This window comes from Neovison vison, chromosome 6 (genome assembly GCF_020171115.1).
Source record: "Neovison vison isolate M4711 chromosome 6, ASM_NN_V1, whole genome shotgun sequence".
Lineage (NCBI taxonomy): Eukaryota > Metazoa > Chordata > Mammalia > Carnivora > Mustelidae > Neogale > Neogale vison.
In genome coordinates this window covers 164,416,922-164,524,032 of record NC_058096.1, presented here as the reverse complement: position 1 = coordinate 164,524,032, position 107,111 = coordinate 164,416,922, and the positions used below count along the sequence as shown (strand labels likewise).

The following is a 107,111-nucleotide window of genomic DNA, read 5'->3' as shown; positions in this document are numbered from 1 at the left end:
GTCAGCAAAACCAAAAGACAACTGACAGAAAAGGAGAAGATATTCACAAATGACATATCAGATAAAGGGCTAGTATCTAAAATCTATAAAGAGCTTATCAAAGTCAACACCCAAAGAACAAATATTCCAATCAAGAAATGGGCAGAAGACATGAACAGACATTTCTGCAAAGGAGACATCCAGATGGCCAACAGACACAGGAAAAGTGCTCCACATCACTCGGCATCAGGGAAAGACAAATCAAAACCACAGTGAGATACCACCTCACACCAGTCAGAATGGCTAAAATTAACAAGCCAGGAAACGACAGATGCTGGTGAGGATGAGGAGAAAGGGGAACCCTCTTACACTGTGGGTGGGACTGTGAGCTGGTGCAGCCACTCTGGAGAACAATATGGAAGTTCCTCAAAAAGTTGAATATAGAGCTACCCTATGAACCAGCAATCACACTAGAAGGTATTTACCCTAAAGACACAAACGTAGTGATCCAAAGGGGCACGTGCACCCGAATGTTTAGAGCAGCAATGTCCACAATATCCAAACTATGGAAAGGATAGATGTCCAACAACAGATGAATGTTGGGCTGGCAGGAAGGGCTACTAAAGATGGCGAAAGTTCCCACCACAAGACCTGAGCTTGGACAGGAGAACAAAGGTCCAAGATGGCGAAAGTTCCCGCCACAAGACCTGAGCTCCGACAGGAGAACAAAGGCCCAAGCAGGAATCTGAGACCCCCACCCCGGGCTCCTGTGGACCAATGGGATCCCGATGAGCAGGCGGGATATCCAAATAAGGGAAACTTGACAAAAGACCCCTGAGCTTTCCCCAAGACCCCTTAAAAGTCCCCTCCTCCCTGCCTTGGGCGCGACTTCCCCTACTCTGCTTTCCAGAGTTGTGGAACCTCGCCCGAGGGTGCCCACCTCCTCCCGGTGCAACTTTCTCGGCTCTCCTTCACCTGGACCCTGAAACTTCACCGGAGAGAACCTTTAATAAACCTTGCCTTACACCCACTTCGCCTGGTGTTGTGTTTATTTCGTCGGAAAACTTTACAATGAATGGGTAAAGAAGAAGTGTTAAATATAGATATAGATATAGATACAGATATAGATATAGATATTGATATCTCTCTCTCTCTCTCTCTCTCTCTATATATATATATATATATATAATGGAATACCATGCAGCCATCAAGGGAAATGAAATCTTGCCATTTGCAACTATGTGGATGAAATAGAGTATATTATGCTGAGTGAAAAAAGTCAATCAGAAAAAGACAATTATCATATGATCTCTCTGATATGAAGGATTTGAGAGGCAGGGTGAGGCGTTGTGGGGGGTAGGGAGGAAAAAAATGAAAGAAAATGGGATCGGGAGGGAGGCAAACCAAGAGACGCAATCTCACAAAGCAAACTGAGGGTTGCTGGGGGGAGGGGGCTCGGGAGAGGGTGATGAGGTTATGGACATTGGGGAAGGTATGTGCTGTGGTGAGTACTGTGAAATGTGTAAGCCTGATGATTCACAGACCTGTACCCCTGGGGCAAATAATACATTATATATTAATTTTAAAAAAAGTTTGACTTTAGGGCAACCTGGGTGGCTCATTTGGCTGGGCATCAGCCTTCAACTTGGGTCATGATCCGGGGTCCTGGGATTGAGCCCCGTGTCAGGCACCCTGCTTGGCAGGGAGTCTGCTTCTCCCTCTCCCTGCCCCTACTTGTGCCCTCTCTCACTATCCCTACTTCTCAAATAAATAAAATATTAAAAAAATAAAAATGTTTGACTTTGTCACCAACTTTTTTTAAAAAAAGATTTTATTTATTTATTTGGCAGAGAGAGAGAGATCACAAGTAGGTGGAGAGGCAGGCAGAGAGAGAGAGAGAGAGGAGGAAGCAGGCTCCCTGCTGAGCAGAGAGCCTGATGTGGGGCTCAATCACAGGACCCTGGGATCATGACCTGAGCCGAAGGCAGAGGCTGTAACCCACTGAGCCACCCAGGCACTCCTTGTCACCAACTTTTACAAGTTGGAAGATTTCACTTAAATGTCCAGATTTTCAGTGTTCTTAAAGAAGTCAAGGGGTCAGGTGACATTGTGCCCTTGCCACCTCTGCGTCAGCAATCAGCTGGAAGCTCCAGCTACGCTTGTTTTTTCCACTTTGCCACAGTCCCTACCAGTCCTTAATGACCTCCAATGGTAAGGCCAAGTGTTGTTCTTCCTGGGCTTGAGATGCTTTGCACTGTGTGTCATCTGCAGGGTCTCTGGTGGGATTCAGATCTCTGGTATTATTGTTCTCTAGATAAATGGAACCAAGAGGAGATATAGCTGTACATATGTACATATATAATATAGATATAGATATCTATAGATGTCTCCATATAGATAGATATCATTGCTATATATATCATGGCAGTCCTGTGGAACCATAAACTAGATGCCTGGGAAGGCCAGAGGCGTAATTCAGTTCAAGTTTGAATGCCTGTAAACCAGGGAAGCAGTGGTGTAAACCCCTGTCCAAGAGCAGGAGATGAAATGAGGTATCCCAGCTCAGTGAGGTATGGAACAGGAAATTCCTCTTCCTCTGCCTTTTGTTCTGTTCAGACCTCAACAGATTGAGACTTCAAAAGATTGCAGATGCCCACCTACCTGGATAAGAGCCATCCACTTAAATGCTAATCCTGTCTGGAATCACCCACAGGGACATATCCAGAAACAATGTTAAAATGGCCCACTGAAGTTGATCCGTAAAACTAACCAGCACAGAAATCCCGGACAGAGAAGTTTCCTTTCACTCTGCAATATTCTGGTTTACATTAAAAATATATATATAGATATTTGGTCTTCATTCCTATTTCTCTGTATTCATTCCAAATATATAGACACTTGGTTTTCATTCCCAGAGCTCCTAAAACCCTTGGAATTTCTAACTGACAAGTGTGATCAAGGTGTTTTGATATTCTGGGGACTTGTGGCTCAGTCGGTTAAGCAGCTGGCTTCAGCTAGTCATGATCTCAGGGTCCTTGCATCAACCCCCGCATTGGGCTCCCTGCTCAGCGGGGAGTCTGCTTCGTCCTCTGTCCTTCCCCCTGCTCATTCTCTCTCTCTCTCAGATAAATAAAATCATTTTTAAAAAGGTGTTTTGATATTCATAACAAACTTCTTTCAAGTACACCTGCCTTCATGTTAATGAGGTAACTTTTGGAGAATACCTAAGGATGATGACTGGTTGCAAGGGGAACTAAGGAGTGATGACAGGGTTGTAACTTTCAGTCCTACCCTCTGACTTCTGGAAAGAGGAGAGGAGCTAGAGATTGAATCCATCATTAATGGCAATGGTTTGATCAATCATGCTAGAGTACTGAAACATAGAAACCCAAAAGAACAGGGCTAGGAGAGCTTATAGGTTGGGGAACATGGAGATTTGGGGAGAATGGTGTGTTGAGAGGGCATGGAAGCTCTGCACCCCTTCCTCATACCTTGCCCTATGTATTTCTTCTATCTGGCTTTTCCTGAGCTACATCCTTTACTGGTAAGCTGGTAAAACATCTGAGGGGCTCAGTTGGTTAAACATCTTCCTTAGGCTCAGGTCAGGATCCCAGGGTCCTGGAATCAAACTCCACAGCAAGCTCCCTGCTCAGTGGGGATCCTGTTTTCTCCCTCTCCCTCTGCTCCTTCTCCGGGTCCCGCTCACTCACTCTTTTACTCTCTCACTCAGATCAATAAAATATTAAAAAAAAATGTTCCTCAAAGTTCTGTGAGCCACTCTAGCTCATGAATCAAACCAAAGCAGGGAGTCATGGGAGTCTCCAATCTATTGTTGGTCAATCAGAAGCACAGCTGACAACTGGGGCTTGAAACTGATGTGTGTGTGTGTGGAGGGGTGCAGTCTTGTAGGACTGAGCCTATAACTTAGGCAATCTGACCCTATCTCCCGGTAGATAGTGTAAGAATTGGGTTAACTGGTTAGTAGTGATGCAGGCTGGCCAGGTCCGAGAACACAGAGGACTTCCCACAGGACCAGCCAGGAAGATCCTTGGATTTGGGTGGGATAGAAATCAAATGCATGGAGAAGTGAGAGCAGAGTTTATCACAGATGTATAGAGAACACACACAGACAGAGCATCTGGGAGGCTCAGAAAGGGAAAAAGGGTGAGTCTCATCTTTGCTTGGAGACTGGGGTTTTTGTTGAGGATTGTGGTTCAGCACACGTGTATTCTTGGGCATCCCAGGAACAAAGATGAGTGTTAAGCTGACCTCCGTAAGTCATTTCTGCCCAGGAGTCAGGTGACTTGGTAAGTCAGTGGTCTTGGAAAACATCCATAATGATACCATCGGCTCCTCCTTAGATGCCACCTATTGTGCTGGAAGCCTCCAAAGAAATTATTAATTCCCCGCTTTACAAAACAGACTCACGTTATCTGTTCGATGAGGTGTGTGTAAGCCAGGCTTATAGGTCCCAGCAAGAACAGGAGCAGGAAGAGAAATAAAAAGCAGGTTTTCATGGGGTCCCTTTAGTTTCCCTGTCTCAGTGGTGTTGGAAGGAGCATGCACATTGGAACTCCCTCCCAACCACAGCCCATCCCTACTCCTGCCATAACTTGGCGATGCTTTGCACATGGATGGGGGCAATCCAAAGACCACAAGGATGTCATCAGAGTTCTCATAGCAGACTTCTGCTCTCTCTGTTTTGACCTCAGTCTGTACTTTCTAATTGATTAAATTCTTCTTTTCATTTTGTCTCTTAATTCAGGCAAAAGACCCTTGCAGCCAAGCAACCCCCAATAGGAATGAAATCACCCCCTAAAGCAATAAGGATTGCCCTGAGCCAGCAAAGCCCTGCCCACGATAAAACTTTCACCACCCTTCTGCATGTACCCACCCCCTTTTCTCCCACATTTTCCTTGTATCAACGAGGAAAAATTTTCGGCACTTCAGAGACTATCTATGAGACACTAGTCAGCGGTCTTCTCAGTGGTGGCCTCAGTAAAGGAATGCCTTCCTTATTTCTCTGCCTCTGGATTTTGCCAGCGGTGAGTGGCCCAACCTGGGACTGTTTGGAACCCCTGGAGGCAGGGATTCTTGCACCCTTGTGCCCCCTGGCTATAGTGCTGAGCTCCCAGCAACATCTGGCCTGGTGGGATTTCTCCCCCATTGCAAGCAAATGGGACAAACCCTTATGTGTCAACTGCTTCTTCTCCCTGGCTGCCCCAAACCGCTTCCTACACACACATGCTTGGAGATTTCCTTTCGGGCTGAGACACCATGGAACAACATCAACTATTCAAGCCCAGCACAGGAGCTAGCACATCTGCTCCCTCACTGTGAGCCTTTATTACTAGCAGTGATGGAGAACCTCAGGCAGGAGGAAGGGTGAGATGAGTCCTTGCCAGATGTTCAATAAAGTTAATTTCACTCATTTTAAAGTGTTATGAAAGATACGGGGAGTATCTTTTTTTAAAAAAAGATTTTATTTATTTGAGAGAGAGAGCCCGCGCAGGAGTTGGGGGGAGGGGCAGAGGGAGAGGAAGATGCAGACTCCTCACTGAGCAGGGAGATAAGAATATCCATTGGGAAAAAGACAGTTTCTTCAACAAATGGTGTTGGGGAAATGGGGTGGCTACATACAAAAGAATGAAACTGGCCCACTTTCTTACATCATACACAAAAATATTATTCAAAATGGATTAAAGATATAAATGTGAGACATGAAACCATAAAAGTCCTCAAAGAGAGCACAGACAGTAATTTCTCTGACATTGACTGTAGCAACATTTTTCAAGATATGTCTCCTGAGGCAAGGGGAACACAAGCAAAATTAAACTTTTGGGATCACATTAAAATAAAAAGTTTCTACACAACCAAGGAAACAATAAAAAAACTAAAAGGCAACCTATGGAATGGGAAAAGATATTTGCAAATGACATATCTGATAAAGGGTCTGTAGCCACAATATATAAAGAACTTACACAACTCAACATCCCAAAACCAAATAATCCAATAAAAGTTGGGCAGAAGATATGAACAGACATTTCTCCTAAGAAGGTATATAGAGGGCTAACAGAGACATAAATAGATGCCCACCATCACTCATTGTCAGGGAGATGTAAATCAAAAGTATAATGAGATATCACATCATACTTGTCAGAATGGTTAAAATCAACAACACAAGAAACAACAGGTGTTGGCAAAGATGTGGAGAAAGGGGAACCCTTGTGCACTGTTGGTGGGAATGCAAACTGTTGCAGTCACTGTAGAAAATAGTATGGAGTTTCCTCACAAGGTTAAAAATAGAACTACCCTAGATCCAGCAATCCCTACTGGGTATTTACCCAAAGAATACAAAAACATTAATTTAAGGAACACAACACCCCTATCTTTATAGCAACACTATTTACAGTGGTCAAGATAAGGAAATAGCCCAAGTGTCCATCAACAGATGAATGGATAAAGATGTGGTGTATATACATACAATGAAATATTACTCAGCCATAAAAAAGACTGAAATCTTGACATTTGCAATGATCTGGATGGAACTAGAGAGTATAATGTTAAGTGAAATAAGTCAGAGAAAAACAAACACCGTATGATTTCACTCATATGTAGAATTTAAGAAACTAATGACAAAGAAAAAAGATGAACAAGAAACCAGACTCTTAAATACAGAGAACAAATTGGTGGTGGCAGATGGGAGGTGGGGGGCGGGGACTAGATGAAATAGTGAAGGGGATTAAGAGTACACTTACTGTCATGAGCACTGAGTAATGTATAGACTGTTGAATCACTCTCTATGTTCTGCACTGGAAACTAATATAGCACTGTATGTTAATTACACTGGAATTAAAATAAAACAACAAAAACAAAAACAGAATCCCACTCATGATCTAAAAAAAAGCAAATAGTGCCAACAGGAGAGAAGTATTAAGTGAAGGTGCCCTTCCCCACCTCACTTTAGAAGTAGTCACAAGTACTAGCAGTGTCTTGTGTATCTTTTTACAAACTTTCTAAGGATATGCAAGCATATGAGCATAGGTATAGTTTTCCCTTCTTACACAAATGGGACCCTCCTAAATATAAACAATTGTTCTGCATTGATTTTCCCAACAATATATTTTTTTTTCCAATTTATTTATTTTCAGAAAAACAGTATTCATTATTTTTTCACCACACCCAGTGCTCCATGCAAGCTGTGCCCTCTATAATACCCACCACCTGGTACCCCAACCTCCCACCCCCCCGCCACTTCAAACCCCTCAGATTGTTTTTCAGAGTCCATAGTCTCTCATGGTTCATCTCCCCTTCCAATTTACCCAAAAGCACATACCCTCCCCAACAATATATTTTTAACAGAACCAATCGGAAGATAAAAGTCACTATTTTTTTTTTTTTAAAGATTTTTATTTATTTATTTGAGAGAGAGACAGTGAGAGAGAGCATGAGCGAGGAGAAGGTCAGAGAGCGAAGCAGACTCCCCATGGAGCTGGGAGCCTGATGTGGGACTCGATCCCAGGACTCCAGGATCACGCCCTGAGCCGAAGGCAGTCGTCCAACCAACTGCGCCACCCAGGCGTCCCAAAAGTCACTATTTTAAAGTGTATAAGTCAGTGGTTTTTAGTATGTTCAACTGTGTTGTGTACCCATCACCACCGTCTAATTCCAAAACATTTCCATCACTCCCAAAAGAAATACTGTAGCTATCAGCAGTTATCTCTGATGTCACCTCACCTTCTGGCCCCTGGCAACCACTAATCTACTTTCTGGCTCTATGGATTTTTTTCTAGACATATGAGTGGACTCATGTATTATGTGTTTTGTGTCTGGCTTTTCCCCCTTGCAGGTTTTCAAGGTTCACTCATGTTGTAGCCTGTATCAATATTTCATTCCTTTTTATGGCCCAGTTATATTCTATTGTGTGGATACACTGCAATTTTTCTATCCATTTGTCTATTGATGGACAGGTTGTTGTTTCCACTTTTTATTATGCAGCATGCTACTATGACCATTCACAAACAAGTTTTTGTGTGAATACATTTTCATTTCTCTTGGGTATATGCCTACAAGTGGAATTGCTGGGTCATATGGAAATTCTATATTTAACTTTTTGAGGAACTGGCAAGCCTTCTTGCACACTGACTTCACTGTTTCATATTCCCAGCAGAAATGTATGAGGGTTCCAATTTTTCTGTCATCCTCACACTCGTTTTTCTTTTTAAAAAATGATTGCTGTTAGCAGGTAAGAAATGTTATCTCCTTATGGTTTTGATTTGCATTTCCCTGATGGGTAATGATGTTGGACATCTCCTCATGTGCTTCTTGCCCACCATCTCTGGTGAGATGTCGATTCAAATCTTTTGTTTTTAAATTTGGTTGTCTTTTTGCTGTTGAGTCATGGGTTTTTAAAAATATATTCTAGGTAGTAGTTGCTTATCAGATATATGATTTGCAAATTTTTCTCCCATTCTGTGGGTTGTCTTTTCATTTACTTTTTGGTGTTCTTTGACCAGAAGAGTTTTCTGTTTTGGCAAAGCCCAATTTGTTTCTTTCATTGCTTGTGTTTTAGATTCATATCTAGGACACCATTCCCTAATCCTAGGTCACACAGATACTCTTTTCTCCTAATACTTTTATAGTTTTCACTCTTACATTTAGGTCCTTGATCCATTTTGAGTTACTTTTTGTGTCTGGTGGGAAGTAGGGGTCCAAATTCATTCTTTCATGTGTGGACACCCAGTTGTCCCAGAATCATTTGTTGAAAAGATTATTCTTTCCTGATGAACAACGTATTTGGGGGCATAACTTCACATTTCATATATAATATGATTTTTCTTATTCGTTTCAACAATATTTATGTATCTTATCAAGAACTTTTAACAATACAGCATTCATCAATAAATAATTACTGAGAGTCTCTGCTACTAGCCTCTGAGCATACAGCTGTGAAGGAGACCAACACAGTTGCTGTCCTAAATGAGTCTCATTCTAGAGGGGGATTATCCAGGAAAGGGTCAAATAAAACAATAGCAATTGAGAGCTATAAGAGGTAACAAATTGGGGGGGGGGAGAATAAGGGGCTGGGTGAGGGTGTACCCAATCAGAAGGCCAGTCTTCCCAGAGCAGAGACCATGGGTGTAGTCCCGCAGAACTAGCTTGGCTTGCTGGAGGAAATGGAAAGAGATAGGGGAGGCCTGGGACTGGAGAGTGAGGGGTGAAGTGGTGAGAAATGTGGGGGAGACTACCTAGGCCATAGGAGCAATGGAGTGTCCCGAAGACTGGGGCACAACTGATTTGCACTTTTGGAAGATCACAAAAATCGGCCCTATTGAGACTAGATTGGGTGGAACACATGGTGGAGGCTGCGGATTAGCTGCGGCGTTATTTTCCCAAGAAGCCTGGCTTGAAAGAAGGGCTCTGATCCGGAGGGCGGTGACCTGAGGCCCAGCAGAGGGACTGCAGACTGAATCCGGGTTGAGCTGGTGGGGTGGGGAGTTCAGGCAACAGTGAGTAAGGGCTGAGGCGGTGTGGGCCAGTACAGAGTCTGGTGGGAAAGGAGGTTGGAAGAGCACAGGCAGGGGTCCCTGTGGAGGAGCTGGGGTGGCGGGGGCGGATCTGGGGGCACTTCGCGCCAAGGTCTGGGAGCCAAAGGCCAGCGCCGGCTATTCGCAGTTCAGTGAGCCCAGCACGAGGCCCGAATCCTGACTCTCCCAGTTCCCAGCTGTGTGACCTCAGGCAAGGGATTCAGGCCGTCTGTGCCTCAGTTTCCTCACACTTGTGAGCGTGAAGAAAGTTGGCTGCTGTTATCGATCCACCACCCAGGTGGAAGACACGATCTTGGAGTCCGGCGAGCGTCGTTCCCCATGCAGGGAGTCAGGATGCGGCTTGCAATGTCAGGGTCGCCAAAATCCCCAGGCTCGGCGGCGAGCGGAACCCGCTGGACGGCCTCCGGGCGGCGCTGACTACCCCCGGCCCGGCAGGCCCCGCGCGGCGCCCCGGGGCTCACGCGCACGCGCAGCTCCGGGCCGGAATCCGGCCGTGCTCCGCGCCGGGCTTTGGTGTCGACCCGTCGCGGCGGCCGCACGGCGTCGTGCACGGCTGGGCGGGGCGGACCGCGCTTCCTCCGTGGCGGCGGCTGGGACGCCGCGGCTGGGCCCAAGATGGACCTTCCGAAGCTGCTCGCCGCCCCGACCGCGCGCGGAGCCCAACATGGCGGCGGCGGCTGCCCTGGCCGACTCCGCCGAGGCCCGGGGCCACCGCCCAGCCCGGGCCCCGCGCGCCGCCGCCTGCTACTGCTGCGGGGCTCCGAAGATGGCGGGCCAGGGCCGCTGCGCGGGGAGGCCCCGGCGGCGACAGCGGGCCCGGGGCCGAGCCCCCCGCCCCCCGAGGACGGTGGCGACTCTTTCGTGGTGCTGCTGGAAGTGGCGCGCGGCGGTGCGGCCGAGGACCCCGGGCGGCGGGAGGTGGGGTCCGGCGCTGGCGCGAGCCCAATCACCCACTCCGAGCCGGGCCCCAGCTGCGCAGCCGCCGCCCCCGGGTCCGGCGCGGCTCTCGCGGGCACCGTCACTATTAACAGCCAGGACCTGCTGGTGCGCTTCGATCACGGCGTCTTCACGCTGGCCGCCGCGCCGCCGCAGCCGGGCCAGCCTCCCCGAGGCCCGCCCGCGCCACCGGGCGAGGAGGTCACGAGCCCGGCCGAGGGCCGCCGGGGTCCCCAGGGTCCGGGCCCTAGTGCCCCGGGCTACCGCTGTCCCGAGCCGCAGTGCACGCTCTCCTTCGCCAAGAAGCACCAGCTCAAGGTGCACCTGCTGACGCACGGCGGCAGCCAGGGCCGGCGGCCCTTCAAGTGCCCGCTGGACGGCTGCGGCTGGGCCTTCACTACCTCCTACAAGCTCAAGCGGCACCTGCAGTCGCACGACAAGCTGCGGCCCTTCGGCTGCCCGGTGGGCGGTTGCGGCAAGAAGTTTACCACCGTGTACAACCTCAAGGCACACATGAAGGGCCACGAGCAGGAGAACTTGTTCAAGTGCGAGGTGTGCTCCGAGCGCTTTCCCACGCACGCCAAACTCAGCTCCCACCAGCGCAGCCACTTCGAGCCGGAGAGGCCCTACAAGTGTGACTTTCCCGGTAACCGCGCGCCACGGGCCTGCGGGCGGGCTTCGGGGGGCTCCCGGGGCCCCAGGTCCAAATTCAGCCGCCAGCAGTGGGTGCGGTGTCGCCCTGCCTCCGGCTGTTCATCTGGGCAGGATTTAAGTTCCATGGGCCAAGAGTGAGGGGCGGGAACGGAGCACTCTGGTGTTATGTTCCAGTTCTTTCCAGGTGATTTGGGTTTGACACCTCAGCCCTGCACTGCTGTGGGGATCTCCACAAAGGAAGCACTAGTAATTACAGCCTTCCTTCCCCATGGTGGGGGCAACAGGTCTCTCTTAAGGTGCTTCAGGTTAATGAAGGTGATAAAACATCTTATTACATTTCTGACTTAGGAGTCAGGTGTCTGTTTTCTTGGGGGTTTCATCAGTTAGAAATTCAGGTATAAGATAGGTGACACAGATGAGTCTGGCCAGGTGGAACACCCTAAGGCCCCCAGGGGATAGTCACAGGTGTGTGGTGCAGTGCAGTTTTCTGGCCTTTTATGCTTTTATCTTCTTTGGACTTAACAGTTTTGGGAAGTTCTAAAAATTATTTTACAGAGGAAGAGTCTGAGGCCCAGTAATGTGGATAAAATCCAGTGAAGGGTTCTTTCCCCTCTGTCATTGCCTGCAGTAGGAGGGAATGCAGGATCCAAAACCATGAACTCCACCAGGAGAGGTGTCAGTCTTGACATGCTCCAGGAGGGAAAGTGTGCCTCCCCAGGGGGAAGAGAAGATTCCTACCTGGGAAGGAGTTGGCTTGCGTGGGCTGGGGTGGAAGGCGGTGCTGCTGGGTGGCACTGCAAAGCCAAGGCAGGGAGTGTGGGCTGTGATGTTGTGGTGGGGTGGTTGTGGTGAGTGAAGTTGGGAGAGTGTGGGAGGGCCCAGTAGAGGGTGAGGGACCTTCTCCATCCTCTTCGTTAAAATAGAACCTCAACTATGTGCCTAGCATGTGCCTTTCATGTGTGTTGATGCATTATATATGTGCAGTGCTCTCATAGTAGTGTGTTTGTTAGAAAATATACTTAAATTGTAGGGATTTTGAAAGGGTGAAATGAAAAACACATTAATAGGTTCTAGTTTCTTTTTCCCCCCATATGCTTGTGGACAGGCTTGTGCATCCCTCTTTGTGGAGAATATAGGTTTAGACCGTTTCAGAACCTTTCTAAATTATACACTGTGAATCTGGCTTATAGACTGCTCCTGAGTAAAGTGTACTAAGAGCATCATTTCAAGTGTAATACTAGGAAGATGAGGGATTTAGCTTGCTTTAGGGTATGATATCCTCCCGAGAGTTTTGGGTTTGGATGATCAGAGGTGTTCCACATGGGTGGTTTCAGGGGAGGGAACTGTGAAGCCTCATTAAATGTTCTAGACCTGAGTTTGCTGAGGCATTGGGAGTAGTGAGGGGCTTCCTGTAAGAAAGATGGCAGAGGCAGGATCAAAGGGCTTAACTGTTGATTGCAGGGAGGGTGGTTCTTGGTAAGGCAGAGAGATTTACCTCTTAGAGTGTGTGAATGTACCAAAACCCAAAATAGGGAATGAGGGGGGTGGGAGGGGAGAGCAGATTTATGCCAAAGAGGAGGAGCAAGGATGATTTGGGGGCATTTAGGAAGAGCAACATTTCCCAGTTGAGTGTTGCTAGGGAAAGTGGGGTTCCTGGGGCTCAGTGCTTTGAGGCGGTGATGTGCAGTGTGTATCTGCTTGGTGGTTTATAGGCACGATGGTAGCGTGTTACAGGTTCTGGGAAGAGCTGCCATAAAGATAGGAATCTTGCAACCTGGTATTTTCTACTCTATTTAAACACTGAAGCTTTTTGTCAAAGGAGAGCTATTGATATAGAAAGTTTGGGGATTGCTGAGGTAGGTTCCTTTCTGGTGGCTCAAGTGGGGTTGAAGATGGGAGTGAAGGAAAAGGCCATGTGAATGATGACTCTGGGAGCCTCCTTTGACAGCAGGGAATCCTGGTGAGATAAGCAAAAGGAAAAGGAGAAGCCAGGTGACAGTGGGGGCTGCTGCCCTTTGCAGAGGATGTCAAAGAGGACATTTGTAATTGCGGAGGACACAGCGTCACGTGCAGGGGCAAATAAGTCTCAGGTAGAACAATGGTTTGTGGCCCTTCCAGGTTCAACCCTCCCAGACAGAATCCTTGTTCCTTAGTATCTAATATCTCTTGTTGGGTTTTCTGTGACCTCACACAAACAGCATTAACATTTGAGTTTACAAAATGTAAGAAAGATCTGTGCTGTGGAAGCGGGAACCATGAGGCTGTGATTGGAGGACTTTCCCTTGATCACGCCTTCACAGCAGGTGGCCTGCCTGTGCTTGCTGGCTGCCCTTAGCCACTGCTCAAAGACAGTTGTCAATGGTTATAACAGTGGTTGTAACTTTCTGGAGCTTCTATCTCATTTTCTTTCTTATTTGCTTCAGTGTGAATGGTGTCCAGGAGCAGTGACTAGTTTAGCTGTGGTATGTGATTTTTGTCACACCAGTGAGCAGGGTTTGTGTTTTCTTTGTTCAGGCTGTGAGAAGACATTCATCACAGTGAGTGCTCTTTTTTCCCATAACCGAGCTCACTTCAGGGAACAAGAACTCTTTTCTTGCTCCTTTCCTGGGTGCAGCAAACAATATGACAAAGCTTGTCGCCTGAAAATTCACCTGAGAAGTCATACAGGTAATGAGCTGGAGAATACAGCATTTGTACCTAAGATTTGCCTTTGTGGTAGCTTGCATTTATGATTACGTGGCATAATTTTTTTGTTTTCTAAGGTGAAAGACCTTTTATTTGTGACTCTGACAGTTGTGGCTGGACCTTTACCAGCATGTCTAAACTCCTGCGACACAAAAGGTAATCTTCACATTTCACTTGAATTACCCATATAGAGAATGAGTGAGTTGTTTGTCAGTAGCAGAAGCCTGTGGATTAAACATCTGTCGATTTTTTTAAGTTATAAGAAAAGGAGCCCATTGTAGATAGTTTGGAAAGTTCAGAAAGCTGTAAAAAGAAAACCACGCAGAATCTGATCACCTAATGTCAGTTTTTCTGTGTTATACTTGTTTTTAAATGTAATTTACGTACTTTATACAAAATTCAATATTTAAAAAAGGTTAACTGTGGAAGCAGCTTTCCTGATGTCATTATAAACTTTCCATACTGGTAACGATGTCCTTGGGGGTCTTTGTCTATGTGCAGGTGTTGTTCAGCACTTTATCTTTAACCTCTCTCCTTTAACTGTCACAATGACCATGGCTTTGATGTTCTTACTTCAGACTTTGATGTTCTTATTCTCCCTGATTTGCATTGGGACAGAGAGGTTGGGTGGTTTGTCCATGCTTGCACAGCTGGGGATTTGAGGGGTTTAAGTATAACAACATTACTAGAAAAGGATTGTATTTGTGCATGAACTTGAGGGGGTCCTTTTAGCCTTGCCATTGATTTTCTGTGCATGCTTTTCTTTGCCCTCTGCAGCTTGGAAACTTTGTTTGTTAGCAGAATCTCTAAACATTGGAGGTAGCTTTGTCAATACGTTTGGAACCCAGTCATTTGTTCCTAGATTGAAGCAGCACTAATTGTGACTTTTGAGTCAGCCTTGTCATTAAAGTAAATATCTAACTGCAGGATTAGCTGAATTGCAAATCTGTCCACATGGGTTAGAAAGAATTAAGATTTTCTGAAATGTGCTGATCATTTCCTTTAAATGCTAAGACTTTGTAATTTGCAGAATCTTAAAGAATCACTTCTGAGGTTTTGTGTCTCCGGGTTGTGTGAGTGAAAAATCACTGTTTTTCTCTTCTGGCAGGAAACACGATGACGATCGGAGGTTTACTTGCCCTGTTGAAGGCTGTGGGAAGTCATTCACCAGAGCAGAGCACCTGAAGGGCCATAGCATCACCCACCTGGGCACAAAGCCATTCGAGTGTCCCGTGGAAGGTAGATTTTAATAGATTACTTTGAGCTGTAAACTAGTATGTGACTGCGTCATTGTAAGTTTAAGTTGTTTAAAGGTAAGTTTTATTTGCTTCAAGGCAAGGCGAGTGTAAGTTGCAGCATTAAATTTAATTGGCTGGTTTTTAGTTAGTTGTTTTATCTTGGAAGTAGTGTATTGAAAAGAACAGATTTCAGAATCAGACCTGGTTTGACTCTTGGCTCTGAAATGCACTCCCTAGATTCGTGGCTCTAGTTATTACCTGTTTAATTTGGTGGTTGTGAGGAGTAGGTGAAATGACCTGTTGAAAAGTCCTGTTTTGGCATCTGGCACCTATCACGGATTCAGTAAATGGTAGCTATCTATGCATGCTGTGATTGGACAGCAGTCAAGTTAGGCTAGCTTTTTCTAAAGGGCATTCAGGTGTTTTTTGCTCTGCACAGCAAAGGTACGATTCATGGGCAGAAGTGTGCTCCATGGCTTGTGTGTGCTGGCCTTCTGTAGTTGTTGCAGGTGTGTGTGGGAGGGCAGAGCAGGTCAGTGTGTGCTTGTGAGTCTCCTTCCTGGCTTCCTCTTCCCTCATGTGATGAACTCAGGCCAGCTTCTCTGGGCATTAATTTCCTTATCTGGGAAAGAGATAATAAAGACCAGTTTGAAGCCAAGACCAGTTCCTAGAATGTCATGAAGGTAATATAGGTGATTTAACTAAGACACAGTTCCTCCTATCGTCAGAGCTCTAGTTGGGGCACACCAGGTAGACCAGCGCCTATAGGGTGCTGTGGGGACACACAGGTCACCCAGACTGCTTCTAGAGCATGGGGGCATGGGAGTGGTCTCCCAGTTGGCTGAAGAAGGAGGCGGAGCTTGCCAGGATTAGAAAGGAGGCAGAAGAGGCCAGTGTAGGGGCATCTCTCAGAATGGTGAGAGCAGCAGGCTGGGTGTTCAGGGCAGGAGTGTGATGGGACCATGACTGAGTTTAGAGCTCAGTCTGGTTTCCTGCGGAGATGGCTTTCCTGTACTGGGGCTTGGCAGTGGGAAGGGAGAGAATGCACAGGTGAGAGAGATAGGAATTGGACAGTGTGCCAGCAGCGCTTGGTGATAGAATTGGGAGTAGGGGTTGTGGGTGAAGCAGTAGTTAGGGCCAGCATCTCACTTGAGGTGGGCACACAGGCTGGTGGTTGGAAGAAGAGGATGTGCTGCATTTTAGGTGCCCGCAGGCTTTCCAAGTTCAGATGCTCAGGAGGCAGGGATGTATTGCTTGCTGGGCTCAATGAGGAGGTGGGCTGGGAGTGAGGCTGGTCCACATGGGGATGGGCTAAGCCGTGGAGGTGAATGCAGGGCTCAAGGATTGGTGTATGCTGAAGAGGGGAGGTAAAGTGTGGTGACTGAAGGCTTGAGGCTTCTTGGACCCCAGTCCCAACCCTGCTACTTAAGTCACTTTGTAACCTCTGACAAGTGGCTCAAGCACTCTCTGCCTCTTTTCCTCATCTTTGAAGTGGTCATAAAACCACACAGGAAAAGCAGTCACATTCCTGGCCATCAAAGGATGTCCAAGTGAAAATGAAGTATGTTTTGTTCTCTGTCGAGTTAACAAATATTTTTAAAAAATGGAAACCACTGCTAACAAGCGTGGCAGACATCCCTGTTGTGGTTGACTCCTGTCCTTGGCAAAGCAGTTTGGTAAGAAGTGTTTTCAGCACCTCTGCTCTGTGCTGTGCCTCCTTAAGTGTGTGTGGAGGTGTCCCAGCTGGAAAGGGGGCTGAGGGACATTGCAGGTATAGAGAACCCTGGGCACCATGTGGGGCAAGGGACACATTGTAGACAGTGCATCTAGGGGTGAACCTGGAGGCATCTGTCCTCTTGTGTGTTTTCCAAATGTTCTCTCCTGAGCCTGACCTGGAAACAAGCTGGAAGCTTTGTTTGAAAGTGAAGTAAGTTCAAAACTCCTCTCAGAGGCAGCCAAAACCCTTAGTCATCTGGCCGTATTCTGTCTTCATAGCCTCTTTTCCTAAAATAGGCCTCCCCCAGGTCCTAGACTCCAGCAGTTCCACCTCGCCATCCCAAGAAGCTTCCATAAGTGCAGTGATGCTTGTCTAGTTTCTTGGGCACTGTGCGAGCATTCCGTAGGTTGGAATTGTTTACCTATAGTCTCTATAACCCCTGTGAGGCGTGTGTCATTCCCACTTTACAGAAAAGGGAAAGGAGACCCAGAAAGAATAAATAAGGCCACATGGCCAGTAGGGTTTGAAGTAGAGTTACTCCAGAGTGCAAGATCTGCCTACCCTGCTTGGTGGCCTCCATGCCTTGGGTGGCAGTTGCTCAGCCTGTACACCTTCCTGCTCTGCTGTGTGGCCCCTACCATTTATCAAGACCCAGTCACCTCAAATGCTGCATACCTCTTGAAACCTTTTTTCTCTCAAGAGATACACTGTTTCTTCTGCTTCTAGAACACTCCATGGCATTAGCACTAGTTTTATTTTGCCCTTTTTTAAAAATTTCATTTAATTTTTTTTAAATTTTTTATAAACATATTTTTATCCCCCGGGGTACAGGTATGTGAATCGCCAGGTTTACACACTTAACAGCACTTACCATAGCACATACCCTCCCCGATGTCCATAACCCCACCCCCCTTCTCCCAACCCCCCTCCGCCAAGCAACCCTCAGTTTGTTTTGTGAGATTAAGAGTCACTTACGGTTTGTCTTATTTTGCCCTTTTTTAAGACAGCTGGTTTTCACATCCCTACCAGGTCACAAGCTTGTAGCTGCCTAGAACCCTGCTTTCCTCTGCTTGTCCCTGTGGTACAGAGCTCCAACAGTGGGAGATTAGGCCAAGAGGAAGGTGGTGATACTTTGTAATTTGTCTTGTTTTCCCTCTGACACACATGTGCAGGTGGGTGATTCTGGCTAAGCTGTTCAGTAATCAGCAAGACTACTCCACCTCCAGACTCCAATTGTGCTTCTGATTTAGGATCATTTGCTTGGTCCCTTTAGGCCTCAGTTTCTCAGTAGTAAAATGAGAAGAATTGGCTTTGGTGATATTTTGAGGTAGTTTCCAATTCTAAATGTTGTAGGGTTCCAGTTTTTTAGTAGTAGCTAAGTACAGGTAATTGGTACAAATTTTTAGTGATTGAACTTTTAAGGAGTTGTTTAATACTGAATTTAACGAACTTTGTCCAGCAGCCTTGTGTACTGGGTGAAGAAACAGGCCCAGCGTTAACTTGTCAAGGTTGTGTGTCTTCTACACAACTGATGGGGAACTTCTTATCTCCTTTTAAATGGAGTTTGCTTTCAAATTTAATTCCTTGTGTTGGGGAGGAAGAATTTTTTTCTACCCTTCAAAATTGTTCTCTCTGGACTAAATTAAATTGATGTGAGACAGATTAACAGAAAATAAGATTTATTTAATTTATTTATTTTAAAGGTTTTCTTTATTTATTTGACAGGGAGGGAGAGACAGGGAGAGAGGGAATAGAGGCAGGGGAGTGGGAGAGGGAGAAGCAGATTTCCTGCTGAGCAGGGAGTCCAATGCAGGGCTCAGTCCTGGGACCCTGGGATCATGACCTGAGCCGAGGGCAGATGCTCAATGACTGAGCCACCCAAGCACCCCTGGAAAATAAAATTTAATTCTATATATATGGAAAACCCACACTGACATGATATTCAGAGACAGGTAAAATGAATTATGTATGTCATCCTGAGCTAAAGAGAAGGGTGGATAGGGACCTGGGACTTTCAGAGGGAAGGAAAGCATTTTACAGGAAAATGGAAATGAGTAAATGTTTGGTGAACAAGTGTTTCCTGGGCTCACAGAAACAATGTGACACAGCACAGACTTTGCTCAAACAGGCCTTGCTAGGTCCTCCCTGTCCCCCATACCTAGTTCATATCATAATGTAGTTATCTGTGGTGGTAGCTTTTTTTCCTAGAGTATGTCCTCCATCTAAATTCTTTTAGGCAGTAGGCAGAGGGATGTCAAAGTTTATTTCCGAGTCTTTTAGGCCTTAATTGCTTCCAGCTGGCATAACCTGCATGCCAAAGAGGCCTGGCTTGGGGCACCCTGCCTTGGCCCCACATTTGTGATGTTGCCCTAAGGGCAATGTGTCTGTCCCTGGTCAGTGGCTGGAGCATGGCATGCATTTTCTTATGATTGCAATGGGAGGAAATGTCAGCACTGGTTCCTTGGGGATCCTCAGGTTTACCACTCATTTGTTCTTTTTGTTCCAGGGTGCTGTGCCAGGTTCTCTGCCCGTAGCAGCCTCTACATTCACTCCAAGAAACACCTGCAGGACGTGGGTGCTCCGAAAAGCCGTTGCCCAGTGTCCAGCTGTAACAGACTCTTCACCTCCAAGCACAGCATGAAGGCCCATGTGGTCCGGCAGCATAGCCGGCGCCCAGGTCTGCTCGTTTACTTCTCTCTTAAGGCACTGCAGAGATGCGTCTGCTTGACATGTGTCAGAGAAGCTAAAGCGTGTCCTTCCTTCCTTCCTCTGCCCCCTTCAGAAGTTGTCTGGTTATGGATTAAATTAATTGAGCACAACGAAGTCTTACTGGCCCATAAACCGTGGCTGCCAAGCCTAGTGTCATCTTTTGGACTGTCTTCTGCCACTTTTTGCGTTTGACCCTAATCCCTCACCTCTGAAGTGCTTCCCTCAAGGAGCATTCAATTATTTATTTATTTATTTTTAGTGTTTTTCTTGGTTGGCTTTTCCTAGCATGTGTCTCCTAAGTCTGTCTCTCTTTGTGACCTTTGTCCTGGATTCTGAGCCTACCCCTCCCTTATTTCTGTCTTCACCCCTCTCTGTCTGGTTGTGCAGAGTGGTGGTTCACCTTGTGAGCAGGGGGCGGTGCTTGAGGACCTGGGTAGGGGAGAGGGGTGGGGGAACCACAGCAGTAGTCTGGAGCAGGGATTCTGGGCACATGAAGGCCTGGTCGTCTGGCTGCGTGATGACATGGGATGACAGTCTGCCTCTCGAGCTGCACACATAGCCCTATGAGCAGACTGTTGAGGGGTGTGGGCAGCCGTGTTCTGCCTCTGCCCTGAAGCTCGCACCATCCTGCTCTTTGGGGTGCAGTAGGGTTGCTGCTCCTGGCAGGGGAAGCCCTCGCTAGCCTTAGAGTCATTTGAGCGTGCTGCCTCCCTGCCACCTGTGTGACAGGCAGCAGGATCGTTGGGGCACAGCTACTTCCCAGCCATGGGATCTAGGCTAGGGCACAGGTCCTTGAGCTTTGGCTTTTCATATTTAAAACATGGAAGAGAATTTGTGTAGTGTTCTGAAGGAAAGGTCCTTTCTCTGGCTTCTTCCCATCCTGTTATAGATGTGGTCACGTCACTCCTTTTGCTCTAATAGTAATTGCCATTTCGCTTGGGATTTAAGAAGCTGCCCTTCTGAACTCTAGGTGTTAATGAGGACTCATATGAGAAGCTGTCATCTCAACTCACTGAGTCTAGTCAGGAGCTGTAGGCTGGTCTGGAGAGGCCCTCATTGGTCGGGTTGCTACTTCTGTCTCTAGAACTTAGCCCTCGCCACTCCTGGCTCTGAGCTAGCACTATGGAACACTGCACCCGGCCCTCTGTGTTCCTGCTCTTCTCCCTTTCCTGGCTTGGCTCATTTGGAACTCAGCAACAGCATCATTCCTTCCACATGAGTTTCCTTAGTCTCTGTCTCCATGTGTGAGCCTCTTAGGGGCTCTGTAGTGCGTGTGTTTCCCAGGCTCTGAATTTATAATGTGCCATTGACTGACTTGCATGTCATTCTTCTCTGCCCTGGTCAGGGGTGGATAACTAGGTAGTGTCCCAGTGCTAGCCTTGTGAGAAACGGGTGCTTGGGAACCTGCCTTGTTGTGGACTGACGCTGCCAGGGACTCTGCTAGACCCTGGGCTGGGTGTTGGAGTTCCCTCCCAGTGATCCTGGGGAGGGGCATCTTCACTGCTCCATCCCTGATGAAGCCGAGGTGGATAGGAGAGGGACTTGTCTGACGTCCCATACACTGGGAAGTGCTGGAGCGAGGTCATGCTTATAACTTTGGTCTAGATGCTGTATTAATTAATGTTCAATGATTTCTGAATATCAGGGCGTTGCAATAGCAGGTGTCTAGTAGATATTTCTGATTTCAAGGCTAAATAGGAAATTTATGAGCAAATTGGTGTCTGTTTGCACTGAGATTATTATTAATAATTTTTTTATCCGTATGAAATTCTCATGATAGTGAAGGAAATTTTTGGGAGGTTTTGTAAAAGAGACTGTTATCCGTTTTTAATTTCTGAATCTCTGCCATTTTTTAAAGTTGTTTTATTGGTACTGAGATACTTAGTGAAGAAGCAATAATATATTGATACTATTTTTCAGCTTTGAAGTAGTATGACAACTGAAGAAGATAATATTTGGGATTTGGTTATTAATTTATTTTAGAAGGGTCTGTCATGGATTTCTTTCATAGGTTGCATTAGAACTATAGTAGGCACTCTTACATGGAGTCCACCACTAAAAAGTATGAGTTTGGTATTAGCTAACAGTTGGTGCAGGAGGAATAGAGCCAAAGAACTAAGAGAGCCTTTCCCTCTGGCCAGGCACTGGCATGTTCTAGAAGCTTCAGCTATAAATTTCTTGGGAAGGATTAACTTCAGGGCCCTGTTTAGCTCCTTTACCCAAATATTTTATACTCCCATCTTCCTGTTTGCTTGCTGCTTGAAGAGTCCTAGGATTTGGGATGATTGATTGGGTTCACTGGTATATAAATTTCTGACTTGAACATTCATTGAAATTTTTTAAGATTTTATTTTTAAGTAATTTCTACACCCAACGTGAACTCGAACCCACAGCCCCAACCAAGATGAAGAGTCACGTGCTCCACTGACTAAGCCAGCCTGGCACTGTTCGGTGAAATTCTGTAAATGTATGCTAATGCTCACTTTTCCTCCAAGGGTAGTCTGACTGTTTAAGTTACTTAATTGAATGGCAAGAGATTCAAATATTTGATGAGTGAAATGACCAACAACAGAGGCTGAATGAACAATCAAGACTAAAGAGGGATTTACTAGAATTATTTTTTCTGTGATCATTAAGTACTGCTTAGGGGCTAGGTGCCAGTGCCTGGTGCTAAAGGGACATTGTTGGTGAGATAGACTCCCTGCCTTCAGGATGATCAAGGAAAGAGTATTAGAGTTTAGAAATACAGTGGTTGGGGGAGAAGGAGAGCCTATCAGGAGATGTTCCAGGGAGGGGACACAACTCCAGAGTGCCTGATGTCTTAGTTCTCTATAGTCGGTGGGGTTTGGACCTTGAGCCAGGGCATTTATCCCAGAGCATGCCAGACAGGACAGTTTTTTTACCCACTGATTACCCCCAGATGACTCAAATTTGTTTTGGAATGGCAGTTAGTTGTGGAGTGGGGCATAGATTTTGATGAGACATGAGCTGACACCAGCCGACTCCAAAAATATCCTGGAGCTGGAGTTCAGCTTGTGTCTGACTTCTGAAGATTTGTGGTCTGGGTTAGGTTTTACAGGCTCCTGAGGGCACTTCTTGTGTAGCAGAATGGGCATAGCATTTGAAGTCAGAAAGACATGGATTCAATTCTTCCCTCTTTCTGTTACAAGTTGATGTGACTTTAGGAAGTATTATTTAGACTCTCAGGTCATTTCCTGTCTGGAGAAATCCCTGTGAGCTCAAGGATTTGAGGGAGTATACTTTGAATGCCTCATAGGTTATCAAGCAATGCCTTTCTTCAGCCTGTGGCCACCTTCGATGCACCAGGCGGCAGGGACAGGAGGAGTAGATGTTACCTTGATGGCTTGCTTGCTGTGTAACATTTTAGCGTGAACAAAACCTCTGAGTCTGCTAAAGTGCACAAGACAACTGGAGTGTTCATTTCTCTTTCAGATCTCTTCCCTCAGCTTGGAGCTCCGAGTTCTCTTACACATAGCAGTGAACTTAGCAGCCCAGGCCAAAGTGAGCTGAACAACCTAGACCTGGCAGCGCTCTTCTCTGACGCACCTGGAGATGGTGGTAGTGCGGCAGGGGCCTCAGACGAGGCACTGAACTCTGGCATCCTGACTATTGATGTAACTTCTGTGAGCGCCTCACTCGGAGGGAACCTTCCTGCTAATAATAGTTCCTTGGGGCCCATGGACCCCCTGGTGTTGGTGGCCCACAGTGACATTCCTCCAAGCCTGGATAGCCCTCTCGTTCTTGGGTCAGCAGCCACCGTTCTTCAACAAGGCAGCTTCGGTATGGATGACGTACAGACTGTAAACGCAGGAGCTTTAGGCTGTTTGGTAGCTCTGCCTGTGAAGAACTTGAGTCCGGACCCACAGGCTTTGACCTCAGGTGGTCATTTAACAGATGCCACCTCCACCCTGACCTCTTCGAGCCCCCCACCTGGAGACACCGGTGGCCCAGAGTTGCTGGCTCCAATCAAAGTGGAACCGGCCTCGCCTCCCAGCCCCGACACTGTAAGGCAGCAGGAACGGAGCCGAGGGGCGCCCAGGTCGGTGTTCTGCAGCCCTGCGGAAAAGCACAGTCCTCAGAAAGACACGGGGCTCAGTGCGGGGACCGGCAGCTTCTATTTGGTATGAAGTGCTCTATTCAGTCACCACCGCATAACTCGCTTCTCTTACACTCAGTTTTGAGGATGTTCTGGATTAATCGTTCGTGTGCAGACATTTCTTACTGGTTTGCGAAAAGATGGAGCCCTGGACTACAAGTCTGGAAATCTGAATTCTGATCTTGAGTCTGGAACTGACTAGGTTTTATGACCTTAAGGGAATCACTTATTCTGTCTGAGCCTTAAATTCTCATTTATTTCTAAAATGAGGTTTGGCTAGATGATTTCTAAGGTCCTTTTGAGTTCTGTGATTCTGTGATGATGTGTTTCTTTTCTTGAAAAAAAAAATGGGGTATTTCGTAATGTTGAAATGTTCTGCCTTTGTGCTTTTCATGGAATAACAGGTCCTTAGACTTAATAATGGCCAGAGGAAGAGGAATCGTGTCATCAGGTTTAATGGAAACTTTAAAACCATGCAGAAAAATTAAAGAAAAAAAAATTAGAATTAACAAGGAAAAAAGGGAGTGGTTGGTGAGCTTTTGTTTCTGGAGGGTTTTAAGAGTACTTCTCCAATTTTGAGGCTCGGCAGTTAATATACTTTAATTTTATTTATGTCAGTTAATACATTTAATATAATTTAATTTAAAATAATTTAAAGATTCTTGGGGGAGCGTCTGATTATTTCCTCAGTCTCAGATGGGAGTGATCAAATAGGGTTTTTTTGTGGCATAGGTTAAATTTGATGGTGATATATATATTCAAAATGTTAAATCTTATTTTACCACAATTTAAAAAAAAAAAGTTAAATCCTTCACATTTGAATTTGAATCCGTTGTGAGGGATGTGGTAACCCATCTACCATGAGCCTTTCAGTCTGAGAGAAGCACAGTCTGTCATAACTTTTCGGATGGCTCTCACTTGTCGGTGGCCTAGCCGTACTTGCCAGCCTTTGCTTAGCTGGCCAGAGCAGTTGCTAAGCCACCCAGGTGACTGGGCCAAAATGGGGAGGTGGCCGAGGCTCAGAGGTCACTGGGGAGGCAGGGCCTGTGTGGAGGGCCTTGATACCTTGAGAAACCATAGTTCCTTGGTGTCACTGCATCTCCAGAGCCATGACTGTGGGTGGAGGCAGGAGGAGCCGCCATGACCTTGATCCTGACTCCTTGTTCATTTTCTCGCTAGCTGTGTGACGTTGGGCTGCCTCGATTCTCTGAGCACAGATGGTGTGTGGTGAATGGGTTACAGGTATGCCACAAGCTGTTGAGGGATGTTCTTTTTCTTTTTGTAGTGACAAGCATTAAGCTGTTTTTCTTATCAAACATTGACAAATTTACAGAAGTGAAGTCCCATTTGAATACTGTTTGGATACCTCCATAAACTTTCTGAATTCAGTAATGTAGTTCTTGTTTTGGTGTATATAACTTTTGAGTCTGGCACCTGCCACCAGAGCAGCCTCTGTAGTGGGTATATGAAATAGGGTCTCCCTGGGTCTGCCGTACAGGTGTCGTGTGGCATGTTCTGGAAAATGTTGAGAAGTGCTGCAGTTAATTAATCCTGAACCACCAAGGGAAGGCTGCTTGTTTCAGATAGCAGAGAAGTATGTAACTCCTTTTATAACAGTTTCTGTGTAAAGTATTTTAATATGTTTTAGACTTTGGAGGAATAAACTTTGCTTCTCTGGATAATAAAATTATGTATATTGTTCCAACTCTCATCCTGTTTAGTTGTCACTGTAATTGGATATAACAGTTGATTCTCCGTGAACCTTTGCTGGAGATCCTCAAAGATTGTTGGACTCAACTCTGTTCAGGAGGCAGACTTAGTACATTTCCGTAGTTCCTTTGCTACCCTTCCTTTACTATTTGGAATGAGTGACTGACATGCTTTTCTTTGGTCTCAGGAAAGTGGGGGCTCAGCAAGAACTGATTCTCGAGCCATTCAACTAGCCAAGAAAAAAAAGCAGAAAGGAACTGGGAGCAATGCAGGTGAGGCTGTGTGTGCTGGGGGATTGAGGGATCTGAGTCGCCCTGGGCCTTAATTAAGGACAGAAGAAACACAAGAATAGGTGTTTCTATGTTCTTTGTGTTACTTTTATGTTCAAAATGCCCTTTATCAATTCCTTAGTTTTATGTGAACCTAAGAAAAAATTATCCATTAAGAAAAAATTATCAGCAAGATTTCCAGCACCAGTATGGACGTGTTTTATTTATCTAAAAAAGGCTGTGCAGAAGTTAGTGGTCGCAGACTCCAGTGTCTGCTGCCTACCAGGCTGCTAGGACAAAGAATAGACTGGCCAGGGGCCAGAAGAGCAGAGGTGTGAACTTGAAATTAACTGGCCACTGGCCCCTTACCTTGGCACTGGGAAGAGCCTGGGGACAAGACTGCAGCTGTCCCAGGAGCAGGGTTCCCTGGAGCCAGCCCCTGGGTGACACGTGGCATTATGGATACCTAGTTCCGAGTTCTGTTGAAATCTTGTCATTTTAAAATGTCAGCAGTTGGTTTTTTTTTTTTTTGAATTAAAAAAAAAAAAAAAAAAAAAAACAAGAAACAGTGGACCAAACCAGACCTGCTGGTTTGTGGCTTCAAGTATCCATCCGGAAAGTGGAGTAGTGGGATGCGATGCTTAAAGAAACTGTGGCAATCCTTTTGTAAAGGTGATAGTGATTTCTTCTAATACCATTTTCTGCATATTTCATGTGTCTCTTTACCTAAAATTTGTTTGAAGGATATCAAAGGGTAGGGTGCCTGGTTGACTCAGTTGGTTAGGTTTCTAACTCTTGGTTTTGGCTCAGCTTCTGAACTCATGGGTGGTGGGATAGAGCCCTGAGTCGGTCTCTGCACTCACTCAGTAGTGAGTCTGCTGGAGATTCTCTCTCTCCCTCTCTGTCCCTCCTTTCACAAACACATGTGTTTCCTTGCTTGCACATGCTCTCTCTGAAATAATAAATGTTTTTAAGAAAAGAATAGTGATTTCTATAATCAGAGAAAATGTACAGTGACTTATACAACAATGACTTATACAATGTAGGGTTAGCAATACAGTTTTATGTCTTTCTGTTCGTAATAGCATGGCTTCTTTTCACTCCCTATTTCACTCCCTATTTTCTGTTAATTAGTTGTCTTAAAGCTGATACTGCCCTATAATGGATGTCATTCATGTCCGTGTTCATGATGACTGGGGAAGGGTTCAGGGCAGTTCAGGAAGTGTCCAGATGGCACTTGGAGAGATAATAAAAGAAGGTGTGGGGCGGGGGGAGAGGAGATAGGTAGAGTGAAAGAATTCAGCACAGACTAGGCCAAGTCCCTGAAGGGAGCCAGCTGCCTTTCGCCTGATAGGTAATCTCCATTTGAAGGAAGAAAAACACTGAGCATTCAGGGATACAGTGTGTGTCACATTGATTGCATTGCTTTGGGGTCATGTATAGGGAGCGTTTTATTTATTTTTAATTGTTTTTATAAATATTTCAGCATTATCTTTTAATAAGAAGGTCACTTAAAAAGCATAGTGATATGTTATTATCACTTCTTTAAAAAATAACAGTATTTCCTTCATATTTAGCAAGTGTTCAGATTTTCAGTTGTCTCAAACGCTGTAAATGTTTCTTGTAATTGTCTGCTTAAATCAGAATACAAGTAAGTCTCCTCTTACTCTTGGTTGGTATGTTTCTTAATTGTCTTTAACATGTATAGGTCTCTCCATTTCTCGCCCATGTATTTGTGGAAGAAACCGGGTGGCTTGTCCTGTCAAGTCGGCCAGGCTAGATTTGGCTGATGGCATCCGTTTTAGTTTAACAGGTTTCTTCTGTCATCTGGGGTTCCTGTAAATCCCTGGTTCTTGTGCTCTTGATCTGATGGGTCAGCCGATGGGGGTTGATGAAAGTCAGTTGCCAGTGTGGGGTGCTCTCCCAGAGGTCCGTGACATCTGGTGGTTGGTCTGTCCTGTGTTGTTAGCATCCACTGATGACCATGACTGGATTTATTAATTCCTGAGGATTTGCAGAAGATACTTCTCATTTCATTACTAGCTAGAATTCTGTAAAGAGCAGCTTCTCATCTATTCTTTACCTTGAGGTACAGTCATACTGGAAAGTCAGGGTAAATGTCTGAGCCTTTTTCTTCATCAGTTTTCAAAGTAATGAACTGGTTTCTTTGCATCCTCCAGTGGTGGTCAGACTACTTTTATACACTCGTTGATTTAAACATTTTTTAAAAAATATTTATTTATTTGACAGAGAGATCACAACAAGCAGGCAGAGAGACAGGCAGAGAGGAGGAAGCAGGCTCCCTGCGGAGCAGAGAGCCCGATGTGGGACTCAATCCCAGGACCCTGGGATCATGACCTGAGCCGAAGGCAGAGGCTTTAATCAGGCGCCCTGATTTATACATTTTATAGACTTTTTTAAAGGGGAAATAATCTCCAACCTCCAAATGTTTACGTAGTAGAATTTTTTCTTGTATTTATGAGGGCTTACATCTTTGTGCCCCACATATCTTTCTTGAAAAGCCCTCATGAAATCTTGTCATCAGCCAAGAGATAGAGAAATGATCCCTTTTCCAGAATCTTTGGGGCTAACTCTATTTCCCCTTCACCCCTTGTCATTTTATTATACTAGAATTTTAGACTTGTAGAATAAATGATTCCTTGGCTGGCCATACTCTATGATTATTGTCACTCACTCATGTTTTCCAGCTGTAGAACCCCTTACCCAGCCTCCCCTCATATTACCATCTCCCATAGTCATAGTGTGTTTACCCAAGCTAAGGAGTGATCACCACCACAGTCCCAGGGAGCGGACTGCAGACTCTATCTGGGTTTGACCGGCACCCTACTGCTGATCCTGTCGGGGGTCCCAGACTGCACTTGGTTGTCACAACTCCTTAGTCTCCTGCAGTCTGGGTCAGTTCCTCAGCTTTCCTCGCCCTTCATGATACATTTGAAGAGTGCTGGTCCTTTACTCTGTTTGGGCCTGATGCTTTTTTTCATTAGGAGGAGGTGATGGAGCCAGAAGTGAGGTACCCATCGCACTGTGTCATATTGGGGTCCATGCAATAAACGTATTACAGGTGATATTAACCATTATCACCGGGTTAAGGTGTTGTCTGCCAGGTTTGTGCATCATGAAGTTATTATTTTTTCCTTTTACAGTGAATGAATATTTATTTTTAGGTCAATACTTTGAGATGGTGTGCAAATCTCAGGGATCTGCGAGATGACCCTAAACTTCTACAATTCGCAGGGTCTCTGAGACTACTCTCAGGTTCACTAATTCTCGAGGAGGGCTCAGAACTCACAGTTAGCGATTGAAAAGTGAAAAGTGAGTGGAAAAGATTTAGAATTAAGTCAGCCAAGGGAAGAGGAGAGGCATAGGGCAGGTTCCAGGTGACATCCTAGTGTGAAGCTTCCCACCGGCCTCTCCCTGGAGTTGTGTTGCCAGCTAGGGGAGTTCACCTCAGCCTTCATGTCTCAGTTGCACAGATGGCTGGCTGCCTGTCCATGTGGCTGACTTGGTCTCCAGCCCCTCTAAAGGTCGAGCGGACACTGTGACCCAAGACCTACATTCTAAGTCACACTGTTAGACTATCTGGAGTAGCTGAGAGCTCCCAGGTAAACAGACACACTTCCCAGGCAGGAACTTCCAAGGACCTTGTGATTTCTTCTCAGGAGCCAGGGGCAAAGGCCGGACGTGATCTTTGGCAAGGTTAATCTGCCCATACTTATGCAAATATCCTTTTTCTCTTTAAATCTCCCATCAATTCAGGGCTTAAGGGTAGATTTTGTTACAGTGATGTTCTAGTGGTGACTTATTCTTGTGCATTCATTAGACAACTTCTGTAAGGAAAAGCTATCTCTTGTAACTCATTTATTTATTTCCTTCTGTCAGTATGGACTCAAAGGTATTTCTCCTTTAGGCTATTATAAGGAATATTAGACTATAATCAGTATTATCAGTATTCATTTTGCTGTTCAGATTGTTTCAGCTTTGGCCACTGGGAGCTTTTTCGGTTGGATTCTTGTGCTGTGGTTTTTTAGGGGGCGTTTCCCTACCTTCTGGTACCAACTGTGTGCTCCCTGCCCCAGCCCAGTATTCAGTCACTTCCCCAAGGAGTGCTATTCCTTTTATTAGAAAAAGGTATTAGAAACCAAGGTCTGGTTGCTCTGTGTGGTTGTTGCTCATTGCTATCCAGCTGTCATTGTGTCTAGGCCCTCACAGTAGACAGTACTAGGAAATATCTTCATGTACATTAGCATGCTGGCTGTGTTTTGAATTCAGAATATTTTACGTTTTAGAATGGTAATAAGGTTCATATATTCTATATTTCTTAACATACCCAGTTACTTCATCAGCACTTTTCAGTTAAATATATTCATTTAATAAAAGTTCAGGTCAGGTGTTGGCCGGTGATTATTTTTGGCACCAAATTTAGGAGGGGAAATGTGGGTTTGGGAGCTTTTTGGTTTTCAGGATTAAAGGATTTATTTGTGTAATAAGGCTAAGAACAGAGAAGTTGTAGGGAAACAGGACTTAGTGGAATTGAGACGTTTAAACACGGTTGGGATTTTTTTGTCACTGTAGTTAAGTGCAGAGTACACATATCGAGTCTTAGAAAATGTGCAGTCTGAATGATTTGAAAGATAAAGGTAAAATGTCTAAAATTAAAGATTATTCCTGTTGGGTTGCTCTTGCATATAGAAAATAAAATTGTGCTAGTTTCTTTATCTTTAGTATTGTGGCTTTCCCTGCCCCAAATAAACCAAGAATATTTTCTCAACATAAAAAGTAATGAGAAACTTTCCTTCTTGAATCTGATAGGGAAACAAACTTTTTTTTTTAATGTAACCAGCTTCGGGATTATGAATAGATATGTACCTTTCTTGTCTCTAAGGGCTGGGGAAAGGAAAGAACAGATGGGGCTTACAGGAAGACACAGTAAACAGCAAAATCTACTGACTGCCGTTTTTCTTAACGAAGTGAAAAAGGAAAATCCCAATTCTTTGTTGTCTAGAAGAAACACACCCTGATGAAAATATTTAGGAAGGTTAAAATTTAAGACCAAAAAAAAAAAAAAAAAATTTAAGACCAGATAAAACAAAAAACAAGGGTCAATAGTAATATTAGAGATGTGGAATTCAAAGGAAACAATTGGGGCAGAGAAGGTTTTCCCTATTTTTGGATGCTGTTCACATGTAATCAACAGCAAGACTAAGATTTATAACCAGGCACGTGAGTATTTATATGAAAACTTATAATATCAAATAGGATAAAATAAAAACTGGTGGAAATCTATAATTGGATAAATGAAAACCTAGCAATATTGGAAGTGGGTAATTAAACTCATTTGCAGATCAAGCACAAAAAAAAATACAGATATGAAGGATTAATAAAATTTAATAAGTTGTACTCCATAACCATGGGATATTTATCAAAATTAAACTGAATAAACTAGGCCATTAGGAAAACTGTAACAAAGTGTTAAGGGGGAAAAACCCAACCTGGCAATACATGTTTTTACTATAGTGTGGTAAAATAGAAAGTAAAAATTCGGGGCACCTGGGTGGCTCAGTCGGTTAAGCAGTTTACATTCTGCTCAGGTCATGATCCCAGGGTCCTAGGATGGAGCCCCGCATCGGGCTCCCTGCTCAGCAGAGAGCCTGCTTCTCCCTTCCCTGGTTCTTGTGCTCTTGTCCTCCCACTCGCTCTCCCTCCCTCTCAAATAAATAAAATCTTAAAAAAAAAAGTAAAAATCACTTGGAAAACAAAAGAACCTACTAAACTCTGAGTAAAGAAATAAAAGCTGATTACGGATAGTTACAGAAAAACTGGATCACCATCCAGTTACGGAGTATGAATTGAGCAAGCAGCCTCCTTGCTTTCTCCTTTGTAAAATGGTTAATAAAAGCACCAACTTAGGATTCTTGGGGTGATTAAATGAGATAATACAGATGAAATGCCTAAAAGCAGTCAGTGTCAGCTTCTCGTTGTTAGGTATGCAGGCAGGGGATGTTACCCAAGCCAGAGCCGCATTTATGACCCGAGTGCCTGCCTGTTAAATGCTCAAAAGGAAGCTAAGAGGAATAGCTATTATTTCAGGATGGAAAAAGAACAAACGTGAAGGGAGTCAGATCCAGATTTTGACACTTGAATGTGCAACCTATTCGTGATTTAAGAATGCTCTGTGTGGGCCAAACAAAACATCCTTCAGTGGATACAGTCCCTGTTAGTGTCTACCTCTGTCTGCGTGGTTTTACCAAGAGAGAAGAGAAAGCGTAAGTGAATTCCACCTATATAATAGAGAGTCAGTATCATGCAAACCACATGGTAATACATTGGAGTACTTGCAGTAGAATGCACGATTTAAAAAAAAAATCACCATTATTCAGAAATAAAAGTATAAACAGTTCAGCAACCCCCAGATGAAGTTAGTATTTCAGAAGCTCATGCTGGTACTTGGGTTATGTTATTTTCTCAGTAGATTATGTATTTATTGAAAAAATTGGTATCCATTATTGATAGAATTAGGAATGCAATAAAGATTCCGTAGCCCAAACTAAGAGCCAACATCATATCACTGGTGGCTTACCAAAAGCATTCTGCATGTGCCAGAATTCTTTTATTATCATTGTTAACCCTTTTATTATCATTGTTAGCTGTTGCTCTGGATGTTCTTGCCATTGAAATCAAGAAAAATAGGAGCTTGAAGGGAAGAGACAGTAACTTAAGAGATGATTTGACCACTTACTGGAAAACCCCATAGAATCAAGTGAAAACTGGTGAGAACTTAAATGACATCGAAGTGACCACTTCTAAACATAGCCATTGGCAGTGTCCTGTGTGGCAGCAGTAGCTAGTTAGGAAATGCAGCAGAGAGAGCAGTTCATGTGCAGTAGCAACAAAAATTCTAGAACAATTGGGGGAGATTTCATAAGCAGGCAGGGCATAAAGGAAGAGAGGAGACAACAAAACTTGGGACTGAGAGGAGAGACGATGCTTCCAGATGTCCTCACTCCTGTTTTGATACATGTCCCCTGCGGAGTGCCATTCAGGGATACCACTGCTTGCATTCTGATGTGGGAGCTGGGGTGGGGGTCGGGGGAGCTTTGGATAAACAAAAACACTGAATCAAATGGTAAATGAGAATACAAGAAAACGGGTATGTGATCCTTTGTGGTTTATAGTAGGGTAGAGAGAGTCCTCAACAGAGGGGGAGACCCTTGACAAAGGTGAGAAAGGGAGCCATGAGGATGGATCTGGGCAAAGTCCCTGTGAGCCTGAGGCTGGAAAGTACTCTCAGCAGAAAGACCTTTGTTGTTGGAGTTTGGAGGCCCAGGGGGTCCTTTTCTGAAGTGGTCAGAGAGCTGGTGGGAGGCTGGGCTGTTGAGGGCCGCTAAGGGTCTTGGAACTGTTGGAGCTTCGGCTTTCACTCCAAGTCAGATGGGGAGACATAGGGACGTAGTTGGAAAAGTGACATGGTCCTTTGAAAGGATCATCCCAGCTGCTCTTCTGATAGTAAACCGTAAGGGGCAAGGACGGCGGGTAGGGCTTCCTCGTAGTCCCCAGTAGGAAATGACTGTGGCCATGGGCAGATGGTGGTTGCCAGTGGGAAGAGGTGGGTAAATCCTGGATCTGTCTTAAAGATGGGTCCAACAAGATTTGCGGACAGCTCTGGGGTTTGGGAGAGGAAGAACTCATTATTGCAGACATGCTAACTCTTCCCACGGTATTTCATGCAATTCCATTTGAAATTCCGAGGACACTTGTGTGGGAACCTACGGTCAGGGATTCCTGAGGACGGATGGAAAACTAGCCTGGAGGCATTACTCTGTGTTTGGGAGGACATCTCACAGGCGTCAACCACTGAAGCTGTGATGGGGCTGTGATCCGTAGGACAGGACACAGGGACGCACATTGATCGATAGGCCCAAGACCAACACTCTTGTGTGTGTCGAGGTGGCTCCTATTATTGGCAAATGAGTAATGGCCTTTTGGGAAAAAGAGACTAAAATTCCATACAGGATAAAGAAAAGACAAGAGGTTTCAGGTTTCTGAAAAGCATGGAAAGCTGTCCAGATAGCCAACACTTGCTTTGCCCTCATCTGTGTGCTTTACATGATTTAGCTTGCCTGTCTTCACAGTAGCTCCCTAAGGTAGAGACTTAACTACCAGCCTGCTCTACAGCTGGGCCGCCAGAGCCACTCCCCCAGTGCGCTCACTGCTCAGAGGGTACGGATGCCCAGAGCAGAGGGAGCAGAGCAGAGGGCCAGCCCTTGGGGATCGGTGGACGCTGAAAGGTTTTAAATGAGTGTGCACAGCATGAAGTAAGAGGAAAGATGGGGATGGGACATGAGTAGGCACTGTGCAGAAGGTGGCCAACAAATGAGGAAGCAGAGGGGATGTGCTTGGTGCTCAGAGGCAAGGAAACCCAGAGCCCACAGGGGTGCACGTGGAACATGGGGATGCAGTGTGACATTTCTGGATGGTCACTTGATACTATTTGCAAGAGCCAGAAGATTCACGTAACGTCCAGTCGTGAAATGAATGTGTTGTAACTTATCTCAAGGAAATATCCAGGGATCTACGTCAACGGACAGCTGCTGCCCAGTGCTGAGCTGTGTATTACTAAATATCGTTCGTGTCTGCCAGGAAAGTGGCACACTTGGTGCATATTTTTGGTAAGTTCGTGTTCATAAGAAAAGCTGGGTGTGTTGTCGGTAGACATATTTGTGTATGTATTTGCACAGAAACAAAAATGGTAGAACACATACCCTTGCAGGGTTAGTAGTTTTTTTGAGTGTTAAGATTGAGTTTTTAAATCATTTTTCATCATTTTCATTTTCTGTATTTGAAAACACATGAACTACATAATTAGAAAATAAATATTAATCACCCCCATCTAAGTAGTGGGAACTAGAACAGTGGTCCCCTGTGTCCCACCCTGGGGTGGAGTGTACGAGTGGAGGTTTTTGGGTTGCACCTGAGGCACTTGGGTGGGCTCTCCAGCTGCTTCCCCTATAACTGAGACAGGAATAGTCTGGAATTGGTTTCCCTGCCCAGAAAGGGATGATGAGAGCAGCAGGGAGTGGGCAGAGGGGCCAGGCAGCATGGGGCAGGACCCCTTTGTGGCTCCTGTAGCTTCGCCAGCTTGTCCAGCACAGGAAGGTGGGCATGCGGATGGAGGGGGAGCTGATAGACCTGCTTGGTGCCACTGGTCAGTCTATGCCACGTGAATGTTTGAATAATTGGGTTGGATTGATTAAGTCAGTGATCTATTTTTTTTAATAGTGTGTATATATATATATTTTTTTTTAATATTTTTCTCACATTAAAGCAAAAATTTTGGGGCATATATCACCAGGCTCCTCCCATTTCTTCCTGTTGCTGCCATGCTGAGAGCAGAAGGGGCACACTGAGGGAGACAGGAGGAAGGCCCCCATGCAGGCTGTCCATTAACTGGGGAGCAGTGGCAATTGTAACTCTTTCTAGAAGAGAGTTCTGGGAACGTTCACACAGGCACTCCTGAAAGAGTGGATTGTGAACTCGAGTGTCATGAAGCTCCTTGGTTGGTGGATGGGGTGCGTGGACTGCAGCCAGAGAAAGCCCCCTCTGATGGTGTGGGAAAGTGTGCATCTGAATCTCTCAGGGCTTTCTCATACCCTGTTTGACTCTGTTTAGGCACCCTGGAGGACAGATGGGGCCTGTGACGGCATGCAAAGTGCCTTGGAGGCTGTGGGGAGGCCATCTGGTCTGGTGTTTGCTTTTAGGTACCGGATGACATTGCTCTCGCTGTCTGTGGTGGTTCCCTCTGCACTGCTGGCCTTTACCTGGCCAGGCTTAGACTCTGCAGGTTAGGGTAAGCACAGCATGTTTGCCTTGAGCAGCTCTTTGTGGAGTGAGTCTCCTGGCGGTGCACTTTGGCCAGGGCCACAGCCATCTCTGGTCATTGTTCCCATAGGGCTGAGAGTCTGTGTGGTCCCTGGACTGGAGCTGTGGTTTTGAGGGCTGGCATAGCCAGAGATCTCCTGAAGCAGGATACAGGGGCGTGGTGGTAGCCATCTTCCTGTTGTGCTGGTGGGGAAATGTGGCCTCCTATCCCTGAATCAGCTGTGAGTTGAGGTGTTCTACACTGGGACAGTAAGCTGGTGATACGCATTTTCTCAGTCCTGGTCCTCTAGGTCTGCCCTTTACTGACGAGCAGCGGTCACTTATTTTGGTTTCTGTTAGCTGTATGCTGCCCTGTGCTGTTCCTTGCTGGAGTGCATGTCTTGCTTCCTTTCTGTCTCCCTGGTAGATGCCTGTTTCCCTGTAGGTCCTCTCATCTCGCTGCCAGGGGAGTGTGGAAGCCTGCTGAGGGCCCTCCCTGGCAGGTCCCTAACCCCGGTGAGGAAGAGGCCTTTGTTCGCGAAAGATGTGATTGGCTTGGCCATGCATTTGAGATTTCTGCTGCCACCTGAGGTGATTTGTGGGGACAGTGCCAGGTGGCAGTGTCTGGGGATCAGAGCACCAACTCAGGAGTCCAGAATGCAGTTGAGGTCTGCTCGTGCGGTCTCATGGCCTTGGGCAAGTGTCTGCACTCTGGCTGCAACAGCATCCTCTGTCACAGGAGGCGGTACAGGACCTGCCTTCCTAGGTGGTCATGTGGATTACACTCGAGGATTCTTGTCAAACAGCCCACTGCTGATTGAAGGACCCAGTGCTTCGTTGAATTCCGTGTAGGTTTTGCTCATCACAACACATACTTCTGTACCTTCAGTTAGCCTTGTGTTGGAGCAGAATAAGGAAAACAGTGGCAGGGCTTTGTGTCTATGTGGTTTCGGGCCCCTGGCTCTTACAGTTCAGCTGACAGAGGTGGGAACCATGCCCTGGGAGCCCCGGCCTGCTGTCCTTGGCCTAATACGTGCTTTGGTTGTCCTGAACTATGGATGTACTTGGGGATGTACTCTGTCCCATAGCCTGTCCCCTTGGGAGCTCCTATACAGCCTTTTTCTGTGAAGTCTGAGTCACCCTTCCCGACTTGCTGGTTTGACCTTCATAGCCTCAAGAACTGTCTTTCCTAGGCTTCCAGCCAGGGTTGGCCAGCGGGCGCATTGGCAGGAGATTAGGTGGAGGGAGGAAGGGGGAACCAGGACCTGCTCTTGTTCCACTTCAGTGGGAGTTTTATGACAATGGCTGTATCTCCCCCGTGGTCTCAGTTCTTGCTGGGCAGCCCCTGACATAATTCTGGTTTATGTGCACTGTCTGTCTTCTGGATTCTGGGTGTGGTGGGTGCCTACGGGCTATACTGACTAGGGTGTTTTCTCCTTAGTGCACCGTCACTGGTATACATGTTGGCATGACATCCCTCTGGGTGCAGTACCTTGAGTGTTCCCGGGGCCCTGATGGGACCCTGATGGACCCCCTAACGTGAGCAGTTTCTCCAGGGCCGTGACTGCATTATGGCTGCAGTGTTACCCAAACCTTTTCCAAGGCCTCTTGCCACCACTGGCCCCTTCTGTTTCCAGGATGATGTTGGGCTTCATCATCAAGTATGGATTGTAGGCCCATCTCTGTGTCCCTGGGAAATAGCTGTACTTAGGACACAGGTAGCCAGTTGTAGGCTTCATGGTAAGGCTTACCATTCTAGCCCTGTACCCAGTGGAGTAAAGAGTCAGTTGATATTTGTTGAAAGAATGATAAAGCATGAAGAGACAGCTAATCACCAGACACATGTCAAGTAGCAGCCGTTCAGTAAGCGTACCCCTTGCTGTACCTGACAGAGGGGCATTAATTCAAGCTGACTGTACACCCAGCATGGTTCTCACAGGAAGCCTGTGAGATGCAGGTGCGCATACTCTGTTGTCTGGATGAGGAACCCAAGGCACAGAGAGATGCAGTTGATGGGGGCAGCACAGCTGATGGGTGACTGTGCTGGGGGTAGAAGCCCAGGCTGACCGGCTCCAGAGCCTTCAACCAGCCTGTCAGCTGTACAACACACAAGAACAGCGTGTCTCCCCTTCAGTGAATGAAGTGGACATGGAACTCCCGGGTAAAATATTAGCACCTGGATTCCAGATGATTAGGGCTGGTCCAGGGTTGCAGGTGGGCCAAGGTTAAGCAGCTGTCAGTGTAATTTGCCACATCAGGAAGCTGGAGGAGAATCCTGCCATCTTCACTGACTCTGAACAAGGCAGTTGAGAAAATTAATCATCGCTGATTTTTAAAAATCATAAACCTTAACTAGGAACAAAAGAGTTTTCCATAATAATAGAGAGCAAGTTAGAATAGTAGTCAACATTATTTTCAGTGAGGAGATGTGTTCCCATTATAATCGGAAGAGGCAGCGAAGCTGACACTTCAACAGTATTGGACATTTTTATTGAAGCTTTAGAGAAAAACTGATAAATAGGAAGATGTGATTACCTATCGATGATGATTATTGGGCTTAGAAAACCCAAGGGGATAGAATCAATTATAAATAAGGATAACTAGGTAGCTAATTGTACAAAAAGTGTTTGCATATATCACAGGAGTAGCTTTTTTATTACAGTAATTGGAAAAACAGTAATGAAAAATAGATCTCACTCATAATGGCCATAAAAGTACTGAAGTATCTCAGTTTCACCAGTGACATATAGGCTGGGTCTGGATAAGGCCCTGTCCACAGCTTATTATATACTTGGATGGAACACTCTGTTCTGTTAATTTACATCTTTTATTCAGTTCCTTTAAAATCCCAAAGGAACACTTTTTTTTTTCTCCAATTTATTTATTTTCAGAAAAACAGTATTCATTATTTTTTCACCACACCCAGTGCTCCATGCAAGCCGTGCCCTCTACAACACCCACCACCTGGCACCCCAACCTCCCACCCCCCCCGCCACTTCAAACCCCTCAGATTGTTTTTCAGAGTCCATAGTCTCCCATGGCTCACCTCCCCTTCCAATTTACCCAAAAGCACATACCCAATGTCCATAACCCTACCCCCCTTCTCCCAACCCCCCTCCCCCCAGCAACCCACAGTTTGTTTCGTGAGATTAAGAGTCACTTATGGTTTGTCTCCCTCCCTATCCCATCTTGTTTCATGGATTCTTCTCCTACCCACTTAAGCCCCCATGTTGCATCACCACTTCCTCATATCAGGGAGATCATATGAGAGTTGTCTTTCTCCGCTTGACTTATTTCGCTAAGCATGATACGCTCTAGTTCCATCCATGTTGTCGCAAATGGCAAGATTTCATTTCTTTTGATGACTGCATAGTATTCCATTGTGTATATATACCACATCTTCTTTATCCATTCATCTGTTGATGGACATCTAGGTTCTTTCCATAGTTTGGCTATTGTGGACATTGCTGCTATAAACATTCGGGTGCACGTGCCCCTTTGGATCACTACGTCTGTATCTTTAGGGTAAATACCCAGTAGTGCAATTGCTGGGTCATAGGGCAGTTCTATTTTCAACATTTTGAGGAACCTCCATGCTGTTTTCCAGAGTGGTTGCACCAGCTTGCATTCCCACCAACAGTGTAGGAGGGTTCCCCTTTCTCCGCATCCTCGCCAGCATCTGTCATTTCTTGACTTGTTGATTTTAGCCATTCTGACTGGTGTGAGGTGATATCTCATTGTGGTTTTGATTTGTATTTCCCTGATGCCGAGTGATATGGAGCACTTTTTCATGTGTCTGTTGGCCATCTGGATGTCTTCTTTGCAGAAACGTCTGTTCATGTCCTCTGCCCATTTCTTGATTGGATCAAAGCCATCTATGAAAAACCCACCGCAAATATCATTCTCAATGGAGAAAAACTGAAAGCTTTTCCACTAAGGTCAAAGGAACTTTTTAAAAGAAAAAAACCACCTGTCCATTTTAAGTTCATCTGGAAGAATAACTTCATTAAAATCTCCATGCAGACTTCAAAAAAGAGAGGGCATGGGTCAGGGAGACCACTGCGCTGGTGACGCAGGCCTGCTGAGGAGTGTTGGAGATGAAAGTGGGCCGGTGCTCTGGTGGGGAGCAGGCCTTCTAGGCAGCTGGGGACAGCCGGAGCAGAGGCACGTGGGCCAGTAAGCAAAAGCTGCGCAGCCCATCAGTGGTTCTGGTAACGTGGGTTTACTCTTCAGGAAAAGTAATGGTGATTTTGTACACGCTTTCTCCCTGCACCGTAGTTCCACCACCCAGGGAAAACCGCTTCCGGCATTCGATGTTGAACATTTTCCCAGGTGTATAAACTACACCTGTTACTTTTTTTAAAGAAATGATACACATATATTTTTATCTGCTTTTTGCTTTTAAACATGACTATCTTTCCTTGTGAATAAATACATGTTTGTGGTTTATTCTTTACTAGCCATGTAGGATGGACCACTTCAGGACTATGAAGGGGTTAGGCTCCAGTGCCCTCCACCATCCAGGATACATAACGGGGCCAGCCTCCCATCCCTAGGAGAACTGGGGAATAGTTACTGAGACAGGTCACTGTACTCTCTGGTTCAGTGAGGATCCTCAGCAGAGCCCAAGGTTATCAGGCCCCTCCTGCACACCTGGTGGGGGTAGCAAGTGAGCCATTGGAGCCCACAGTATGCAGAATAGAGAGCTGACCATACTGAGCGCAGAGCCCTCCCGGGATGAGGAGGCCACATGCGTGGGGTGGTACTGGATTCTGTAGCTGTCAGCCTAGGGGCGACTTCAGGAGGTGTGCCGGCAGAGCCGTTTGCCTGAGTCCTCACCTAATTCTGGTCATGGTCTTGCTGCAGCGCGGTGCACTGGTGAGTTGGGGACTCGGGGGCATGCAGTGGCGTACTCCAGCTCGCTTGGCTATTTCACACCCAAATAGGGTTGTCTTTTATGTCTCCTCAGCCAGAAGCTGACCTGCTGGTCGGCTTTATTCTTCTGTCCTCTCCCTGCTCTTTCAGGTTATCGAGCACAATCCAGTGTTTGAGGTAAATGTTGAGATTACTGAAGCAAAATTCAGTTCATTTGAAGATGACTTGCCCTCTAAGGTTTTCTGGATTTCTACTGTGAGAAAGAAGTTTTTTATGTTTCTTGACATTGGTCTGTAGGTTAAGTTGGTCACGTTACATGCAGTGCCGTGACATCTTTTACTAGTGAGGACGGCTGTGTGGCCATTGTAGGGTCATTTGTAGAGACCGTGGGTCAGCTTTAAGCCCTCCGGCATCCGTGGCTTAGTGGGCTTGTGTAGCCAACTCTGGAAGGGTGTGATTTTCAGACATTGTACGCGGTGATGGCACACTGTCGGATGGTACAATGTACCGTCTGGGGTCACGTAACCCAGCACCCTGCCCCGATGGCACCAGCAGGTCAGCAAGGTGTTTTTTCTCCGGAGCAGGGAGTCTGGAGGCCAGGTGCAGGGCGCTCAGCACATCAGCTCTCGTTCCCCTCTCCTTGCCCTGCCTTCTTCCTTCGCAGCTTTCTCAGGGTGCCAATGGGGAGTGCTCAGCCTGAGCTCTGAGACCTTGGGTGCACCAGAAGACTTTGAAGGGGAAGCGAGCATGGCTAGTCTGAAGGGAGTCCGCTTTCCCATAGCCGTCTTCCGTTCGTAACCTTAGAGACTTAGGGTCCAGGACTTCTGCAGGCTCTCCTGTCCGCCTTTCCTTCATGACAGTGAGTCCTTCCCCACCACCAAGCTCTCTATGGCGCAGCACCCCCTGGGCGCATATAAACGCAGTCTTCCAGAGCCCCAGACCCAGGACACTTCAGAGTGCTGGCTTCAGGGAGGCGCCTTGTATGGATCTGTTCATGCAGGCATCCAGACCGCCTCAGGGCTCTGTGGCCAGCTTGGCCTCCCTCACGCACTGGTTTTCCTAGGCGGGCATGTTGAGATGTTCTGAGGTGAGATACAGCATAGGGGGGCCCTTGGGGGTGGGGTCAGCCCTTACCTTTCCCACCCTTCTGCTCTCGTCCTAGCAGCAGCAGCTTTTACGGGGAGTCCCATGAAAGCAGTGGTATATGTAAGCCCGAGCAGTTCCTTTTAGCTCTGGGAACATTTCATCACCGGGAGGAGTTGTTAACCACAGAAGGTCCCAGAGCACCTGCGGTTAGGGGCAGTGATTCTCAGTGGAACTGTGGCATCTGCAGGAGTGACCAGAGTGTCAGGTGCCAGATGAAGGGACAGGCTGTGTGTTCATACAGTAATTAGCTAATACAGTTTAGCCTATGATGTGTCACCAAGTGTTCTAGGTGCAGTCTGTCTTACTTCCTGTTACCAAACTACTGCCTCTTACGTCCCTTTAACAAAAACACAGTTATGTTCCCGTCACTGACTTGTTTTTCAGCAGTGTATACTGTTTGTGATGGAAGCCTGTAACGCTGATGTCCAGCAAAATTAAGTGGGGTCTATTTCTGATGTTGTTCACATGGTTTTTACTTAATTTCCCCATTGTTTGCGTAGCGTACATGCTAGCACCCAGCTAGAAAAGGGACACAAGGCTTTGATCATTCTTCTTGCTTCGTAGGTAACACAGAGTATGAGCTACACAGCTTTCATTGAATCCTTATGGCATAGACGAGAAATGACTCAGAATGACCTGGTTTTTATCTTACAAAGCTCAGTAATAATAAGCATTAATATACATATTTAAATATTGCTTTTAAAAGTAGCTTAAAATGATACATCACTTGATGCCTTCCTTCATTGATTTCATAGTGGCTTTCATAATATCCCTTGAACCATGTTTCAGTATGTTTATTTGAACTGAAAAATGGAATTGGACCTTTTGGGGGGAAGGAGCACCGTCCTCTGACAGTACAGACCGCCGGTGCTGCGTGGGCTCCGAGGCCCTGTGCTCCCTCAGCTGCAGCTGCAGAGTAATGTGATTGTGATGAAATGACATTTAAAGCACACAGGCATTGTATTTAAAATACTTTTTTATTTGGAAAAAGGCGTCTGAGTCTAGCAATGAGGAGTACTGACCCCCAGCCCCATGAGCCTCCTGGAAAACAGGCAGTCATGCTGTTCTCTATGCGTTCTAAGCCTTTGATACTCCATCACCGTCAAAGTTTCTGCTAGGTTTGGTTATTCTGGCTGGGCTTGTGTTATTAATAATTGCAATGGTAACTTGATTTTTCACGTGAAGATTTCAACTCCTGGAATGTATATTTAAGTTTCTGTTAAAACTAGAATTTTAATTTACGTACCTGTTTTTATCACAGGGAAGATGCTAGAGGATAAAAGGCTTTAAAGCCCAACAACACATTCAGGGAAAAAGCAGGAGTTGAGGGGAGTAGTGTGCATGTGTAGGGAGACAAGCGAGTGACGAGGAGTTTCTTACTGAGTGGTTTCCAGGCCGTAGCCCCTCACCCTCGTCCCAGCCCGTCTGCTGGCTGGAAGCTGCACAGCAGTGGGGAGAAGCATGGACGGCGGGCGGAGCTAAGCCAGCAGGAGGGCACTGGGCTCCCTGAGGTAGAGGAGCTGGTGTTGGTGTCAAGAACTTGCTCTGACAGAGGAGGCTTGTCCTGTGTGTCAGAGTCAGCTGTTCCTGTCTAAAATGGAAACTTCGAGTACAGAAACCTACACAAAGGATGCAGCCTCTCATGTGTTTCCTCTTTTCCCTGTAACATTAGGTCGTTAGACATTTTCACGAAGACGTGTATTCTAGAAGTTTAGCACATCCTTCAGTTTCACTTGTTCCTTTTCATTTCATTAAATTCAACAAAAATCAGATGCTTTTATCCTTGTTAACTTGTACGATGTTCACTGTAAAATTGTCTTTATGAAGTCACTCATGTACACCTGTCCTGGGCTCTCCGGCCACAGCTGTCACAGCACCTGAAATTCCTTTGCACTTACTTGGACCCAGGCACTGTTCTCAACTTGCATCACATCTCTACTTAATCCCCCCAAAACTTTGAGGTAGAGAGTGTTGTTCCCATTTCACAGGTAGGGAACACTGAGGTGAGAGCTTAAGTTGGTTGTCCAAGGTCAGGTAGCAGAGTCAAGGGTGGAGCCAGGATTTAAATCCATGCTGCTCTCCTTGGGGTTTTGTTTTGTGAGTGTCAGAGAAACCCTTTCTGGGTGTCTGGATTGTTTTGATTTTTCTTTGTACTTTATTATTTTCAAAAGTATGTTTTTATGAGATCAACGGAGCGGTGACTTTTGAGGAGGAAGCTGGACAAAAAACAGCCCAAGGGATTTGGTGGCTTATTGAGCACACGCCAAGGGGCCTGAGGGTGGCTGGCTTCCTTCCCTTGTTCCTTTTCTGCGACTGTGTAGCCCTGCCAGCTATCTGAGGTCCACCGTGTCAGGGATCTCCTGTGTGCCTGCAGCTCTTGGCATTGCAGGTAAGGAGGAGCCTCTGCCCCTGTGAAATGGGCACTGGGGTTCTGATCACTGAGCGTCTAGAAGACACATATGTAAGTTTGCTCCGGTATCAAAATCTTGTTTTTTCCCACCTCTGAAGCCCGTGACTCTCCCGGTTGACTAGTTTGAAGCCTGCAGGGCTGTGCACAGTGACGGTGGGGAGGCCATGTTCCCAGAGCATGGCTTCCGTGAGGCACGGTACCCTGCATATGTCGGTTTGTCTTTTTCGTCGTAGGAGCCTCAGGGTCCGCTCAGAGGAAAATGAAAGGTGGCAAAGTCAGTCCTACTCACTTGCACATGAGCCAGCCTGGCTGGTTGTGTGGGAACCTTGTGGTGCCCAGTGGAGGTCAGCTAGCACCGGCTCCGGCAGCCGGAGTGCAGTGCGTTCAGCTCCAGCTACTGCAGGTAAGAGCCAGCGAGCCTGGAGGACACTGGTCACAGGGCGGGAGTGGGGGCCAGGCTTCGGGCCGCGTCTCCCAGAGCCCCCATCCTCCAGTGCTCCATCCCCTCAGGAACTGCCCCCCACGCTGCTTCTGATGTCCTCCGTCCTGGATGATGTCTCCATCACCCCAGCTCCCCCCTTCCTCCCGCCCTGTCCTGCTCTGTTTGTCTGAGCTTCTGTCTTTACTAGGATTGACGCTTCTGTGTCCCCATGAGGTGAGCAGTGAGCCACGGGACACCTGGCACAGCCCTGCCCCTCCCTAGACCCCACTGCTCTTTTCAGGGCTGGTGTGAAGGGGCTTTGCTCGTGCAGCTTGGTACTTCTGTGTCTGGGGAGCATCCGCAGTGTGCCGAGGATATAGTCTTTAGGTGCTAAGGATGCTGGCTCCCTACCCCCTCACCTGCCCTTCTTCTCTACAAAATGAGGGCAGGCCAGCCATCTCTTGGGCTGTGCCAGGGCCTAGCAGGTGCCTGCAGCTGGCAGCCACCCAGTGAATGCTCACCGGACACACTGACTGTAGCTCTGTGGGCACCTTTGTCTGCAGTGTCCTTTTTGAGGGTCCAGCAGAGGGACAATGAATTGGGACTGTTTGGGGAGAGAAGAGGCTTAGAAGCTGAGGCTATGTAGCTCTGACCTGGCCTGATCTCATTGCCACCTCGTCCCTGAGCATCTCCTGTGTTCATGGTACTCTGGGGCCATAGAATACCATGGGCCTGGGGAGTCTCAGATACCCAAGGACTTCTGAGTGCCAAGCTGACTCCGAAGAGGAGGGTGGCCAGATCCTGGGGATATGTGGTCCTGGGAGAGGCTCGTTGAGGAGATAGGAACGAGCTGGTTATGAAGAGTATAAAAGTGTGGATAGCCTAGGTGGAGCTTGGGGAGGGCCTGGAGGATGGGGCCAGTGAGCATCCTTGCTGTTACAGAAAACAAGAAGCTAATGTGACCTTTTGGTGGGGGTAGGACCTGGGAAGACTGGTCTGCAGAGGTGAGCAGGAAAACAGGTCTCCTCTTTCCAGGTTTGGGGTCAGGGTGTTGGAGCAGTAGAGAGGCCACGGCTGTCCTGAGATGGGGTCTGTGGAGGTGGGGGGAGGAGCAGCTGAGCCCTTCTGAACGTGCTCATGGCTGGCAGGTGAGACGTGGGGAAGGCGGGACTGGAGGTTCTGACGGAAACTTCAAGGAAGCTGATACATTGCAGAAAAGGCGTTCATTGGAAAGGGAGAAGTTGCTCTTTAAGACATCCAGTTGAAGACGTGAGCCTTGAGGCAAAGAGAACTCACTTTCAATTCTCTACCTTTCCCTTTACCAGTTAGTGTTGTCTTGTTACTTAAGTATCTGGGCCTCAGTTTTATTGTCTGTGAAGTGCGGATGATAGTGCTTGGCACAGAAGGTTCTTGAGGCCAGGGAAGGGCTGGGCTGATGGGGGTGGTGGCATCGGGAGTTGAGTGGCAGGGCCGTGGGCCGCCATGGGCTGGGTGTGCAGGTGAAAGCTGAAAGGTCAGATAGTGACCCTTTTCTTACTTGCGTGATTATCAGGAGCCTGTATGCCTCCCTCTCCCCAGAGACCAGTGATCTTTTGTCCCTTCCAGCTTGACCATGGTTTGGGGCAGAGGTGGGCCTTCTCTTGTGCTGTGAGGTAGCCACTGGAGAGCTGCTGTGAGCCTCCACCAGAGTTCAGGAACAGCCTACGGGAGGGAAATTCGGGTCTAGGCTAAGGGGAGGTATTGAATGTGGGGGAGTTCCAGGGAGCTCCAAGCCTGGGAGCAGGGAGCAACCAGATGGCAGGTGGTACGGGCCTCAAGCTGGGAATAAGATGAGAGACTGAGGACCAAGAGGAAAGGTAAATAGCCTCCAGCCCCTGATTCCAGTGACTGCTGGGTCCTCAGGCCTCACCTGGCTCCCTATGTGGTCTCGCCTGGAATCCAGGGGCTGTGATCAGAGTGACGGGGACTCCTCAGGCCGGAGTGAGGAATGTCGCTGTGCTTGATAAATGAAACATGCCATTGCCTCCCCAGGACGAGCCCTCAGGCGAAGCAGCCTCATCATCGGTTCTCAGTCCGCAGCCTTCTGCCCTCCACCCCCTGTTTGCTGTCGATTTGCCCGTCTATGTCCTCCAGGTCTGGATGCCTTACAGCTCTTTGGGTCCATTAGTAAGACTGTCAGGAAGCTTTTGGCTTTCTGAGGCTTGTTGCTGAGGTGGGGCTCTAGTGGACACTCACTGAGTTGGTGGCCAGGATGTTTTGCTGCTTCCTAGAAAAGGTGGGTAAATGACTGAGGAACAAAAGACTAAGAAAAAGCTCAGGTTTGCTCCCCCTTTTAGCTCCTCCTTGTAAATAAGTTGAAATTTAATACACTTGAAATATTTTCTATTTAGAGACTCTAGTCACGGGACACCTGGGTGGCTCAGCCAGTTAAGCGGCTGCCTTTAGCTCAGGTCATGACCCCAGGATGTTCCATGTCAGGCTCCTTGCTTAGCAAGAAGCCTGCTTCTTCCTCTGCCAGCTGCTCCCCCTGCTTGTGCATTCTTTCTCTATGACAAATATCTTTTAAAAATAAAATTAAATGCTCTTTGACTGTATAAAAAAATTTTTCTAGTTGCTTTCTCCTATGGGAAATAGGCTGGCCAGGGTTTGTTTTTAAAGATTTATTTATTTATTTGGGGCGAGGGGCAGGGGCAGGGGCAGAGGGAGAGGCGGGAGAAACCCAAGAAGATTCTGCACTGAACATAGAGTGGACATGGGGCTCGATCTCACAACCCTGACATCAGACCTGAGCCAAAACCAAGAGTCAGACGCTTAACTGTTTGTGCCACTCAGGCATCCCTAGGCCAGCCAAGTTTTTGACCTATGGGAAAACAGACGCAGGAGAGTTAGTTTGCTTAATTAAGTAAGTGGATAAACCACGCATTGGTGGCAATAGGTAATTCAGATTTGGCTATAAAATAAAGCAGGTAGCTTATCAGATTTTTAACAGTTAAGCCTTAAATATCTATTTTTAAAAGACCTAGACATACACTTTTAGTTTTCTTGTATTCAAATTGGGCTGTTGAACGTTTTCCTTAAAAAGTCAAAAATAAATATCGAGTAAAGCACTGGTAGACAGAGCTGTGGGTGGGGATCCCAGGCAGCTGGAGTGGGGGTTCCTTCCAGTGCAGTTGGGGATCATGTATTCAGAAAACCTCACGGATGTCGACTCCATTCTGCCTGGTATTCCCACTCAGGAGATCATTCTTAAAGAAATCTGGCAGTGTACACATAATTGGCCAAAAGATGTTTGCCATTGCCTCGAAGCTAATGGCGTGTTCTTCTAGCACAAGGAGGTGGGCTGGGTGGGCGGTGGTGCAGCCATCGATGACAACCACAGACAGTTAGGAACTGAGAGAGGAGCTTCCTCATACAGAACGGGGAAGGCCTATAAATTGAACAAGGACATTTCCGAGGAGACCTAGAACACAGTAGCATTAAGTTCACTTTGCCTTTTTGTTTACACTCAAGTTTCTTTCTTCAAGGAATATATGTAAAAATAAGGGGAAAACAGTTCGTTTTAGGAAAGTGGGAGGTGCCGTTGCTGGCCAGCTCTGTGGATTATGATGCTGGTCATGTGTGGCTGCCTCGCTGCCTTCTGGGAGGTGGTCCTGCACTGCCCCTGTCCCTGGCTCTGCTCCTCACCACTCTGCTTGGTTTTTCAGGAGGTGCTTCCTGCAACTGGAGGGGCTGTCAGGCCTGAGGACATGCAGTGTGCGGGGAGCACCATTAACCTTCGGGACCTGCAGTGACCACGGCCCTTTTCCCCAGGGACCCAAGGGCGGCGCCTCCAGCCTGTGGCCTTGAGACTCCGTTAGGTGGTCTTACAGGCCTGGGGGAGATCCCACTAGGTTTCTGCTCAGGAGGCTCGCTGAGCTCCTCGGAGACTTTTGGGCATGCTTCTCAAAAATGTTTTTCGTACGTTTTATCAGGAACTGGTTTGGGGCAGTATTTGTGGAAATTGCCTTATAGGAACATGAGGCAAGGCTTGCCCTCAGGGCCAAGCACATGCTTTTCCCAGACTTGGCTGCACACCGATGTCCCTTGTCCCATTTGAGCGAAGCCATGGAGCCCCTGCTGCATGAGAAGAAACTTAGGCAGGAGGTATGGTAGAGTACAGATTCCCTAGTCAGATAGGACTCCATCTGTGGTAAAAGCAGATGGGATCTTTCACCTTTTGTGCTTCAGCATTTGGTCTGAGAAAGATCTAGAAACTCTTTCCCCTTTCTGAGAGCTAGCAGGCTGGTTCCCATCCCCGGGGTGGTGGCTGTGCTTGGGCTGACTCTGTCAGCCCAAGGGGCAGAAGTGGTCCCGTTGTCACAGTGAAGCCAAATTCGAATCCCTGTTTTGGCAGAGCAGGCAGGGGAGCTCGTGTGAGGGGGAAGGAGATGGGGGTGAAGAGGGGCACACTGGGGCCCTGTTAGCAACCCCTCTGCATGGAGGCCAAATGTAAAGCTCCTAATTTGGAGATGTAAACTTTACGTTTTTCTAAATTCTGTATTTGGGTATTCATGTTTAATACTAATTTGTCCATGGTTTCTAAAGTCACGGTCTGAGTCCTGAACATGACGTGTGGGGCAGCGAGAACGTGTGTCTGCTTGTCCAGGCTGTACACGTGCATGTTCTGTGTGGCCGTGCATTTTTACGGAGTGCAGTCTGTCTTGCACAGGAGGCAAGCCTATGACCTTGCACATATTTATTTGTTTGTTAGTGGGACTGTCCATGGGGTCACTCAGAAATGCTGTTTTTCGCCGTGTGCCTTTGAGGCTTATATTAATCCAAATACTGTTTTGGTTCTTGAATTTGGAATTGTCCAAACTCTGCCTGTTCTTTGTTTCTTCATTTCTTGAGTTTTTGGCCTTGGGCTTTTGGGAATGACCCCAGCATTTGGTGGGGAGTCCTATCTCTGTCCTCCTCCTCTGAGGTGCTGCTCTCCAGGTGCTTCTCCATCTAGGGAGAACTCAGGCCCTGTCAGAAATGGTATTTACCCACAGAACTCTGTGCTGTGTCACAGACTAAAGTTTTGTCCGCCTGGCCTCTCAGCCTCCAAGTCACCAGCAGCCCCCTCCCTCCATGAGGAGCCAGCCTGCCTGCCAGGGTGGTCTTGGGGGTTGGGTCGCCTAGTGGCCGCACTGCCCTGTCCTTCTGTTGGGAGGAAGGGCTGGGCCATGGGAATGCTCTCACTGGGTTGGGTGGTTGGAACATTCCCCAGAACATTCTCCTGGGAATGTCCACCACTGATAAGACTGATACTGGCTGTCAGTTTTTTGGGCACTGAGTTCTGTGGTGACCATGGGCCCAACTTCTAGTACAAATGAATAAAAATTTGTGTACAGTCATGTACTGATGGCGTTACTTGGCTTTATTTCATGGGAGTGTGTGTATAGTGTGGGCGCCATGTTTTGTTTTCAGTCAGTAGAGAGAACCTTCTCACCCACCTAGCTTGTTGCCTCCTTTCTTGTCTCCGCATATCACACCTCAGTGTGGAACTGGCCTTCATGTCTCAAAGCAGCCACCTTACCTGAGGGCCAGATGAGCTCCTTCCTCAACCATGGGCCTAGGGCTCAGGGATTAGAGGAGAGGGTACGGATGTCGGAACCAGCTTGCCTCCTTAAACAGGCCATCAGGCCACCAAAGAGGGGGAGTTTATTTCACTTGAGTAAGGAAATGTACAGTGGGAGGCCTGGAGTGGCACAGGGACAGGGTGACAGCCGCTGCGGGCCTGCCTGCCCTGCCCCGCTTCCTGCTGCTGTCCTTGCTGGGCTGGGCTGTGGACAGAGTGGCCAGCTGGTGCCGGGAGGCTAGGTGCAGAACAGCAGCTGCTCATCCTTGTCCTCCTCCGTCTGCACGTGCTCAGGCTCCTCCTTCACCTTGAGAGCTGGGGGCCGGGAGCGACTCACCAGTCTCCTGCCTCTCTGCAGAGCAAGTAGACTCTGTGAACTGTGCCCTGCAGGCCCCTTCACTGCACCCAAAGGCGCTGCCCGGGTCCTAAGTGTGCCTGGAAGCCAGGAAGCTGGGGCTGTGGGGTCCCAGGGACGTCCTGGCCTCCCCCATCAGCCCACGGGCTCAGGGCTGGAGCTGTCCTGAAATGACTTGGGAGGGAGCCTCCCCAGCATTTCCAGAGCCTGTTCCCTGGGCTGCAGGCCCCTTGATGTGTGTGTGTGTTGGGGCACACCTGCAAACACACGGGCAAGTACCTGGCTAAACAGAGAGAGCCCGCTTCCTTTGCTCCAGGGATTTAAGAGGAGACCCCACAGTGTCTGCTGACTCTGTGTGACAGCATGGAGAGCACTACTCTATTCAGAGAGCAGCCCCTGTCCGCTGGAGGCTGTATCTGGGCTTGGGCCTGCTTTAGGGAGCACCCCTCCTGCTCCCAGGGCCTGAAGAAAGTGACTGCTCTAGCCTTTGTCTGTGGGGCGGTCAGGGGAAACCCTAGTGATGGGGATGAGCTGGAGTGATGGGTTCTGGCTGGAGTGTTGGTGGAATGGTGGGACCCTATGGGGGCTGAGCTGCACCTGGGTAGGACTGGGAAGGGGCTAGCCAGGCCAGTCACCCCCTCCCAGGAGTGTGTGTGCAGGACGAAAGGCAGCCCCAGAAGGACTTGCTGGGGAAGACAGTCCCAAGGGGCACCAGGATTGGTGGGCCAGGAACGGGATAGCCTGCTCTATCCTGGCCTTACTCGGATGACCCCATCTTTCCCCCAGCGCCTCAGCAATAAGCTGCAGAACAGTGAGCCAGGCTTGGCTCTAGTTCCCCAGCTCCTCTCAGCCCCACAGTGCCTGGTCATGGGGCCCTTGCCCAGCAGTGACTCCCAGGGGCCACCCTGCCCACCTTCTTCTTGATCTCAGCCTGGGCCCGGGCCTGGGCCCGCTGCACACGCTCCTCCTGCAGCCGCTTCTGCATCATTACCTTCTCCTCCCGGAGTCTGGATGCAGGGGCAGCACAAGACGATTAAGAACTGGAGGCACTGGGGAAGCTCCCAGATCCACTTCCCAGCACCTCACATGCAGCCTTCAGTCAGGCCCTGGCCTCCCTTTAGCAGCACACTCCCCTCTCCTCTCCATCGTCCCTGCCAGGCCTGGTTGGCCTCTGAACCTTGTTCTTGGGGGTTCCCGGCTTAGGTCCATCTGCTCATACCCCTTGGACGGTGGGTCCTTGCTGCCTGCTTCTAGCATTCTGACACTGCCAAGTCTCCCTGCCTTCCCCTGCCACTAAACTGGGCTTCCTTGGCATCCCCCCCGAGTCTGCATCTTCCCTCCCCGGGGCTCTGGCAATGCTGATCTCTTCCTCTCCCAATCCAGCAGAAAAGATGGCCATTGCTGTCCCTTGTCCTTGGGGTGAGGCCATGCTGTCCACACCCTCACTTTGGCTCTGGGCCCCCTGAGCCCACCTCTTCTCCCACTCCAGACTAAGTTAAGGGTCCTCTCTGGAAGACCTCTCAGCATGGAGCACCAAGCTCCTGTCTCCCTTGGTTTGGGGGCTCTTTGAGGACGGGTCTGTATCCAACCTCTGTCCTCAGGGCCGGCCTGGGCCTGCCCAGAGCAGAAGCAGGGGTGTGGAGGGCATCGTGAGGCAGCTGGTTAGACCACGTGGGACGGGGCAGGGGCAGGGACCTGGCTCTCACCGCATGCGACGCTCCTTCTCCTTGGCCTTCTCGGCCTGCTCGATCTTGATCTGGGGTACCCGCTCTAGGTTTTCCAGCAGTTCGTCCAGGTGGTGCTCGATGATGGTGAGCATCTGCACGGTGCCCAGGTTGGACTCCTGCTGGCTGCCGATGCATTGCTGGTACACGTCCAACACCTTGCGGTTCAGGCTTTCCAGCAGCTTGTCCTGCGAGGGGGGCAGGCCGGCAGAAGGGTGGCGTGGGCCTCTGCCTGCCCACACCCTCCACCCCCCCCACCCCCTCGCCGCACAGCCCTCCACACCCAGTGCCCTTGCTGTGATGCAGCTGCCCTCCCCGAGCCCTGGCAAAGCCTGGGAGAAACAGCTTAGACACTTGGGACTTTTGGCCAGAGCTGCCCTTGCCCTCCTGCGGTCAGCCAGACCCAGGGCTCCAGCCACCACTGAGGTTCTACCCCAGCTGCTTCAGTATGTCCATGGGGCCCAGTACCCCCCTCGAGGGCTCTCTTCTGCCCCTGCACTGACCTCAACTCCCCACAGGATCCTGGCCCATGAGAGCGACTTCCTTGCAGCCTGTGGCAGATGAACTCCCCTCTCAGCCTGATCTTACATTTAGAAAGTAACACTCCCTACCACATGGACTGGGCGTGAGGACTGAGTAAGGAACAGCAGACAGGCAGGCTCAGGCCAGGAGTGGGGCCCAGCCAGCACCCAGGGAGTCTGGCAGGCCCCGGGTACACCAGCCTGCTTGTTGTGGCCTCCTGCGTACCTTCCCTGGGCTGGTACACGGTAGGTGTTCAACAGTAATTTGCGGGAATTAGGAAGCTGCGACTCTGCCTATGCCCCCAGTGCACTGTCAGGAAGGGTACGCAGTGTGCCTGGAACATTCTTGGCCCTCTGTGCCCTCAGAATTCTCTCACTCTTTCAGGCTGGCTTGGGGGCATGCCTTCTTCCTCCTGGCAGGGTCACTTTCTGGACACTTTGTGTTGAAGAAACAGATGTATTTGTTGAGTGAGAGAAGGAAGGAATGGAGGAAGTGTGCTGGGCAGCTGAATGGCCAAGTGGCATAAATACACAAGATGACTCCAGTTGGGGGACCAAGGGCCTTCTCTAGCCTTTGCCCCTCGATCAGCCCTACAGAGCCTGGAAGGTGGTGAGGTCAGCACTGGGTGCTCCCAGATGTGCTCATCAGTGGATTGGGCCCCAGGGCTGTGGTCACCCACTCTCCCTCCACACTCGCTGCCCTCTGGCTGCTGATCGGGGGGCCTACCTCCTGAGCACCCTTGTACTTGCCGAAGTGGAAGACACGGGCTTTGAGCTCCAGCTCGGCGGCAGTCTCCTCCTCCTTGGTGATGGACATCATCAGTGTGGTGACCCACTGCTTCAACTGGTTGACCTCCTTGTCCCTGGATTGGGGACCGGCAGGGCCCTGCCCACTCAGCGCAGCTCCAGGCACTCCACCTCTCTGAGCCTCATTGCCCCACCACTGTCCTGAGAGCCAAGGGGCCGTGACCGCAGAGTGCGTGCCCAGGGACCAGAGATGCTGCTGAGACGCAGGACTAAGATTTAAGATCTTTAACAATCAACACTATGAAAAAAATAAGTAACAGCTTTATTGAGGCATAATTCACATACCTATAAAATTCTTTTAAAATGTATAATTCAGGGGGCACCTGGGTGGCTCAGTTAAGCATTGGACTTTTGATTTCAGCTCAGGTCATGATCTCAGGGTCATATGATCAAGCCCTGCGTTGGGCTCCATGCCCAGTGACAAGTCTGCTTGAGATCCTCTCCCCCTCCCTCTGGCTCTCCCCCTGCTTGTGTGCTCTTTTTCTCTCTCTCAAATAAGTAAAATCTTTAAAAAAAACAAAAACAAAAACAAAAACCAGTTCATTAATTTTCAGGATATTTATACAATTGCACAACCATCGCCATCATCTCATTTCAGAGTATTTTCATCACCCAGAGGAACGCATTCCCCATTAGCAGTCACTCCCCGTCCTTTCCTTTTCCCCCCACTGTGTATCTGTTCTGGACATTTCATAAATGTGGAGCCATACAGTGGTGGCCTTTGTTTCTGGCTTCTTCATTCAGCAGAATGTTTTCAAGGTCTGTTCATGTTAACGGCATGTCAGAACTCCATTCTTTTGGAGGTTTATGTGACGGTTCCCTGTGTTGATGGACCATACTTTGTTGAAATGGACGTATGGTTGATCCTACCTTTTGACTCTTAGGAATTATGCTGCTGTGAACATTTGTAGACAGGTTTCGGTGAGGACATGTTTTTAATTCTCTTGGGCATATATTTATTTTTTAAAAAGATTTTATTTATTGGGGCGCCTGGGTGGCTCAGTGAGTTAAGCCTCTGCCTTTGGCTCAGGTCATGGTCTCAGGGTCCCGGGCTCGAGCCCCGCATCAGGCTCTCTGCTCGGCGGGGAGCCTGCTTCCCCCTCTCCCTTTGCCTGCCTCTCTGCCTACTTGTGATCTCTCCCTTTCTCTGTCAAATAAATAAATAAGTAAATAAATAAAAGATTTTATTTATTAGAGATAGATAACACAAGCAGGGGGGAGGGACAGAAGGGGAGAGAGAAACACTCCCCACTGAGCTGGGAGCCCAATGCAGGGCTTGATCCCAGGACCCTGGGATCATGACCTGAGCTGAAGGCAGATGCTTAACCAACTGAGCCACCCAGGCACCCTTGGGCATATATTTAGAAATAGAATTCCAAAAATCAATTTTTAAATGAAATAACAAACTTAAAGAATAATACCAAATAAAAATCTTCAACAATCATGGCATACACTGACCATCATATGTCGGGATTTCCCAAGCAAGAATCCCTGTTCTTAGGGCTGACATGGGTCCACCCAGTGTGGGCAGCTGCATCTGGCCACTCCCCCAGCAGTGCCTGGGAGGCCCAGAGGGACCCTGCCACCCCCCATGGTGATTCTGTGGCTCTTCCCCCATTTGTTGATAGAACTTACCAACATTTTCCCAACCCTAAGCAAAGGCCTGTGGGCTGCTGCTCCTTTGCCTACTGTGGGTCCCATGGCCTGTCACATATGCACCAGCACAGGCATGCAGCCCCCCCACCAGCCCTCCAGGCTATACTCCCCTGACTTTGGGGTGGAGGGCTGAGAAGCCTGTGAGTTTGAGGGGGGCTGAGGTAGGTGGGCCAGAGGGACCACATGGAGCTCACACACAGCCCACCCCCCTCAGGTGCTGGTGGGGCTCATGCAGGTCACCTGGGATGACATCAGAGAGCATGTCCTGGGTGTCAGGATCAACTTTTTTCCAACCACACATGCCCATTGTAGAGGTAAGTATGTTTAAGGTCAGTGGTACTTGTCCCAAAATCTAGATACATGATTGCATTCAATTTTAACCTTTTTTTTTTTTTTAATACTTCCTTCACTTCCATCCCCTTAACTGGTAAATGTGATCCTACAGCTGGCACAGGGCTGCTATGCTTGCCCTCCTTTGCTATATGAATGTGGTGGTGGTGGCGGAGGGCTTTTTGTTGTTGTTCTCTTTCTTCTCAGGGTAACTGGGATAAAAAGATACCCTTTCCCTACTAGTTCTCTTTCGATGTAAAATTGTTGGGTCGCAATATTTTCTACTCAACTAGAGCTCGCCAGTTCATGGGAATGCAAAAGCATGGGGGACATACTGCTGAGCATTGCTCCTCAGGCTAGCATGCATGTCACCTGCATGTTTGTCAGAAATGCAGGTTCTAGGGGGGTTCCAGTGTACAAAGAGTCTAAGAAGCACTTCAGTGCTGGAAAAGTGACCTTATTTCTTCAATACCTGGACTGCAGGGGGACAAGAAGCTGGAGAGGGAACCTGTAGACCAAAAGGGATTTAATGACACAACAAATATTGAAGAGCATAATCTTATTTAGATTCTCATTCAAACAAAGTTTAAAAACTCCAATCATTTATGGATTATGAATATTTAATATTTTTTAAGGATTACTGGTTTTTCTAAGTGTGATGATTATATTGTGATTATGTTAAAGAATCCCTATCTTTTTAGAGATATTGACTGGCGTATTTACAGATGACATGATACATGCCTTTGCTCTGAAATAATATGGGCGGTGGAGAAGTTGGTGGAATCTAGGTAAAAGGATATTAGCTATGAGTTGATCACTGCTGAAGCTAGCGATGGGACCCTGGGGACTCATGATACTATTCTATGTTTATAGATTTATACGTATGAAATTTTCTTAAAGCTGTTGGACTGAATTGCAGAAGTTATAAAAAGTTTTTGAAAGGTAACAAGATGATCTCTTCATAAGTGCCTGGGGACATATAGCCAGAAAGCTTAGTATTTAAAAAAAAAAAAAAAAAGCAAACACCACCAAATAGGAATAAAGTTCATTCAAAAGACCAGGCAAAAGAGAAGGAGTTACCATATTCCTGCAGAAATAGAAGGAAAAAGAACAAAAATTAAAAATTTTGAAATAGAGAAAGATGGCAGAGTAGGAGCACCATAAATCTGTCTCCCCACCAGACAATGATTGCAGAACCTATCTCATATAGCCATCTTGGAACTCTGGAGTCTATTGAAAGCTTGCAACTTCCAGGGAAAGGCTTGGACAGTAATTGTGGTTAATTTCCCTCCATTTCAGCTCTAAGCATAGTAACACTTACCCAGCCATCACTCCCAGCCATGTGGCAGGCAGCTATTCAGGTTTTCTGGAGCAACTAGCACACAGCCTGTTGGAGCTAGGGTGGGCAAGAAGGACCTTGTCCTCCAAAATGTTGGGGAACTGTGCCCTGATCCCTGACTGGTGCTTCTGACCACAGAGGTACAGACAAATAGGCAGGCAGCCCTTGTTTCAAGCAACCCCGTAATCCCCCACTTGACTTTCAGGGGATTTAAAGGGCCAATGCTTTTTCCTTTCTCCATTTTTTGCTCCCCCCCCCCTTGGAGAGCCAGATCTTAAAGACTGAGGACATGCAAAAACAACAGCATATATGGAAAAAATTAGAAAGTGACCCTGTGTGCCCAGGGAAAGTCTCAGAAAAGACCTACATTTACACTTGCAGGAGGAGTCTCAACATAGAGACAACCCACAAATTTCTTATAAAAAAAATAATACACAATGGAGTAGGGAAATGAAAAATTCACTAGAGGTATTTAAAGGCTTATCTGAGCAGGGAGAAGAAAGAATTAGTGATCTTGAAGATAGGACAATGGAAACTATCAAGGCTGAGGAACAGAAAGAAAAAGATTGAAAAAAGCAAACAGACCCTGACAAACCAGTGGGACACCATCAAGAGGACCAATATATGCATCATAGGAGTCCCAGAAAGGAAAGAGAAAAGGGGGCAGAGAGATGCTTCGAAGAAAAATAGATGAAAATTCTAAAATTGATGAAAGGCATGAATATAAGCATCCAAGAAGCTCAAGGAGCTCCAAGTAAAAGAAATCGAAGAGCCCCACACTGAGACATTACTATAATCAAACTATTACAGGATAACCAAAAGCCAAAGCCAGAAAACTTTGAAAGCTGCAAAAGAGAAGCAAATCATTTTACACAGAGTATCTTCAATATGATTATCAGCAGATTTCTCATTAGAAACTTTGGTGGTTGGAAAGCTGATATAGTTGAAGTGCTCAGAGGGGAAGAAAAACCTGTTAGCCAAGGATTCTGTATCTGGCAAAACTGTCCTTTAAAATTGAGGGAGAAGCTAAGAGATTCCCCAATGAACAAAAATGAAGGAGTTCATTCCCATGAGACCTGCCCTGCCAGAAATATTCAGGGGAGTCCTGCACAGTGAAATGAAATCAAGACAGTAAATTAAAGCCCTATGAAAGACTAATAATCTCAATAAAGGTATAATGTTGGCAATTTTAAAAGCTAGCAGAAATGTAACTGGTTTGTAACTGGAGCAAGGGAAGGAAAAAAGCAAGGGTAGCAATACTAGTTTGTAACTGTTTTCTACATGATTTTGGAGACTAATACATTTAAAAGAATTTTTAGTTTATGTTTTAGAGCACACAATGTATGGAAACAAGGTTGTGACATCCACAACCAAAAGGATGATGATGGAACTGTAAGGGAGTAGAGTTTCAGTATGTTAGAAATTAAGGTGGTATAGATTCAAATTAGAGTGTTAACAACCTTGGATATTAAATATAATCCTCATGGTAACCACAAAGAAAACAGCTATAGAATATACACAAAAGGGAAAGAGAAAGGAATTTAAATATTTCACCACAATCAGCTAAACACAAAGAAAACCGTATCGCAGGATATGAGGGGCAAAACTATAAGGCATATAGTAGACAAAAAGTACAATGACAGAAATCCCACCATATCATTAATTACTTTAAATGTAAGTGGGCTAAATTCTCCAATCAAAAGACAGACTGGCAGAATGGATAACAGATGATTCAACTATGTGCTGTCTGCAAGAGCCTCACTTGAGACCCAAAGACGCAAAAGTGTTGAAAATGAAAGGATGGGAAAAGATATTCCATGCAAATAGTAACCAAAAGAGAGAGCAAGGGTAGCAATACTAGGATCAGACAGAAAAATTCATCAGAGACAAAGAAGGACCTTATATATTAATAAATGTCTAATACAATAAGAAAATATAACAATAATAAGCATTTATGCACCGAATGACAGAATACCAAAATATATGAAGCCGAAATTTACAAATGGAAGGGAGAACTAATTCTATAATAATAGTTAGAGACTTCAATACCTACCTTGCAATAGTGAACGAGCAAGCAGACAGAGAATTAGGAAAAAGAAGACTTAAGCATTGCAATACACCAACTAGGTTTAACAGACATACACAGAAAACTCTACCCAACAACAGAAGCATATACTCTCAAGGGCAAATGGGGCATTTTTCAGGCTGTCCCAAATATTAGGGCCACAAACTAAGTTTCAATAGATTTTTAAAAAGATAGATATTATACAAACTTCTCTGTCAACAATTGGATGAAGTTAGAAATTGTTAACAAAAGCAAAATTAGAAAATTTCACAAATTTCTAGAAATTAAAAAACACATTTTAAAACAAACTGTGGACCAAAAAAGAAATCATAAGGGAAATTAGAAAAAAATAGAGATGAAGATACCTGAGAACACAACAGAGCAAAACTTGTGGGATGCACAGCAAAATTTATGGTGCAAAAGGGAGTATTTATGATGACAAAACTTATATTTAAAAAAGAGATAAACTAACAACCCAACTTTACAACTTAAGGAATTTCTAGTTAAAGAAGAACAAATTCAACCTGAAGCTAGTGGAAGGAAAGAATTAGTAAAAAAAATTAGAGAAAAACAAAATAGAGAATAGAAAAACAATGAGTTTTTCAAAAAGATCAATAAAAATGACAAACCCTTAACTTGCTGGACTAAGGAAAATAACTGAAGTTACTAAAATGAAAACGAAGGTGGGAATATCACTACTGATCCTACAGAAATAAGAAGGATTAGGAGAGAGCACTATCAGCTGTGTGCCTCCAAACTGGATAACTTGGATAAAACTGACAAATTTCTAGAAACACAAAATCTACCAAGACTTAATCATGTAGGGGTATCTGGGTGGCTCAGTCGGTTAAGCGTCTGTCTTTGGCTCAGGTCATGATTCCGGGGTCCTGGGATCAAGCCTCATATCAGGCTCCCTGCCCAGTGGAGAGTCTGTGTTTCTCTCTCCTGCAACTGTTCTTCCCCCAAGTTTGTGCACTCTCTCTCACTTGCTTTCCCTCAATAAATAAATAAAATCTTTAAAGAAAGGATTAAATCATGTAGAAATAGAAAATCTGAATAGGCCTATAACCAGTAAGAAGATTGAATCAGTAATCAAAAATCTAATACCGGGGCACCTGGGTGGCTCTGTGGGTTAAAGCCTCTGCCTTTGGCTCAGGTCATCGAGCCCCACATCAGGCTCTCTGCTCGGCGGGGAGCCTGCTTCCTCCTCTCTTTCCCCCTGCCTCTCTGCCTTCTTGTGATCTCTGCCTGTCAAATAAAATCTTAAAAAAAAAAAAATAGGGAGACGGAAACAGCCTCCATATAATAAAAGCCGTATCTGAAAAGCCCACAGCAAACGTCATACTGAGTGGTGAAAGTCTGGAGGATTTTCCTCTAAGATCAGAGGGTAAGGATGCCTGCATTCACCACTTCTACTCAACATAGTACTGGAAGTTCCATCCAGAGTGATGAAGCAAGAAAAAGAAAGAAAATCATTCAAGTTGGAAAAGAAGTAAAATGAGTTCTTTGCAGATGACATCATCTTCTATGAAGAAAACCCTAAAGACCCCACAACAAAGCTGTTAGAATTAAATGAATTCAGCAAAGTAGCAGGAAACAAAGTCAACAAAGTCAATGAAATGCAGCTCTATACACAAATAATGAACACTTTGAAAAGGAAAACAAAAACCATCCCATTTATAATAGCATCCAAATAATTCCACTTGCAATAGCATCCCAAAGTTAAAAACAGAAATACTGTATGCCCCGGCAGTTGTGCTTTGGGAATATACCCAGAGGAATTGAAAACAGAGCCTTGCAGAAGAACACCCATGTTCACAGCAGCATTATTCATAGTTGCTAAAATGTGGAAGCCACCAAGTGTGCATGATGGATGAATGGAGAAACAGAATGTCTAGACATAAAAGGAGAATTATCTAACCTTAAAAAGGAAGGAAACTCTGACACATGCTACCCCATGAATGAAACTTGAAGGCATTAAGTGAAATAAGCCAGTTACAAAAAGTCAAATATTGTATGATCCCACTTCTAGGAGGTACTCAGAGTAGTCAACACCTTTAGGACAGAAAGCACTGTGGTCTTGCCAGGGACTGAGGGGCAGGAGAATGGAGAGATATTAGTAACAGGGATAGAGTTTCAGTTTTACAAGATGAAAAGAGCAGAGAGTTGGACAGTGGGGTTGGCTGCACAATGTAAAGGTACTTCATACTACTGAACCAGATACTTGCAAGTGGTTAAGATGGTAAATTTTGTGTTATGTGGATTTTATCACATTGAAAAAGGTACCTGGGCTTTTAATTAATTAATTAATTTATTTATTTATTTATTTATTTTTGAGGTGGGGTGGGGCAGAGGAGGAATGAGAGAGAGATGGAGAGAGAGAATATCTTAAGCAGACTCCATGCCCAGACTTGGGGCTCAATCTCATAACTCTGAGACCATGACCTGACCCCAAATCAAGAGTTGGACACTTACCCGAGCTAGCCACCCAGGCACCCCCTGAGTTCCTGGCTTTTTGTTCATTTTCATTGTCTGCCTTGGCAGTGTGGCTTGTTCTGCTCACTCTTAAACCCTGTAGGAGGTGTGTAGTGTGAGCCCATCTCCCTGCATGTGGGCCTGGTCTTTGCTTCAGCACAGGGAAATCTTCACCCGTCACTACACTGGCTTTTGCTCCTCCATTCCGTGTGCAGCCATGTCCTGGAATTCCTTCCACATGTGCCCTGCACATGGCCTCCTGGGGTCCTATCGCTTCATCTCCTTGTCCTTTCCCTTAAAGTTCTCGGAGCTGTCCCCAGCTTAACATGGTCCCCCTTGCCCACTTGATGGCAGGCTGCATCCAGTCCTCATTGTGGTCTTGACCTCCTGTGGGCTTGTCTGCTCCCAGATCTGCCTCTCTAGCAGCAGGGGTGCAGCTTCTTGGGAGGAATTAAGATATCTGTCCCAATTCTTCAGGATCTACATTTACTTCGATTTCTCACACACATCCCTTAATGAATGTTTCTTCTCATGTTTCTTCTCATGTTTCTGGTGACATTTTCCTGTTTGTGTGTCCTTTGAGCTGCACATGGGTGCAAGTTCAATACCAGGGACTTCAGAGGAGTTGTGCCGTTTTGATCATGCGTCCATCTGGCTGGAGGCGGAGGTGCAGGCTGCATTTCCTCTGAGCCATGGAACTCATGTCTGAGGGGCAGCCATGGTTGCAGGTGTCTAGCATGGCTACCAAGACTCAGCCCACACAAGGTCTCTCCTTAGCCCAAGGTCAGCATTGGAATATGCTTTCTGGAGCTCGTGGTGCCTTCCGTGTGGCTTGCCTTACTCTGTGGGCTCTGGCTGCTGCAAGACCAATCCTCATTTCCACCCCTGGCTCACTGCAGGGACAGGGAGTCTGAGTTGCTTCCTGTTCCTTTTCCAACTAACTGGCTGGGTTGGGTTTTCCCGGAGGAAGTTTTGCATGGTTTCCAGGAAGGGATTCAGGCTTAATTTCTCTTTTCTGTTCTTTTGGTCAATGTGGCAGAATCTGGGAAGTGTTGGGTTGGGCTTCATCTCTCTTGGGCTGCTCTGCTCATTCTTCTCCTGGGTCCCGTCACCTCTCTGGCTGCTGGAAGTGCCGAGCTGATGCTGGTGTTCAGGCTCTGCAGCTTACTGCAGGCTGTCCTGAGCTCCTTGTGCTCCCTTCTGTATCCAGGGGTCCATCTTCCTGGGCTGGCTCCCCTTGGTCCTCAACTGGAGGAACTGTGGAGTGAGCATCTCAAACAGATCACAGCAAGGCAGGCAGAAAATGGGGCTAGGACCCAGTGTAGAAAATTCAAGGAAGTGCTCACCCTTGGGGTCACACATGCACCTCTCTAAATATTGTGCCCTGGGTGTCTCACCCACTTCACACCAGTCGTCTCTGGCCAAGAATGAATGATGCTGTTCTCTCGGCCAGGGAGGGAGGACACGGCTCGTCCTACAGCCCTTATGCACCCAGTCAATGCAGGCAAGTGACAAAGTTAGCCTTCAATAATACTGTTATTGAGATTTAATTTACATAGCACAACATGCACCTGTTCTGTGTGGCATTTGATGAGATTTGACAAACTTCTACACTGATGTAAGGACTAACATGATCAGGACAGTGATCATTTTCATCACCCCAACATTTCTTCATGCCCTTTTGTATGAACTCCCCCCACCTTCCCCAGGAACAGGCACCCAATGGGCTGATGTCTCCATTTTTTTTTTCCCTTATGAGCAAACCTCTAAGATGACCCTTAGTGACACCTGCCTCTTCAAAGGTATTCACACCCTGGAATGTGGGCTGAGCCCAGCGGCTTGCTTCTAACCCATGTGGAATGAATGGGATGTCGCTTCTGTGATTAGCTTACATAAGATCATGACTTCCATCTTGCTAGCAGACTCACTCCGTTGGCTTTTTGGCTTGTACACTTTGAAGCAGCAAGAGCCCATGTGGCAAGAGACTGAGGGTAGGCTCTGGCCTAGAGCCAGCAAGGAATCAGATCCTGCCAGCAGCCTGTGAATGAGCTGGAGTGTGGCTCCTTCCCCAAGTGCAGTCTTGGAATGACCGCAGCCCAGCTGCCACCTGGGCAGCAATCCGTGAGAAGCTCCGGAGCAGAGGAGCCGGCCCAGCTGAGCCCAGATTCCTGATCCGCAGAAAGGGTGAAATAAATGTGTGTTATATTAAGCCACCAAGTTTTGGGATGATTTGTTATGCAGCAACCGATAACCAGTACAGCTGGTTCTAGCACTTCACATGAATAATACAGTCAGTCGTCTTTGGTGCTTGGCTTCTTTCCACGCAGTGTGTGTGAGGTTTGTCCGCATTGTTGCCTGTGTTAACAGCTTGTTCCTTTTTTATTGCTGAGTAGATTTCTGTAGTGTGTAATGGCCCCTTTACATGTCCACACCCTAATCCCAGGACCCTGTGAATATATTATACTACTTGGCAAGGGAGAACAAAGGCAGCAGATGCAATGAAGGCTGCCAACCAGCTGACCTGGAGATGGGGAAATGAACCTGGGTTGTCTGGTCGGGCCCAGTGTCATCATACACATCCTTATAAATGGAGGAGCGAGGCAGGAAAGAGAGTCAAGAGTGAGGGGGTGTGGGAAAGACTCAGCTGGCATTGCTGGTTTAAAAATTTAAGGAGTCATAGTGGCCTCTGGAAACTGGAAGAGGTAACAAAAAGATCTCCCTTTCAACCTCCAGAGACGAATCAAGTCCTGCTGGTGCCTTGATTCTAGCCTGGGAAGACGCATTTTGGAATTCTGGTCTTGAGGACTGTAAGGGACACATCTGTTGTAAGGCACTCTGTGTGCAGTCATTTGTTACAGCATGCACACGGCTTGCTCCCCTGCTCTGGGCATGCAGGCTGTTCATTTTCTTTTCTTTTTAAAATTTTATTTATTTTAGAAAGAGTGAACAAACAAAAAAGCATGACAGGGAGAGGGGCAGAGAGAGAGAGAGAGAGCAGCACAGAGCCTGATGTGGGGCTTCATCTCAACCCTGAGAACATGACCTGAGCTGAAATCGACAGTCAAACACTTAAACAGCTGAGCCACCCAGGTGCCCCCAGCATGTGGGCTGTTTCTTGTTCTTGCCTATTATGAATAATTTTGCCGTGAAGAATCCTGGGAATTTTTTTTTTTGTACGTTGTCTCTAATACAGCCACTCTTTCTTCAATGTTGGAACAGACTTTTCATTCGTTGTTGTGTAAGTTTTTAATAGAGACTTCAACTTTAAAAGCAGTTTTAGGTTCATGGCAAAATTGGGCAGAAGGTACAGAGCTTTCCTAAATATTCTCTCCTCCCACCTGCCTTCCGTCACCATCAACATACATTTGTTACAATCAATGAACGTACACTGACACATCATTATCACCCAAAAGCCAATAGCTTCCATGAAGGTCCACTCTTAGTGTTGTGCATTCCATGGGTTTGGAGAAATGTGTAATGACATGTATCCATCATTAGGGGTATCATACAGAGTCATTTCATTGCCCTAAAGATTCTTTGTGCTCCACTTACTTATCCTTCCTTCCCCCCAAGCCCTGGCAACCACCAGTCCTTTCATCATCTCCATAGTTTTCCTTTTCTAGGATGTCCTACAGCTGCAAACATACAGTTGTAGCCTTTCCAAAAAGCCTTCTTTCACTTAGTAATATGCTGTTAAGATTCCTCCCTGTCTTTCCATGGCTTAATAGCTCATTTTGGGGGGGGGCACTGAATGATACACCCTCGTTGGAATGTGCCAAGTTTGTTTATCCATTCACCTACCAAAGGACATCTCGGTTGCTTCCAAGTTTTGGCAATTATGAACAAAGCTGCCATAAACATCTATATACAGGTTTTGTGTGGACAAAAGTTTTTAACTCCTTTGGGTAAATACCATGGAGTGTGCTTGCTGGATCATATGGAAAGAGTATGTTTATCTATTTAAGAAACTGTCTTCCAGGGGCACCTGGGTGGCTCAGTGGGTTAAGCCGCTGCCTTCGGCTCAGGTCATGATCTCAGGGTCCTGGGATTGAGTCCCGCATCGGGCTCTCCGCTCAGCGGGGAGCCTGCTTCCCTCTCTCTCTCTCTCTGCCTGCTTCTCTGCCTACTTGTGATCCTTCTCTGCCAAATAAATAAATAAAATCTTAAAAAAAAAAAAAGAAAAGAAACTGTCTTCCAAAGGGGCTGTCCCATTCTGCATTCCCTCCAGCCATGGATGAGAGTTCCTGTTGTTCTGCATCCTCACCAGCATTTGGTGCTGTTAGTCTTTTGGATTTGGGCCATTGGAATAGGTGTAGATAGTAGTATCTTATTGGTTTAAGTTGCAATTCCTTAATGACATTTGATGTTGAATATCTTTTCATATGTTTATTTGCCATCTTTATCTATTCTTTGATGAAGTGTCTGTTCAGGTCTTTGGCCCATTTTTAATCATATTATTCATTTTTATTGTTAAATTTTAAGACTTCTTTGTATATTTTGGATAACAGTTCTTTATCAGATATGTATTTCACAGATATTTTCTCCCAGCCTGCGACTTGTCTTCTCATTCTCTTATCTTTCATAGAGCAGAACTGTTAACATTCATAGAATCTAGTTTATCACTTTGTGATTGTGTCTAAACATCACCAGACCCAAGGTCACCTAGATTTGCCCCTATGTTATCTTCCAGTAGTTTTATCATTTTGCATTTTACTCTTAGGTCGATGATCCACTTTGAGCTAGTTTTTTATGAAAGATGTAAAGTCTGTGTCTCAATTCATTATTTTGTGTGTGGATGTCCAGAGTCCCAGCACCATTTTTTTTGAAAAGTCTATCTTTGCTCCATTGTATAGACTTTGCCCTTTTGTCAGAGATTAGTTGATTATATTTATGTGATCTGCTTCTGAGCTTTCTATTCTGTTCCACTGATTTATTTGCCAATAACACAGGGCTTGATTACTGTAGCTTCACTAAGTCTTGAAGTTGGGTAGTGTCAGTCCTCCAACTTTGTTTTTTTCCTTTAACAATGTGTTGACTATTCCGGGTCTTTTGTCTCCCCATATCAATTTGTCAGTATCCACAAGATAACTAGTTGGATTTCCATTGGGATTGTGCTAAATCTATAGATCAAGTTGGGATGAACTGATATCTTGACAAAACTAAATTTCTTTACCTATAAACATGAACTAGCTCTTTTTAATGATTTGATCCATCATCAGAATTTTGCATTTTACCTAATATAAATCTTGTACATATTTTGTTAGTTTTATTTTTTATTTTATTTTATTTTATTTTTTATAGAGAGAGATTGAGCAAGTGGGGCAGGGGCAAGGAGGGGCAAAGGGATAGGGAAAGGGAATCTTAAGCAGGCTCCATGCTCAGAGGGGAGCCCAAATCGGGGCTCGATCTCATGATCCTGAGATCATGACCTGAGCTGACTTGAGCTGGATGCCTAACCAACTGAGCCACCCAGGTGCCCCTTGTTAGTTTTATATGTAAGCATTTCTTTTTTGAGGGTGCTAATGAAAATGGTATTATGTTTTCAACTTCAAATTCCACTTGTTCATTGTTAGTACATAGGAAATGAAGTTTTGTCTAGTAACTCTGTATTCTGTAACTTTGCCATAATGGTTTACTAGTCCAGGAGTTTTTGGTTGATTCTTTGAGATTCTCTACATGTCATCTGCCAAAAAGCTTTATTTCTTTCTTCCCCATCTGTATACAGGTATTTCTGCTTTTCTAAACTTTGTATTACGCCACTTCCCTTTTATGAAACATCTTCATTAGTACCTGTTTTTGCTAACTGAAAGAAAACTAAAGAGGAAGATATCCCTGCTTTTGTTCTTGATCTTAGTGGGAAAACTTTAAGTATGATATTAGCTGTAAGCCTTTGTAGATATTCTTTATCAAGTTCAGGAAGCTCTCTATTCCTAGTTAACTGAGAGCTTTTATTATGAATGGGTGTTAGATTTTATCAAATGCTTTTTCTGCATCTATTGGTATAATCATGTAATTTTTCTTCTTTAACTTGTTGATATGATGGATTACATTAATTGATTTTCAAACACTGAGACAGCCTTGCATACCCTGGAAAAATTCCACTTGATCATGATGTACAATTCTGTTTATACATTGTTCCATTCAATTTGCTAATATTTTGTTGAGGATTTTTACATTTGTGTCCCTGAGAAATACTGGTCTGTCATTTCCTTTTCTTGTGATGTCTTTGCCTGGTTTTGGAATTAGGTTAATGCTGGTCTTACAGAATGAGTTAGAAAGTATTCCCTCTGTTTCTGTCTTTTGGAAGAGATTGTAGGGAATTGGCAAAATTTCTTCCTTAAATATTTGGTAAAATTTGCCAGTAAACCCATCTGGGTCTGGTGCTTTCTGTTTTGAAGGTTATTAATTATTGGCCCAGGGGAGGGGGGTTAGCCCAGTGACGGGTATTAAGGAGGGCACGTATTGCATGGAGCACTGGGTGTTACATGCAAGCAATGAATCAAGGAACACTACATTAAAAACCAATGACATACTGTATGGTGACCAACATAACATAATAAAAAAATTGTCTTGATTTCCTCAATAGATACAGGCCTATTCAGAAAAGTATATATATACATCTTCTTTTCTTTTCTTGCCCAGATAGGGCAGATGAGTTTATGACAGTTAATGCATACAGGCCATGACTCTCCTGGAAATAATAAAGTACTGGTGCTCAGGGACAGCTCAGCTGGCTAAAGACCAGCAACTGGAGCTCCTCTCCAGGATTCTGCTCTGCATGTGTGTATGTGTGTGTGTTATGTTGCCTGGTTCCTGGAACCTAGGAGGCTGCCTCCATCTCCCCAGCTCATCTCTCTCTCTTTCTCTGAGATGGAAGGGAGTCACCCTGAAAAACATCAATGATGGAACCCTTCCCTCTCCCCACCCGGTCAGCCCTGGCAGGAGACCTATATGTGGAACTGGGTGTTTTTCAGGGTGACTGCCAGCTTTCTAGGAGACACAGTCTTGCCTGAGCGTGCTGGTGGTTTTGCATCACCTGCAGGAGACTCTGGGCAAGAGATTCTCCATGGCAGGACATGAGCCAACAAGACGTAGATACTCATCCATGAGGAACACGACTTCCCAGGGGGCATCAAAGCCTTGGGCTGGCTTCCACCTTAAGTCCTTGCCCCTGTTCTGCCTCTGCCTGGACCCTCTTCCACCAGATGTCTGTGCAGCTTCCCATGCTCAGGAAGTGCCTGGGTCAAATGATGCTTTCCCCTGGAAACCTGCCCTCTCCCTCCACTTCAGTCTCCTTCTCCTATCACTGTCTATTTTCCTCTGGCACATGTCACATCTACGAGTCACATCTGTGGGCCTGTCTGTCTCCATCAAATGTCAGCTCCATGAGGCAGGCCTTGCTTATCCTTGGAGAACCTTGACCTGGGCCTGACCCAGAATAGGAGCTCACCCCATGTTTGGGTGTGAAGGGATGATTTCTTGCTCCTGATCAGCCTCACCTAGTGCCCCAGCCTGATATGGCCCAGCCCTGCTGGGCCTTGTGTCAGCAGAAACCCCCTGGGTGGGAACTCCTTGATACCTTGATGCTTCCTGCTGGCTGCAGGCTGCTCTGGGTGAGATGGGACAAGCCCCATGTGTCTCCACCTACCTGACCTCTTCCCACCCTCCACCCTCCTAGCTCCCCTGCCCAACAGGGCATGACCTCTTCCTAGAGTCAGGCTTCCAGTGGAGCTTTCCAGAAAGTGGAAGCTAGTGCAGGGCCGGAGCCCTGGATGGGCAGATGCGTGGCTGCACAGCTCAGCTCCCAGTGGCTATGGGGGTCCCAGGATGACAGCCAGTGACAGAAAGCTCTCCTCCTCCCACCCAATCAGCCCCAGCAGGAGACCTACATGCGGATCTGTGTGTTTTTCAGGGTGACGTTCAGATCATCCAGGGCCTCCTCCATCTCCTGCGTGTTCTGGATGAGCGAGAGGTTTTGCTCTTCCAGCTTCATGAAGATGTCCAGGAGCTGCTGGGGATCTGTGAAGTACAGCTCCAGCTCCTGCAACCAGAGCCACGTGTGCAGGCTGGCTGGGCAGCACAGGGGGACTAGCTTCTGCAGCCCCACCCAGAGCGGGGCCACTGACCTCCCCGTCGCTGTCTGGATCCTCATACATGGTGGAGATAGAGCTTGACCTGCAGAGAGATGTGAGGTCAGGGCACTGCTGTCCAGCCTGGGGGGCAGAGGTCTGGTGGTGGTCTTACTTTACCCCCAATGGGGAAGCCTCCCCTTCTCCTCCCACCAGCTGACCTGGAGAAGGCACTAGTTTCCCTCTTGGCCCCATACATGTCACACAGCAGTTAGGGGAGGGTTTCAAAATTCAATTAGTTCATGTCATTTCAGTTAGAATAGAACTCAGCCTTCTTCCTGGAGCCTGTAGAACTCCTACTGCCCCTTTACCTGCCTCTGCTACCCCTTAAGTTACTCAGCCCCTGTTCCTACCAGCTCTCTTTCTGTTTCTCTGGTTGCTGACCCTACCTCAGAACCTTTGCACACACAGCTCCCACCGCTAGAGTTGCCTCACCCCATTTACCATTCTTTTTCTAAGAACAACCTTCAGGGCCTTTTCTGCCCACCTCCCCTATCTAGATTTGCCCTTGGCACTTTCCTTGATGGTCCTACTCAGAGCTATCCTGTGATACTTGAAGCCACTTCTGCCTGACCCTGAGAACCCCACAGGGGCAAGGACTATCCTGGGTTGGCCCTCAGGGTTGTGGGGGAAAACTATGAGCTTTGAGCACTCAGCATGGGGACCTAGGAGGCCCTGCTGGAGGGGACCTAACCTCAACCGACTTCCAAACCTGCTTTCATCACCCCTCCTGGCCTCCTTCAGCCTAGCCCTTGCCCTGGATGTGCCGGTTCTGGAGGCTGAGAAGCAGGTGGGGCAGGCTCATAGCCAAAGGCATCTGGGTCCCACCCATAAGAACCCAAGCTGAGGCCTGCCTGACTCCAGGCTCTGACCTACGTGACAGGGAAAGGTAGTAAGTGCAGGACTCTGTGGGATCCCAGAGGAGGAACCCTGGAGGACTTCCCAGAGGAAGGGTCACAGTAACAACCAAAGCACTCACCAGACCTGTGGCTCATACTGAACACTTGATGTCTATTTGGCAAATGAAGAACATGCAGCTTAGAGAACTGGCTACCTGCCCAAGGTCACCTGCAGGGCACTGCTGACCCATAAGGTGCCTGAGAGTCTGCCCTACAGATAGGCATTGTCTGTGGGGTGGGCTGGACTTTAGCCCCTACTTGCCCTCTCTACTGAATGCCTTGTGCAGCCCACAACCTGCCCATCTGTACTCAATGGCCCTGGTCACATGGCTAAAAGATGGAGGGACCCAGGTAGTATGATCCTAGACGTCTCTTCTGAGGGATTGCCCCAGCATGGGGCCTTGAGGGTGAGGCTCCTGAGCTGAGGGCAATGCAGGCGGGGAAGCATGCATAGCTAACCTCTTAGAACCTCTGTTCAATAAGGAACTGGAAATGACAGTTCCCACTGGCCAGGGTTGCAGGGATCCAACTTAACTTGAGGCTTGTGCCTGGCCCACCAATGGTGGCTACTCTTCTCCACAAGGCACAACCATGATGCATAAAGAGGAAAGTGAGCTCAGAAACCGGTAGCACTCAGGTCCCCTTGCAGCCCAAGAAACATCAGTTTGGGATGTGGGAGGTCGAGTGAGGAGAACATCAAAGGGAGCAGGGTATGCTCACAGGGGCAGAGATCAGGAGCTGGTGGGGGAGAAAACCATGGGGAAGGGTTGGCAGGCTATTGAAGAGAAGGAAGGAGAGAGAATGGTACACTTAAGGGAAGAGCAGAAGATACAGACCTTGCACAGCAGAATGGCGGGGAGGCTCCTGAGCTCCTGGGCCACCCATTCTCTCCAACCCTTGTGCCACCACACTTACCTAAGCTGATAAACTAGAAAGCTTCCAAGAAAACAGAGGAGACTATTTCAGTAGGATTGGCAAAGATTTCTTACATAGGACACAACATTCACCAACCATAAAGGCAAAGATTGGCTAATTGGACTCAAAAGAATAACACTGGGGCGCCTGGGTGGCTCAGTGGATTAAGCCGCTGCCTTCAGCTCGGGTCATGATCTCAGTGTCCTGGGATCGAGCCCCGCATTGGGCTCTTTGCTCAGTGGGGAGCTTGCTTCTCTCTCTCTCTCTGCCTACTTGTGATCTCTCTCTCTCTGTCAAATAAAAAAAAATCTTAAAAAGAATAACACTGAGAGACTAATAAGACAAGTCACAGACTGGGCAAATATAGTCATACTACACTTTTACACGAAGGACTGGCATCCAGATACATAAAGAACTAATGGAAAACCAGAAGTGGAAGACCAATAATCCAATAAATATGTACAAAAATTGAATAGACACCTCACAAAGGAGGTGTCCTTATATATATGCCTTATATGTATGTCCTTACATATGCCATCATATGGCATCATGAAAGTGTCACAAAGACCGCATGAGATACTACCCCCACCCCCATAGGACTCCTGTCTTTTATTCTCCATATTCTTTTTTTTATTTTATTTTATTTATTTATTTGTCAGAGAGAGAGGGAGAGAGAGCGAGCACAGGCAGACAGAGAGGCAGGCAGAGGCAGAGGGAGAAGCAGGCTCCCTGCCGAGCAAGGAGCCCGATGTGGGACTCGATCCCAGGACGCTGGGATCATGACCTGAGCCGAAGGCAGCTGCTTAACCAACTGAGCCTCCCAGGCGTCCCTATTCTCCATATTCTGATCTTTTCACCCCTGGGGCTGAGCTGACTCCTGACTGGACAGACTGTCTCTCCCAGGGCTAGCCAGTTCCTAGAAAGGGTAAAGGACACACCCTTGAATATGCTTTTCAGGGGCAAACCAACCAATACCAAGCTCTCATAGCTCTCACTATTCCCCTGCCCTGGTGGCCAGATAACTGAGGACACCCCTTGGCCCCAGAGCCCTAAAATTAATCAAGCTCACCAATCCTAAATCCACGTACCCTGCGTACTTGCTCTTTCCTGCAGAAACCACAAGAAGGGCTCCTGCCCACACCCCCTGCACTCCCTCTTCCTCCGGACGCAGCTGGTTGCCTCCCCCTGTAGTGCCAGGCTGTGTGGCGTGCCCCCTCCTCATGAGAACAGAGTAAAAACCACCTTTTCAATGACATCATCTCATGATGTGTGGGTCTTACCCACCGTCACATTATCTATTAGGACATGATTTATAACAACCCTGCCAGAATACCAAGACAGATGGGAACCTACAATAGCGTGATCCCAGGATCTGACCTGATGTGGGGCCGGACGTGGGGGTGCCAGCCAGAGCGGCAAATGTGGCAGCCACGTCAGGAGTCTGTTTGGCAGAAGCTGCTAACGCTCGTCGACTCACCTTGTGCCCCAGCAGTCCCACTCTTATTTCCAACCAACATAGTGCTCACGCAAAAGAGAGTACTTATACATACAAGTACAGGAATGTTTGCAGCAGTTTTAATGAGAAGAGCCAAGAACTGGGAACAACGCAAAAAGGCCACCAGTCGGAGAGAGGACCCAAAGAGTGGGGCTTCTTCATGAGGTGGGACACTAAGTGGCAACAGCCAAGAACAACCTGCGGCTGCACACAACCGCGCAGATGCTCAGTGAAGGGACACTGGCCCGGAGAGCACACTGCTGCTGTTCTCGGCACCCCAAGTTTCAAAACAGGGAGAGTGTCCCGGGGTAACAAAGACAAAATAGTGTGAACGTACTGGTGTGGGGTCTGATTGAGGAGGGCCTGAGGGAGTTCTGGGCTCCAGGAATATTCTGTTTGGACCTGAGTGTGATTACACGGGTACATATATGTGTAAGAACTCAAGAGTTGTTCACTTAAGATTTGTTCGTTTTGTGATCTGTTGACATAGCATAAGTATGAAAGAAAAAGAATAAAAGACCTAAGTCTGATCACATCACTGGTTTGCTGAAGCTTCCTGGCTCCTGTAGGCTCTGGGCCTGAGGGTGCCAATTACACCTGGCTGTGTGTGACCCCATTTTCTCACCTGTCATGTGGGTACCCTCCAGGAGGTACTGGGGCTTGGTGGGGGTGCTGACTGGAGTAGCAAGGGGGAAAGTAGCAGAGAGGGAGGCAGGGGTTGGCTGGGGAAGGGGAGGGGGGATGGGGCAGGAGGTCTGTCTTGTGGTCACTGGTCATGGCTGGAGAACACTGGTGGGCATATGTGGGGGGGGTGGGGTCAGGCACTGCAGGAAGAAATACAGGATGTGTAAGAGGTGCTTTGTGGTCCCAGAGACGGTGCTGGAGAGGCTAAGGGGCAAGAGTCACTGGAGTTGGAACCTGATCCCAGGAGGAGGCAGGACCTTCAGCTAGAGCATCCAGGATGACTTAGAGAACTGTCAGAAACTGGAATGACTATGCATGACCAGCAGACTCACCCCTGTGCCCTGAGACAGTGGATTTTGTGTCAACTTGCCTAGGTTCAACATTATTCTAGATGTTTCTGTGAAGATGTTTGTTAGATGAGATGAACAAATCAGTAGATTTTGAGTAAAGTAGATGACCCTTCATGGTGTAGGTGGGCCTCATCCAATCAGTTGAAGGCCTGAAGCGACAAAGACTGACCTCCCATGAAGAAGAGGGAATTCTGCCAGCCTACTGCCTTCAGACTTATGCTGCAGCAGCAGCTCTTCTTCTCTGGGTTTCCACCTGCCAGCCACCTGCCTTGGCTCTCCAGTCTTTTTTTTTTTTTAATAGTTTATTTATTTGAGAATAAATAAATCACAACAGAGAAAAATCACAACTAGGCAGAGAGGCAGGCAGAGAGAGAGGAGGAAGCAGGCTCCCCGCGGAGCAGAGAGCCTGATGCAGGGCTTGATCCCAAGACCCTGGGATCATGACCTGAGCCTTGGCTCTCCAATCTTGCCAGGCTGGCCCAAGGGGATGGTCCAGATTGCATGGGACAGGTAAGACCCTGCCAGTGGCCCCTGGCCCTGTAAAGGCGAGCACCTGGTAGCCATCTGAGGCCATCCCTCCCCATAATCACATATGAATATCGCTCTAGTAGCGCTAAGAGGCCAGGGCTAGATAGTCGAGGGAAGAACTACCTCCAGCTGCTCCCTGGCGGTGCCGCTTATGGACAGACAGCAAGCTACACAGGGTCAGCTCTCCAGTAAAAGGAAGGACAGGCGTAAGAAAATCACCTTTGCTTGTATTTACGTTGAATCAGGAGGAAATGCCGGTATTCATTTGAGCTACTGAACAGCAACTTCTTATGGTTCAATGTACTGTTAACATTAAAAGGCTGGAGAGGGGTGCCTGGGTGGCTCCGTGGGTTGAGTGTCAGACTTGTGATTTCTGCTCAGGTCATGGTCTCAGGCTCAGTGGGGAGTCTGCTTAGGATTCTCTCTTTCCCTCTCCCTCTGTCCCCCTCCCCGCCCCATTCACGCGCATGTGCTCTCTCTGTCAAATAAATACATCTTAAAAAAACCAAATGGCTTGCAGGATATCCTGTAGATAACAAATCTCGCTGCATTGCCATCTGTGGCTTCTTGACCCAACAGTCTGGGTGGGGAGGGGGCTGGAAGGAGGTGTGCCAGGCCTGGGGCTGAGAGCAGGAGGCTTAGACTTCTCAGCTTAGACCTTTCTATATGGTTGTGATTTTTCTGAATGTATTACTTAGTAAACTCCTAAAACTAAACAAGTTTTCAGTGAGGGAGGAGGAGTAACTGGGAGTGACCCAGCAGCAAGGGGAGGTGGGGTAGGTATGGCTCTGGCCTTAGAGGCAGAGAGGTTTTTAAGTGGGGTAGGGATAGGTCTGCATTGACTCGTGGATGTGTTTGAGGATTCTGTTTGTCCAAAGTAAGTGTCACACTTAAATCTGGGTAATTTTAGTAAAAATCCAGACTCTGGCTTTTCGTGAAAGGCTCCGGAACTCTGACCTCCTTGGCCAGCACTCCCTGGCCACCGAGGGCTGGCAGGGGGCATATGTCTTCCCATTCACTGTGCCCAATTTGGCTGCCTGCACCGTTTATATCTGACTGTCCCATTAACACCTGAGTGGGCCACCTCAGGCATAAGTTGATCGAACTGGACAGAAAGAAAACTGTTCAGAAAACATTTTGATTTTGGTGCTTAAGTCTGACTACACAACTTCTGTGTTGGGAACAGCCCTTCCTCATGGTCTCACCCTTCCCAGAGAGACTGGGCTCGTCCTGGGCACCCCTGGCCCAGAGCCACTGCAGAGCACTCCCCACCAGGCCCCAGCCACTTCTCCGCCCTACCCGAGGCCCACTCACCCTTTGGGGTCCAGTTCACTGCTCAGGCTGGGCTGTCTGCTGTACTGGAGGCTCATAGTGCTGGATAGAAGCCGCCTCAGCCGTGTCACTGGCAGGGACTTCGAGGGTTTCTTTGGGCCCTGCCCATCTGGAGGAAGCAGAGGAATGGTTTCCACATACCCCAGCTTGGGGCAGTCACATACCTCTAGAGCTTGTTTTGCCCTTGTTCCCTGGTCCTACAGGAAGCAAGGGAGGGTTCCAGATGGCTTCGGCTGGAGCCAGAATTTCAGCAACACTGCTTGAGGGCACAGGGCTCCCCAGGATCCTCCCAGCCCTCTTCCCCTCAGTTTCAGAAAGATATGCATGGGAGGAACGTGCCTAGGGTCTGAGTTAGAGCAGGCCCTGTCTTCCTCGACTGGATGTGTGGGCTGAGCCACCAGGCCCCAATGGGCACTTACTGCCTCTGGCTGGGGCTTTGTGAAGCATGGAAGGGGCCCAGCCTGTGGGTCTCCATGCCTTAGATGGACCCAGGGACTGGCTGTCTCTTTTCTGCTACCTTTGTCCCCTCCTGTGGAGAATGAAATGTTCTCTTTTGGGGGCTTGGTGGCCTCCTTGGTCTTTTTGAGATCCTGGTGCTTCTTCTCCTTTTCTTCCAACCACTCCTTGGGCGACAGCTTGTATAGGAAGTCCTTGTAGATCTTGTAATGCTGCAAAGTGTCTTCAAATTTGGAGATTTCACTAGACCCGGGAAAGGGTGGTGAGGTCAGGCTCTGCCTGCTGGGACACCCCTCCAGAGGGGACTGCCCCTGAAGCCTGGCCACGCCTGGCCAAGCCTGGTGTGCTCCTTGTTCTCCTGGGGACAGGCATGGCATCACTGCTGTGCTGGGGAGAGGACATTGCCCCACTGGGGACCAATGGGGCTCAGACCTCCACAGTGACAGTGGTCTGTGACTTTGGAGTGGCCGTGGACCCGGGCGACCCTGTGTGCCAAGTGAGCCCTGCCTCCTAGTGAGGCTTTGGGAAAGTCACTGAATCTTTTCTTGGCCTCTGTCACCTCATCCGTAAAATGGGCAGCTGCATCTGTCAGGCTTTGAGTCCCTAAGCTATTTAGTAAGTCTGGGAGGTGAAGTCATGAGGTCTGTGCTGCACTGAGGCTCCTTTTGGCCCTGGGAGAGGGGTGGAGGGAAGGGCAGCAGACCAGGATGGGCCGGCTCTCTCCTTCAGCTCACCTTTTGATGTTCATGATCTGGGTGGTCAGTTCACGGATCTCAATGATCTTCTCCACTTTTGCTTTGGTCTCCTTCTCAGCCCTGGGGGTAGGGATGGGGGTGGGGGCAGGGAGCCAACCGCAGACAGTTAAAGGAGGCGTGTACACTGCCTTGGGGGAGTGGGGGTGGGGTGAGGAGCCACCTGGGGCCCCTTGGGCGGCTGGGTGGATGCAGGCAGGTTGGGTGCAGGTGCAGAGTTCCAGGGGGCATGGGGTTGGGGCGCGCGGGCTGCCCCTCCGCAGGGGGCTCACGCTCTCAGGGCCTGAACGGAACTGCGGTCGTTCTCCCGGAGAAACTCATCGAACAAGGCTGCGTCCTTCTCCAGGGACTTCTCTGCCTGCTCCAGCTCTGCCTCCTCCTTGGCCGCCAGCATCTCCAGCCGCTGGATCTCCTTCCGCTTCATGTCCAGGGCGTACTGAGGGCCACCAGAGCAGGAGTCAGGCTCCTGGCTGGGAGATCCCCCTCCCTGGGCCCCCTGCGCATTGTAGGTGGGCCAACCTGGATGAGGAATATCTGTCGCTTCTGGTTAATGTAGATGTTCATGTTATCAGATTCCATCTTCCTTTCTGCAAGATAGGAGGAAAGCCTCTGGGGGGCCGGGTGGGCAGCGTGGGAGAGACCCGAGCTGGGCCGAGGATGCCAATCCCGGCATCTGCTGTGCTAGGAGGCTCAGGTTATTACAGGGACTCTGGGAGACTGAGCCCTGCCTCTAGGAAAAGGAAAGAAGGCTCTGTTTATGAATTGCACTCTGCATGGCTGGAGACTGGGCCAGGTCTGACTATGTCTGACTCAAGCCTCTCTTGCTGTAGTACTCTTCTCACCTGGAGTAAGACTCTGGACACCCCCCGCCATGGACATTTCATCCAACGGGATCTAATAACGAAAGTCCTATTAGGTCAGGAGCTGCATCGGGGTGGTGAGAGAATAATGGGGCACCATGATCTCTTTTTGGGGGGAACTCTAAACCCCCAGGATCCAATTTTAGTAGAAGCTAAGTCAGCACACCAGGGTTTCAGCCAGGTGGGAGGAAATTAAGGTGGGCATCTGGAACACCTTCTGGAGGGCAAGCAGAGAGGTAATGTAGCTGGGGTTAAGGGCCATGGGAGCCTCCTTCTCTTGTCTTTCTGGAAGGAAGGGCCTAGAAATGCCCTGACTTTGAAGAGGCCAGGAACTGAGGAAAGGGCCTTGGAACAATGTGGCTCTCTGCATTATCTCTTAAACCCTCTCCTTTCTGGAAGATGCTGTGGTGTGGGAGTCTTAAGTCTAGAAGCCTGGAAGAGACCCAGCTTGGCCTCTGTCTCCCTGGCCCACCTTGTGGGAAGACCCTTTCCCTCAAGGAGACCCAGCTCCCCACTGCAAGTCAAATCTGGGATAAGGACAAGTCTTGTGCCTAAACCTGCTGAGTCCAGTCTTCCCCATCCAGACACAGCTTGCCTTTCCCAGATCTTGGGAACAGAGGGTGGAGACAGAAATGAAAACCTTGCAGTGCTGCTGTTCCTGCTCACACAGAGCTGGGCACGAAAGTGTCAGAGTGAGCTCGGGGCTCTCCACCCCAAAATAAGCCATGGGGCCAGGCGTGGAGGCTGGGTGTCTTTTTGATTAATATTCCCGTTCAGTACACCTGCAGCCCAGCTGGGTTCCAGGACTTTATTGTCTGGGCGGGTAGAATATTAATGCATATTCTGCACTCAAGATTTCCTACTGGGCCATAAAACTAATAAGAGCTCACACACACACATACACACACACACACACGCACACGCACATACAGTTCCTTTTAATTATATGTAGCATCTAAAGACGTTGGTTCATACAACCCACGAGGTCGGCAGTGTCACTGGCCAGGAGAGGAAACTGCTGTGCAAAGGAGTTGAAGAGCCTGCCCAGGATGGCGAGGTCATTCAGTGCTGAAACTGAGATCTGAACTCAGGGAACTTCATGCCACACGGACTCTCTTTACCATCAAGTTCAGGTACCATATTTTATATGTGTGCAATCTGCATTCATGTGCACGGGAACGTTCCAAATGCAGGCAGTATTGGGATTCAAAAGCTTTTAAATTTGCAGTCCATCTGGAACTGATGTGTGTGGCAGTGGGAGGCAGAGTCAGACCTGAAGACCTCCACATTCCCCATTGCACCACAGCCCCGCCTCTTCAAGCACTTTAAAAGCATGAAGGGCAAGACCTGACTCTAGAAAAAGGGGGCACCTTTGGTCATGCAGAGCTTCCACGCTGTGTGGTCATGGAAGGCACGCAGCCGTTCCGCCTCGGCGCGCGTCTCCTGGTCCTCCATCTCGTCCTCCAGCTGCAGCTCCCGACGCAGGCTGGTGTGCTTGGCCGACACTTTGGATGAGTAGGTCATCTTCTCGTGCACCTGCAGGGTCGTCGTCTGCTCCCGCTCCTGGCAGGCGGGGCCGGGTGGAGTTGGGCGGTGCCAGCAGCTACTTCTACCCGCTCCCCACCAAACCTAGGACAAGCCTCCTTCCCTTAGCATGTTGCCCGGGTCACCAAGGTCGGAGAGAGGGGTCCTGCATGTGCCGTCGCTGCACAGGGAGGTTGTGGAGCTGTGTGTGCTTGTGGAAGTGCCTGGGATGCCTTGAACACAGCTCTCGGGTTGAGAGGGAAGTAGGCAGGGAGCACTTTCATAGAGCGGGGTGAAGGTGGGGTCCCCAGGGGAAGTACAGTTAGCCCAGTTAGATGGCATTCAGTAGTACAGGGACATACTCACTAACAGATGATTCCTCTTTCATCTGAAATTCACACTTACTGTGATCTGCTAAATCTGACCCTCCAAGGTTCAGGGAAACTAGATCTGAGCTTCCGAAAGAAACTCAAGATCCCTGGGGTTTGGAATGGGGCTGGAAAATGTGCATTTCCTGATGTATCTTTGGTCACTGGTTGAGTCTCAGTGGGAGCCACTTGTCCAAGGAATCTCAGATACTGAGCCCTGAGTTGGGGCAGACAGAATCAGCCCAGAAGGGAGCCTGGAACACTGGCCATGCCCATGCCCCTGAGAGTGTGTCCCAAAAACATGGCCCATGCTGACCACTTCTTGGTGGAGATGCCCCAGGTGAGTCCTCCCCGAGCCTGGCTGCAAGGCTGCTTTCATGCTGCAGGGGGTGAGAATGGACAAGGGGCCTTGGATGGGGAATGGGGAGGCAAGACAGACTATGCTGGGGTACAGACAATGTACCTATGTACCCCTATGCAGGGGCTGGGGGTTGGGGCCGGCTCCAGGACTCCCAGGTACGGCTGAGGGGCATGCGTGTCTGTGTGTGTGCGCCTGTGTGCTTGTTTGTCTGTGTATCTGGCTTCCAAGAATTCCAGAGAGGGGGATTGTGCGAGGCTGGAGCAGTTGGGAGGGTGGTGGTCTCCTGGGGGAGGTGTGAGGGTCCCTGAGGTCTGAGATGGGTCTTGCAGGACAGGGAGAGTCTCGGGAGCTGATGACCTCTGGTGCAAGGGAAGCAAAAGTAAAGCCTCGTGGTTGAGGCTAGGCCCCAGCAGCCTCTAACAGCCACTTGGACAAGGCCCAGGAACAGTAGTGATAAAACCATGTGAGAACAGTGGGACAGGTCAGAGACTGGAGAGCTAGTCAGGCTTCTGAAATGATTTTTTTTTTAAATGGTGAACCACTGGGGCGCCTGGGCGGCTCAGTCCGTTAAGCATCCAACTCTTGATCTCAGCTCAGGTCATGATCTCAGGGTCATCAGGCTTTGCACTCAACTTGGAGTCTGCTGGAGATTCTTTCTCTCCTTCTCCATCTGCCCCCCTGACTTGTGCTCTTTCTAAATAAATACACAAAATAAAGCATTCTTCTTAGAAGGGCAATCAGTCCTAGATACTCACTGCACGAGACTTATTCCGCTCCTGTTCTCTGAGCAAGAAGAAATCCACATCTCCAGACACATGGAAAGGATTTGCGGAACGGTCAGGAGCAATCGTGGACACTGGGGAGAGAGATACTTCATTGGAGAGATGAGCTGGCTCTTCTAAAGGTGGCCTATGTCTCGGGAGTCCTGGCATCCCCCCAGTCCAGCATGAGGAACTTGAAAGCACAAGCTAGTGGCGAATGTTCTCTTGGATCTGGCAGTACCTGAAGTCCAACCCTGGACCTTCCAACTCCATAAACCCACCTGTCTGGTTTAACCTAGTTGGACATGGGCATCTGAAAGAGACCTGGTGAACTCAGCACAATCTGTGTCTCATATGTCTGGCTCCTCTCAATTAAAGTCTCAGGAACCCCCATTCCATAGAGGAGAGAAGCAAGAGTCGGGAATTGATGGGGCCAGCTGGCAGGAGGTTGGCCAGCTCCAAAACAGAGGCACCTGCCTGCAGAGTGGCAGTGGCACACCAGATGAACATACTCTGTCTGCAGGATTCTCCAGGAGCTTCCCAGGGGAAGGCTGAGTTTGTGGGCAAGTGAGGCAAAGCACCTGAGGCCTAGGGGGTGGAGGGCAGGGCAGGAATTTGGGAGATGGGGGCTGTCAAGGACCCCAGCTCTGCTGCTTTCCTACTCCTGTGGGTAAGGGAGAGATTCCTGCTGCTCGGCTCATCAGGGACAGAACCCAAGAGGCACCGAACTAAGGGCTTCAAAATATGGATGCTTTCTCCCCTTATCCTTGATTTAGAGGAAACAGGGTTCCTTGTAAGACCAAACCAAACCAAACAAAACAAAACAAAACACTTTACTTTTTAGAAGTAAAAGAGTATGAGAACAAAAGAACTCCTCCACTTTGAAAAAAACTGTGGGTGACATTCTGGGGGTATTTCTTCTAGTAATTTCTAACACCTATTTTTAATAATTTCACATCTTTTAAAAAAAACAGTTTCACCTTCAGCAATTGCCTGGGAAATTACTAATTCGGTGAGAGCTCTGTATGCAATTACAAAGGGGTACAGTAAGGCAGGACTTCACCAGGGCGTGTCGGGGGACCAAGCGTGGCAGCCACACGCCGCCTCGGGCACTGGTGTGCCACCACAGGCTGGCTCTTGGTAACTGACTTTCTGAAGGGGGAATAGGGGCCAGGGGCTCTGAGCATTTCCAAGCTTCAGAGCCTTGTGCCGACCTGCCTTTCTGGAGGTTTGTCCCATTTTACACCCTCACCAGCAACAAGAGACTGTGAAGGGGATTCGAAGTTATGCTCTGAGGGTCTCAAAATACCTCTACACGAGAGCCGAACTTATGAATGAGTGAAAGTGGAGAAGCTGGCAAACTCCATCCTGCTCAGGCCATCCAAGTGAACCAGAGCAGAAGCGAGAGGGGTGGCCTTCTCTGGCCGGTGCGACCCCAGCAGTCACTTAGACGGCTCCCCCAGGGTCTTCGCCTGCACCCATCGTATGGAGGGGGCAGAAAAGCTCCAAGTCCACAACATCTTTGTACTATTCTTTCACATTTTCTGTAAGAATGAAATCCTGTCAAAACACTTTACAAATCTGAGTGAGAGGAGTAAAGAAAGATGACCAGCTCCTAGGCCCCGCTGAGGGGATGAAGCCCGCAGCAGCCTCTGGTAGGTCTTAGCCTGGCTTCTGCAGATGGGAGAATGCAGGAGGGGGCCGTCCAAGACAGGGAGAGGTCACAGGGGCGGTGCCGGCCCCAGGGCCATCAGGGACCTGTGGAGAGGAGGGACAGAAGTGGGATGGGCTTGTGCGGGTTTGGAGCATGGACGCTCGTCCCACACCTAATCATGACTTTCTTTTACACAAGGATTTTGCAGCTGCTAGAGAGCTCTGGAAGAAACTTCAGGGCCTTTCTGTCCGAATCGGGAGGCTGGGGAGGCAGGTGTGAATGGTGCACCGGGCACATGGCTTTGCCTCCCCTACCAAGCCAACCCCAGTTCCCAGAAACGATGTAACACACATTCAGAGAACGCACACAGCTCCGGACAAGAAGGGATGACTCTGGGTGGGGGGGCGGTGGGGGGGGAGTTGCCAGGGAGGGTTGGAAGAGGGAATGTGGCGGGGATGGGGGTGGGGTTAAGTGGGGGCATATGGCCGAAACAGGCTGGCCTCGGGGGAGGAAGGTATCAGGGAAGTGACGGCTCTGAGTGCGGCAATGGGGGCACGAGGGACCCGGACAGAACTGCCGCAGCCCGCCGCTCCGCATGTCCTCATCCCACGCTCTCTCACTCCCTATGCTCCTCCAGCAACCCCAGGCCGGGGTCCTAAATTCAGAATAGTGAGGACTGAGCTCGGGTGAGAGAGGCAGGAAAAGTTAAGAGTCTTGACGTATCCAGATTGCGGGGCAGTAGCATGCGTGGCCTGCACGTCCCACGGCCCCATGGAGTCATTGATTAAGCTAGTTAGCCAGCACGGAGCACTTAACCATGGCCAGACTTCACCTGACTGAATGTCTGTGACAACCCTGAGGTGGGAAATATTGTTACCCCTGGTGAGGAGGAACAGAGGGACAGAGAGATAAAGGTGAGCTGTGTGGAGACTGGCTTCCGAAAACAGGAACTGCTTTTGCAGTTTGGCAAGTTGGAAATGTTTCCAGGTGGGAAATGTTTCCAAGTGGAAATATGTTAATGGGAAGATGAGCCTACAACCCAGACTGGCAGTCATTTGAAGCAGATCATTCCACAAATGCCAAGTTGGTTTCACATTTAGTGTCACATAATACACCCCATTATGGTTCTTTTCATATGGTTTCACAGAATACACCCCATTATCAGAATGAGGGAGAAAATGATATGATCTTTTCAAGGGATGCAGTGAAAGTGTTTGATACAATTCTAAACTGATTTTAAATCATAGTCATAGCAACCTAGGAAGAGGAAGGAACTTCCCAATCTGATAAGGGAAAGCGTGTAAGCTCAGTAATGGCCCCCAGAGATGTCCACACCCTAAACCCCAAACCTGTGACTAGGTTCCTTTATATGGTAAAGGGGATTTTATACATGGGATGAAGGACTTTCAAGATGGGAGATGGTCCTGGATTAGACAGAGGGAGGGGCCTGATGTAATCACAAGGGTCCTACTAAGATGGAGGCAGGAGGGCCAGAAGCAGGAGGAGTAGGTGTGATGACAGAAGAGGAGGTTGGAGTGACGTCACAGAAACTGGGCAGGTTGTGCTGCTGGCTTGGAGCCAGAGGGGGGCTGGGAGCCAAGGACACGTGAGCCTCTAAGCTGGAAACTGCAAGGAAGCAGATTCTCCCCTGGAGCTTCTGGAAGGAGTTCTGTAAGATTCACTCCAGACTTCTGACTTCAGAATTGTAAGATAACATATTTGTGTTGCTTTAAGCCACCGAGTTCGTGGTGCAACAGCCACACGAAATGAATACAGGTATCTACAAGAAAGTTCCAGGGGGAAATATGGCATATTTCCCTTCCAGGATCAGAAACAAGGCATGGATACCCATCTTTGCACTTCTAATTAACACTGCAGTTAGGCAAGAAAAAGATATAAAAAGCATGTATTGGAAAGGAAGGGCAAATAATGTCATCTCAAGGTGATGTGAGTGTCGAGGAGAAAATCCGAAGAATCTACCAACAAAATGGTTACAATTAGATTAGAGATGATTTATAGGTCTGATTGCAAAGTGAACACAAAACTTGTGTAGGATACAGCATCTTCATGACCTCAGGGGAGGGGTCAGCAAGGAGCTTTGAAACAGTACACAAAAAGTACCAACCATACAAAAATGACTGGTAAAGTGAACTCCATGAAAATTAGGAACATTTGTTTAGTAAGAGGCAACACCAAGAAAGGAAATAGCAATATACTAAGCAAGGGAAAGTATTTGCGTACTTAGAACTGGTGAATGATTTGTTTCCAGAATATGTAAAGAGCTTCTAGAAATCATTCAAGTAAAAGGACAACCCAGTAGAAAAATGAGCAGAGGCAGGGAGGCACTTTACAACACAGAGTCATCAGTGAACATATGGAAAGGTGATCACCCTCATTGGTCACAGGGAATACGACATGCCAATACATAGCGAAAGGGCCAGATAATAGTAAAAGCATAGAGGTGCGGGGCATCTGGAATGCTCACACCTGTTGGTGGGGCTGTAAACTGGTACAGTTGTTCTGGAAAGCTGCTCAGCGGTATCTACTAAAGTTAAACATACTACCAGCAATTCCACTCCTTCATATACACTCAGGAGAAAAGAGTGCTTCTTTCCCTAAGTGGCATGTACAAGAATGTTCATTGCAGTATTATTTGAAATATCGAAGACCCGGAAACAACCCAAATGTCCATCCACTCCAGAGAGAATAATACACTGTTGACAAATGCACACAATAGGATACACACGGCAACAACAAAGAAGGGAGTCCTGTGACTGGCATTCCACAGATGAGTGAACAGGGTCAGGACCGCAAGAACACAGAATGTGACCCCATTTATACAAGGTTCGAGAATGAGTAAAGCGATTCTCTGGTGATAACAGAACAGTGCTGTCTCTTGGGCAAAGGGAATGTCTGGGCAGATGGAAAGGTTCTGGACCGTGGGGTAGAAGTTACAAAATTGTATACGTTTATTGAAACTTATCAAACTGTATACCTAAGATTTGTGCATTTCACCTTAGCAAAGAAACCAAACCAAACCCAGACTGCTCACCCTTACTGTAGTGATCAATTTAGGCATCCACGGGCAGAAGAAGCTGTTGGGTGAATGACTGATGGGAATCTGACTGAGGGCCAGGCAGTCACCACCTGAACCCACTGAGCATGGACTTCTTATGAAAGAAGGTAGGAAAGATTCTGATGGTCAAAGTGGAATACCAAGCATGTAGGGTTATGTCTAATTAAAGGAAATATGAGGAGCAGAATAGTTTCAATAAAAATGACAATGACCAGGAAGCAAACAGACACACACAGAATGGGGGACATTCTGTAGGATAATTAACACCACTTCTCAATAAGTCAAGACTCAGAAAATGGAAGGACATGGGGGACGGAGGGACTCTGCAAGACTTAAAGAGAGGGAAGATGATCAGGTCTCATCTGAATCCTAATTAGAACAAATCTTGTATAGGAAGACATTTCTGAGACATTTGGGAGCCTTCCTTGTGGCCTTGCAGGGAAACATCCCTATTTTTGAAAAATGAATGTTGTGGGATATAAGGATGAAATGACATGCCTGGATTTTACTTTAAAATATTCTGGCAAAGTTTAGAAGCAACCCAAATGTGCCTTGATAGATGAATGGAAGGAAGATGTGATAGGCATACACACACACACACACACAGGAATATTACTTAGCCACTGTATGTTAACTATATTGGAGTTAAAAATTAAAAAAAGAATTCTGGCAAAAAATTAAAAAGGACAGATGCAACAAATATGGCCAAATCCAGTCTGGAGATGGGCATATTCATTCACTGCATTTTGGTCTCTGCTTCTGAGCAGTTTTGGACTGTTATAATTAAAAGCAAGAGGGGACACAGTGGGGTGGGGGCTTGATGGGAGGGGGCTCAGCCTGAGAGAGATAGGCTCAGGGAACATACTCACATCTGCACTCCTCTGCAGAAGCATCAAACTGGCTAGTAAGCCTGGGGGGCAGCACACAGCATAGGAGCTAAAGGGATGAATGGCAGTGCAGGGGCTTGGAGGAAGCAGTATGAGCAGCTGGCTGCCTACCCTACTTCCTCTTAATAGTTGGCAGCCTCACTGAATGTGCCTCATTGAACAGTTATACTTCACAGCCTCCTTTACAAATACTGATGGCCACATGACAAATTTCTAGACATTGGAATGTAGGCAGAAATTGCTGGGTGGGGCTTTTGGGAATGCTCTTTTTCCAGGGAGGGCTGAGTTGGCTGGTGTGCAGTTTTGCTCCTCCCTTTATCCCTTCTCCTTATCTGAAATCAGATGTGATGGCTGGAGCTGCAGCAGCCATTTTGTGACTGTACGATAACTTTGCAGTTGAAAACCCTAAGGCTAAAAACTGGTGGAGCAGAAAGTCTTGGGAACTGGTCACCTGATTTCTTAGAACTGCTGTTTGTAGACCCTCATGGAGCTCTGGACTTCCTCCCATATTTCCCATTACTGGAAGAAAAACAAATCCTACTTTGTTTATGTTACTGTTATTTCAGGTCTCAGTCAACCAATTCCCACTAGAAATAGAAGCATTTCCCTTTGCCACTTGCATGGGTGACTATGTTGATGAGGGGAGATGTTTGACTCCCACTAACTTGGACTTCAGCTCCCAGCTTGAGGGCTACGTTTACCTTTTTTCCCATGCTGCTTCTTTTTTTCTTCAATGATTGAAGAAGAACTGATGTCTGGGGACTCCAGGCTGTTCTCTGGAGAGACACAAAAGCAAAGCTGTAAACACAGTGTGAGGCTGGGGAGAGGCTTGGGCACCAGCGTCCTCACTGGCCCGCTAAGTGGCCCTGGCAAGGTGCTCAGCTTCTCTGAGCTTCCGTTTCCACATCTGAGATAATCACGCTGACTTTGCTGGCAAGTTGTGATAACTGTTCAAGAAAAGGGCCCATGTGTACACATGCCTGGCACACAGAACATATTTTGTGCCTTCCTTTTTGCATCCTTCCATTTGCTCCTTAAGAGGAGTGTAGGACTATTTTATCAGGAGGTCACAGACCCAAGCCCTCTGCCTCATGGAACTGCCCACACTTTTGCTGTGAGCTTCCCAGAATTTCTCTCAAACGCAACAGAAGATTCAGAGACACCCATTTTCTTGTTGTCCTCCCTTCCACAGATACCCACAGGGAAGGGAGCAGTGGGCCTGATACTTCCTCCTACCCCAACTCAGAAATCATCTGTAACTTGGCGATTCTAGTTTATGCCAGCCAGGGAGGGCAGCCAGCCACTGGCAGAAGGGGTGGGGGCTGCTGGAGAGCCTGGGGTGTGGTCTGGTGTGGAGCTCAAGGAGTCAGTCCTTTTGGACTAGCTTCGAGGAGGAAACCTGGGATGATGAGGGGATGACAGGGTTTGCAAGGTAGGGGACGTGATACAGAAGGGCAGACCCTGAGCAGCTGAGCGATGGGATGTGGGGAGAATGAGGAGGAACAGCTGTCCTGTGGCACTGGCAGGAAAGTCAAGGGCATGGGGCCCCAAATCCCAAGGCCTACATGTCAAGCTGTATATTTATAATTGTAAGGAGAGGTCAAGCCATATATATAATGGTAAGGAGAGGGGAGGCGGTAGGGAGTGGTGAGGCCAGCGGAGAGAGTTCAGGAGCACAGTCTGTTCAGTGAGTATTTTCTGTCTTAGTGACTTGGGTTCAATTTCCAGGTAGCAACATTTAACCAAACATATCATAAAAATCAGAACATACCACTATTATTCAAATAGAGCAAAACCCAAACAAACAAACAAACAAACAAACCCAAACTCTAATAAAATTCAGCTTTTTCTTAATTGAAAAAATGATGTGCAGACATAGCAGACTTTTTTTTAACAATGTCGTTTGATGTGTTATGATGAACACTGATACGATATGCTGCTATGAAGATCCAGTCAGATGGATCTTTGTTCTCCTAACCAGAGGTATTTTATGCATACAGATTCTTTTTTTTTTTAAGCTTTTATTTATTTGTCAGAGAGAGAGAGAGCGAGAGAGCACAAGCAGTGGCAGCAGCAGGCAGGGAGAAGCAGGCTTCCAGCCAAGCAAGGAGCCTGATGCAGGACTCGATCCCAGGACCCTGGGATCATGACCCAAACTAAAGGCAGACTCCCAATCAGCTGAGCTACCCAGGCACCCCATGCACACACATTCTTAGATGCCCCTTACTTCTTCACTGAACAATGCATCTGCTTTCATGCTACAATATGGATGAACCTTGAGGACACTGAGCCTAGGGAAGAAGCCAGTCAGAAAAGGACCACTTCTATGAAGTCCCTAGAGTCATCAAATTACACATAGAAAGGATGGTGGGTGCCAGGGGCTGCGGAAGAGGGGATGGGAGTTAGTGTTCAATGGGGATAGTGTTCAATGGGGATTTCACCTTTACAAGGTGAAAAAGTTCTGCAGACAGATGGGGGGGATGATTGCACACGAATAAGAATGTACTTATAACTGAACGTTCCACTTACAAATGCCCAAGAGAGTAAATTCTGTTATGTATATACAGTTGACCCCAATTTTTAAAATGCTTAAAAAAAAAAACAAAAAAACGTCTGCTCATGTCCAAGTCTCATTGCTCCTTAGCCAGGTCCTGGGTGGACCCTGAGGCTGTTTCTAGTCTTAACGCAATTTCCAAGCTTGTGCAATGGTTACTCTCTGTTACCTAGTTGAGCAGGACCGGGTCCCACACACCTGGAATTTTGTCCATAGGATAGGTGATCAATGCATCTCAGTTTTGTTTAGTTTTTTAAAGATTTTATTTATTTGAGAGAGAGGCAGTGAGAGAGAGCATGAGCGAGGAGAAGGTCAGAGGGAGAAGGAGACTCCCCGTGGAGCTGGGAGCCCGATGCAGACTCTATCCGGGAACTCTGGGATCATGACCTGAGTGGAAGGCAGTTGTCCAACCAAGTGAGCCACCCAGGTGTCCCTGCATCTCAGTTTTAATTTGCACTTCTCAATTATGGAAGCTATTGTGTGTCTTTTCAGATGTTAATTATCTGCTTGCCTCTCTGTTAGTATCCTTTGCCTAGTTTACTATTGGGATGTTGTAGTTTTTAAATGATCTTGAGAACTGTTATCAGAGAACTCTAGCTCATTTGTTTGTCAGAGCTGCTAAAAATATTTTTGCTCCAGCTGATATGACAATTTCCTTTGGATTGTCTCTCATGTGTTTTCCTTACAGGACATTTTTATGTTTGCTTAGTGAAATGCGTTTTGTTTAGAAAGGAATTCTGCATCTGAAGATTAAATACATTTCAAAAACTCCTGTTTTCTTCTAGTACTTTAACAGAATTGAATTTTTAAATTAAAAATTTTATAGATTTTATTATTTATTTGACAGACAGAGAGAACAAGCCAGGGGAGAAGCAGAGGGAGAAGCAGGCTCCCCACTGAGTGGGGAGCCCAACCACGGGGACTCGATCCCAGAACCCTGGGATCATGACCTGAGCCGAAGGCAGATGCTCAACCGACTGAGCTACCGAGGCACCCCAAATTAAGAAGTTTTAAAATGTGAGCCTTCTTTTAGAAAAATTCTCCAAGAAAGACAGGGGAGGTGAACCGGGTACAAAATGTCCTCATAAGTAGTGATAAAATTTTAGTACCCCATCTGCCTTCTGCAGTACTAGAGTGCAGGGGGGCGTGGGGGCGGTGGGAAACGACAGCTCCCCAGGGAACCCATTGGCCGACCTGTTCCTCTCTAGCAGCCAGGGGTCTCTCCCCCTCTACTCCCCTGAGCCACCTTCTTTGCATTCCAGTTACAAGAGGGCTGGGCCACCATCATGGGCCTCAGTTCCGGGCCATCTCCCTCCTTCACCCTGGGACTCACTCAGCACCTCCCCTGCACACTGGCAAGCCTGTCCTCTCCGCTGCAAGTCCCCTCCGCTCCCCCACAGAAGAGGGCTGGTGGCTTCAATGAGGGTGGGAGGGAGGGGTGGATGCAGGGCTTTTCAGGAGAGTGGGGGGGAGGTGGGGGGCGCGGGGCTTGGTGCCAGACAGGATGTGGGCAAGGGAGAGAAGGGAGCACTGGGGAAACTCCATCCGTTGGGTATAAACTCCTGTGCTTCAGGTGCTGAGGTGGCAGAGAAGGGCAGAGAAGGGAGGAAGGGGTGGGGTGGGGGCGGCAAGAGGCCTGGAGCTCAGGAGGAAGCGCTGGGTTCAGGTGCCCGTGGGAGCAGCCAAACAGGGACTCTGAAGAGGCCACTCCTGATGGAGGTCTGGGGACTAGGACAATAGAGAATGAAAATGTGTCACTGGCGAATAGATGGAAACTGAGGCCATGCTTGTGGTCGAGACAGAGGATAGGGGGGACAGCCCGAGGAGCCCCGATGGTCCAGGAGCTTGGCAAGGAGGACTGCGGAGCAGAGGGACAGGCGGGAGAAGACCAGAGCCCTGAGGGGAGGGTGGAAGGAGGAATCAGGGTCTGAGGGGAGGTGCCTTTGGAGAGGTTTTAGCCCCCAGAGTGAGATTGGTAGTGGGGACTGAGGGGGCAGAAGCCAAGATCCCATAGGGTTAGGAAGGGGAGGCAAGTGGGCATGGTAGGTTTGGCCAGCTCTCAAGGGATGGCTGGGAATGGAGGGGAGGTGCACAGTTAGAAAGGGACCATGCAGCTGGGGAACGACCACCCCTGGAATCCCAGCAAGAGACAGAAGTGTGACGCAAGTGGAGTGATTGAGGGGTCCAAGAAACAAAGAGGAGCAATTCCGTAGCAGCCTTGCCCATCCCTGGGTATGAGACGGCAAAAGAGAGACACAGACCAAAACCCAAAGGCGAAGCTGTATGAAGAGACTTGACCACGCTGAGCAGACTGGCAGACCCTTTTTTTTTTTTTTTTTTTTTTTGAGCTGGGGTGCAGAGAGAAAAATAGAGAGAGTGGAGGAGCAGAGGGAGAGAGACTCCCAAGCAGACTCCATGCCTAGCACGGAGTTGAGGCCGGGCTCCATCTCACCCCTCTGAGATCAGGACCTGAGCCAAAATTAAGAGTTGGACACATAACCAACAGAGCCACCTAGGTGCCCCAGGGCAGACCACTTTAAAAGACAAGTCACAAAACCACTGGTGTGTTTACCTCCTTCTCGGTGGCTGGCACCTGAAACAGCCCCCAGTGTCCCCAGGCTCCAGGCACTCACAGGCTTCAGTGTCCCTCCAGCAAGAGATCATGGTTGGTTTGTGTGGTCAGCTGCGGAAGTGACAGCGTGGGGCTTCAGAAGCAAGGCCAGAGAGGACATTTGGGCCCTGCTTTGCCTCTCTGATCACCTATTCTGAAGGGGGTCAGCCCCAGCCAATGGCCACATGACTAAGCCTGCCCAGAACTGATTCTCCAGCCCTGGTCTGCCTTCCGGTGACCACGGAGGAGAACTCTTGGGCCCGAATCCCCAAGCCAAGCCCCTCATGAGCTCCTGACCCAAAGAAATTGAGCTAACTCACGTTTACTGTTGTTTCAAGCCACTCAGTTTTGAGGTAATTTGTTACACAGCCCACTCTTCAGGGGCATCCCAGGCTTGGGAGGTCCAGGACCACAATCCACAGGGTTTGGGAGACCCTACGTGATCTCACGCAGCGACCTCTGCAGCTTCTCATCTCGCTCCCAGCCTTACCCCTCCCTGCTACCCTCTGGCCACCTGAAGACTCTTCATGGACCATCCCACAGGCAGAACCACCCTTTGCTTTTTTCACTTCACAGGAGTCCAAGCCCCGTCAGTCAACATCTCCCTCGTCTGTTGTTGGCCCCATGACCTCCCCTCACATGCAGAACAGAGGGGCTTACTGCCTGCCTTCCCAGAGATGGCACTCCCCTCTCTTGCATGTGTCACATCTGGTATTATGTAGGGTCACCTTCTTTCCCAAGATGGGCAACTGCTCCAGGTGCATTAAGGATGTCTTGTACTTTCTGCACCTGATGCTCTAGCATGTGGGTCTTATGGACCCCACAGGGACTGTCCTCATCTCTCTACCCTGGGGTTGATCAACCCCTGGCGAGAGTGAAGGAGGTATCCAAGAGGGTGATTTACAAATGTAGACCAACTACTCCAGAGCCCACATGCCCACCTCCACTGTCAGCCTCTCACACCCAGGGCCCCTGGACCCTGCTCTAGTCACCCAGGGCCAGGTCCCAGACAACTCAGGAAAGCCCTGTGCCACAGAGTCCTGACATTACTCAAACCAGTCAACCCTAAGCCTGCACACCCTACATTCCCTGTTTCTGCCTAAGGAAATCACGACAAAGGCTCCTTCCCACAGTGCCCCGCTCTCTCTGCCTCTGACCCAGCCCGGTCCTTTCCAGTGTGGCCCTGCCGCCTATTTCTAGGGATCTAAGAAGATCACACACTATCTTTCCAATGGCAGCCATCCCCTTGTCTGCTGATCTTGCTACACCTGAGCAGTAGTGAGACCGACAGTTTACTTATCTTTTATTTGTTTGTCAATTTTAATATCTATATTATGCCTTTGCATTTTAATCATTCTTATTACCTTGATCTATCTATGGGGTGTATTCCTGATTGCTTTTTTCTTTTTCTTTTTTTAGTTAACATACAGTGTTATATTAATTTTAGGTGAGCAATATAGCGACACAACACTTCCACACCTCACCCCATGCTAATGATGACAAGTGCCCTCCTTAATTCCCATCACCTATTTCACCCATTCCCCCCCCCCGGTCTGGTAACCATCAGGGTGTTCTCTATAGTTAAAAGTCCACTTCTTGCTTTGTCTTTTTTTCCCCTTTGCTCATTTGTTTCTTAAATTCCACATATGAATGAAATTGTATGGTCTTTGACACATTTTGCTTCACATAGTACATTTTAGCTCCATCCATGTTATTGCAAATGGCAAGATTTCATTATTTCTGATGGCTGAGTAATATGCCATTGTATACACACCACATCTACTTTATCCATTCATAGCCAATGGACACATGGGCTGCTTCCTTATCTTGGCTATTGTAGATAAAGCTGCTATAAACTTCAGGGTGCATGTATCCATTTGAATTAGTACTTTTGTTTTCTTTGGATAAATACCTAGTAGTGCAATGGCTCGTTCATAGGGTAGTGCTGTTGTAAACTTTCTGAGGAACCTCCACACTGTTTTCCACATTGGCTGCCCCAATTTGCATTGCATTTCCACCAACAGAGCACGAGTGTATCTTTTTCTCGACATCTTCACCAGCACCGGTTGTTTCTTGTGTTGCTGATTTTAGCCATTCTGACGTGTGAAGTGATATCTACTGTAGTTTTGATTTGCATTTTCCTGATGAGGAGTGATGATGAACATCTTTTCCTGTGTCTGTTGGCCATTTGTACATACGTCTTTTTTGGAGAAACGTCTTTTCATGTCTTCTGTCCATTTTTAAATTGGATTATTTGGTTTTGGGGTGTTAAGTTTTACAAGTGAAATCTACATTTTAAAACAACAGGAACCATGCTTGTCCATCCCCAGCTCCCAGCACGGGATCCATGATGATATTGAGAAGGCAGCTGAGTCTCTGAGGGGGGGCTTTAGAGCAGTGTCTGGGCTAGTACTGAGGACTCACTGGTGGGCTCTGAGAGCTGGCAGGAGTGGGGCCGTGGGGGGCAGGGTGGGGAGGACAGGGTGAGATGGTCATTCACTGTCTGCTGGCCGATGTTTACTGGCATTCTAAGTGTGAGGTCCTGCAGCAGACGCGGGCAAACCTCCTCAGAGCCTGTATTTTAGACAGGTGATAAACACAAATAAGAGTGTGTTGGGCTTCCAATAATTTTGTGAATGTACCCAGAAATGGAATTGCTGGGTCATATAATTTTATGCATTCCTTTCTGAGGGACCACCCTCCCATGTTCCACAGCTGTATACCTCACCAGCAGTGCACATGGGTCCCAGTTTCTCTACATCCTTGCCGACACTTGTTACATTGGATTTTTTTTTTAATAGCTATTGTACTCGTGCGATGTGATGTCTCACTTTCCTAATGACTGATGCTAATGTGAGCACATCATGTCATGTACTTATTGGCTCTTCAGAAGATCTTCTTTGGCGAAATGTCTGTCAACTCCTTTGCCCCCTTTTCAGTGGGTTGTTCATTTTTTGTTGTGTTTTAGGAATTCTCTGTACATTCTGGGTATTCATCTTTTGTCAAAGATTTCCTTCAGTGTCTGGGTCTGGAAAGGCTGAGAGGGTGGTCTGGTGTCTTTAAATCACTATTGACAGAACTGGCAGGGAGGTCACTCCAGCTCCCAGAGCTGACAGAACGGCCAGCCTCAGTACTGGCTTCTCAGCAACCAAACACACAGCTGGGCTTGGGGAGGAAAAGGTCCTTATGGCCCACCAGGGCACCAGCTAGCCACGCCAAAAACGTGTGCTGCCCTCCCCATTGTTGCTGGGCTAGAGGCTGCTCCACAGAATGTCACCATTCACCAAAATCTTCCAGCCTCCCCCTCCAGTTCTGTCCTGGAACCCTCATGTGTTCATCCAGGCTCCAGAGTTCCAATTTTGGATTCTGAGGGTTGTGACCAGCTCAGTGGTTGTTTGGGTGGAAAGACTGATTCCTGGGAGCTTTCTGCTCTAATTAACATCTCCCAGGTGTCACCTCATACGTGGATATTTTCTTCTTTTAGATGCCATTGTAAATGGAGCTGCTTTCTTCATTTCCACGTTGGATTGCTTGGTGCTGGTGTGGAGGAACACAGCTAACATCGATGTTTGGATCTTGTACCCTGCAACCTGGCTTAATTCATTTATTAGCGCTAGTAGCTTTCTTGTGGGTTCCTGGGGATTATTTCTATATAGGATTATGTCATCTGGGAATAAGATAGTTTCACTTCTTCCTCTCCAATTTGTATATCTTTTCGTACTTTTCCTTGTCTAAATGCTCTGACTAGGGGCACCTGGCTGGCTCAGTCAGTAGAGTGTGTGACTCTTGATCTTGGAATTGTAAGTTTGAGCTCCACATTGGATAGAGAGATTACTTAAAATCTTTAACAAATAAATAAATAAATGCTCCAGCTAGAACTGCCAGCACATAGTGTTGAATGGCAGTGAAAACAGACATCCTGGCCTTATTCCTGAACTTTAGGGGAAAGATTTCAGGCTAACAGAATTTTATTGAGGACCTGTTATGTGCCAGGCTCTGGGGAGACAGCAACATGCAAGACAGATGAACACTCCTGCCCAGGTGGAGCTTATGTTCTACTGGGGAGGGAGAAACAAGTAAGGAACAGTGATGAAGGTGGGAGGCAGAAAGTGGTATCAAGAAAAGTAAAGCAGAGGGCGACATTTGAATAAAAGTCTCAAGGAGGTGGAGGAGGGAGCCACAGGGTGATCTAGGGGGAGAGCATTCTGGGGAGGGAGACAGCAGTGCTAAGACACTGAGGGGAGTGTCCCCAGCCCAAGGAGCATGGGCAGCTGAGTGGCAGGACTGGGGCAACCCCAAGAGGGGAGCTTTTTGTGGCTTTTCTCTCCAACTGCACATTCTGTTCCAGCACACCGCACCCCACAAGCCCTGGCTAGGAAGTCTTAGGTCTAGTATGGGCTTTCACTGACTCCTCTACCCGGCCAAGGTCTCTATTAAGTGTCCTCCACTCTCTGCACCAGGGGTGAGGCCTTGCCTGGGGTCTCCAGGGAGGCTCTGGTGAATCAGACCCTCTGTCTATGTCACAGACATTGGCATCCCTATATAAAAGTCATTAATCCCAGAAATTGCAATCTCCCTGCTTCAACCCCTCTCAGCATCTTTACAGAACTGAATAGTCCTCCCCATGGTCCATAGGCCCTACCCAAGTAGTTCCAGACTGGCCTTCTGTCTCTCCAACACTGAGCTCATAGGAGCCTCAGCCTTTGCTGGCCCTTCCCGGCTGCCTAGAATGTGCTTCTCCCTCTTTCATCCTTCAGGATTGTTATGGATAGGCATCAAATGTCACCTCCCCTGAGAGGCTTTCCTTGACTACCTCTCCCAGTTAAGTTATGCCTTGCCCCCTTGCCCAAAACTTCCAGTAGGTTTCCTTTCTACTGGCTGTTTGCTTTGCAATGTCTGCCTTCCTTACAATGTAAGTCCCAGGTTGGGGAGGATATTATTCACCCCTGAATCCCCAGTGCTTAGAACACAAGCCCTCATCCAGCAGGCACTTACTAAGGATTGAGAATGAAGACCAAATCCAGAGCTTACTTCTCTGATGTCAAATTCCAGCCGAGTCTTTGCCCAGACCCCTTAACGGCCCCTCCACCAGCACTCCCCAAGCATTATCTTTTGACTCAGACTTCACACAGTGGGAGACAAGCCAAGGCCCTAGAGGTGGGGTGTTGGGTATCGTAATAGTGAGTAGAGACCCTAATAATAGCAGTATCAAGGAGCTGAGTCCTTGACACGTACCCCCTCCCCCTTAGAGCTCACAGCAGCCTCAGGGAATTGGGATTGATCCCATTGCACAGATGAGGCAGCTGAGGCTCACAGAGGTGTTGTACTCCACCATGTGTGTCTGACACCATGTGTGTTCTCCCCCTCAACTGGGCTTCAGAAATGCCATCTGTACCTGGCTGAGGCTCAGAGCTCAGTGTCCCTGGGCTATTCTCCCCCAGGAGGTCCCTCTTCCCCAGGGTCTTTCTAGCTCTTACATTCGTCCCCAGCTCCTACAACTGAACCCAGGATGTCAGGGTCAACTGTTATCCTGGCCTGAGCCCCTGGCTGATGTGCTCCCATCCAGGCTGCCTTCACTTGCCTACCTGGCTAGGTGCCCCTGCCTGGCCTGGCCTGCAAATGCCATCAGTCTGTCCACTTGCCTGCCTGGCCTGGTTTCCTCCCAAATGCACAGATCCTCAACCCAGACCATGAAGATCAGCTTAGGGGACGGGGACCTCCTATTTGCACGTCACTGCCAAGGGAAGTGATAAACCCAATCTCGAGGGTCACAGGGTACTCCCCCCACCTCCCCTGCCATGTAACTACTCTCTTGGTACCATAGGATGAATCAGTCTAGTTCATAAAGCCTTCAACTGTCTTGTGCCAGTTGCATTATTTTGTGTGTGTGTCTAAAGTTAATTTGTTGTTATCTGCAAACATTTCAAAGCTATCTTTTTTTTTTCTTTTGGTAACTCTCTTTCAGACTTCCTTCATTTTTCAATCTGCCTTGGAGCAGAGTGAGTGAGTGCACAATAGCAGCGGTGGGGACTCATGTAGAGAGCAGCACACGTTTGACACAAGCTAAGTGCCCATTCACATGGGTTGTTTCAGTAAATTATGATACACTCACGCTACGGGTTTGCTCTTCTGCTCACAACACGGGACGTCGAAGGGAACTCCCGATGATAATATTGACAAGGAAGTCTTTTCACTGTGTCGCGGTTAATGGAAAAAGCAAGGCACAGGAAGCCTGTTTCTTGTGTGGTTGTTTGTGTGAGAAAAAGACAAATGGTATAAACTATGTCTGTATGTATTTGCCTGTGTGCACAGAGCATGTGCGTGGAGCACAGGGAGCAGGAGAGGAGAGGCTCGTGCCACTCCCCTCTGAGGAGGGGAGACTGGGTATCTAGGAACAGGAGGGGGAGGGGCTTTCACGAGAGGGGGCTTTGAACACTTTTGAATTTTGAACCATGGGAATCTTTTACCTATTCAAAACCAAATTAAATTTAAAGCACAAAGTTGACAGCAGGCAGCATTGACCATTCTGCCCACCTCAGTGCCCACCGCCCCCAGAGGTGCACCGGCAACACTTGGCGGGAGCACTTGGCAGCAGACCTGGGACTTCAGTGGAGCCAGGACATCTCCCACAAGGGCCTGGCTGATGCTTCCTCTGGGCTCAGCCTAGTGACCTTAGCTGCAGAGAGGCTGAGAGAGACCCATTTCCATTCTGGTACCTTCCACAAAGCCTGTTATGTGGTGAACTGTGCCCCTGCCCGCAAAATTAATGGTTTTGAAGACTTGAAATCCTACCTTCCAGCACCTCACAAGGTGACTCTGGGTCATGCAGCCCTAACTTAGATGATGTCATGATGGAGTAGTGTGGGCACCTGATCCCATATGATTCCTGACCTTAATAAAAAAGGGGAAATTTGCAACAGGCATGCACACAGGCAGAACGCCACGTGACGATGAAGGCAGACATAGCGATGACACGTTCCCAGTCCTGAGAACACCAAAGATTGGAGCAAACCACCAGAAGTTTCCTAGGAGAGAGCCTGGAACAGGTGCTTCCTCTGACCCCTCAGAAGGAACCAGCCCTGTCAGTGACACCTGCATCTTGGACTTCAGCCTCCAGAACCATGAGACAATAAATCTCTGGTGTTAAAGTCACCACTGGGTGGTGGCACTTTGCTATAGTGGCCCGAGGAAATAAAATGTGAAGTTTCCCCGGAATCTGGCACACCTATGTTTCTGCCTCGCGGTCTGATTTGGAATCCCCTTAACCCTCAGTTAAGTCTGGATGTCACTGTCCCAGGCTCCCGAGGCTGTCTTTGACTCTGAGCCCATGCCAGCCCCATACTTACCGTTGTGAGTCATACCCTTGGAGACCACAGCAGACACGATCTTGGACATCTGGGCAGAGGAACAAAGGCTTGTTGCAAAGCTTGATTTTGGCTAACGGTGATTCCAACCTGCAGAGTGATACAGTGCTTGAGCCAGGTGATCCCCAGGTCCTCAGCTCCCCTTACCCTGGGGTGGCTGAGAAAACTTGGCATTTCCTGAGGGCCTACCATGTGACCAACACCTGTAGTTCCCTGCCTCCCCCCTCCTTCATCCTCTCTCCCCTCCTTGACTTAGTTCTAGCTGCCCGGCCTAATCTGTGTCTAGAACATGCCAACCTTGGTCTGCCTCAGGGCCTTTGCCTTTTGGCCACTTCCTTGGCCAAAAAATGTTCATGGACAACCAGCTGCGGAGAATGGGACTCTCCCTTCAGCTCTGAGCTCATGTCCCACTTCAGAGACACTACTCTCACCACTCCATTCAAAACAGTTTCTTTCTTCCCATCTCCATAAGACCTCACTTTACTTTCTCCTCTGCAATTACCACTATCTGATTTGTCGCGCGTGCGCGCACACACACACACAAACATCAATGCATTGCCTATTACCCCTTGAACAGAAGGTCCAAGAGAACAGGGGTATTTTCTCATTTGGAGCCAACGCGCTCATCAAAGCGCCTGGCATAGCCTTGGGTCTTCGTAACTATTTATTGGATGAATTTTTCATTTTACAGAGGAGGAAGTAAAGGAGAGATTCAGCTAGGTGTCCAAAGTCACACAGTAAGGAAGGACCTTAGCTGGGATTCCACCCCAAGATTCCTTGACTCCAAAGCCTGCGCCCTTCCAGCAAGATTCTGCTACAATCCAGGTGGAAAGAAATCCTGGTCCCGGAGAGGCACTAGTTAGCAGTGCCCCGTCTCCCAGCACCCCAACTTGGAGGGGATGCGTGGGTCATACAGCAGGGGTGCACAAGGCAAGGAAGGATGGAGGTATGGCTAGGTAGCTAGGTATGTGATAAAGCAAATCCAGTAATAAATAAGGAAGGGCGAGCAAACTTGCAAAGAGGCCTTGCTTGCAACGGGCGCCCGAGGAACCCGCCCCAAGCCCCGCGCACCCCTGACCCGACGCCGCGCGCACCCACCGGCCCAGCGCGCCCGGGCTAGCCCGGAAGCCTCCACACCGCAGTTCCCGGCTCCCAGCTCCCGGAGTTCGGTTTACGTCGCCAAGGCAACCATTCTCCCCGCCCGCTGGGCGGGTGATGTCACAAAGCCGAGGCGCTCTGGCTACGTGGGGGTGGGGCCTGCGGGCGTCCCAGTCCAGCAGTAGAGGAGAGGCCGGAGTCCCGCTGCCCGAGCTCCGGGCGCCTTCTGCGCAGTGTCTGGGATTGAGCCTGGGGCACAGGCGGTTCCTTCCTCCGTCATTCCTTATTCCGCACTCCTCCCGCTCTTTGCCTTTTGTTCCCCGATTCATTTATTCAGTGTGCGCTTCGGGATGCATGTGGTGCAAATACAGACCTGTCCTTTCTGCCGGGTGGATCTCACTTTCTAGAGGGTCGTTTCTTAAAAGTGTGGTTCCGGGGCCAGCCGCAGCAGCATATTATTCCTGGAACTCGTTAGAAAAGCAAAAGTTGTGCCCTCCCCGGCAGCAGAAAGTCTGGGGGGCGCAGCCGTGTAATGTGGACTGTAACCAGGCCTCCCCGTGAATACGATGCGGGCTAAGGCTTGAATTCACCCTATTCCCGAGGGTGAACGAGACTTTTTACAATAAAGATACAGCATGGCAAGGGCTATCAGTAGACAGGGCAGCAACGGGGTGATAAAGAGCAGGGATCCAGTTTAGATAGCCCAGATTCATCAGCTGATGTGGTCATGGGCTGAAGTGTGCCCTCTGCTTCCCCAGCTCAGGTCCCTGGTTCCTCCGAAACAGGAGAACCCCTCCCACAGTTCTCACCATGGTCACCACATTCTAGGGAATTTGCAGATTGACAAAGTCTGCTTGGAGCTGGGGCACAGTCGGGGCTCTGTTTTTCTAGCTGTACTCTGTGCTCTGGAACAGTCTGCAAACAAGTAGGGTGCCAGTGAGAATCCCAGCAGCTCTCAGCTCTGCTCAAGGCAGGTATAGTGGTTAGGAAGACCAGTGCCAGGCAATGTGGAGGGGCTCCTTGGATTGGAAGAAGCAGGGATCCCTGAATCACCACTGGAGGACAGCATTCTACTGGCATTATCTACAGGAGGCTTTGTACAAGGGAGGAAAGAAATTTTTATTATGTCAAGCCATATACATGATTTGTGCATGAGTGTGTGGGTACCCACATGTATGTGGAGAGGAGAGGACTATTTGTTACAGCAGCTAGCTTGAACAGACCCCTTGAACAACCCCCTGAACAAACAAGTGGTTTCCATGTAGCCCCAGTGCAGAGGGTCCTTCTGCTGTCATTTAGAGTCTAAAACACTTTAGCCTCTGCTTGTCTCTGGTCTCTGCCACAGCAAAACAAGGAGCTGGATAGTGGAGTCAGCTATCAGCAAGGGCCAGAGGCACTTTATTAATTGGTGACCCAAAGAGGGAAAAGCTACTGAGCATACTATCAATTCATTGCTATTAGCAGGTACATTTATGAACGATTGTAAATTATCTGTGAACCTTCAGAGTCTTTCTGGGTGCCTGACACTGTTCTCTGTGCCCATTTAATGCAGCCTGCCTGTGAAGTCGGCCCCTCTTATTACCCTGCTGCCAAGGGGGAGATTGCACCATGTGAGGTTAAGAAACCTGCCCTTAGAGCCGGCAAATAAGTGTGTTTTTCAGAAAGTCCACGGAACAGAGAGCTTAAAGAGTGGGTGCCAAGAAAATCCAATGAGGGGAAAAATGGCTTTTCAACAAGTGGTGCTAGAACAATTGGATTTCCACATGCAGAAGAATGAAGCTGAGCTCCACCTCATCCCATACCAAAATTAACTCAAATAGAACCAGAGACCTAAATGTAAGTACTAAAGCTCTCACAAACAAACAAACAAACAAACAAAAAAACCAACCACAGGAGTAAATCTTTGTGACCTTGACTTAGGCAGCTATTCCTTGGCTCTGACACCAAAAGCACAAATGACAAAAGACAAAAAGAGATAGACTGGACTTCATCCAAGTTAAAACTTTTGTGTTGTAAAAGATACCATCAAGGAAGTGGAAAGAGGGGCACCTGGGTGGCTCAGTGGGTTAAGCTGCTGCCTTCAGCTCAGGTCATGATCCCAGGGTCCTGGATCGAGTCCCACATTGGGCTCTCTGCTCAGCGGGGAGCCTGCTTCTCCCCCCTCACTGTCTGCTTCTCTGCCTACTTGTGATCTCTGTCTGTCAAATAAGTAAATAAAATCTTAAAAAAAAAAAAGAAAAAGGAAATGGGAGAAAATATTTGCAAAGCATATATCTGATAAAGGACTTGTATCTCAAATATATAATGACCTCCTACAACTCATTAAGAAAAATGCAAATAATCCCATTTAAAAATGAGCAAAGGATCTCAGTAGATAGTTCTCTGAAGAAGTTGTACAGATGGCCAACAAGCACATGAAAAGATGCTCAGCACACCTAGTCAGGGAAATGCAGATCAAAACCACAATGAGATATGATTTCACACCCACTGGGATAGCTCTACTCAAAAAGATAGTTAATAACAAGTGCTGGTGAGATTGTGGAGAAATTGGAGCTCTCCTACATTGCTGGTGGGAATGCAAAATGGTGCAGCTGCTTTGGAACACAGTCTGGCAGCTCCTCAAAGAATTACACCAGAGTTATCACATGACCCAGCAATTCCACTCCTAGATACTGACCCAAGCGAAATGAAAACATGTCCACACAAAAACTTGTATGTGAATATTCATAGCAGCATTCTTCATGATGGCTAAGAAACAACCTGGATTTTCATTAACTGATGAATGGATCAAAAAAATATAGTACTCTCACACATGGAATATTATTTAGCAATAAAAAGAGATGCAGTATGGATAAATACTATAACATAGATGAACCTTGAAAATATTACACTAAGTGCTAAGAGACAGTCCCAAAAGACCATGTATTGTTTGATTCTGTTTGCCAGGAATAGGCAAATCCACAGAGACAGAAAGTCTGTGAGTTGTTGCCAGGTGCTCAGGGAGGGGTGGTGTTGGAGGAAACTGGCAGGGACCACTAAATGGAGATGTAGGTTTTTTCTTATGGGAGATGAAAATGTCTACAGTAGATTATGGTGGTGACTGCACAACTCTGTGAATATACGAAATGCATTTTTAATGGGTGATTATTTGGTACATAATATCTCGAGAAACACGTTAAAAAGAAGAAGAAATGCTCTTGAGTGACTAACAGATTGAAAAGTGTTCATTGAGTTTGTCAAATAGGAGACTGTCAGTGGCCTGGGTGAGAGTAGTTTCAGGAAATTCTGGGGGTGATCTGATGGGTGAGGAAGGAGGAGACACAAGGGCCTTGGCTGAAGCCCTATCTTGCTTTTTGAGGGCAGGCTGGCTCTGACCCATAGTGGGACTGGGAGATCTGACCAAGCTCTTCCCCTGCAGTTCTGCTGGAGCCTTGGTCATCAGAGGCAGACCCAGTGCCACAGCTGAGAAGCCAGATGGCTAAGGCTTGGGAGATTCTGTGTGCGGGCTGGTAAAGTTGCAACAGCATTGTTCTGGATCAAAGATGGTGCTCCAGTGCCTGGTATTCATAGGCTTTTGGGGGGTAGGTGGGGTGGGGTGAAGGTCCCAAGTGGTCGTGGGGATTGTGGTCATCCAGGAAGAGGGGCTAAGACTAGACCAGGCTTGAAGGTGTGAAGGAAGCAAGATTGAGAGAGAGAGAGGGGAGGAGAAAGAGGACAACATGGAGGAACCATGGTGCTGAATTGGTGGGGGTGGTTGCAGCTAAGGTGGGGTAGGACATTATTGCTTTTGGACCAGGAGATTTGAGACAGTAGGCTGTCACTTCTTGGACTCTGCCCCACAAGAGTGTGTCATTGAGCTTCAGGAGCCCAGGATAAGGAGATTCTCAATAATAGTTCCTGACATCATTTAGGTTGCATTTGGTTTCAAGAAACAGAAAGCTCCATGAGAAAATGACTTAAATAAGAAGGCAGTATCATCTCACACAATGAGAAACCCCTCAGAACACTTGTCATATCTCCTTAGCAAAAACAATTTCTCCACACATGCCTCAACCAGTGCTAGCATGGAAAATGGGACTCTGTGGGGATCTCAGCATCAGGGCATATGGCCCTGGGGAAGAGTGGAAGAGGGAGCAGAAGTTGAATGGACAATGTGTTCACCCCCAACCATCTCACACTGAGGAGCCCAGTGCAGGCTCTCCCATGGATGCACATATGTCAAAATATCTTCCACCCCCTCTGTTCAGAGCCCACTTGGATTCCAGGCCTTTGCTTCTGTGGCATCCTGTGCCAGACCACTAGCTGCTGTCCTCCTACTCCTCTTTGCTTGGCTTATCCCTGGCTATTCTTTAAACCTCATCCTAGAAGTCATTTGTCAGCCAAGCCATCCCTAGTCCCCAAGTCTGAGCTGATACATTCTTACAGTGCCCTGTAATCCCTTCAAAGCAATGGCTATTTCACAAGGGGCTCTATGAGTGTGTCTCTTCTGCTGTTGTGTAGGTCCCATGAGGATAAGAACTATGCCCTCTGACCCCTTGACCCTAATGTTTTGCACAGTACCTAGCACACAGAAGCTGTTCCATAAATATTTTTTCAAATGTCAATGGATAGTGGATGGTGAGTGGATATGAATGGAAAGATAAATATTTACCTGAAAGAATGAAAATTGTTGGAGATGAATAAGTGGATGGGTGGCTGGCTGGATGGAGAGAGAATGTATGTATAGCTGAGCTATACTTATGTAGGCGGATGGGTGGCTGGTGTGTTGATGGGTGGATGTGCATTGGCTGGGTGGCAGGGTAGAGAGGTGGATGAATGGGTGGTGGATGGGTGGTATGGATAGATGATGCAGGTATGGTGGGTAGATTGTAGAGTGGGTATAGATAGGCAAAAGGAGGAACGAGCTGATGGGTGTGGGCGCGCTTTCCGAATCTACCACGGGGTGGCGCCCTGCACCAGTTTGAGCCCAAGGCCCGTGCGAATGCCCTTTCTGTCCGAAGGGGACTTACAAAAGAGGAACCTTTTGTCCTAGGTAGCGGTGAAAGGTTCCCCGGTGACGCAGGTTTGTAAACAAGTTGAAAAGACGCTGCCCTGCGGGCTCACGTCAAGCGGGACCGCGCAAACAGTGCCACCTCGACCTTGGCTCCCTCGCCCAGAGGCCGGTGTCCGGCTGCTCCTAGCACAAGTATGAGCTGAGCTTGGGGACAGGAGTCCTGCTCGCTGATGTGAATGCAGCCACCCCTTCCTCGGCCACAGCGTCCCGGTTGGGGACCCCGAAGACGCCTGCCTTGAATTGCTGCAGAAAGTCGCAGGGAGGTATTGAGGGCAGGCGGGATATCTCAAAACCTACGCAGTTCCTTTTGCCCACGTGGGAACACACATTATCCTAAGCTGCCTGACTTCGACCCTAATGGGAAATCTACATCCTGGCAAACTCCAACCCAAGACCATTCATCCCAGGCTCCATCAGAATCTTAATTTATTCCAGACCCTGATTCAGGCTCAGATTTTGAAACTGATCCTCGCCAGGCACTAACCCAAGGAGACTTTACCCCAACTTTGCTAGGCCTAAGCAGAGCACCCCTTAAACCAGTAGTAATATAACTTAATAGGAACGACCTCCAAAACCAGCCATGGATTCATAAATGCTTCAAAACACTGAAAAAATAGACAAATGCACAATATGTTGTGGGTGCCAATTCACATCCACCCATGTGGGAGTGTAGGAAAGTGCTAGCTACCTCAACATTTACCAATGCTGAGTATTATCACCCTTTCTCTTCTCTGCCAACTTGATGGGGAGAAAAATCCCAAGTAACACTTTAATTTGCATTTCTGAAGGACTTAAAGGCAACTTCCCCCAGCAACTATTTATTAAATATTAAATATTAAACAAGGTTTATTGAAGCCATGTGATAAAAACCAGCTCTTCCTTGGTCCCTGACACCCTGACACCCCTCCCCTCTTCTCAACTCTTCTGGCTGTTTCTTCTAATACATGTCTTCATTTTTTTTAATATTAGGTTTAAATTTCAATCTCTTGATTGAATTGTAAGTAAATATCAGTTGACTTCTTGTCATGGGAGGTGAAGATCGAACATCTCATGCAACCCTGGGTTCTGTTCATCAGCTACCCAGTGTGGCTGACTCAGGGTTTGAGTACCCAGGTTTCTTTGTCCTATTAGGACTACATTAGTGTTGCTCCCTTCTGACAGTTCCCCAATGTTTGCAATTCTCCCTGAAATTAAATACTTTGTTTTCCACCTTCATAGTTTTATCCATTTTTAAAATTATGAAATATAGAAATCATATGGAAGAATGTATCATTCTGTTTCATTTGTTTATTTTTTAAAGATTTGTATGTTTTGAGGGAGAGTCGGGGAAAGGGCAGAGAGAGAGGGAGAGAATCTTAAGAAGACTCCCTGCTGAGCGTGGAGCCAGATGTGGGCTGACCCCAGGACCCTAAGATCTTGATCTGAGATGAACCTGAGAATCTGATGTCCAAATGACTGAGCCACCAAGCACCCCAAGAATAATTTTTTTTTAAAGATTTTATTTATTTATTTGACAGAGAGAGATCACAAGTAGGCAGAGAGGCAGGCAGAGAGAGAGGAGGAAGCAGGCTCCCTGCTGAGCAGAGAGCCCGATGTGGGACTCGATCCCAGGACCCTGAGATCATGACCTGAGCCGAAGGCAGCGGCTTAACCCACTGAGCCACCCAGGTGCCCCCCCCAAGAATAATTTTATTTAAAAAAAAAAGAAGAAGAAGAACAAATATGCAGACTATGAACTGAAACTTTTCTTAGAAATCCCTAGGGTCCTTACCCTGACTTCCGTGATGTGCTTTGCTTGGTTTGTTTAGTTTTTTTCACCCACGTGTGTGGCCTTAGCAGTTTGTTTAGTCTCATCTGGTGGTGTACATAGAAAAGGGAGCATTTTCCCTTCTTCTTTGGGGACTTGCTTTTTTGCTCAGCGTCAGGAGAGCCATCCACCTTGGCTCACGTGCATGTGGCCCATTCATTTTCGTAGGTACCTGGTAACATTTCAGTGTAAGAATATAAGGCAGTTGATCTATTTTACTGTTGTGGAACATTGTGCTGTGTCCAGTTTTTTTTCTTTTACAAACAATGGTTCTAAAACAAATTTTGTGTATGTTTCCTGATGCACAGGTATGAGAGTTTTTCTTGGGCGGACACTGGGGAGTGGAATTGCTGTGTTAGAAGATGTGCATTTGTTCTGTTTTTCTGGATAATACCAAATTGTTTTCCAAAGTGGTTGTACCAATTTACA

At 47.7% G+C, this 107,111-nt stretch overlaps 2 protein-coding genes across 4 annotated transcripts; one reads left to right on the top strand and one right to left on the bottom strand.

Annotated features, from left to right (window-relative positions):
- The first annotated feature begins 10,120 nt into the window (after positions 1-10,120).
- Positions 10,121-49,672, top strand: ZXDC (ZXD family zinc finger C). Of its 3 annotated transcripts, none has more exons than XR_006385087.1 (11): positions 10,121-11,109; positions 13,632-13,784; positions 13,880-13,958; positions 14,911-15,041; positions 19,264-19,434; positions 22,920-23,608; positions 24,763-24,825; positions 25,481-25,565; positions 44,103-44,272; positions 46,322-46,565; positions 47,995-48,073. XR_006385087.1 is itself a non-coding variant. In XM_044252863.1 (11 exons), exons 1-11 carry the CDS (start codon positions 10,143-10,145, stop codon positions 48,079-48,081), a joined length of 2,697 nt encoding a protein of 898 aa, XP_044108798.1. In that variant the 5' UTR covers positions 10,121-10,142; the 3' UTR covers positions 48,082-49,672. The 3 variants fall into 3 exon arrangements, 2 of the variants coding, with proteins under 2 accessions (XP_044108798.1, XP_044108799.1); XM_044252863.1 differs by having other exon boundaries at positions 46,322-46,423; positions 47,995-49,672; XM_044252864.1 differs by lacking the exon at positions 46,322-46,565 and having other exon boundaries at positions 47,995-49,672.
- A 387-nt stretch (positions 49,673-50,059) lies between these two features.
- On the bottom strand, positions 50,060-99,864 carry CFAP100 (cilia and flagella associated protein 100). The gene is made up of 16 exons (XM_044252865.1): positions 99,823-99,864; positions 98,707-98,814; positions 86,897-86,971; positions 80,573-80,673; positions 78,935-79,127; positions 77,224-77,291; positions 76,977-77,140; positions 76,687-76,767; positions 76,014-76,195; positions 75,479-75,605; positions 69,291-69,339; positions 69,054-69,205; positions 53,220-53,355; positions 51,954-52,159; positions 51,161-51,254; positions 50,060-50,244 (listed from the first exon to the last, which is right to left on the bottom strand). The coding sequence occupies exons 2-16, from the start codon at positions 98,753-98,755 to the stop codon at positions 50,131-50,133; spliced, it is 1,791 nt and encodes a 596-aa protein (XP_044108800.1). The 5' UTR covers positions 98,756-98,814; positions 99,823-99,864; the 3' UTR covers positions 50,060-50,130.
- Positions 99,865-107,111: the final 7,247 nt, after the last annotated feature.

What these genes read in the sequence shown, in the direction of transcription:
- ZXDC (XM_044252863.1), top strand. Translation starts at nt 10,143, where the DNA reads ATGGACCTTCCGAAGCTGCTCGCCGCCCCGACCGCGCGCGGAGCCCAA. An exon ending in GGACCGGCAGCTTCTATTTG is followed by an intron (nt 23,609 to 24,762) that starts GTATGAAGTGCT and finishes TTTTCTCGCTAG; the next exon opens with CTGTGTGACGTTGGGCTGCC. An exon ending in TGCCCGTCTATGTCCTCCAG is followed by an intron (nt 46,424 to 47,994) that starts GTCTGGATGCCT and finishes TTGGTTTTTCAG; the next exon opens with GAGGTGCTTCCTGCAACTGG.
- CFAP100 (XM_044252865.1), bottom strand. Translation starts at nt 98,755, where the DNA reads ATGTCCAAGATCGTGTCTGCTGTGGTCTCCAAGGGTATGACTCACAAC. An exon ending in ATCCAGACAGCGACGGGGAG is followed by an intron (nt 69,206 to 69,290) that starts GTCAGTGGCCCC and finishes CTCTGGTTGCAG; the next exon opens with GAGCTGGAGCTGTACTTCAC. An exon ending in AGGCTGAGATCAAGAAGAAG is followed by an intron (nt 50,245 to 51,160) that starts GTGGGCAGGGTG and finishes CTTGCTCTGCAG; the next exon opens with AGAGGCAGGAGACTGGTGAG.